The sequence below is a fragment of the Enhydra lutris genome, unplaced genomic scaffold (genome assembly GCF_002288905.1).
Source record: "Enhydra lutris kenyoni isolate GAN:26980312 unplaced genomic scaffold, ASM228890v2 scaffoldscaffold24, whole genome shotgun sequence".
In the NCBI taxonomy this organism is placed as follows: Eukaryota; Metazoa; Chordata; class Mammalia; order Carnivora; family Mustelidae; genus Enhydra; species Enhydra lutris.
In genome coordinates, this window is record NW_019154108.1 from 17,017,132 (window position 1) to 17,160,181 (window position 143,050).

At 48.6% G+C, this 143,050-nt stretch overlaps 2 protein-coding genes across 2 annotated transcripts; one reads left to right on the plus strand and one right to left on the minus strand.

Annotated features, from left to right (window-relative positions):
- The first annotated feature begins 22,980 nt into the window (after positions 1-22,980).
- On the plus strand, positions 22,981-58,422 carry LOC111150854 (KIAA1614 ortholog). The gene is made up of 10 exons (XM_022508491.1): positions 22,981-23,033; positions 24,664-25,607; positions 26,338-26,401; positions 36,000-36,143; positions 43,089-44,632; positions 46,374-46,530; positions 47,966-48,224; positions 53,135-53,262; positions 53,919-54,103; positions 58,229-58,422. Exons 1-10 carry the CDS (start codon positions 22,981-22,983, stop codon positions 58,420-58,422), a joined length of 3,672 nt encoding a protein of 1,223 aa, XP_022364199.1.
- A 10,178-nt stretch (positions 58,423-68,600) lies between these two features.
- LOC111150879 (syntaxin 6) lies at positions 68,601-116,557 on the minus strand. The gene is made up of 8 exons (XM_022508547.1): positions 116,399-116,557; positions 96,881-97,050; positions 94,067-94,161; positions 85,985-86,047; positions 82,209-82,334; positions 80,861-80,967; positions 76,710-76,804; positions 68,601-72,238 (listed from the first exon to the last, which is right to left on the minus strand). Exons 1-8 carry the CDS (start codon positions 116,431-116,433, stop codon positions 72,162-72,164), a joined length of 768 nt encoding a protein of 255 aa, XP_022364255.1. The 5' UTR covers positions 116,434-116,557; the 3' UTR covers positions 68,601-72,161.
- Between the last annotated feature and the right edge of the window lie 26,493 nt (positions 116,558-143,050).

Consider the following 143,050-nt stretch of genomic DNA (forward strand, 5'->3'; position numbering starts at 1 on the left):
GGGAATCCTGAAAGAATGCTGTAATTGATCATGGCATTGTTATTCTTTTGAAGTGTAAAGTAAAATTGTGATCCACTCACATTTGCAAAAAGAGCAGAATCCAAGCTTTATCACATTAAGATTAATTTCTTGCTATATTCTGGATTAGCACAGAAGCTTGTATCAATGAAGACTATTTAGGAGGGGAATAGGGTATAAAATGTATCTGTCTTTTCAAACCCTCTCCCTCTACTCATGTTTCCTTCACCCCCCTACCACATTGTGTTGGTCAAATGATACTATTCTATGAAACCCTGAGCTATAGTTGTCAAAAGTAACTATGGAATGTGATTAGTCCTCTGTGGGTGCTTCTTTCCCTCTTTTTTTCTCCCTTGCTTTCTTTCTTACTCTCTCCACTCTGGTAAATGGAAAAGGTGACGTCAAAGAATTGATGCTTGCTTGGACTCATGTTGTATCTGTGACTATGCTATTAGCTGTCTCCTTTTTCCTTCTTATATGGGTAGAATTCTTACGATGTGTGGAGTTCCCTTCTTGATAAGTAGGTTAAATGCACAACGTGGTACTGTTTTATAGTTTCTAGATGGTTGTATAAAGCAAAAAGTTAATGTGGTTATGTGTTTTTAAAAGAAAATAAGTGATTGGTTACAAACTCTGTCCTTTTTTCATTATTACAAGCTCTGTTTTCCAACAGTTTGCTGACTCCTTTGTCATTGGCGAATGGCTTGTGTGATTGCATGTTTTTCTGTCTGGGTTTCTTGGGATTCCTGAACATGATTCTTCTTAAGACTAACGTGTGTAAGCGTTTAGGACAAACATATTTCAAGGATGAAACATTTTTTTAACTTTTTCACTAAACTGAAAAATAATCTTAAATGGCCTTTTGTCTTTAGGAGTCTTAGGCATCTAATGGAATGATATAACAGCTCATTTTTTTCCTACTCATACAGAAATGCAATTATTAGATGAAATGATAGGTTTAATTGTATTTTGGAGAGTTGGACTCTGTTATCACTGACATATCCATGTAAAGAGGAGACAGTAGCTATAGGACACTAAGATTGGATGGCTTTTCTAAGTGTCACTGATGCCTACAGAAGGTTAATGAACCACTGAGGGCAAGTATCAGGTAATTGAAAGCCAGATGTGAAAACGGCCTCTTTAGTTGCATACAGCATTCTCATTTCCTACAGCAGGAATCAAAGGGAAAAAGGAGAGAATGAAGACCAAGCCAGGACTTAATAGAGTAGCAGAATTTCAAAGACAGACGACCAAGACAGATCTGTTATGCAAGGTCAGGGTCCTTATCGGGAAAATTGGACACATCAAATACAACACCTAATTGGATCCCCTTCCAAAAGATTTTAATTCCACAAGCTCCTGGGAAAAGTCCTAGTCTATAGACCTATTTCCCCGTAATCCTCACTAACTCCCCAACCCTACTCCATGATAGGAGACATTAAAGAGACTTCTCTTGTGCAAGACAATACATGCACCACTCAGGATCCTTATAACTCAGCTGGGACTACACTGGCCCAGCTAAGGGAAGATAGAGACTATACACTAAAGGGACCATAAGATAGTACACAGGTACTGATAGGAGTTGGAGGAGATCCTGAGGATGCCTGAAGAAAGGAGCCAGAATATAAGATTGAATAGAGAAGAGTTTTTGACTTGGAAGTACTCCCCCAACTTACAGAATTTAATTCCCTAGTAAAGATTCCAGGAGTTAGTGCAAACTTGCTACTTGCATGGCTACCAGAAACATGGAAAAAGTGATGGCCCACTTGAGTTAAAAAATGGCCCAGTTGAGTGGAGTTAAAATCCAGAACTGCCTTGGCAGACAGTGAAGGATGGAGCTAAAAGTCTCAGGGAAGCAGTTATGCTGGATATACTACGGCTGGAAGGGCAAGAGGAAACACCATGGACAAAGGTCCTGAGGTTCAGAGGTGCACTAGCATCACAAAAAATTCAGAGGTGACTCTTCTATAAAGATGCCTCTACCGAACAATGTTGGCTGATAGCAGCAACAGGGATGATAGGACTCTGAAACAACAGAGCCAGGTGGCAACCTAAAACCATCCAAAGCCAGGAAGTCAGGATTACTCTCCTGATGGCAAGGTCAGAGTGGCAGCCAAGAGGGCCAGAACCACAGAGAGGTATGAGATACTTCCTATAACAGTGTCTCTAGAGACAAAATAGATGGGCAGTCACCCAGCTTGTACTACTTGGCTTATACTAGCAGAAGTCAATGATGGGCAACTTCAAAGCTGAGGGCAGTTGCCCCAGTAAAATGTCATAATCCCTTGCCCGATTTCTGAACCCGAGCAAGCCAGTTTTCAGACCCAGAACTGCTGTCAAAAGAGATGGCTGGGTCCATAGGAGGGAAAAAACACTGCAATATCATGGCAAGTATACACAATAATGATTAGGTAACTACCCATTAGGAAAAAGGGAATACCCAGACATTTGAGAATGGTTGGACATAGGTCATGAGTTGTCATTAATGGCCCAAGACCTGAATCATCATGGCCCCCATGTTAGAGTGGGCCCTGTGGGGGCCAGATAATAAATGTAGTCCTGACCAATGTCCAGTTTACAGAGATCCTCAGCATCCATGGGCTCACTCAAATAGAAATGACCTATTTGGTGGTTGGCCCAACCCCTACTTGCATCCTTGGTCTGCAGAATAAGAGCTATCATATTGGAAAAGGCCAAGTGGAAGTCTCTCAAATTAACTTCTGTCACGTATAAATAAATGTAAAGTCATATTGTGGAGAGAAGAGAATAGAGATTTATTGCCATATTCTATTTACCTCCTCCTCTCAGTCCTTATTAGTTTGACCAGTCTGGTCCCTGAAGAAACCACATGGAGTAGGAAGGGTCACTAAACTAGTACAATCTCAAGTATAATAACCCCAGTTGCCGGCACAGTGCCAGATATGGCATCTTCATTAGACCAGATCAATACCACCTCAAGAATATAGTATACAGCCATTGATTGGGGGAAGGCATTCTTTTTTCTTTCAGTCAAAACAAAAGATCAGAAACAACACATTTCCATGGAAATAATAGACATTAATAGTTTTGCTCCAATGCCATATTAAGTTCAAACACACCTGTGCCAGCTGGACATCCACAGAACAACACATTCATCTATTTCATCAGTGACATATTGAGTCAGATGACCAAGAGATGACTGGCTTGCTGGGGACCTTTATAAGACACGTGTGTTCCAGAGGGCTGGAGCTAAACCCTGCAACAATTCAGGAACCTGCACAACTCTAACATTTGCAGAAGGCCAGGGGTCAGGTCCAGCAACCAGGACATCTGCAAAACAAAGACAAATTATTGCATCTTTTACCTCACTATGAAGAAGGAAACAGGCCTGGTGAGCCTCTTCAAGTTCTCGAGTCAGTATATTCGATACCTAGAGATATTGTTGACTCATGCACCTTGTGACAGAGAAGGCAGCCAACTTTAAGTGAATCCCGGAGCAGAAAAGACCTCTCTGCAGCCAGCACAGGCTACCAGGCAGGGAGTCCAGATCCATACGATCTGACAGGCCTCCTGAGATTAGAGGTATCCTTGGGGAGGAAAGGCACCATGTGGAGCCTGTGGCAAGTTCCTGTGAGAGAATCACAAGGCAAGCCCCAGGGTTCTGCAGCAAGGCCATGCCATCTGCAGTGAGGAATTGTAGATTGTTGGAAAACAGCCCCTAACCTGCTAGGAGGCCCTGGTAGAAAGAATCACCAAGTACTTTGTGACCAAAATCGCCCATTAAATGTAGGGTCTTCTAAGACCCAATGAGACTAGCCCAGCAACAACCCATCATAAAGTGGAAGTGGGACTTCCAACAGGAGGAGAGGGTACAAGCAGCCTGCGTGAACAGGTAACCCAGACCCCGGTTCCTCTTCCTGGGCACACCTATGGCAGGATGAGGGATCCTGTAAGTCCAACTGGAAGAGGAGGGGGCAAACCTGAGTTGTTGCATGGATGGGCTGACTCCATACGTGAGAGCCAGCTGAAGTTGGATAGCCTCATACGGGGTGAAGGGCGGTGGGGAGGGGCCTTAAAAGATAGTAATAAGAGAAAATCCTCCCAATATTCAGAGCTTTGAGTAGTGCCCTTGGTGTAGAAAAAAGAAGTGTCCCAAGGTTAGAATATATTGGCAAATGGCCCAGCTAGCTGATGAGGAAAAACAGGAAAATTAGGGATAAAGGGTCTGGGATGAAGGTGTGTGGATGGACTTATAGAAGAGGACTCAAAGGGGGAAAATCTTTGTATTATATGTTCAAATCCCCAGAGAGCATCCACCATTGATGAAGAACTAAATCAAGTAGACGGATGACTCAGCCCACTGGCCTCAGCCAACCTCTATCATCAGCCACTCCAGTGTTGGCACAACGGAAACATGAACAAAATGTGGAAGCAGCAATGAAGGCTATTCACGGGCCAACGGCAAAGACTCTCACTTACCAAAGAGAATTTGACTACTGTTGCCACTAAAGCTATCCTGCCTATAGCAGCACCCAACAATGAGTCCCCAATAGAGCACCATATTGATTGGTCTTCCTCAAGAGACAAACCAACCACTTGGTAGCAGTTTGACTACCTCGGGCTCTTTCCACTCTGGAAAGTTCAGATATCTGTTCTTTGTTCTCAGAAGAATAGATACATATACAGGTCATGGGTCAGCACAGTCTCAACCAGCACCACCATATGAAGGTTTATGGAGTGTTCAATCCACTGGCATGGGATTCCATATCCTATCACCTCAGACCAGAGGACCAACTTTACAGCATAGAGGTTCCATGAAAGAGCTCGTGAACATGGAGTTCACTCTATCATAGCATAGAATTCATCTCTCAGCTGCCAGCCTGGAAGAGCACCGAAATGGTATAGTGAAGACACAGAGTGCCACATCAGAGGCAACACGTGGAGTATGGGTGTCATCCTCCAAGGTTCGGTACATGCATTGAAACAAAAACCTGTATATGGTGGTACTGTGCCCACAAAAAGGACACAAGGGTCTGAGTACCAAGGAGCAGAAGCAGGAGTAGCTCCACTTACCACTATGTTCATTAATCCATATTAATGGATTAATGCTTTCTGTCCCCCTAACTCAGCTCTGCAGGACTGGTAATCCCACTGAATTGTGAGCTCAGGAATTGGGGGCTTCCTATGTCCAAGCACGAGCAGGCAGGAAGAGGAATCACCTTCCTGATAGTGTCATCGACCCTGATCACCAGGAAGAGGAAGGGCCGCTATTACACACTGAGGGCAGGGAAGATTACGTTTGGCACCCGAGGTAGAAAAAATGTTTGTGTTTCCGCAGACACTAGGTATCATTTATATCACACTTTTCTGGGTTATCAGAATCTGGTCGTGTTCCTTGTCTTCAAGTAATTTTTCAACTTTTTGTAAATTGTAGGTAATTCTATGTAAATTCTGTCTCTTCTGGGAGTGATTTTAATTGATGTATTCCGCACTGCATTAAAAAAATTTTGGGGGCGCCTGGGTGGCTCAGTGGGTTAAGCCTCTGCCTTCGGCTCGGGTCATGATCCCAGGGTCTTGGGATCGAGCCCCACATCGGGCTCTCTGCTCGGCGGGGAGCCTGCTTCCTCCTCTCTCTCTGCCTGCCTCTCTGCCTGCTTGTGATCTCTATCTGTCAAATAAATAAATAAAATCTTAAAAAAAAAAAAAAATTTGTCCCTACTTGCAATTCATCCCAATATCCCTTAGTGCCAAATATGCTTGTGCTCTTTTGACTTTCTTGAATTTTCTATGTATATGCTTATCTCATCCCTCTTTGTATCTGTTTGAGGGTCCTGACTTTTTTTTTCTTTCTGAAAAGAAAATTGTCTTTTAATACAGGTGACTCAGCACCTTTTGTACTCTCTCGCCCAGTAGTGACGGTAAACGGAAAGCTATAGGAACCTCCGCTTACAAAGGGGCTCAGGTCCCCTGGAGAGGAGGTCTGGGTCATATCAGACCAGCCTCTGAAGCCAGAGGAATGGTAAGCGATGATGAGAGAACCCAACCGCACCACCAGGGGGTGGCTCATCCTACTAACTCCCCTTTCAGAGTTTCTCCTCAGGAAGAAGCATTCGCCATAATCCTGGAAGAGACGCTGTCTGAACACGTATGGAAAAGCAAACTGAATGGAACAAGGAGTGAACTGTGGGGGACCCAGAATTGCACCGCGCACACCTCTCTCCAAGGAAGGACTTGGGGCCCAGGTGTGGGACCCAGGTGTGAGGGCTGAGGGTCTGACAGCTCCTTCAGGGTCTGCCTCAGGGGCAGAAAGCTGCCTCACCCAAAACCTGCCCTTCCCGATTCAGTGACTAGACAAATCCCCACAGAGTGACCGTACTTTATTCTGGGGACACGAAGGCCCAGCCATCTTGTCCCCACACACAACACTCAGAGGTACAATATTCACCCCAGAGTTCCATGCTGGGTTGGCCCTGGTTTGGTCAAGCCTGCCCTGCGGTTCAACTTCTCCCTGCCTCAGCCGGCTTCTCCCCTTTACTTTCACAGCTCGTCCACCCCAAACTCCCCGTCACTGCCTTCTTTTGGAAAGCCTGCCCTGGAGTGCTAGTGCCCTTGCTTCTAATCCTTCTTCCCTTATAGTCTGGAATGTCATTTGGTTTTATATATTTTTTTTTTAAACACCCGTGCAACCATGTCATTTTGACAGTGACTCTAAATCATCAGTGACTTATCGGACCAGGTTATTGGTTCCCCTACGTATGTCAGGAGACCTGAGAAGTCAAAAACTGTGCTCTCGGGGTCACTGGGTGGCTCAGTCAGGTAAGCGTCTGCCTTTGGCTCAGGTCATGATCCCACGTCAGGCTCCCTTTTCAGCGGGGAGCCTGCTTCTCCCTCTGCCTCCTGCTCCCCCTGCTTGTGCGCGCTCTCTCTCTCTGACAAATAAATAAATAAAATCTTAAACAAATAAAACTGTACACTATTCCATAATTTTAGACCTTACCCACAATCAGTTCTGTACATTATAGGACACAAGGCCCTTTGGAATCTGAGCCATCTGCTAGTCCTCATCTCTGTCCTCAAAATGGAAGCACCAGGAAGTTTCCAGCATGAGGCTGACACTCCAGAGAATTCTCCCCTCTTGCTCTTCACCTGCACAGGCGGTGCCAGGAAGCATTACTTCCTCGCTCCTTCAAGAAGACTCAGGCTAAGGCCACGGGTAACCCCTTCCACCTTTAGAGTTCTCCTTATCTCTTTTTTCTTACTTTTTTAAATTGAAGTTTGGTCAACACACAACGTTGCGTTAGTTTCAAGTGTGCAACACAGTGATTCAGCAACTCTACACGTTATGCTAAGCTCCCTACCAGCGTAGCTGCCATCTGTCACCATACAACGTCATCACATTACCATTGGCTATATGCCTTATCTACACCTTTCATCCCTATGACTCATTGAGGCCTTAACTGGAAGACTGTAGCTCCCACTCTCCTCCCCCATTTTGCCCATCTCCCTACCCCCTCTTCTCTGGCAGCCATCCGTTTGTTCTCTGTATGTATAGGTCTGCTTCTACTTTTTTGTTTCTTCATTTTTTAATGTGTTTTATATTCCACACAGGAGTAAAGTCATGGTATTTTTTCTTTCTCTGACTTATTCAACTTAGTCTAATACCTTCTGGGTCCAACCGTGTTGTTGCAAATGGCAAGATCTCATTCTTTTTTAAATTGCTGAGTAATAGAGCACTCCTTATCTTTACTGAATCTGGTCACTTGTCATTTTACCCACCGCTGCTAATTCCCCACACTAGCCTGTTGTCAAGGGCTAAAATGCTGTCTATTTTCCTATCTTGGGTGTCCAACCATAATGTCTGGTTTACATTAGGAAATATTAGTTGGACAAATTCATCAAAAGATCATTTTTTGTATATTCCTAACTGCCAAAAACAGAAAACAAGAAAATATCCACCAATAAGTGAATGGATGAACAAATTGGGTATACAGTCTTAGTCTGGTAAGGCTACCATAAAAAAATAGTACACGCTACGTAGCTTAAACCACAGAAATTTATTCTTCCGTGTTCTGGAAGCTGGAAGTCCAGGATTAAAGTGTCAGCAGATTAGGTGTCTGCAGAGGCCTTTCTCCTTGGCTTGCTGATGACTACCTTCTCACTCTCTCCTCACATGGCCCTTTCTCTGTGGATGTGTCAAAAGATAATTTTTAGGGACACCTGGGTGGCTCAGTGGGTTAAGCCTCTGCCTTCGGCTCAGGTCATGATCTCAGGGTCCTGGGATCGAGCCCCGCATCGAGCCCTACATCGGGCTCTCTGCTCAGCAGGGAGCCTGCTTCCCCCCACTCTCTCTGCCTGCCTCTCTGCCTACTTGTGATCTCTGTCTGTCAAATAAAATAAATAAAATCTTTAAAAAAAGATAATTTTTAAAAGAGGGCATGATCGTGCCTCTCATGTAGCTGTAATAGCTGTAAGAGGAACACATGTCAGAGATGTGATTTAAGTCATTAATGAAGGAGAGAACCAGTACCATGGTACCACCTAGGCAAAAGAGAATCCAAAACACAAATATACAGACATCTGGAAAGCTGAGAAACATTTACAAATAAATGCAAAATCAGCAATATCTTGCTGGTCAGTATCCATGGGAATATCCACTAAATACAACTGGCTTTTGGGTGGACAAAAGTCATTTGCGTGACTATCCATTTTTCTACAACTTAGAGAATTATAAAATAGCTTAGACGATCTGGAAGGATGCAGTAGACAGTGCCCCCAATGATCTTCTTAGTCCAATGTCTTTCCCGTTTTCCCCTACAGTTTAATTAATGTCTAACTCTTCCACCCCAAATTATGCATTTAATTATGCAGTCATTTAACATAATTAAAAAAAAAAAAAACACAGCAAAATGCTTTGTTCTCAGACACGCTAGAGAACAATCCTTTCCGGCTTTAGCCAGTTAGCTAAAGCCGGCAGTCTGGTTTGGGTCCTGGGGGAGATGGAATCCCCTTGTCCCCTGTCCTCTCGTTTCCTCTAAATTTTCACAGATATGGCCCAATTCTTAGCAAGAGATAGTATTAACAATATCAATATTAGCGAGGGAAAGACTTTGTTGTCTTAGCTGCTCCGAAGAGTTAGAAAAAGCTAACCGCCTTTCTGGTGGTGTGTGGGGCTCTACCAACTGTGATTTTCACCGTGGCTTTCCTGGGGGAGAGAGAAAAGTCACGTGGGCCCAGCTCCCAAGGCAGGTACAGAAATGGAGCTGGATGCTGGGGGAGAAAGGCTGGGGGGAAGGAGCCCAAGGGGGAGAAAGGAGAACAGGAGTCTAGTGAGGCTGTTCCGAGTGAACGGCATCTAGGAGGGAAAGTTAACAGCCGTGAACCACACAGACTGCGTCTCTAGACGTAGCAGCTTGTGAAGCGGTGACTCAGGCGGCTCAAAGGGCAGGACTTTGCTCGTGTTCAGTCAGAACTTTCAAGTGCTTGAAAACAGACACCGGCGCTGGCAGAAGGCCTTCAAAGAAGCTGCATAGAGCCCCACGTTGGCCGGACCCCTGAGCCCACCTGAATGGGCTCTGCTCCCTCCGCTCAGGGAAGGGAGTGCTCCACGCCCTGTCTCGGCCCTCGGAGACCTCTCCCAGAATGCCCTGAAAAGCCACTGTGTGACAGGCATGTCACACCCTCGACGCACACTCCCCCACACAACCCTGAGTCTCCCCCAGGGACTCCCTGGGGACGCCCTTACCTCCCCTGGGTCCCCTCCACCCCTTTGCTTCCTCCATAGCGCTTTTAAACCTGTCGGGGGCCCACCCTCTTGAGTCAGGAGCTCTTTACCTTTTCTTACCAGCTGATCTGTTTATTACTTTCAAGACACTAAGTTTGTTAAAGAAAAAAAAAAATTGCCTAACAAACCAACCATTTCTATTGCATAATAATCCTTGTCCCCGTGACAACCGATGCTGCCATACTGAGTTGATACAATATCAGTCAAAAGCAAAGACACTTCTCATGGTAAAGGTATAATTTCCATTCGGCTTCTTTAAATATTAGAAATAGCCTCTGCTTTTCTCCCCATTGGTGTTTGGGGCCCAGGTTGGGAACTTCTGAGGGCTAGTGTTGAGCGGGTGCCGATCAAGCTGCCCTAGTTCTCCCTTTTCACAGATGGGCAAACTGAGGCTGTTAATTTTAAGGTGAATTGGCATAATCAAATTGGCAAAGAATCAGAGTATAAACTGAGTTTGTTTTTTTTTAAGTCTCTCCTTTTTGGTCTCTGACTCCTAGCACAAGGTTTTTTTTTTTTTTTTTTTAAGATTTTATTTATTTATTTGACAGACACAAGTAGGCAGAGAGGCAGGCAGAGAGAGAGGAGGAAGCAGGCTCCCTGCTGAGCAGAGAACCTGATGTGGGGCTTGATCCCAGGACTCTGGGATCATGACCTGAGCCGAAGGCAGAGGCTTTAACCCACTGAACTACCCAGGTGCCCCAGCACTAGGTTTTCTTAAAAACAAAAACAAAACAAAACAAAACAAAAACAAAAAAACATAAAATAGAGCTGGGAGGGACTGCCACTTGCCCCCGAGGGAGACTTTTCTACCTGCAGATGGGCCTCTCTGGGAGCTTGGATTTTCTGTACAGCCACTGCCTGCTCCTTCCCTGGGGTGGAGAGGTCTCGCCTACCCCGGGAAGAAGGAACCTGAGACATTATCTGGTTGGGTCGTCCCAAGTGGGTGTCCAGGATGTTGACTCTTATTTTGAGGGAAAGGGCTTCTGGGGTCAGTTACTTTTGAGAAAGGCAGGGTTAGACAAATGTAAGCTGGTTTAGTTGAGTTAGTTTAGTTTTCACTGTGGGACTTCCTTCGAAATGATTCTGGGCCTAATGACCTGGCAGGAGAATGACACAGCATATATTATCACCCAAACTTACAGGACCGGAATTCTCTTTTTCATAGGAGACCTATTAATACCTCATGGAACTCTGGGGTTCCAGGGAACATTAGTTTGGGACCTGTGAGCCCCATCCACCATTTCCAGAAGAAGAAACTGAACTCCATGGAGTGACCAGGCCAAGCTGCTCCCAGGTTGCTAGAGTCCAGTTCTGTGCTTTTCAAATCTGGGTTCATACCTCACCCACCATGTCCCTTAATTTAACCCCAGAAAAAACTTAGCAGGAGATCACAGACATGGAGGGAATTCTGCTCAGAGAGAAGCTGCTTCTGAGGCTCATGGGTGTCCTCAGCAAAAGCGCCTAGGCTGGAGGGGGCAGGAGGGACCTGGGAGGCAGGGACCCCACAGGACCACAAGACGAGCAATTGCATGGCCAGAGGGTCTAGAAAGAGCTTCCCTCTGGAGGCCCCAGATAATCCTAGTTCTAAGGCAGCCCCCGCAGCACAGAGGGAGGCCCCAAAGGCACCTTCCACTCGGGAAGCACAGGCTTCCCCGGGTCACGCAGGCAAGCCTCTCCCCAGAGTGCCCCTGCAAGCCCGCATCTCCCGGCCAGGGTGGGAGAGACCCGGGCTAGGGACTCCCAGGGGCCTCCGGGGAGGGTGTCTCCGGGAGGAAGAGAGGAATCCGAGGCCAGGAGTGAGGGCTCCGAGGGGCTCCAGGCCGACTTGCCACTTGCCTGAGGCCGTGTTCCAGGGGCTGCAGGCACCAAGATAAACGGGCACTGGACCCCTTCGAGAACAGGCTTGGGTACTCGCTCCAGACACTGGAGGCCACAATGAGCATGACGAGCTGCAGCTTTCCGGGGGGCCGTGGTGCTGCCATGGCTCAGATGTCCCAAAGCAGCTTCTGAGATTCGGGGAGCCCTCTCCCACCCGACACCTGAGCCACTCTGCTTGGCCAGGTTAGACCTCCATTGGCCAAGCCAGGTCCTCTTCCCTCCCTGCCTGCCCCCCCCCCGAGTGTGGGAGGGACACACTGAGCAGCTGTCCTCATGCCTAGGTGACTACCCCCGTCGAGCCCTGGGGACGGGACTCTGATTCGAGAGGAAAGCATTCTTGGGGGGCGCTGATCTGAGAACAGCAGTCTGGTGGGGCCCGGGTGGGACTCTCCCTGATATGCGACACAGCCAGGTATGTGGTTTCCAAGCCTGGCTGGGGCTGGGGCGGGGTCATTCCCCAGCCTTGTTAACTGTGGGCAAATTCCTAGGCTTCCTTGGGTCTTGGCATCCTCCTCTGCAAGATCAGATTTGGGAGTCTTGTTGGGGGGGGTGACTTACAGGCCCCGCAGTGCTGCCCCAGTGCCCTTGCAGGCATCCGCCTTCCACAAGAGGAGGATGGAGGTGAAGGACAGTGACATCCCTGTGGATGTGGGAGGGGCGATGTGGGGAGCGGCGCCCACAATCCAGGACCCGAGCCCATCAGCCCTGAGAACCTCCTTAGAAAGTATCTTCAACAAGTACATGCATTTCCACCACCCTCATTGCCTTCGTCTCATTCGATCAAGCTTATTCCCAGACCTGAGCTTGACCCTCTGCCAAACTGGTCCCCAGACAATCTGTGACGTCTTGGGGCCACCACGTACCAGCTAGGGAACCTTGAGCAAAGTTGTTAGTCTCTTTGAGCTTTGATGTACTCATCTATAAAACGGGAAGGATAATACCAGTTCCTGGGGTTGCCAGTGAATTAGACTAAGTGACAAAGGCAAAGTGGGCTGATTCCAAAGCTCAGGCCTTAGCCACTGCTTAGAGCTTAAGGACACACGGAAGTGACAAAAAGATGAACCCACCCAAAAGGCACCGCAGTGAGAGGTGTTAGGACAAAAGGAGGGGGTATTTACTCTGGCTGGGGCCCCCCAGGTGGGGCAGGAAGGACCCTCCAGGTGGGGAGTACGCAGACGTGTTCATGGAACGTGAACTCCAGGGCGACGTGAACGGCATGTGGGGTGCGTACAGGAGTTGAAGATATGAGACGAGGTAGGAGAAGGTGGGTTGAGGGGCTATCAGGGGTGTAAGCCTGCTGGGGACCACTTTTCACTGGTCATGAGGACTCTGGTCACAGGGTTTTAGAAGGATCAGCAGGTAGCTGTAGCAAGCCACGGTACTGGAGCAGGGGGGCCAGGCCGGAGGCGGGTTCAGGTCTGTGATGGCGATCCCAGTGCTCCAGACTGGGATAGAGGCAAGGGAGATGGGAGAGGAGATGCCTCCACGAGAAGGGAAAGGGGCAGCATTGTTGTCTTGGAAGGTGAAGGAGAGAAAACTTCTCAGTTGCTGGCGTGGGTGACTGATGATGCCGCTCTCTGCGGTAAGACTCGGGGAAGGGGAAGACGATCCGCTCAGATGCCACCGTGTCAAGTTAAAGTGTCTGAGCAGGTGGAGGTGTCCCCCGGCCGGTTGTGGAGCACACGGTAGGAACGTGAGCATGGAGGCACCCGGCAGAGGGGGCACCTCATGAGGGTGTGGAGTGGGGGTCTACAGCATGCAGAGGTGGATGCTTGGATGGCTTGGATTAAGATGATGTCCCTCTGGAAACCCACACAACACAAGACTGGAGAGATGAGCTCCAGGGGACAGACCAGGGGCGGGAAGAAGAGTCAAGGAGTAGCAATTAGAAATGAGTGAGGAGGGGCGCCGGGGTGGCCCAGTGGGTTAAGCCTCTGCCTTCGGCTCAGGTCATGATCCCAGGGTCTGGGATCAAGCCCCACATCGGGCTCTCTGCTCGGCGGGGAGCCTGCTTCCTCCTCTCTCTCTGCCTGCCTCTCTGCCTGCTTGTGATCTCTATCAAATAAATAAAATCTTAAAAAAAAAAAAAAAGAAAGAAAGAAATGAGTGAGGATAACCAGGAAAGAGAGAGTCATGGAAGCTGAAGGAAGAGACAGATCCCAAAGGGACCAAGCCACAGTCTCCTAAACCCCGCAGCTCTGGGCCCCAGCACTTGGGGGCAGGACACGATCACTACGTAGTTGCCAAGATGACGGCTATTTTTATATGAAGGGAAGACTCATTCAGAGCTAGAATGAGCAACATTTCTTCCTTTTTAACATGTTTCATGAATAAACCTCCACAGAATTAACAAAGTTTTTAACCAAAAGGCCGCGCGTGCAAGGCGCAGGTGATTCCGCAGTCGTGTCGTGGACATTCAGGAACGCAGCAGAGAAAAGTGGTGCGGGTGCGGTCAGCGACTCAGCTTGGTCTCCTCCATTCACTCACTTCGGTTCTGAATCCTGACTCCGCCACCTACTGTCCTGCGGGTTACTTGACCTTTCTACACCTCATGGCTTCGTCTAGAAAAGTGAGTTCTTCCTGATGAGCATTGCTGAGAAGACTCTGTAAAAGGACGCATATGAAGCACTTAGCATGGTCTTTGCACATTAGCGTTTAAGAAATGTTAGCTGTGGGGCTCCTGCGTGGTTCAGTCCCTTAAGCGTCTGCCTTCGGCTCAGGTCATGATCTCAGGGTCCTGGGATGGAGCCCAGCTCAGTGGGGAGCCTGCTTCTCCCTCTTTCTCTGCCCCTCACTCCCACCTCCTGGCTTGTGCTCCGTGCTCTCCGTCTCTATTGAAATAGCATCTTTTTAAAAAAAATGTTAACTACAAAAATAACATAATAATAATTATTTTTAATCTGGTCAACAAATATTTATTGAGTGCCTACTATGTACCAGGCAATATGCTAGGAGAGAGCTGTCCAGCAGAAATACAATGAAGTCCTAATGGTTATTAGCTGTTTGTACTTCCTCTTCTCCTGTAAACTCTTTATGTGCTTTGCTCATGTTTCCTCTGTTCTTCAATGCAGTGGTATTACATCATGACTTAAATTTGTACTGGTCTAATGACGAGTGATTTCGAACACCTAGTCACATGTTTGTTGATCATTTGGATATCCTTTTTGGGAAATGCCTACTCAAGTCTTTTGTCCATTTTTAAACTTCATTTCTGTCTTCTCGTGATTTTAAGATTTTCAGGTATCTGTTTGGCAGACAGATATTGCAAACATCTTCTCCAAGTCTGTGATTTGCCTTTTCACTATCTGAAAGGTGTTTTCTGATAAACAGAGATTCCTAATTCTAACGAAGCCCAGTTTATCATTTCTGTCTTTTAAAGTTGGTACTTTTTGTCCCCCTTTAGGAAAGATTTCCCTAACCCAACATCATAAAGATCTCCTCCTGTTTTCTCCTAGGAGCTTGACTGGCTTTCATATTTTGTTCTATGATCAATCTCTCATTAGTTCTTGTGAATGGTAAGAGGTAGGGGTCAAGGGGTCAAGATTTACTTCCTTTCCAGGATGGATATACAATTGACCCAGCACTGGTTATTGAAAAGATCATCGTCTCTTGCACTGCCCTGCTGTGGAGCTTTGGTTGTGAATCGGGAGCTTGTACATGTGTGAGTCTGTTTCTGGACACTCTAGTCTATTCTATTTGTCTATACTTTTACTACTGCCACATTGTCTGAATTAGAGTCACTTTATTGTAAGTTTTGGTATTTACTAGCTAAGTCCTCCAGCGCTGTTCTTTTTGAAAATTGTCTTAACTATTCTATATCCTTTACACGTCCATATAAACTTTAGAACCAGCTCGTCAATTGCTACCAGAAAGAAAAACTGTTGTAATATAGATCAGAATGCATTGAATACTATTATGGGTTGAGCTATGACCCCCCTGCAAAAATTCGTATGTTGGAAGTTCTAACCCTCAGTACCTCAGAAGGTGACCTTGTTTGGAAATGGGATTGTTGCAGATGTAATTAGTTAAGATGAGGTCCTACTACAGTAGGGTGAGTCCCTAATCCAATATGACTGATGTCCTTATAAAAAGAGGAAACTTGGACACAGACACGCACAGAGTGAGAACGCCACATGAAGACTGAAGTTGAATTGCCACAAGCCAACTACCAGAGCTGGAAGAGAGGCCTGAAACATCCTTCTCTAGAACCTTCAGATGGAACATGGCCCTGCTGAGACCTCGATTTTGGACTTCTGGCCTCCAGAACCGTGAGACAATACATTTTCATTGTGTCAGCCCCCCAGTTTGTGGTACTTCATTACCACAGCTCCATAGAACTGAAACAAATACATTGAACAATTCAGGAGAAATTGACATCTTAATGATAATTTTTCTGATCTATGAACATGGTATATTCCTCCGCTTATTCACATGATCTTTAATTTCAGTAATGTTTTGCAGTTTGTTTTTTTTTTAAGATTTATTTACTTATTTTAGAGAAAGAAAGAGAGAGTATGTGAGCAAGGGGAGGGACAGAGGGAGAGGGAGACAAGCAGACTCTCCACTGAGCAGGGAGCCTGTCGTGGGGCTTGATCTCATGATCCTGAGTTCATGAACGGAGCTGAAATCAAGAGTCGGACACTTAACTGACTGAGCCACCCAGGCATTCCCGTTTTGTAGTTTTCAATGCAAAAGTCTTGCATTGATCTTTGTCAGGTCTTATTCCTAGGCAAGTGATGTTTTTTGATGATTTTATTCATGGTACTTTTTATAAATCTCACTTTCATCTTCTTCATTGCTAAGTATATAGAAATGCAATAGATTTTTATATATTGATATTGTAGCTAGGAGCCTTGTTAAATTTACTTCTTAATTTTAAGAGTTTGTAGTTTCTTTGGATTTTTCTATAATAATAGAATCAGCAAATAATTTTATTTGTTTCATGATTTATGCTTTTTTTTCTTTTTCTAGTTGTATCATACTATTCCATTACAACACTGAATAGGATAGAATAGTCTATTGTACTGGATAGACTTTCCTTGTTTCTAAACTCAGGAAAAATGTCCCATATTTCACTACTGAGCATCGTATTAGTTATATATATTTTCTGTAAATGTCCTTTATTAGAGAAAGAAAATGTAGGATCCATTTTTATATTATGTGTATATACTATGTATAGTAGGTACATATACTAATACGTACTATATATATACTATATTCATTATGTTACATTACTCTGTTTATTTTGGCATCAGTTCCTCTCTATTTTAATTATTATAAACTTATAATACAATTCTGTATTTTGTAGAATAAACTTCCTCTCCTCCTTTTCTTCTTTCCTTTCTTTTATAATTTTTTTCTTAAATATTCTTGCCTAAATATAGAGTCTTGACTGAACTCACACTTGACTCTTTAAATTCAATGAAAATTTTCATCTTTATAATATACAGTAAATGTTGTGAGCACTAAGTAAGTATTTCTCCATTCACCCAGATCTTCTTTGACATATATAGTAAAATGGGTTTTTTTTCATGTAGTTTCTATATTTTTAAAAATTATGAAATATGTTTATGTACATTATATATACTATATTATTACACACATTCTACATATGATATGATATGTGTATACATATAATGTTCATTGTAAAGAATAATAAACATCCACATATTCACCACCCAATTCAATAAAACATTACTCTGCCTCTGAAACTCTTCTCCCCAATTGTCATCCACCATTCTGTTCCCACACCGAGGAGGCCATTATATAATCATCTGTGTTAATAATTCTCTTGCTCCCCATTAGTGTGACCCCATAGGCATGGCATGTGTCCCTACAGAATGTATGGTTTAGTTTCATCTGTTTCTTTTCCTTGCTCTGTTTGCTCTACAACCCGTAAGAATCGGCCACGTTGTTCCATGTAGTTACCATTTTTCAATATCGTTGATCTCTAATGTTCCATTTTACAAATACACTAAATCATCCCTTCTACTATCGATAAACATGTGCATTATTTTCAGTTACCTTGTATTGTGAACAATGTTGCCATCAATGGGCTACTGCTTTTCTGGATTCTACTCCTATATTTCTTCATAGCCTCTCATATGTCTTAAGCAAATGACTACTCTATTTCTGAGCACTTTTCTGTCTTTTCTCAAGATGGAAAACTGTCACAAACATGACTTCAGGTCTCAGTCATGCTCCGGCACCTTTCTCCCTGAATCTGCTTTCATTCTGTAGGTGAGAAAAGTGACTCGGCCCAGATAGTAGTGATCACTGATAGGCAGGTGAAAGCCAGGTGTCCTCTCCTCATGCTGATGCCGCCCCCCGCAGAGCAGGTGTGGTAGAATAGGAGGGAGAGCATTCAAATAGTTTCCTAATCCCAGTCACTTCCTGTGATTAGGATTATGAAATGAAAAGTCGTGGTTTGGACTCGGGCATAGGAACAGATGCCTGGCAGTGAGGGCAGAGGTGGGGTGAGGGGCATCAAAGGCAGGGAAGTCTGAAGTCCTTATCTCCAGAGGAGGTCCCTGTCCCATCATCCTGGGGGACGCCCTGTCCAGCCGCCTGGGGGAGTGGTTCAGGCTAATGCCGGCGAGGTAAGAACCGTGTTTCTCTTCTCCTCGGGACTTGGACAATTCAGGCAGGTGTGACATAGGAGAGCGTGTGTGCGTGTGTGTGTGTACGTGCGTGTGCACACCCGTGTGCTGGAGTGTGCAGAGACGCATAGCAAGGTGGCTGCTCCCTGGAGGTGCCCTGCTGTCCTGTTGCCTGAATAGGTGAGCCTCGGCCACCCTGCCTGTGCTAGTGCCTCATTGTCTGCTCTCTCCTCCCCCATCCGTTTCTTCTTCGGAGAACTATGTTATCTCCTGATTTCCAGGCTCAGAATGGAAGCTTAATGCCCCTTCCACTGTCTGTGATGCGTGAGCACTGGGGGAGGCGGGAGGAAGGGCATGGCAAGCAGGTCTGGGCGTCAGGGGGAACCAGAGGCAGTTAGGAAGCCTGGGTGCTGGGCCTGGCCCTGCCAGGGACCGACTTTCTCACAGACCCTGAGGCAGGACTGGCCACATCAAGCGAATGAACCAAATCCTTCAGAAATGACCTTGATCCTTGTAGCAAGCAGTGGCCCCTCTTCTCCTGTCAGGCAGCCTTACTTGATAGGGACTTTTTCTTTCTTTCTTTGAGCTGCTTGGCATTTAGTCAATGCCTTTCATGCGGCAGGCACGTGGTCGGGGCCGGGGACACAGATCCAGATCAGGAAGTGCTCTGTGTCCATCAGTGTGATAAACGGTCTGGCCGCAGCGGTTAGGAGGCCTGTGGAAGGAACTGGGGAAGACGTCCCTGAGGGGGGCCATTTGAGCTGTGCGGAAGGTCTCCGCGGAGACAGCCAAACTGCATGTGAGGGGAAGCGGCGTGTTTCGGGCTGAAGGAAAGCCTGGGAAAGGCAAGGAGATCGGAATCAGCAAGGCCGGTCGGGGGAGCTGGAAGCAGTTCTGTGTGGCAGGCGTGCGGGACGGGCTGTCGGGCTGGGAGCTGAAGCCGGAGGTCCACAGGCTTTACGAAGGGGCTAGAGTCTGAACATAGGACACTTCTCCAACCTGGCTGGGCCTGAAAGCACTTGGGCCGCTAGAAGGCTGACTCCGGGCCTTACTCCAGCCGAGAGAGTTGGAATCTCCATGAGCAGACCTTGGACTCAGCCTCTCACCAGTGTCCCAGGAGCGTCCACACAGGCCCTTGGAGAGTGGCAGGAGAGTAAGCAGGGGAGAAGCAGGCAGGGAGGAGGCAGGTCCCGGGGCTCTCTTGAGCCTCTGCTGGAGGGAAAAGGGAAGAGCCTGAGGGCAGACCCTGGAGCTATGAACAGCCTCCCAAAGAGCTGACAAGCTCAGTGGCCTCTGCGTGCTCCTCGGATCATGTACCCCATGTCCAAGACAGGGGTGACTAGCTCCTCCAGGCGGTACAGTGGAGGGATGGCAGAGGCGCCCTCCCACCTCATTCCCACTCCACCCACCTCTAAGGGTGTGACCTGAAGGACCATCTCTCACCCATCCCTTTATCCTAAGTGAAACTTGATTTCCACATCCAACATGGCTCCTCGTTCAAAGCTGTGTGTTCAGAGCATGTTGAGGGAAGGCAGGGAGGAGGCGTGAGAGGCTGTGTTTCCATCCAAGCTAAGTGGAGGGAGGCTTCTTGGGATGGTGGGTTTCCCTCATTGTTTAAATGGAAGAAGAAGGCTATGTGATTGCTACTTACCCTGTATTTTTGTTCCTCCAAAACATGGTAATGAAGGATTCTGCTACACAGGACATAAGGGGCCATGCTCGAGGTAGCCCACCTTCCAGGGAAGGCCACTTCACAGGACAGCATCCAAGCCCCTCACCTGGACCCCAGATGCCCTCCAGCAGGCCACGTCACCCCTGCTTTGCAGTGCCAGCCCTGCCCTTGCCTTCTCCAGTGTAACTTTTACACGTAGTAACAGGGGAACCAGGCAGTTTCACACCGGCTGCCTGCATTTATGCTAATTCTCCCCCTGCCCCCAACCCCGTCTGGCTGGCACCTGCTTTTTGTCCAAGACCCTGCGCTCTGTGATACCCCTCCCCACCCAACACACACCTCAGTCACACACCTCAGCTGCTCCTGCCAGCAGACCTTCACCACCACCCTGTGCTAGCCTGACTGACTGGGGAGAGCTTACATGGAAAGTTTCTGTTTCCCTCCCCTGCCCAGCTTGACCAGAAATTCCTCAAGGACAGGGCCTGTGGGTATTATATTTTGCCTTTCATGTGCCTGGCATGTAGTAGAAACTCAATGCATGTTTGCTGAACCAAACAGAATCCAGATGAATGAGAAATACCTTCCCACGTGTGACTGTTGTGGTAGTTTAATAGCTTCTGAGGATAGGCTTCCTGGTACTTGTAGATGGCTTTTAAAACCTCTGTAGGGTTTAAAAACCCATCCCCCTATATTAAGTGTAAAGTAAGAAATGTAATGAGTAAACTGAAGGTGATTATTTGCATCTCAAAAGGGGGGGCAGTTTTCCTTTAAACATTAAGCTTTTGCTGGAACTTTCAGAAACTTGCCTTACAGATCATTAACTTCTGGGGGTGGAGAATAGGAGTCCTGAAGTTACTTACCTCTTGGAGTCTGGGCTCTGAGATGCCTCTGAAAAGAGGAAAGAAGGCAGAAGATCTGGGAGCCCCATGGGACTGGATTCAGATTCTGAGTAGACTAGCCGTGTGGCCTCAGGCAAGTCCCTTAACCTCTCTATACCCCGATTCCCTTATCTCTAAAGAGATACACTACACTCACTTGGTGGGATTATTGTAAAGATCGAAGGGATCCTATATGGAGTCTCTTAGAAGTTCCGCAATAGGTAAGAGTATTGTTGTTGGGTTTGACATTGCCAGTGGATGCGAGGAAGAGGTCTTAGCAGGTTTCCAGAACTTTACCTTGGATTGCAGGAGTAAGGAAGGCAGAAAGTATCTAGACCGGAGGGGCTAGACCAGGGCGGCAAGCGTATTTTTGCTCTCACAGCACTTAACAATGTTTTGATTTTTCAGACTGACTCTTTCCATGCTCAACTCGCACAGGCACAGTGCCAGCCACACTCTGTGGTGTGGTTGAGGTGAAGGTCTCGAACGCTAGAAAGCCTACCACTTACGAGCTCCATGATCTTGGAAAGATCACTTAACTCAGTTTCATAATCTGTAGAAAAGAGACAATAACAGTACCCATCTTTTACGGTACTGTATGAGATAAAGAACATAAAGTGCTTAGCCCAATGCCAGGTGCACGGTGCCTCCGTAAATCTCCATAAATAGCACATGACTGTGTTACGAAGGGATCCGTACTAATAATGGTGGTAAAGTGCCCTGCTGGAAGAACAGCTTGGTCTGGGAATATGGAAGGAAGTAGGGATTCACTTGCAAGATCGAAGACTTTGGAGACCACCCAACAGGAGAGCTGTGTGACCTTGGGCCTGTTCTGTAACATAGAGGATTTGCCCTAGATAATCTCTCAGGTTCCTAAGTCAGCCCAAGGCCAATATAGCCCATCTCCCCAGATAGCTGCGCTCGGTTCTGGGGCAGGGGTGGGGGGGCTCGTGCCTTGCCCAGATGCCCCCACCTACTACAGGGTAAGGCCTCCTCACTCAATAGCCAGGTCTCGCCTGGAAACCATCCATCCCCTCCACCCCGGTTCAGGCACTTAGCCCATTGTGTGGTCTTGTTGCTGTGCTTGTCATCTAGAGGGTGACAGGACCACACAAGTACAAACAGGAGCGCAATCCATACTTGAGCGAGAAGCTTGTCTGGCTGAAGGAACGATGAACGAGCGCTTTTCCCTTTGCAAAGATTTCTGGAATCTCCTGGGTCCAAACTCTCTTACTATTTCCTGTCCTTTGTTGACAAATGTTTGGAAATAGGTGAGATTCCTTACCTCCCTCTGGGTGGAAAGAGAAAGAAAGCTCCGTTGGCAGGTAAAAGCCCTTTGCGGCTACTTCCTCCCAGGTGTGGAGAAAGTGGCAAAGTCCCTTCAGGAGTCCCCAGGGCTCTGAGAACCCGTCCCTATCCCTGGGGCTGGCAAGGCAGGTACCAGGCTCTCCCGCTGGCAGGGCAGGATGAGGGAACCCGCCTCCACTCCGGGTACCCTCGAGCCTCTGAAAGGCAGAAACGAATGACCTTGACCTCCGAGACAAGGGCACCTCGGAGAGAAGGGCCGGAGTTCTCTGGAAAAGTTGTCTAAACAAAGGGCATTCCTTAGCTTCCACCCGGACAGCCGAGCCTCCTCCCCAGCGCCGGGGGTAGAGTTACACGCAGTGCCGCGGAGCCGGCAGGAACGCCGCGTTTCCTAGCCTTGGCTCGCCGGGGGCCGGGTCCCACGCCGCGCGCGCCCCGAAGCCTCGCCGGGCCCGCCCCGCGCGAAGGGGGTCGGTCCCGCGGGGTCCTCCGAGCGCCCCGAGTCCCCTCGGTCCCCGCGCCCCGGCCCAGCTCGTCCTCCTTTCCCCGGGACGGGGGAGCCCGCGGCCGCCCGCGCCGGGAGCAGGAGGGAGCGGAGGGCGGCGGAGGCCGGGGTGGGGGCCCGGCCCCGCTCCTCCAGCCCCTTCCGCTGCTCCGCCTTTCTGCCCTCCGCGCTCCCTCTCTCCGCTCCCGGCCCGGGGCGCGCCGGGCTTGGCCTCTCCCGGCGCTGGCAGAGCCCATGCCGCTGCCTGCCAGCCCGGGCCGCGCCCGCATCCTCCCGCGGACCCGCAGGCAGCCGGCGGCCCGCACCCCACCGCGCGTCCGGAGCGCAGGCCGCAGGGCGGGAGAAGGGCCGCGCCGCGCGGCGGGATGGAGGCGGTGCCCGAGGCGGCGGCGGCCCGGCCCGCGGGCGGCGGCCCCCAGTGAGTACGCGGGAGCGAGGCGCCGGCCCGGCCCGGGCGGCGGGGGAGGAGGGGGGGCCTCGGGGAGCGGAGGGGAGGCGGGGAGGGGGAGCCGGGCCTCGGAGCGGGCCGGGGTTCGGGGACACCGCCCTGCGCGTCCTTCCCGCGTCAGCCTGTGGGAGTGGGAGGCGACCCCGGGCTCGGCCCGGGAGGCTCCGGTGCCCCGGGAAGCCCCGCGCAAGGCTCGCGGGCTCGCGGGCTCCGGCGGTGCGGGTCCAGGGCCGGCCCGTCAGGAAGTTCTTTTCCTTTCACTGGCATCGCCCCGAATCCCCTGCTTTCTGAACCGAACTTGAGAGGAGAGGATCCGGTGGCTGCGAAGAGAAAGTTGGTAGATTCTAGACCAGCTGGTGGAGGAAACCATCTCGCCCTCCCGAAGATACTCCTTACACTTCGCAGGCTTAAGGCTGATGTGACATTTGCACTATGTGCGTATTGTGCCTTTTGAACCACGTACATTCCAGATACACGTATACATCGAATTGTAGTGAACGACGATGGAGGGACCTGCCATGTCAGAGAATCCCGTGGTGAACTTTAGTTCCTATCCGAAGTGAAAAATTCACTCCTAATTTGTAATTCATGTAAATATGAATTTTTATACATGCAGTTTACTTCAAATGAGACCCATCTAAATGTACGGTGTTTAAGGAGCATTTTCTCGGGGAGTGGGGTAAATATTAGTGCACTGAACCACTTGGTGAGTAAAATCCCGTGCTCACTTTCACTCTCTGTGAAGACACTGACTTCAGCTCCGCCACCAAGGAGCCGTGCAATTCTGGCAAGTCACTTAACCTCTCCCAACTGGATATTCTCATCGACAGAATAAGGGGAGCTGGGGGGAGGGTTAATAATCACCCCATCACTGAGTGCTTTAAAGAGCCCTGGCCTTAGAGGGAGACTTGCATTCCAAATCCAGCCTCCTTTCAGCCCGTGTGACCAGATCTCTGTGTGCCTCAGTTTCTCTGTCTGTGAAAGTGAGGAAGATAATCCCCTTCTGGCAGAGTGTGTGGGGATCATCTGAAAGAGGGTGTTTGGAAGCTCTTGCAGGCCTGCCTGGCACAGAGCAGATGTGGCTAGGAGCTGGTGACTGGTCGTGGCCACCTTTGGAGCACAGCCCTGTGCTACTGTCCTGTGGCTTATACACAGGGAGGCACCTTCGACCAAGGGGTCAGATCCTGTGTGGTATCTTCCTGAAGTCCCTCATCCCTTCTGGTTCCCCTTAAAAAGGGAGGAGCCTGTTAGCTTTTAGCAGATCTGACATTCTCCCCTGAGACTGCCTGTCAGCAAAGATGGGGGCCAGGGATTGGGAAATCTGGCCCCTGTTGTCACTCTGGTCCACATTTGTCTGTTGTTTGAAGCTTCATTGTGCCCCATCTGTAAAATGGGGATAGAAAAACTAGGACACTGCTCAGAATTGGCAGAAAAACCCCAATAACTTATTTGTGCCATCTAGTGATTTGCACTTTTCAAAGTTCTGGGTTGTTTGCATCTGCACAGGCCTCGATACCAAGGCACTTTGGGGACCCAGGAGGTTGTTAGAGCTACTAGCCATATGCTGGGTCTCAGGAGCTCTGTCTGTTTTCTCCTCCAGAGGGACCCAAATAGGGAGCAGAACAGCCAGCTCCATGGAGATGACCTCAGCTGTGGAGAGAAGTGGCCGTGAGCCACAGCTGCATAATGGACACCTTCCAAGACCCTGGTCCTGCTCTCTGGAAGACAGAACCCCCAGCCTGATGGTCCCCCAGCATGCCAGGGCATGGGGCATGCAGCTCCAAGGCCCCTCTGTGCTGGAGTCCAAAGTGAGGGCCTTGAAGGAAAAAATGTCCGCAGGCAAACAGGGGGTGAGCCCCTGCCTCACTTCTCATGAGCGGCCGTCCAAGAAACCCAAATGCAGGCGAGTCAAGGGGGGCGCATCTGGGATTCTGTCGGAGCGGTCTTCCTTGCCCGATGCGGAGGAGTGCCTCCCTACTCAGAATCTGCCCGATGGGCAGCTGGACAGTGGTATCAACAAGGAGGAACCTGCCCAGAATGGGGGTCCCAGACCTCCCAGGCCACCTTCTAATGGGCTGGAGTGCTGGGACGGGAGGAGCCCGTGGCCTCCAGAAGCAGTACAGGCCTTGCCGGACAATGAGGGGAGTCTGCTGCCAGGGCCTGGCTCTTTGCAAGAGAGCCCTGTTCACAGAGTCACCCCGGGCCGGCCTGGGGGCCCTGGGCCTTGTAACAAGGTCGCCCACATGCCCAACCTGAGGAAAGGAAGGTCATACGCCCTTCAGGATGGTCTAGGTTCAGGCGGAGACCTGGACAGCTTGTCTCTGACCTGCGAGGAGGACTTTGCTCCCAGGCCAGCCCTGCTGGGGGGACTCTGGCGAGCTGCAGAGCTGGGGGCTCTGGGCACTGGGGGCAGTGCCTTATCCCTGTCTGACCAGGTGGAGAGGAACCGCCTTCTGCTGCAAGAGATGTTAAATGTTGGGGGTCAAGGCCCGCCCAGGGTGGGAATCCCAGCCTGGACTCCATCCTGGGACAGACGCCCACCAGGTGAGGCTCACTCTGTAGGTCTGGGTAGTGGGAGCAAAAGGAGGGAGTCCGGGAGGAGACGAGGGGCCAGAGGGTACGCGTGGGGGTTGGGGTGGCAGGAAAGGCAGAAGAGCACAGCTGCTGGCCACCTCGTTCCACAAGATGTCCTCTTATTCTGGGCCTTGACACAGACTCCTTACCAATTCCCAGCTAGCCTGCCTGCTGAAGACCCCCATGAGCCCTCAGACCAGTTGGAGGCCACCGTCTGAGCCTGGGGTGGAGGCGACCATGATTTCTTCCCTGTGGCTTACAGCCCTTTCCGGAGGAGCTTTCTGGACCTTCCTCTGATGACTTGCCCCCAGCCCCAGTGGACTTCATTGCCCCCTGGTGGAGACCCCCCCTCCACAGAAAGCGCAGGCATTCTCTCAGGCGGCCGCTCTGCTGGGATGGGATGTGCAACTAACTGTTCAGGCCAGGGAGAGCCTTCTTACACGTCCTTCCTGCCACTCCAAAAGTCTATTCCTCACCCACACCTGAGAGGGCCCACACGGTCCCCTTGGCCCATGGCAGTGCTCACCAGCGGTCACCGTGACAGGCTGCACCTCCACTTCCTAGGCTGAGACCCAGAGTTGAGTTTATCTTGGGAATAAGCCACTCCTGGAGAAAACTTTCTTCTCCGTGTTCATGAAGTGGCAGCTAAGAGCCCGGTTTCTGGCTCCGCCCTGATCTCTGCTTCTGTTCTGTGTCCTAGAGCGGCCAGCAGGGGACGTGGACTGGGACTCAGGTGTCTCCCTCCAGGACTCAGACCAGAGCAGGTGAGAGCCCAGGATGCACGCGTCCTCTCCCTCCATCCTCGCTGGGCTCCCCTTCATTTTCCCAGCACCAGGAGAGTGGGAGGGCTCAAGAAAGCCAGGGGCAGGCAGGACCCCACACCAGCAGACCGGTGACAGTGGGCCACTGTGGATCCTCATATCTGAGACCCTATAGAAGCTGTCCATCCCCCCCAGTCCCCATGGGTGCCTGGCTACTACTCGAGTAAAACCACTGGGCACAGGATGCAGTGTCAGAGCACTACCAATGACCCGCTTTACGTCCCCGGGCGTCCTTTCCCGGCCCTGGGCTCGGTCTCTTGATCTTTAAGTTGGCCCACATAGCATCTGTCTGGCTTCCTTCCCAGGACTGTGGTGGGGCCATTAGGAGACAATTGTTGTGAAAATCCTTAGGGCAAGTCCACAGATTGCAAAGCTTGTCCCCCACAGCTCCTTCTCTAGCCAGAAAGCTGTGGTTCTGCAAAGGGGTTTGCCTCCTCCGACCTCACCTGTGATAGCCCACAGGCATGCTGCAACCCTGCCACCAGCGTCCCCAAGCAACTGTGCTCTGGGTAGTCAGGACAGTGGGGCCACACTCCAGAGTGTCGTGTCCTGGCAGGATGTGGGCTCAGTGGTGCTGACCGGCCACCCTTAGTGCCTGCTCAGAGGTTGGCCTCCGTCTTCAGTGAGCTCCTGGCTCTGGGCTCACTGGGCTCTGTGTCTCCGGCTGCACAGTGACGTCCCTTGGTGAGGATCATCCAGCTTCTGTGGAGGGCAGAGGTCAGCATTGGTGCCGCTTCATTCCCAGGCCACTCCCTGCATAAATTCCACTTCCGTTGACCTGCCTTCCAGAAAATGTGGAAGAGGTCCCCCCCTCACAAATCAAGGCTGCCCCCGTTCAGGCAATCCAGCTTTTGCTTGGCCACTGGCCTTTGCTGTGGCCTTGGCCAAGGGCCTGGTGGAGAGGGGCCTTTCTGACTCCTGCGTTGCTCATTATTTATGACTTGGAAGCATCACTGACTCCCCTCGGCCAGGTCCCCACATAGCCGGGCCACCGTATGGAGGAGTGTGGCTGCAGAAAGGACTGGTCCTCAGGGACTCGCTGTCCTCCTCCCCATCCCCTCCTCCTTCCCTGGGGAGCCACAGAGGAGGCAGCTGGGGCAGACGAACCTCGAGTCCTGCGAGTTGGGGCCTTCTCTTCCTGCACCTGCTCCGGCGGGCCACTTCTCACACCCCCCGCCCCGTGGTGTGCACCCCCGCAGGGTGTCGCCCCTGGGGGTTTTGTCCAGAGCTCACTGTTGAAAGGAGAACGTGGATAATAAGTACTAAGAATATCCGTTTTAGAGGAGGAGAAACTCAACTGTGGGGAAGGAAGGGACGCCCCCCCCGGTCCTGTGCGGCGATGCTGTTTGTGTGGAACCCTCGGGATGGGGATTTCTGGACGGTTGCTTCAACCCCAGGCCACCTGCAGCATTTGAGGGTTCAGGTCGGGTGTAGGTGTGCCGGGGTAAGGTGTGTAGGTGTGTGCAGATGTGTGTGTAATGTGATGGGCGTGTGTGTGTAGAAAGAAGTTGTCTTAGTGAGCTCTAGGGCTGTGCCCAGCGTATATCTGGGCATGGAGTTGGCCTGGGGAAAACTTTGGCCTCTGGGGTGCCCCACTGACCTGCGGTGCACAGTCAGGCACCTCCTGAGCAGACACCCAGGCCCAAGGGCCAGGGAACGTGCCTAGTTCAGGGATGAGAGAAACATCGGCCTTGTCGGGAGGCCCCCTTGGACAAAGCTCCTCATTGGTTCTATTCCTGAGTCTCCTGGGCAGAAATTGAAGCTGTCCCTAAGACATCGCAGGCTCCCTCCGTTCCCTCAGGGGGATGGATTTATTGACACCTTTTCCTCATAGCTGAACTTCCCCCGAGACCTTGGAGATAAGGCCTGCTTCTCTCCACTCTGTAATCCAGCAGTGCCAGTGGGACCAGCGTCCTGGGGACTTAGTATCTGTACGGAGGGGCCTAGGGCCCTGGGCAGGGGGGTGTTCTGCCACAGTGGCCGTGCTTGTCGGTGGCCATCCTTCAGGGGGTCAGAACAGACTCTGGCAGTGAGTGCTCTGATCTCCTCTGCAGGTGTGACGCAGAGAAGGTCCGGCCTCCCACTCTGGTCTGGCATCAGCATCTTTCAGAATTGCAATCAAATACTCATTGACCATATTAATCCAACCCGTACTTAATTATAATTGTCTATAGTTGTTATCGCTTTGCATGGCGACCAGAAACGGTGGCCACTGCAGAGCCTGAGACAGTCGTCACGGTGTGCACGGGATGCGGGCTGGCCTGTTGGGGGGTAGTCTCCGAGACAGTTGACCTTGCAGGTGGGACACCTGAGATGCTACGAGAACACTAGAAGTGCTCTGGACCCTGAAGGCTAAGAGCCAAATGCAGAGGAGACCTCCATCCCCTGACCCCAGGGCAGCCCCCTCTACTGGGAGGGTTGAGTCCTAGAGAGCTGGAATGTGCCGGTGCCTGTCCTTCCTTCTGGAAGACCATGCCAGCCCCGCCCTTTCCCAGCCCCTGTTGTGTGCCAGGCTTGTGCCAAGTCTCTGCCCACATCCTCACTTTATCCTAATAACTAACTGTGGCAGCTGTTCCTGGTCCCTGACAAAGAGGCCCCTCTGGGGAGAGGTTAAGTGACTTGCCCAGGGTCATACAGCTAGTAAGTGTGGGAACCAGGGTTTGCCGGCAGAGCTGCCTGGTGCCACGGTCTGGGCGCTCACCCACACGCCACACTGCCCCAGCTGTCCTCTCTGTGCCCCACAGGCCGCTCCTCGAGTTAGGGATCTGGGGGTCTTCTGCCTCCCCAGTGCCGGCGAGGTGTTCTCAGGGAAGGGCAAAGAAGGGGAGGTGCCAGGCTCCATGGGCTAATCTTGTTTCTCACCCAAGCACTGTTGAGATGATTTGGGGGGTGGGGTTCTGGTTTGGGAGAGGAGGACGTGGCAGGCAAGCACTTCCGAGAGGGCAGGTGGGGGCCAGTGCTGTTGGCCACCTGTTCACAGGCTGAGGGGGAACCGGTCCCATCCGAGACAGGCGCGGGGAGGAGAGTGAGGTGGACACTCTGCTCAGGGCTGGCTCTGCCCTCTTCCATGCTTAGCAGCCCGTGGGCATCCCACCCTCACTGATAAAATGGCCTGGACCAGCTCGGCCTCTTCCCTATCTGGAGGCGCTGAGATCTGTAATCCTGAGATCAGGATTACAGATTGCCTTAGGATCCCAAGTTAACCCGGCTTGAAACATCGGTGCAACAAAACATCCGTGAAGCCAGGGGGGCAGTGTAGTCAAGGCAATCCTCATCCCAGGCCTGGCCCCCAAAGAGAGTGTGAGCTGAAAGCAACCGGCCTTGGGCGGCGGCAGGTGCCAAGCGCCCCCTTGAGGCCGACTCCGGCTCCATCAGGACCTTCCGCCCGTCATCCGTGCCCCGCAGGGCTGTAGTGATTGTTCAGCCTTGGGGAAAATGGAGAGAAGAGGGTCTTTGGGGTTGTGTTTTATTTGTGCTCTAGTGATGAAGGAAACTCAGAGGATTCCCAGGTTGTTGATTTCCCCCATCCCTGTGGCAGTATCGTGCCCATTTCAGAAGCTGAGGCCCGGGGGGAAGCCCAGCCCCCACACACACCTCTTCATGAGAAGAGAAGGCAGAGGGCCAGCCTGCAGCGGCCCATACCCTAGTGGGTTCCAGTTTTCTGGCCCCTGCTGGGGTGGCTGAAGGTCAAAACTCCCTGCCCCAAAGCAGCTTATAGACTCCAGTGCAAAGGGAGGCAGGCAGGGATTCCCCCAAGGATTTCAGAGGCCTGGCTTGTGGCTCAAGGGGTCAGGCCCACAGCTGCTAGATCTCCGGCTTTTTAAAAATTAACATATTAACTAGCATTTTCAGAGAGCATCCTGTGAACCAACCGCTGTGTATGATTTCGGAGGAAATTGCCCATTTTTGCGCTCACTGCCATCCTCACCTATATCAGCTTTGGCCATAGATGCTGCTGCTGGGTCTCCTCCTGGAGCTCCTTGGGGGCAAAAACTGTGCCGATCTTATCTCCGGGGCCCTGTGCCTGCCAAGCAGCGGCACGGAACAGGCCCTCAGAAAACATATGGCAGAGACTCAGAGGCAGGAGTGTAGGTGGGCTTGGTAGGAGTGGGATGGACACAGGACAGGACGCCCCGTGTGTGTAGGGCCTGCAGGAGGGCTTTCGAGAAGGCTGAAGCGGGATGTGTGGATACTACAGGATACAAGACGGGAAGGCTGGCTCTCCATTTACGGAGAGGTATGGAACTGAGATTTTAGGTAGGGCAGTAAGAAGCGGACTGACACTCTCTGTCTTCCTTCTGCCGTACCTACTGCCGTCCATTGTCCGACGACCTTGTCTTTAGACTGCGGGGCTGTTGCCATGGCCTGTGGCCTGGCACCCGTGCTCCACAGCTGGTGAGAGGGTTTGAAGATCATTCTGGCTGACTGGTCAGGTTCTGGATCTTCTGAGCCCCTAGGATTGGGGGGGCATGATGAGTCCTAGGGGTGAGCATGGGAGAAGAGGCGTTCTAGCACATTCTCAGGATTCTCCCGGCTGTAGGGGTACCAAGGCAAGGGAGTGGGGAAGGATGGCACAGCCACAGCCTGTCCTTCATATCCCCAGCCACCCCCGATCCTGCCCGCAGACTCAGATATACAGATGCAAAAGAAAACTGGAGGACAGCCCCCTTGGCGCTCCCAAGCCTACCAAGAGCACACCTAAAAAGAAAAGAAAAAACCACTCACCAGTGTTCCAATCCTGTGTTCTGGATTATGTAGGGTTCTAAGTGCTGGGTGGAGAAGGAGGAACCCTAACGTTGGAAGCCTTGACGCACAGCTCGTGCCTCCTGGATCGCTCATGCCACATCATGACCACACTCGCCCACACGCCACACATGGAAACCTCATGAGGGTCTCAGTCTCTGTGAACACAGAGGCTGCAGAAAGCTGCTTTGCCCCAGACCACCTGTGGGCTTGGGCTGACATTCCAGAAGAGGAAACCCTCCTTCCTGGCCTCTGGAGTTGAGCCGGCCACTCTCCCTCCTGTCGGGGTGGGGGGGGGGTCTTGGGCACCTGGCTCTGCACACGGAGGCCAGGCGGTGCTGCCCAGAGGGGCCGCCCCCTAGGGAATTTGTTAGCCTTCAAGATGCAAGAAAAAAGCCAGCCGCCCTACTCTCCCCAAGTAAGAAGTTGGCGTCTTAAGGAAGCTCTGTTCGCCTCCACCCGGATCCTTTCCAAGGTGTTCAGTGAGACAGCAACCATTCTTAAGGACGCCCGCTCTTCCTTCTCTGGTCAGAAGTTGCCTGTTAATTCTCTGGGCAACAGCTTCCCTCTGCTACCAGTCTCCTCAGGCTCCCCATTCGACGGGCATCACCTTCTCGGTGAGCTCTGTCAAGAGTGGTCCAGAGCAAAACCACCAAGCTTTCTTGAGTTTCAGAACAGGTTCCCTTCCAAACGTACCTTCCCCTTGCAGACGAGGACAATGTCATCTCTGGGATTTCAGTTCACAGTTGGGATTCCATCCTTTGTTCCTAAGGAGAGAGTAACTTAAAATAAATAACCCCAATAATATCAGCAGTAGGAGTAGCGAATGCTAACCTGATTGAAAGTTACCCAGTAGCCGGCTCCTTTTAAAAGGAGCTCAGTCTCTCTTCTCAGCTGAGCCCTTAGTTAGCAGATGAAGAAACTTTGGCTTAACCCCAGAGTAACCTGCCAGGGTGACCCGCTTGTAAGGGGCAGCCCAGAATTAGGACCTGGTTAAGCTGCTCCAGAACCACACTTGGAACCTGCGCTCTGCTCCAGCCTGGCCGTGTCCTGCCGCCCACAACGGGGAAGGAGCCAATGATAACGTCCCCAGGATAGCATCCCACCGTCAGGCCACACGGAGTCAGGACTCAATTTCAGGCCCGCCTTTTCTCTTCCCCTCACTCGGGGAAACTGTGCACAGTGGGACAGAAGGAGAGCTCGGCCCTCGGTCATCTAAAAGCTTTATCGAATACAAAGATGAAACAAATGCCAGGCAAGAAGGTTTATATATGTCCTGTATGTGATACATTTCCCCTTTGCCCATGGGTCCTGGAATCTAGGAAATGTCAGATCTCCTTATAGTCCAAATTATTTCCCTAATTCGCGTTCCTGGGATCAAAGGGTGAGACCCAGACTGCTGGAGCTTATTATTTTAATCCAGGATTATAATGGCTGTAGAAAGAGCCTACTCTGTCCTGTTGACCTCCCTCCTTTGCTAGGAGAGGTGAGGTAGCTGTCCTGACTGGCGATCTCCACCTGTCTGGCCATTAGGGGAGCTGAGGTCAGAGCTAAGCCTGTCTCTCCACCAGGAAACTGGCTTAGTGGGAGAGACCAGACAGGGGCACAGGCCACCCTTGTCCTTGCAATCAGCTTGGGACACTAGTGGTTGGAGGGACAGAGGGAACGGCCAGAGTACTCCTGTGGTACTCTAGCTGTCCCCAACAATTAGTTCCTTTAAAAAAAGAAAGAAAGAAAGAAAGAGAAAAGATTTTATTTATTTATTTGAGAGAGAGAACATGGGCAGAGTGGGGGGTGGTGATGCAGAGGGAGAGGGAGAAGCAGGCTCCTCATTGAGCAGGGAACCTGTCACGGGGCTCAACCCCATCATGACCTGATCCAAAGGCAGATGCTTAACTGACTCTGAGCCACGCAGGTGCCCCAACAATTAGTTCCTTGTAGGTGTTGTTGCTCCTTGGTAACTCCTTGGTAACTAAAGCTCTGTGATGTGAACCCCCCAGGGAGAGGACCTCAAAATCCCCCACCCCAGCCCGTGGGGTCCACCAGACCACCTGGCCAAGACCTGGGCTCCCAGGGTAGCAGCGTGAGTCTCTGCGGCTGTCCAACTCCCACTGTTTGCAGACGGGGGTGGCTAAGGCCCAGGGAGGAACAGCACTCAGCCATGTTATCCCTGTGCCCTACCCGCTGAGCTGATGAGTCCCAGACGGGCAAAGCTCTCGGGAGAGTAGCAACGCTGTCTGTTCTGAGATGGAATTGCCTAAGGTTAGCCATGCACTGACGACCCCAGCCCTTCCAGGAAATTTCCACAAATGTGGGAGCTGAGATGGCGGGGTATAGGCCGTAACGGGAAGGGGTTGGCTCTAGGGCCGCATGCCCTGGGCAGAGGCCAGGGCCAGACTAGACAGGAAAGCCTCGCTCGGATGGAAGAGTCTGGACCTGTCGGGCTGGCAGGGCCGGCACCCCTGGGGCAGACGGGCAAGAGGCAGCGATGGTTCCAGAGTGGGTAGTTGGGCTGGGAGAGGCTCAACGTCCCCCGGCACTGCAGCCGTTGGCCCCCACCTCCCACGAGAAGGAGCCCTTTCCCCCTCCATGGGGCTGGCCAGGGCCAGGAGTGCCTGCCCTGCTGACCTTGACTGCCCTCTGTGAAGGGGGCTGCCACTCCCCTCCCTGCTCAGCTTGTCACTGCACGGATGCCTTTAGGAGCCTAAAAAGCCTTACTTTTCCAATCAGTGGAGAAAGCAGCTTTGTTTCAGGAACCAAAGCAGGGTAGCTGATGAAAAAAGAAAAAAAAAAATTAACAGCTCCAAGTAGAGGGAGCAGAAAGGAAGCAACAAAGCTGGAAAATGGCTTAAAAACCTGGGGGCAAGGCCGGTCCTGGCAGCATCTGGCCAGCTGCCTGGGGGCCCTCCCGCCTGCCCACCAGATCTTGTGACAAATGCCCTCCGACAGCCGGGGAAGCACAGCTGTCACCGGAAGGCTCGGGGCGTGTGGGCGGGCAGCCAGCGGCCCGCGGCTGCAGGGGCGTCTCTCGGGCTGGTAACCTCATTATCTCTGCTGTCGGAGCAGGAGCCCCAGGGAGCACAGCTGCTCTCAGCAGCACATCGGAGGGGCCGCCTGCCTGGGAAGCCTGCAGAGCAAGGTCTCCCCTGCCAAAGGAGGCTTCACAGGGCCTCAGGCCTGGAGATTCACTTTCACGTCCCTCCAGTAAACCTGCCTCGTTCCAAAACTGTGCCTGGGCCTTGCCAGGGTTCGTATGCACAGATGGTGCCTTTATTCTAGCAGTTCTTTTTTTTTTTTCCCTTGGGCCCCAAAGCAAGGTTAGGTGCAAAGCATGAGCAACAAAGAAAGAGACAAAAGCAAGCAAGAAGAGAAAAGAATAAGCAAGAAAAGAGAAAAAGAAAGAACCATAGACAAGCCCGAGCTTGTCCAAGGATGTCCCAGGGAAGCCCCAGAGTTACGCCATTTCCCACTCACGTCTGTCATCTGTCATCCAGGAAACTGCTTGCCGCCTTCCCCCAGTCAGGCCCCTTTCTTGGGGTCACCCATGCGGTGGGCGAGACACAGGATTTGGGGGGCTTTCATCTGAGATCTAAGCCTGGCTGAGCCTCTACCTGCTAGGGTTCTCTTTTAGTGGACCCTCCCTGGTGAGGACAGCCCAGCGTCTGTGACAGTGAGGACCGGGGCAGCCGCAGGGGATGCTGAAGTCACATCAAAGAGTGTGACTCCAGCCACAAGCCCTCTCAGCCTGCCCTGGGATCCAGGGACGGGAGGAAGGAGATGACAGAGGGTGTGGGAAGGAGACTGGAGGCAGGGGGGTTGGCGATCGTCTGCTTTGCTCTCCACTGATGTTCGACCTTGAGCCATGTGCCAAATGTTCGTGTCTGCTGCAGAACGTCCTCATCTGTCAAGCAGAGAGCACACCTGCCCCGGGCCAGCCTGGCTGGGGAGAGGGAGCTCGGCGGAGAGAAACGGCTTGTCAGTGGGAGGTTGTGGGGCTGCCGTTATTCTGTGCCCCAGTGTGGGCTGTATTTCAAAGCTGCCAGACAGCTTTGAAAGAGGGCCGTAGCTCTGGACTGTGGCTCTGGACCGGCCCGGGAGGCCACACATCTGGTAGGTGGGGAGGGCTGGTAGAGGACCTTTATTACAAAATTCGAGCCATTGGCTGACTTGGTGTGGGTCTAGCTTAACTTCTCTCAGCCCTGAGCTGATGCCTGGTGGATTTGGATGGGGACTGAGGCGAGCAAGCACCAAGATTTACAGAAATGTCATTCCCCCCAAGGAGCAGAATGCGACGGGCTGAGGCCTGACTCCTCGTGTCTGCGGTGGGGGCTTGCATGGGTACGTGTGGGTGCAAAGAGAGGCAGAAGGAGAGAGGGAGGTGATGTGTGTAAAGACCATCTGGCTGGGCACAGGCCCAGTCCGACAATGCCAGGCTCTTCCCCCGTCCTCCCGGATAACTCCCGTTGCCTGCCCAGGGAAGGAACAATAGAATAATCTGGAGATTTCCCTGCCCTTCTTAGATCCTCCTGGGATCTCTGCACCTGATCCCTGAGCAGATGTCCAAGGCCGGCCAGTTCCCCGGCCATGTCCAGAGATACTCAGAGCCATTGCCCAGACCCTAGGCCCAGGACCCCAGGCCCCGGGCTGGCACCCTCTGTGCAGGAGCTGAACAAGGAAGGCTGCACACGCAGGGCATTTTCTGGCACAGCCGAGCTCAATGCTGTGAAAGCCCTTCTAATCCGTGTTATTTTCTTCTAATCCCTCCCCTGCCTGCTCTGGCCCGTGTGTCACCCTGCAGGACCTTTGGTCCCAAGCCGGAGTCTGTGCTGAGCCCCAGGCATGAGGAAGCCAAGCACCTGCTGCAGCGAGCCCGCATGAAGGCCCGGACGCGGCCCCTCCGTGCCAGCCATGAGATCGCTCCCATCGTTGCCCAGGGTGGACGGTGAGTGGGGCCCCGGCCAGGCTGGCCGAGGAGGGCTGTGGCAGGGAAGAGAGGTAGGATCTGGCCGAAAGGCCGCCGCTCACTCCTCCCTCTGTCTGCGTGCGTGGTTCCCATGTCAGGGACTTGATCTGAATCATTTAGTCTCTCAACGCACCTTGACCGGGTGTCGAGTGTCAAACATCAAGTCGTCAAAGGTGAGTGACATAATCCAAGCTCCCTGGGGGGACAAATGTCACGGTCTCCAGGGAGAAAGACAGGCGCACGGATTAGTACAAGTCTGTGCGTTGTGGCGTAGGAGAAGCGAGACACGTGTGCAGGGCAGGAAACCCGTACCTCCACCTGGGAAGGACAGCAGAGGCTCGAGAGGCTGGGGCTGCAAAGTCGGGGCTTGACGGAGGTGTAGACCTTCACTGGACACATGCTGGGGGCTGGGGTGAGCATCGCAGGGCAGATACCCTGAGTAGAAGTACCACGCTCATGGGGGTTGGAGGGAGTGGCTCGAAGGCCAGAGAGCTCGGTGGAAGCGCGTCGTGGAAGTCAAGTTGAACAGTGTGGAAGAAATCTCCAGGCTCTGAAGCAGGTAGAGAGCATGACCACACGTGCATCTTAGTAAAGCTGTTCTGGCTCTGATCCAGGGGCCCCAGGGCAGTGAGCGTGCTGTGCTGTGGTCCTGGTGAGATGGGACGGGGAGGAGGCTCTGGAGACAAGGCATTGCCAAGAGCCAGAAGCAGGCAGGTTTACTGAGGCAGCAGAGAAGGGACACGGGTTGAGACTCTGGAACCAGATCAGTGGGTCCATACTGGCCGTATGCCATTAGGGAAGCCTCCGTGCCTCAGTTTTGTCATCTGCACAGTGGGAATTGTCACAACGCTCATCTTACGGGGTTGTTGTGAGGGTTACACGAAGTCCCACGTGTCAGGTGTGTAGAACCGAGCCCGGCGCAGAGTGGACACTGTGTGAGTTAGCTACCCGTAGCCCTTGAGTTAACTGGACGTGGGAAGTGTGAGGCGGGGAAGCATCCCGGGTGAAGCCCAGGGTCTGACTGGGTATCTGGAGGTTTGGTGGTGCCTCAGCCTGGGGGTGAAGTCTAGGTGCAGGGTCGGGCTTTGGAGGGGGCTGCCCGTGGACCTCGCTCTGGACTTGCTCATCGGGCAGTTAGATATGGGACCCGTAGAGGAGGAGAGAGGTCAGAATGGCCAAATTGGGCATTACCCTGCTTTCACGATGTTAGGGTCATGGGTGGGGGTGAGCCGACTGGACATGAACAAGTTCAAGGACATTCAGACCAGCACTTCACCTAGGTGACCACTCCTTGGGTGACTTTGATCCCGTCATCGCGCCGTTTCGTGTGCTGTGCCCCTCCAGGAACCATTTACACATGGAGTTCACAAACCCGAGCCGGTGCACCTGGGTGGGCCTGACTCGGAGCTGCCAGCCCGTGCCACACTGGGCCAGCCCCAAAGCAGGACATCTGCGCTGTTGACAAAGCCTGTGCTTTGGTCACCGTGATGGGCACACTGGCTGTGCTGGTTTCCATCACATGGTACTAGCGGGAGCGGGGATTCTCAGTGGAACTGGACCGTATGCTCTTTGATGGGGAGTGCTGAGCCTGCTCATGGAAGGTCATGGCACCGCTGAGATGACTCGAGCATGTGCAGAAGGCTGAGGCCTGCCTCTGGGTTCAGTGTCACTGTGACACCTAGGAGGGGCTCCAGAGATCCTAACCCGGCAAGCAAGCTACCCTTTTATTTCTGCGTCTGCGCCTTGTCTCACTCTGCTTGGAGGACACTAGCTGGGAATGGGCATGGCTTCTTGGGAGCATCCAAACTATTCTCCTCTGCACGTATGTGGCACCCAGAGCCATAAAGTTTCACAGAGCCCTCCGTTCCACTTTCTATAGATCCTTGGGCTGGGTTTTGTAGCCACAAAACAGTCAAGAGGATGATTTGCAAAACAGACGTGACTGTATGGCGGTCCTGTTGGACACCTTCTGTTCCCCAGATCCCCCAAGCAGCTCATAACAATCCCAGTCACTGACCTTAAAGTACGTTCCCTTTCGTCAGGCTGTCCTCTGGCCATCGAAATGCTATGGAAATGCAAGGTGACCCACTTTAACAGCTGCTGTGTCCAGAAAAGAAGTACTTCGACTTGGCAGCCCTGGTGAATCCTCAGAGGGGGTAGCTGAAAAATCAACGCCAGATGGCTTGCTGCAGATGCTTCTAAAGGTTATGCTTGTCAGATCACCCTGGAGAGCCATGCTGAGTTCACATGGACTCACACGGGCCCCAGGCCTGAGTCAGACGCACGAGCACCCCCGTGCCGTCCCCCGCCCTCGGCCCAGAGGCATCCCTCCTTCCAAAGAGCAGTTCAGTGAAAGATGGATGAGAGAGCGGGGGCAGTCTCCAGAAGGCCTTCTCTGCCCTAGGTCTGGCTGGAGGTGGCTGGGACAGGCCCGAACAGACAGGCTTTTCCAGCAGGTGAAGAGGTGGCAGTAGCTGCCTTTTCTGGAAGCAAATCAGTGTAGAAACCCAGTAGCTCCTGGAAACACAGGCTTTTGCCATTTGGGGCACAGGCACACTGAGGTTGCTATAACTAATACCAGGAGGGCAGAACATGCCAGAAAGATGCAGGGCCCGGGAGGGGGGTGCACTACGAGAGCTTTGTCCTGTGTCAGGTCGTGGCTCCGTTAAGACTCTAGAGCATGTGTGGGTTGCATGGATCGTGTGGTTGGAAACGCATTGTTATAGGAAGTGGGCCTCCAGAAAGGGCTTCTGCTCGCCTCTTGTTCCGGGGGGGTGGGGACAGGATGTGGATTCTCTGGCCAGAGCCTTCCCTTCCTGGGCAAGAGGACTCTAGAGAGCTGACCCAGAAACCCCCACATGGACGGCAGCCCCTCAGATCCTGAGCAGTGGAAGAGACACAGGTGCAGGTGGGGTCCTCAGGGGCCAGAGCTTGGGGCTCCAGGGGCTTCACAGGCACCAACAGAGAACGGTCCCCAGCTCAGGGATCCCAGGGACCTCCCTGGCCATGTGGAGACAGGCAGGGAGACCCTGAACCACCCAGGGGGCGATCTAGCGAAGAACTTCACATCTCAGCCACGAACCCCTCTCTAAATGCAGACCCACATTACGACTTTTGGGGGTCCCGAGGCACTCTGGCCTTGTCTGCCTTCCTCCATAATAAAAGTTAAAAGTTACAGTTTATGACCATGCTGGTTTAAAGGTATCACATATTAGAATGTTTTCTTAGACTTGAAAGTCTGTTTTCTTCTGATTTGAAAAGAAATTGAAACATTTTCATGGGTCCCTGGAAGTATCGTGGCCCGTAGGCGTTGCGATTGCTGTGCGCAGTGGGTAGATAGGGCCCGGCTGAGTGTGAGCTCCAGACAACAGGAGGACTGACAGCTCTGCAGAATCCTCCAAGCAGAGCTTTTAAGCACAGGTTCCACTCAGGCCTCAAAGCAGACAGACCCACTTGTTTGACAGCAGTTTAAAAAAAAAAATTTCCTCCTGGAGCAGTGCTCATTGAGAGAAGATACTGGAGTCAGGATTAGCAGCCGGTGTGCAGGCCCCCAGGACCCAGCGCAACCCAGGGCAGGGAAATATTTAGCCAACACCTAGTCGCGACCTCCAGGGAGGCCCCTGTGCTTGCCCTGTGGCACTTGAAGCTGCATGATTTAGGAAGTGTTCCCCCCCCCTCTTAGTGTGGCAGGCAGGTCCCTGGCTGTCACTTTCCTCTGCCCGCTCAGCATTGCTAGTTAGGTGACCAGCAGGCCTGCGGGACCGGAGGCCTGGGCTCCAAGGTTTGAGCCAGTAGTCTGCCTGACAAGGCCCGGGTGAGGGAGGGCCTTAAGCTCCCAGCTGTAGCTGGCTCCCGTGGAGCTTTGCAGAGACTCAGTCTTGAGCAATGTCTCTCTGACCTCACAGCCCACCCCCTGATTCCCAAGGGTGGTAGCCTTTATACACCATATTGGACCCCCTCAGCCATCCAGACCATTCCAACCCATCAGGACTGGGAGGTCAGCCAGTGGCTTTGCTGTCAAGACACAGAGATAGGGGTGGATAGGGATAGCCAGTGACACCCCCAGGGCACCAGTCACATTCACCTGAGCCACACAGGCAATGCCATTTATTCAGACAGAAAGGACAGCTGGGACGGACAGCCTGCCCAGTCCAGTGGATGCTGTGTCTGCGTCTGGGCCGCTCCCCCCACTGGCTGGCATGCTTTAACAGTAACCGTGAAGCATGTATGGTTTCTTCCCGCTGCTATCTGAACTCCTTTCCTTTTAATTGTGTATCAGAGTTGTCCTTCTGTTGGGTAGCCATAAGCTTGGTGAAGGAGAAACTCACATTAAGGCAGCCTTTTTGAAAACATTGGCATCCTTCTTCCAGAGTCACTGGAGCATCCAGTTAGGGGAAGGATTAGTAAATCCACTAATCGCCCACAGACATTTCATTATAATAAGTTGCTGGCGTCTCCAGGCAGCTTGAGCCAATTGTGCTCTGTACACAATGCTACTGGAGAAGAGTCTACTTCTCTGTTGGGGGAGGTGGGGGGTAGGGGGGCCAGAGGAAGGTAACATTAGGGAAGGCTTCGGAGATACTTTGAGGACTAAAAACAGTAACATAACACATGGACTATACCAGTATAGATAATTGCGTATGTGGGCACATTTCTAAGCAATTGGAAAAAAGTAGCAGGTCTCCAAAATGCAGGCTCCTGTCTCCAGGCAGGACTAGACCACCAGCTCAGTCAGGGTCTAGTTCTATTTTTGTGGCCCTGTCTGGGGGAGAAAACATACCCACAGCTTGCCTTTGCAGCCGCTCAGGTGCCCATCAGCCTGGGAGCTGGTCCTGTGTGGCCTCTCCTTTCTAGGAATGAGGCCGGACCCTGTGGCCGTGGAAGAGCCTTCCAGCACTAACATCCTGGGAGTCTATGATGACAAATGAGTGGGGCAGGTGGTGCAGGTGTTCAGAGGAGGAGATACGATCACGGTGCATTAGGTTTCTTCAGAGGAAGAACCAACAGGGGTATGTGTGTGTGTGTGTGTGTGTGAGAGAGAGAGAGAGAGAGAGAGAGAGTGTGTGTGTGTGTGTGTGTGTGTATGGAGAGAGACAGGGACTGAGATTTATTTTAAGAAATTGACTCATGTGATCATAGAGGCATGATAAGTCCAAAATCTGCAGGGCAGGCTGGCAGGCTTCAGACTCAGGGCAGAGTAGCAACTCCAATCTAGAGGCATTTAGTCTATTGGCAGAATTCCTTCTTGCTCCAGGAAGATCCGTATCTGTGCTGTTCAGGCCTGCAGTGGGTTGGATGAGGTCAGCCACATTGTGGATGGTAATCAGCCTTATTCAAAGTCCGCCCACCTAAATTTTTTTAAAATTTAATTTAATTTATTTATTTGACAGAGAGAGATCACAAGCAGGCAGAGAGGCAGGCAGAGAGAGAGGAGGAAGCAGGCTCCCTGCTGAGCAGAGAGCCCGATGCGGGGCTCGATCCCAGGACCCTGGGATGATGACCTGAGCTGAAGGCAGAGGGTCAACCCACCGAGCCACCCAGGTGCCCCCGCCCACCTAAATTTAACCTTACCCAAAAAATGTCTCCACAAAAACATCCATAAGACTGTTTCACCAAGTAGCTGGGCACCATGGTACCCATCAAGTAGACGCATGAAAGTAACCATCACACATGGGATGTCGATACAGCAGGTAACATGTAACAGATAGGATTCTGATGCAGGCAGGTTAAGAAAAAAGACCGCCCCCTCCAAAAAAAATACCCAGGAAATGGGGCAAGTGGGCTGCATGAGGGGGATAAGGTAGGAAGCCTGGGGGTCCTTTAGAGTGGTTGGTGGTGGGGAGGAAAACATTGTGGAAGGTGGAGGCACGGTGTTTTTACCACAAAGACTGGGAGCTGAATCTTGTACCCCCTTGAGGGACAGTGTGACAAGGCTGTGCTCCAGAAGGACCAGCAGACAGGAGGCAAGGAGTCTGGGTAAAAGGCAGGAGTCCAGTGTGAGTGATAGAGAAGTGATAAATGAGAAAGATGGTGTGAATGTTAAACACTGAGCAGTGCATTGACAGGGACGCCACTGCAGGGGAAAGGAAGGGAACATTTAGTCCTTCCTTAGGCAGCCTTTGATAGGAAATGCCTGGAAACCCCCCCAGCTCCAGGGGGCCCTGGTGTGAGACTTATGTAGTGTTTTCTTGAGCGGAGCAGGACTTGACCACCAGCACAGTGTCTCCCGGAGCAAAGGCTGGTGACAGGATGACTTCCTAGCACAGTCCTTGTCCTCACAGCTTTTCAGAGTGTGGGGAAGGGGCTGAGGAGGGCAGGTAGGTGGGTGCTGGAACAGACAAGATGCAGAGCCCAAGGAGAAACATTGGTAGCATTCTGTCTAAATTTTGTCTGAGCAAGATGGTTAGAAACCCTGAGTGGGCACCTGTGGGAGCAAGAATGCTTAGAAACCCTGACTTCGGGTCACCACATGCTCTGTAGAGACTTACAATTTGCTTTCCCATTAAACCTTTATCGCAAATACAGCATTGGGAGAGTTCATCCCTACCCGATGCCCACGAATGCCAGGCTCGCCTCCTAAGTGTGCATGCACACACGCATGTGCACACACGTGCACACACGCACGCACACAGACACGCACACCCCACTACGAGGATTTTGCTGCCATCCTTCTGTACATCCCCTGTTCCTATATAACGTTTCATCTTGAATCAGGCTGCGCCACGCTACAGAGGGAAAAGCCAAAAATAGGGACGCGCGTATCGATTTTCTGCAGTGCTGGGTCTCAGAATCGGGATGGGCTCGGAAGCCACTCGGAACCTACGTGGGGCAACTTTGGAATTGCGGTTATCACGGAGCTGTCCCCCGGGGTACCTTCCTCCAGGTCTCCTGCCTGTGACCTGTCTCCCCCTGTCTCCCCACCAGAGACGGCCGGAGAAGCCCCGCCCCGGACGCGAGGATGCCCTTTACCTGCAGAGACACGCCGCAGAACGGAAACACGAGCGACTCCTCCAGCGGGGAGTCCAGCAGCGGGCAGTGGCCGAAGCGGGGCGCCTCCCCGTCCCGCGTGCGCTTCGAGGACGAGTCGGCCCGCGACGCCGAGTCCCGCTACCTGGAGCGGCTGCGGCAGCGCCGGGCGCGGGGCGGCGCGGAGCAGACGGCGGCGCAGGGCCCGCTGCGCTCCAAGCCCGAGCTCGCCCACTACGTCCGCGGGGGCTCCGCGCGCACCGACGCCGGCGAGGGCGCGCTCTGCCGGCTCGTGGGGCGGCTGGAGCAGAGGGGCTTCCCCGCGCCGCCGCCCGCGCGGGGCAGCGACAGGAAGTGCCAGGCCTGCGGCAGCTGCCTCGACGACCGGCGCCCCGGCGCGGACCCCAGGGACCTCCGGGAGCGCGAGGGGACGAGTGGGGGGCCGGGGGTGCGGTCGGAGCCCCTCAGCGCTCGGCGCCCGAGCCCCCCCTTCAGGCCCCTCCCTGCCAAGCCGGGGGGCCACACCGAGTGGATCCGGGAAACGCACATCGGAGACGCGGCGCGCCCCGAGGAGGCGGACTCCGCGCTGGACAGCACGGACACCTCCGACAGCTGCCGGACCGACAGCGAGGAGGCTGGGACCTCGCAGCCCAGCAGGGCTCGGGGCCCGGCCCGCTGCAACAGCCCCCGTCCGCGGGGCTCCAGGCCCCGAGGAGGCCCCAGGTGGTTACGGAAGGCCGGATCGGAGCTGCCGGGGAGCCCTCAGGCCCCTCACTACCTGCCGGGGGTTGAGCACATGGAGGGCGTCGCGGAGGTGAAAGAGGGCAGGGGACACCTGCCCGAGGGGACTCAGTTTCCCGGAGAAGATGCTTTCACCAAGCCTCCTACCCTGGAATCCATAAAAGCTTCCCTGGGCTCCCAGCGGCCGCCTGGACCAGGGCCGGGAAACCACTGGGTCCACGCTGTGGATTCCCGGGCTCTGAGCAGGACAGCCTGTCCCCTGGCCTCTTCCACGAAGCTGGGGTCCTCCGTGCCAGGCAGACAAGCCCAGGATGGAGGAAGCCATGAGTCTCTCCAGACTGTGTCTGCTTCCTCCCTGCAACAGAGTCACGCAGAGCCCTCTGCCCTGCACCAGGCCCAGAAGCCGACTTCCTTCTCCGCCGATGGCTGGGTGCCAACCCCTCCATCTTCAAGGAAAACCACTTCACCTGTGTCTCACAGGAAGGCAACCCTGGCTAGACCCCGCAGGCAGGGAGAGCCTGTGGACCCGCCTCTGCCTCCTCCGAGAAGTGGAGTTCCCAGGACCTGTGAGCTCTCCCCTGCCCAGACCCAGCCCTGCGGCCCTCCAGTCAGGCATCCTCTGCTGGCCCTGTCCACCAACAACTGCAACAACAGCTCGCCTCTGGGGCTGCAGGAGCCCCCCAGAGGGGCCGGCCTCGAGGGCAAGGTAGAGGAGGGCCCCTGCAGCCAGGAGCTGCCCCCAGAGAACGGCAGCAGCCACGGTAAGCAGAGACCCCAGGCCGGGCGCTCTGAGCCCTTCCTTACCTTACATCTGACTCGATGGCACAGCTGTGCACACTCCCAGCGGCCTCTTGGAGCCCTTCAGAGCAGTGGCAGGTGTTTCCAGAACCTGCGGGGTCTGTGGGTTGGGTATAAGACTCGGCATCAGCCTGGACGCAAATTAGCCACCTCCTGGGTGGGTAGGGGGAGGCAGAAGTCAGGGAGGCAGGGGTGATTCCCTCCGACTGTGGGGGACCCTGAGGTGTGTACAGAAGCAGCAAACTCTGGCTGCTGGAGGCCTGGACTTTAAGGGGGTTTTACTACTAACAGAGCAGGAATGGTGGAACAACTCTAGGTTTACTGTTTGCTTAGAGCAGTCGGTGCCTACAATCACATGGTTGAGGCCCTTTCCTTCAACATCTTCATTTCATTCATTCCCTCATTCATTCGTTCAGCACTGATGGAGCACCTGTTACATGCCAGGCATCGTAGCAGGCACTGTGGGGAGTACATAAGTGAATGAATTCAGCAGGAGTCCTGCCCTCGAGACCTTCTGTGGCCAGGCAGACATGCCATCTGGTCACGCAGCGGCCAGCAGGCAGAGCCCTTCCAGACCCGCAGTCCTCCTGGACAGGCTCCTGGGTTTCAGCAGGAAGGGCTAAAAAGGGGTGAAGGGCATCACCACCGCCCTTGGAAGATGTCCTTCTATTGTGGACCGATCCTGGGCATCACTGGTCATGGGCTCTGATCCCTGGTGCTGTGATCTGAGGGGAGCAACTTGGCCATTTCACTCTTAGGCAGAGATAACAGGTCTGCCCCCCACAGCCTTGCCTTCGCCTGTCCAGAACTGTGACAGCCCTGGAGTTGGGGGTGGCTTGGGAGGGATCCAGGGCTTGGAAACACAGTGAAAGAGGGCAGAGAGCTGGTAGACTGGGATGACATTACTGAAGATATGACGGCCAAGAGCCCTCCTCGCCACCCCCTCTGCTACACACGGGACACAGACATTTTCCCTCTCCTTCCCCTGCTGACAGGAGCCTGTAGAAGGCAGGCACTCCCCTGAGCTGCCTGCTGCCCACCCTCTTCTAAGACCTGGTTTCTTCTGTGGGGCGGGCTCTAGGCCGGCTGCTGGCTGCCCCCAGCCACTTCCTGAGAGGCTCCTGTCCTACAGCCGCTGGCCTTTCTGGGCAGCCTGGCCTTCTCCGGCTTGGACTCCTCCTCTCATTAGCCAGGAGGTCCTGGCCAGGCCACTCCAGCCCTCCATGCTCCAGGCTCTTCCTCTGTAACCTGGGGTCCGAGGAGAGCCTGTCTCCTGGGAACCCATGACATCATCTCTGTAGAAGGTTTAATTCATTGCCGAGCACCTCAGACATGCTCCAGAAAGGTGCCTATCATTACAGCTGTTAGACCTCACAACCAACAAGACTGTGGTTTGCGTCCCAGGAATGCAGAAGTTCCCCATTCCCGACCATGTCTCTTGTTATAGGAAGGGCATGACTTCTCACCAGCAGCCCCCTCATCGTACAGACATTTATTAATCACCGGCTGTGTACCAGTTGCGGTGCTGCGGGTGGGGAACTATAGCAGTAAACAGCCCCTCATTCCCGTCCTGCTGTGTGGGGGGCTCTCCACTGCCTCTGTTTCTCTCCTGGGGCTCCCGCCTTTCTTATTGGGCATGTCCCCTCCCCTGACCGTGACCTTCGGGGACGGCTCAGCGACACGGGAGGGCTGTGGTCGTTGCAGGAGGAGTGCAGGGCTTTCCCGATCCCGCAGCTGCTGGCACGGTCAGCTCCGTGAGCATCACCCTCTCCCTGGCCTCGGAGGAGCCAGAGTCCAGCCAGGAGCCAGAGGGAGGTCTGCAGAGGCCAGAGATGAGTCCTGGAGGGCAGGTGTTATCCCGGTGAGTGACAGGAGCAAGGGCCATGACTGTGGGAGGTGGGGGGCTGGGTGGAGAAAGAGACCCCCCTCCGTGGCGTGACTGGCCTCACTACTCCAAAATCCGTAGAGGGTTCCTAGACTTCTTCCGGGCATGGCACCGCAAGACTCCTTTCCCTGCCACTCTGAGTGCGTTGCACGCGCTTGCTCTTCCCCAGGCCTCAAGCTCCTGGTACTGTGCTCGGCACACTTGAGCAGACAGTCCCGACCCTCGGGGTGCTCCCCAGGCAGGGTGGCCTGAGAGCGCTCGTTTCTGACTCAGGGCTTGGAAACAAGCCTGGCATTCACCTTTCCATTCATTATCTCCTTCCACGCGGAGGGGCTGAGTCCTCGCCCCAAGTCCTCGAAGTCTTGGTGAGCCAGTGCTGTGGCCACGACGTTCTTTCCTGCACTACACCACATTCCTGGTGACCGAGAGCCAGGTCCCCATCTCTGGCGCCCTGTGCTCTCCAGAACCCCAGCCCCATATATCCGCTTTCCCCTGACTTCTACACTAGGGTGTCTGAGAGGCCCCTGACCGAACTGCTTCCCCAGGCCTTTTTCTGGCAAACTCACCATCCACACGGTGCTCATCCCCACTCACCTCCTCCCGGCCTCTCTGACCCCCTGGCATGCCCTTCCAGCTGCTTTCTCCCGGTCTGGGCTGCATGACTTCTTTCTGACAGCTCCAGCAGCCCCAGCGGCTCTTGCCTTCATGGTCGCTCCTACATTCCTTCTCGGCAGAGCAGCCATTAAATAATGTCATTTTTCCTGCTGAAAACCCCCAATGGTTTTTTTCTCCCACTTGGAATAGAATCCAAGCCCCTTACCTTGGCTTCCGTGCTTGGTGGAATCCAGCCCACCTGCCTGCCTTGCGGGCTCTGACCTGGTGCTAGTGGCCTACATGGGGCCTCTTCCTGCCCAGGAGCTGTGGCCTCCCCCTGCCCCGGGTTCTCCCCTGCGGCCTTGGCAGGATGGCTCCTCCTTACCGTACAGCTCCCAGCCCGATGCCATCTTCTCAGAAAGAGCTGGCCATCCTCTCTCTAGGCTTGGCATGTCTTGATACTTGCTATGGGTTTTTCTCCTTCATTTACTAGTCTGAGAGTAAGGACTTTGTGCTGTGTCACATACCCCTGTTGTTTCTAGAAAGCACAGAGGCTCTGAAGAAATGCTGAATGAATGAATGGAATGAATGGGTGGGTGCGCCCGTAGTTGGGGGTGAGGCGCAGGGTCTTGCCTGAGCTCTTGTCGGGAAAAGCTGCCCAAGCAGAGCATCCTGCGGATGTCCTCCCAGCCTTTCTGTAGCCACCTGTCACGTCGTCCACAAGGCTGGCCGTCCTGGGGCCCGCAGGACCCGGAGGGACAGTCCGCCCTCCCCCCAGCCGCCTGCCGCCTGCTTCACGTCCACCCTTGCATTGCAGAGCACCCCCGGGGGTGAACGCAAGACCTAGGCCGCGCTCCGCTGCCCCTTCTGACGGCAGCAAGAAAAGCAGCACCAGCCTGGCCTCCACCCTGGGGCTGAAAAAGCTCTTCCAGGCCCTCGGCCACGGTGCCAGGCCCAAGCTGGGCAAGGCCCGCAGCCACAGTGTGGAGCAGCTGCAGCCCCCCGCGCTGGGCCCGGCGTCCCACACCAGCACTCCCAGAGTGAAGAAAGCCCCGTCGTTACAGTCCCTGCATCTGGTGAGTCTGAAGGGCCCAGCCAAGGGCTGAGTGGCACCAGTGCCACTGGAATGGAAGGTGACATGATGGGAAGGGCTGAGGATGCCCCCCGAAGACCCCGGGTGGAGAAACGGAAGCTACTGGCCTCCGCACACTTGATCCACGAGACCCGGCTCCCCGCCGGGGTAGGCAGCACCCCATGGTTCTGTTCTTCCACGAAGCTACCCCAGATGGGTTCATCCTAAGCTTCTCTTCCTCCCTTTGTCTCTCCCTCAACTCTGACACCTCTGCCAAGTCCTAGAGTCTACTGCCTGATCATTCTGGAACCTTCTTCATGACCACAGTGACTCTGTTAGTCTGCCCAGCTCACTTCACACCCAGACTAGCACGAGAGCCTCCGGACTGGCATCCCTGTGGTGTCTTTCTCCACCTGGTTTCCACAGTGATCCTTCTGATACGCAGATCTGGTTATCTACCCTCTTGCCGAACATCCACCATTGGCCCCTTATCACCCACAGGGTAAAGTTCAGATCACCTGACATGGCCAGAGGGCTTCTGTGATCTGCCTTCATCTCTCCTCACTCTCCTTCTAATGCCCTCTCTGTTATCCTTGACCTTGCTGTTCTGTCATTAGGCCACACACTGTCTGACTTTGAACCTTCACCTGAAATGTTTCTCGCACCTTCTCTCCCTGCTAATGTCTGTTCATCTGGCAACTTTTCAGAAATTGCCTCCTCCATGAAGCCGCTTCCAATCCTTTCTTGGGCTGAGCTGGGCGGGGGGTGTGGGTGGGGGGCTCTGCTCTATGTTCCCATCCTATCCTGTGCTTCCCTCTTTCAGGGAACTTGCCATGTAGTATTTTAATGGATTTTTGTCTGCCTCCCCTCACTGGAGTGTGAATTCTTTGAGGAAACACCCCTTGATCTTTATATTCCCGATACAGGTTCCCCTCGTGTCCAAAATTAGAGAGTTCCTACGAAAACGTCCATAAGCCAAAATGGTATAAATTGAAGATGCAGTCACCGTTAATTAATATGGAAAAATTTTTGAACACTCTCAGACCCCCAAAATAACCTCTCTCTGGCTTTTCTGAAACCCCAGGACACCTCTGGCTAGCGGATGCCCACATAAACCAAGCTGGAGCCCAGACACTCATGGATGCAGTGGTGTGGCGGCTTGATATGAAAACGCTGACAATTGCTGTATCTTCTTATTGGATTGTCACCTTAATGATTATATAGTGTCCTTTGTCTCTTGTTCGGTCTTTGTTTTAAAGTATATTTTGTCCAATATAAGTATGGCTACCCCGGCTTTCTTTTCATATCTTTTTACATGACAAGTGTTTCTCCATCCCCTCGCTTTCAACCTGCATGTGTCCTTAGGTCTGAAATGAATCTCTTGTAGGCAGTGGGTCTTGCTTTTTTCTCCATCCCACCAGCTTGTGTCTTTTGATTGGAGCATTTAGTCCATTTATAGTCAAAGTAATTATTGATACACATGTACTTATTGCCATCGTGTTACTTGTTTTATGGTTGTTTTTGTAATTCTTTTCTGTTCCTTTCCTCTCTTGCTCTTTTCTCTCACAGTTCATTGTCTTTCTTTAGTGATATACTTGGATTCCTTTCTCTTTGTTTTTTTGCGTATCTATGACTGGCTCTTGATTTGTGGTTAGTGTTGGGTTTATAAATTACATCTTCTGCATATAACAGTCTACATTAAGTTGATGGTCACTTCAGTTCAAACCCATTCTTTACTTCTCTCCTCCTGACTCCACATTGTAAGTATATGGTGTCCTACTTTACATTTTTTTTTTTTTTTTTTTTTTTACTTTGTGAATCTTTTGACTCATTTTTATAGATGTACTTGACTTTACTGCCTTTGGGCTTCCTAATTTTCTTACTCATACTTATGGTCTTTCCTTTCCATTCAAAAAGTTCCCTTCAATATTTCTTGTATGGCTGGCTTAGTGGTCATGAATTCCTTTAGCTTTTGGCTCAGAAGCTCTTTATCTCTCCTATTCTGAATGACAGCCTCGCTGGATAGAGTACTCTTGGCTGCAGGTTTTCTTCCTTTGGATGTATCATGCCTCTCCCTTCTGGCCTATAAAGTTTTTGCTGAAAAATCAGCTGATGGCCTTATGGGGTTTCCCTTGTATGTAACTGTTCTCTTTGCTGCTTTTAAAATTCTCTTTGTCACTAGTTTTTACCTTTTTAGTTACTATATATCTTAGTGTGGACTTCCTTGGGTTGATTTTGTTCAGGGCTCATTATGCCTCCTGGCTCTGGATCTCTGTTTCCTTCCCCAGATTCAGTAAGTTTTCTGCCCCCCTTTTCTCTCTCTTTTCCTTCTGGGATCCCTATAACAAGAATGTTTTTATGCTTGATGATGTCACTGAGTTCCCTAAGTCATTTTCATTTCTTCTTATTATTTTTCTTTCTGCTTTGCAGCTTGATTGCTGTCCAATACTCTATCTCTAGGTCACTGATCCATTTTTCTGCTTCCTCTAGTCTCCTAGTTATTCCATCTAGTATATTATTTTTCATTTTAGTTTTTGAGTTCTTTATCTCTGATTAGTTCTTTTTCATGCTTTCGTAAGTGTCTCACTGAGGCCCTCCACTCTTTTCTCAAGTCCAGTGAATATCTTTATGACCATTATTTATATTATTATTATTATTATTATTATTACAGAGAGGGAGAGAAAGGGGGCAGGAGGGACAGAGGGAGAGGGAGAGGGAGAGAGAGAATCCAAAGTAGGCTCCATGCCCAAAGTGGAGCCTGACATGGGGCTTGATTTCACAACCTGGAGATCATGACCTGAGCTGAAATCAAGAGTCTGATGCTTAACCAACTGATCCACCCAGGTGCCCCTGACCATTACTTTAAATTCTCTGTCAGGCATATTGCTTATCCCTGTTTCATTTAGCTCTCTTGCTCTGATTTTGTCCTGTTCTTTCATTTGGGACATATTCCTCTGTCTTCTCATTTTGTCTAACTCTGTGTCTGTTTCTATGTGTTAGGGAAATCAGCTATGTCTCCTCTTGAAAATAGTGGCCTTATGAGCAAGAGCTCCTGTCATGCCCTGCAGGGCAGTGTGCTCTGTTCATCAGAACCTGGTGCTTGAGTGGTGTCCCCTATGTGTGTTGTATGTGCTTTGCTGTTGTGCCTTCAGTCTAGTCATCTGCAGTGGCTCTCTTTGCCTTTTACGGGCAATGTTTGGTCCCTGTGGTGTTAATGGGCCACTGTTGGGCTGGCTTAGACTTGACTCAGAACAGGAGTTTGCCAGAGATGCAGTAGTATTGAACTACAGGATGTTTTCTCTATGTTGCTCCCCAAGAAGTTTTTGTTGGTAGGCAGGGCCTGCAGTCAGACTGGATGTCTGCCCCCAGCCCCCTGCTGGGGCCACAGTCTCAGACCCATGTTTATGGTCATCATCCCCTCTCTTCAGGGCAGGAATCACTGTTGGGGCTTCTTTGTGCACTCAGGCTTGTGGCACCACTTCGAATGGGCTCTGGCCAAGGGCATATTGGAGGGGCCACATGCACAAGAGAATGAGGGTATGGGCCATGCTGTTAGCAAGTTAGGTGGAATAAGTGTTGGTGCTGTGCTTGTTTCCCTAGCTATCCATGTGTCTAGGCTGAGGGGCAGGGGAGGGAAATGGTGCCTACCAGCTCTTTTATTCCTAGAAAAGTCTCACAAAGATCCCTGCCCTTCCAGCACAGGCTCTATTAGTAAAGAAATCTCCTTCCCATATATCCCAGTTGTTTTTCATACTGCTGCTTCTCTCTGCTGTATCTCCGTGGGGCCCTTTGTTGTGCTATCTCTTTAAGTGCAGGGATTCAGTTTCCTATCATCTTGCCAGGTCTCCGAGAGCCAAGGCCACTGATTTTTAAAGTTCTGGTGTTAAGCCCCATTGATTTTAAGAACTCCTGAAATGAAGCCTCTCTGGTTTTCTTTGTCTTTTTTTAAAATTTCTTTTCTTTTCTTTTTTTGTTTAAAAGACTTTATTTATTTATTTGTCAGATAGAGAGAGAGTGAGAGAGCACACAAAGCAAGGGGACTGGCAGGCAGAGGGAGAAGCAGACTCCCAGCCAAGCCGGGAGCCTGATGCGGGACTGGATCCCAGGACCCTGGGATTATAACCTGAGCCAAAGGCAGAGGCTTAAGTGACTGAGCCGCCCAGGTGTCCCAGGCCTCTCTGGTTTTCAAAGCCAAGTGTTATGAGGGTTCATCTTCCATGTCAGGTTGCTCATGCCTGGTATGCCTGGCGCGAGGGTTTGGTCCTCTCCTCTCTCTGCACCCAGTGTCTCTCCCTCCCTCCGATGGTCCGTCAGGTCCAGTTAGCTCCCAGTCTCTTCCCCTCCTACCCTCTTCAATGTGGACTCTTCTCTACGTTCAGGTTCAGAGAGTCTGTTCTGCCAGTCTTTGGGTTGTTTTATGGGTTACTTACACTGATATGCATGTTATTTCATTGTATCCATGGGACGAGGTGAGCTTAGGATTGTTGTACTCAGCCATCTTTCCTGGAAATCCTCAGATAAAAAATTTTTAATGTAAACAATCATAAAAGCGATACTAAAGAATCACAAAGTGTTAATATTTTAACTCTAAAGCCATGTTTATTATTCTTCAATTAATATGCTTTCACTCTTATTTCTTAATGAGAAAATTAGATTTTCTTTATAAATGAAATTATTAGTATCCTAGCACTAAGTTTTTTGGCCAAAAAAAAATTGAACCTTCAGATCACCTGTATAGACCCATCTACTTGAGTAAATTATGGTGATTCCAGACGGGCACTTTGAAGTAGTGACAACAGCTTGTATCCCCACTTTCATAAAAACCCTCGACTGAGTTCACGGTTGGGGTCAGGTCTCTGCCAACCCCTGGCCCCGTGGCTTTTCTTACCTGCAATATTGGATTCTTACCACCAGGTGTCGCCATCCCACCAACACCGGAAAGCTGCCTCCTTTCAGAACCTCCATTCTCTGCTGAGTGGCAAGGGAGACCGGTCCAGCCTCTACGTGGTAGGGGAGCCAGGGGACTACAGTGCAGCTGGCCGGTAAGAGTGGGCAAGTGGCATGGGGGGTAAATCCAGAGCGTGGTCAGTAGAGGGGTAAGCTTAACTCGGTCCTTCATCAGGTGCCATGGGAGTCTTGGAGCCCACACCTCAGAGCCTTGCCCTGTGCACCTGAGCTCTGAAAAGGTGTGGAGTTGGTGGAATGGGGGGAGTTGGAAGGTTTGATTCCTCCATCCCTCTGCTGTCTGATGACATGCTAAAATTAGAATGTTCAGAGAGCTTCCTGAGCCCAGCTGAAGATCTGATTAGAGATCCAGAGAGAGGGTCCCCAAAGAGGCACCTGACTTGTGTCCCTGTCTAGAGGACTCCCACCCCCCTGACAGGACCCTCTGGGGTAGCTGCTCTTCCCTGCGGCTCCATGGCAGCACCTCAAGTGGCCCGTTCCCTCCTGGAAGTGTTCTATAACATTATAGCTTTTCTTAGATTCTCAGAGAGGTCTGTGCACCCACAAAGATCTAAAATTGTGTGGAGGGGGTGGGAAGGGGGGAAGTAGGAGGCCTGTGGTTCAGAGCGGGCTTTGCAGAGCCTCAGAGAGAAGAGGTGTCTGTCATCTTTAAGGTGGGGAGTGATTGGGCCCCAGGGCCCAGCCCTCTCTGCGCTCACTGTGCGCTCACTGTGTCTCTCTGGTCCCCTGACAGAGCAGCCAAGGCCTCACCCCGGCGTGCCCTCAGTGTGGAGGACGTGAGCACCCCCAGCCAGGCGCGCACGGTGGGCCGTGTGGTGGAGGTGTTCCCAGATGGCACAACCCAGCTGCAGCTACAACGCTCCCCAGAGGGCTCTTTTGGCTTCTGCGTGGCCTCCGGGGATGGGCGCCGGGACACAGGTATGGCCCCTCCCCTCCTCTGGGCTCCATATCCCTGGGGCCTTAGCAAACCACTTTTGGCTGTGGGCATTTCCAGAATGTGGCTGAGACGTGGAGCTCCAGACTCAGACAGCCTCATAGCCAAAGAGCTGGAATTCTCCCTTCAGGGGCTCTTCGGGAAGAGTCAGGTGCAGGGCTGCTGGGGTGGGTAGGGAGGGTGAGGCGGACTCCACTGCCCTTGTGCTGTCCGCTGACATCCTGAAACCGGAACCTTGAAGGCGTTTTGCTGGAGCGCCCAAGGGAGACGGTGCTTGCTGGGTCTCGGGAGCCCTTTGATGTGGCTGATGTGTGTAATGGCTCCCTTCCTCCTGCGGCTGTGTTGGGGCATGTGGAGCGCGCCCGCCTGGCTGGGCGTCTGAGCCCCTCCCGCAGCCCTGGCCCCAGAAGGCGACGTTCTCAGGGATCCTGCCCTGGCCGCGCTCTACTGAGTGACCGCCTCGGTCAAAGTCGTGTCACCTGGAAAAAAAAAAATCTGCCTCTGCTGCCAGGTTTACCAGACGCAGCGAGCTCTTACCTCTGTTCCATCCTTCATTGTTTCAACACGTTTGCACTGAGCTCCAGCCAGGTGTTCTAGATACAGGGTAGGGCAGGAACGGAACAGAAAAAGACCCCGTCCTCAGGAGCCCACGTTCCAGGGAGGGAGGCAGCTGTACCTACAAAAAAGTATACACGTCTATATATTCTCCAAATGAGGTGCCAGGTAGCAGAGAGTTTGAAGACTCAAATCCAGGCAAAGCCGGGTAAGGGCTGGAGTGTGGGAGGATGGGAGTGCGGGTGGGGCAGCCTGTCCCAGCGGAGGATGCTGGAGCAGGTTGTGTGCGGAGGAAGAGCCGTCCGGCCGAGGCTGGAGGGATCTGCACAGAGCAGCAAAGCAGCAAGGGGGAGAGAGGCTGAGCCCGGGAGGGCGTTGGCTCCCTCCCTCCCCACACCTCCCCCCCCCCCCCCCCCCCCCCCCCCCCCCCCCCCCCCCCCCCCCCCCGCACTGAGCTGGAAGGCTGCGGGACTTGGAGCCCCACCATCCTGCTCTGATTTGCGCTTGGAACCGTGTCGCTGCCTGGCGGCCGGACCTCAAACAGACGCTAGCGAGCCAAAGGTGGACCAGAGAGACCCTTTGTAAAGATACTTTGGTGGAAAGACTTGACAGTGGTGGCTGGGGCTGGGGAGGCGGTGGGGATGTGGGAAGGGCTAGACTTGAAGGCGGTGTGACTCAGTTTGCTGATGGATCTTACCTGAGCATGAGAGGAAGAGGATGAGCTACCCCCACGCTGGACCTCAGCGCGTTTACGGTGTCTGTCCTCACAGGCAGATGGCGTTTGTGAAGCTGGGCTGGTCTTCCCAAAGCGCTAGCAGGTTGTTAGCCACTCCACCTCCCCTTTCCTCAGGTGAGGGGCGGCAGGCCTTCCAGAGGGGCAGAGAGGTAGGTGACGTGGCACGGTTTGTACTCCAGAACCTCTGCTCTGCTATGTGGCCCCAGCAGGTTACTTACCCTCTTTGAGCCTCAGTTCTCCCGTCTCTAAGCTGAAGATATGCTCAGACCTGCCTGGAAGAGTCAGGAGCTTCCCGTGAGGTCCATGGGACAGTGCCTGGCACTTTTCATCCCTTCCCTCTTCACAAAGGGCATTTGTATTTGGGGAGCAGAACTCTGCCAGGGACTTCCATGATCTGCCCCGTGTCTCCGTGTGAGGTCACACACACCCAGGCAGTATGCTCCGCCCTTCAGCCTCCCCCGGAGTCCTGCTGGGCCACGTTGCAGACGGTCATGGAGTTGATGTGTGCTGGGCAGGGGTCTCTAGTGACCAGGGCTCCTTGGGCTCTGCCTTGGCCCACCCCCAGGGCACCCCTCACCTGGGTTGGTACGAGCTCTTCCCTGTCCTCCCAGGGGGTGCCCTGCTCCTGCTGCTGCTGTTGGCCATTGGACACCTCACAGAGACCCCCAGGCACGCGGGACGCGACTGGTGCTGGTGCCTGCGGGCCACAGACTGTCCTCTGACTGCCAGGGGTCGCTTCTGCTGCGCCTCAGGGGGGCCGTGAGCTGGGGCCGGTCCGCATTCCTCGCCAAAACATCCAGGTGCTGGGGTGAACTTGCTGGCTGTCCCACCGGAGAGCACATGAGAACAGCAGGCTTGGCCTCCCACTTCTGAGTGCCACAGAGAGATCAGACGTGCCTAACAGAGGCCCTTTCCAGCAAACAATAAATACATATGACAGCCATCTCTCCGTCCTATTTTTGTCATGACGTTCTGTGGTGAAGCCTACCCCAGAGTCTCCCCAGAATGAGTGGCACGACATCAGAGTCTGGTCCAGCCCTGGCTATGTGCTTTTGGGGTTTCTCATGGCTCCCCACATGCACCTCCTGCTTACAGCGGCTGTTTCTAGGCCCCCCTCTCCCCTCCTTACCTGCCTTCTCTCCCTGCCACCAGCGTGCAGACGGGACGGGTAAGCGGTTAGAGCCCCCGGACGGAAGGGGTCAGAGAGAGGCCAGGGATTGAGAGAAAGGCCTTGAGCCCCTGAGATGGTCGGCGTCCCTCATCAGGAGGGAGGCAGCCTGGAGGCCAAGGCTCGGCTTGGCTGAGAAGCCCCCGCGCTGAGAGAGAGTTCCACAAGTCAGACCCGGGCCGGGCTGCTTTGGCTGCTTTGGCTGGCCTCCAGCAACTGACCTTCAGGTGCCTTGAGGGAGAGTTCAGTGCTTCCAGACCCCCTTTCAGAGGGTGGCTCTGCAAGGCTTGCTGGAAGCTGGGCCGAACAAAGCTCGTGTGGGGCCGGTGGCGGGGGTGGGGGGGAGTAGAGGCAGGACATCCCACTATGGTTCAAGTGTGTTAAATGCCCTCAGGCCGGAGACCGAGCTACCAGAGGAGAGGCCCCTGCAGGCCCTTTCTAAGGAAGTGGATTCTAGGACGCAGAAGTAGAGTGGAGTGTGCGGCCTGGGCTGGGGAGCTGTGAGGTCGTCTCAGGCAGCGCTGAGTGATGCCCCTGAACTCCGCACGGCCCGGCCTTGTGCTCTCAGATCACCCGTGTTCGCTCAGTGTGTGAGGGTGTGGGCTGGTGCCCAGCTCTCCCCGTAAGACTCTTCACTCCCTTAACTGAAGGGGAGTCTGGAAGGTTTTCAGAGGAAGTCGAGGTGAGAGGGGTCCCTCAGCAGGACTGGCTTGCACTGTGCACCCAGGAGAGTCCCAGGGAGCTCAGGCTCGCCAGCCTCAAGGCCCCACAGAGCCTGCTCCTCTGATGTGGGCTCCCCGAGTCAGACGCAGGGAAAGGGGAAGAAGTGGGCTCTGCCTAGACTCACTCTGCACCCAAGAGACCTGGGCACCGTCACACAGGCCAGGCAGGGCCTTCCTAGGGGCAGTGTGGGGGACAAGATGTGTGTGAATAAGGGACAAATGAGCCAGCATGTTTTTTTTAAATAGGGGGTGGAATTTCTATGTTTCCTGGGCTTTTGCCCAGATGCTTCCAAATCCCAGAGAGGAATCACTCTGAGGAAAACTGAGGCCAAGGCTGGTCCTAACAGGAATATGAAGCAAACCAGGTTTGGGGTTGACCTCAGCCATGTTCCTTACTCCAGTGATACCTTCCCATGGCCCCATCTACCGGAAAGCAGCAACTGGATGGTGTTTGGTGAACCCCAACCAGTGGCGGGCGTGAAGTTGGGCTTTTTCTTAACTTTTAAACATCAGTTTCCTTCCTAGTCTACAATCAAAGCTCACCTCAGGAAAATGTAAGATGACCTCATTCACACTGGGGTATACACAAATAATAACAGCTTAAAGCATTATTTGCTGAAAGTGTTCTTTCATTAAAGCCTTATTTGTGCAGCTTTTTAAAAGAGAAAAATGAAATGTTACCCTCAGGTATCATTTCACACTGTATCTATGTAGAAAGCCAGTTGTGGTTGTGAGGTAGACTAATGGGGGTGTGTACGTGTGTGTGTGCACGCGTGCGTGCGCGTGTGCACTCATGGAGCAGTACGCTGTATGAGCACCTGCACCCCGCCCCCCAACCCCCCGCCTGGGACAGCGCCCACCTGGTCAGGGTCCCACAGAGCTGCCTCTTTGGATTTCATGTGCTCAGTTGTTCTGTTTTCCTTTGCAGGGTTCTACGTGCAGGAGATGGCTGATGCGAGCATGGCCAAGCTGTACTCGGGGCTGCTGGGGGTAGGGGATGAGATCCTCGAGGTGAATGGGAGCAAGGTTGCAGGGCTGGGCTTGGCTCACGTTAAGGAGCTCCTGGCCCACGCAGAGAGCTTGTCAGTCCGTGTGCTGAGGCAGAGACCTTTCCCTCGGTGACCCAGGGCTGCTCTTGCCCTCACTGTCGCCCCCTCGGCTGCCCTGACCTGCCCCGGGAAGGATGGCTGGAAATGCACTGCATGAAACTGCTTCGTGGACAGGAAAACAGGTCACGGTGGCGTGCAGCCCCTTGGCTGTGGTGGGGCTGCTGGGATTGAGCACCTTCGGGGGAGGGCGGGATGGTGTGTTCTGTTTAAGGATGTTAATTGATGCTGAACTGGGGACAGAAAACATGGCTCTCCTTCCATGCCGGGAGTGGCGTCAGTGTCCTTCTGTACCTTTGTTGGCAGGAGGAGGAAAGAGATTCAGGGGTACTTGGGTGAGCCCCCAATTGTCTCCGCACTCCCAAGTCTCATCCCACTCCCGAGCAGGGGCTCTCCCAGCCTCCACACTGCAGAACCAAAGAGAGTGCTTGGCCCTATTGGCCGTGAAACTGCCTTTAAAGTCTCAAGTTCTCCATGTCCCATTTGACACTTTGCTCTTTTTCCAGAAACGGGTGAAGTGTCCTTATGTAACAGCCTTACAGCCATTGGCCATATATTCCAAACCCAAAATTGGAACATGTGGTCTGGCATGAGAGCTTATCTGGTAGCCAGAATATTAAGAATCTCTGGGAAATTTTTGTGATATATAAAGTTAAGGGGGAAAAAATGAGACCAAGGTCAGGGAAGGGCAGCTGTGGCCAGTAGGTCTGGCCAGCCGCTCCCCACAGCCTCTGCCTCTGCCCAGGGCGGGCGCTGGCGAGCAGGGCCTGCCTGCCTTCTCTGGTGGAGTGTGGACTCCAGCTGCAGCTGGTGCCAGGGTGTCTCCAGCCACATGCTCTCTGCCCAGATTCCCTGGTGGCCTCTGTGGGTGGGCCGGCAGGGAGTGCAAGGACAATGTACCGGCAGGGGGATGGGCTCTCCACCTGGGTGCTTCCCAGCTCTCAGCCCAAAGGGTTGGGACTCTCTGGGAGTAGATGGCTGTGTGTCAGTCTTAAATTATTAAAAAGCAAAGCTGAAGCTTCTCTTGCTCTGAGTCTCTAAATTCTGGGCTGGATGCTCACTTGGCCTTGAATGGCCTAGAGTAGGGGTCTGGGGTGGGGGAAGAGGGAGGGAGGACACGGGCACAGCAGTGAGCTCTGTTGGGCCTGCCAGAGGGGAAGGCCGGCGTTGTCCCCTGGGGTTGGGGTGACAGCCGAGGTAGATGCAGAAGCTTCCAGAGACAGTCCTTCTGCTGGGAGAGGAGCCTTGGGCAAGGTACATTTCTGAGAAGACGAAATGGAGCTAGGGGCTTTGGGTAGGTGATACTGGGGGGTGAGGGGGGGGCAGGGATTGCAGAGGGCAGCTTCAGGGCTGTTGGTAAAACACACAGCCTTTGCTAAAATGAGTGTCATAGCAGCTCTCAGTGGGCAAGGTCACTGAAAGGCACATGTGGCCTGAGGGAAAGGTGATGAGGGAGGAGGCAGACAATCCTGTAGAGTGTGCTGTGAGTGATCTTGCTGCAGGCCTAACCTGCAGGAGCCAGTTAAAACCCCTCTTTACTGCCCCCGGAGGCTAGGGGCGAGCTCCCAGAGCCCCTCCGCACTATAGAATGGGGAGACTGAGGGGGGGAGAGGGGAGGCAGGTGTGTGGGAAGAATGGGGAGGCTCCAGCAGGGGAGCAGGGGAGCCAGCAGACAGGGGCCTGCAGGGTGTGAAGAGGGTGCTGGGACAGCTCAGAGAGCAACCTGGCCCCCAAAACTTGGGAATGGCCCCATGTCAGAAACTACAGTCATGGGAAAACACTGGCAGCTCCTGTACCCCAATTTCTGGCCTGGAGGTCATGAAGTTTCATGTTGAATTAAAGCTTCTAGGGACGAAGGCACTTCTCTTTTCTCTGTATGGTGATCGTGGACAGCATGCCCTTCTGGCTCCAGCTGGGAAGAAAGGGAAGAAGAGAACTCCAGCTGGGTCGAGGCCCAGGAAGGTCTCTAAGGAATCCTGAGCCGCTGCTTCTATTACTTCCTGGGGACAGGGCCAGGCTCTCAACACATCCTACTCAGTTCTTAAAAAACAGACCTGCCAGATATGCTCTGTGTCCTCTTCCTTTACACAGATGGAGATCCTTTACACAACGACGGGACGTGCTACCCCTCCCACACACACCCCCACTCCGGGAAAGCCTTGAAGAGGGGAGTAGACACTCTGGACCGTGTGGGAAGTAGATGTGCACTTCTTTTTTTTTTTTTTTAGATGTGCACTTCTTGACTAAAGTAGTGCCAGGGGCCCTGAACTGTGTGGGTGAGAGGGCACTTGGATTCCTCTGGACCCCTGTCTGACCGTCCCCATCTGCTCTGTCTGGGGAGCTGCTCGCCAGGTCAGCCTGTGTCACCCACACAAGCATCAGAATGTTCCTTCTTGGAACCAAGTGCATTAACTAGGCGCCAGGCCCTAGGACAGCAGTTGCTCAGGATGATGAGAAAACGGCCTCCAGTGGCCGCCGTCCAGGGTAGATGCAAACACTAGGCCTGGTGTGGGCAGCTGAGCAGGTGAGGCTGGCCCCTGACGCAGCCTGGGGTGATCAGCCACCTGCGGGGTAGGGAGGCTTACCCAGGAAGGGCACCCATGCAGGGTTTTGTAACATGAGTAGGAACTTACAGGAAGGATGAGGGAAAGGACACAAAATAGCACGTGCAAAGGAGTGGTCTTTTCCTGTGTCTGACCTATGTCCCCGCTACTGGCAGGTGATTGGTAGTCTGTGTCCGGAGCTCGCTCCCCAGAAGGCAGCAGACGCTGGGACTACACGGAACAGAAAGAGGCTCCAACTTGGCCACATGACAACATCCTTAGGGTGACATGCTCCTTTATGGGGAGCAAGGGGAGAAGCCGAAGCCGCGGGGTGCGCTGGCCTGGGAGGGAAGCGCCGTTGTGGGCCGGCCGGCTCCCGCAGTCGCCTGTCACAGCGTTTCCTCTGGGAGCCTCGTCCGGTGGCCAAGGGGCCCGTGGGGGGGGTGAGTGCACATCTCGCAGGGCGCGGCCTGCGCCAGGAGCCCTGGGAGCAGGGACAGAACCCAGTCGCTGGCGAGCGACCAGGAGGCCACTGTGCGCAGGCAACCGTCCCACGCCCTCCCCGCCCGGGTTCTCTGCTCGGAGGTGCGTGTGGCCTCCAAGCCCCGCGGGTCCCGACAGTTCGCAGGCGGCCGGCTTCCCCTCCGTGCACCCTCCCTGCCATCCGGCCGCCCGGGAGGTGCCCTCTTCGCCCGCCTCCCAGCCTCTCTCGCATACCTCCCGCTCTTCCACCGTGGTCCCTGGTCCCCGTGCTGTCCCTCCTGGACTCGGCGGGGGTCCGGGCGGGAGACGGGGCTCCGGGTGCAATGCCCCGCCTGGCGCGGGCTCGCTTAGAGCCGCAGGGTGACTGCAGCTAGAAGTTTGCCAGAGGTTGGGGGCTTCTGTGTGTGTGTGTTGGGGGGGGTTACCCGTCCCCAGCCATCAACACACACAGGACACCTTACTGGGCACCGGAGGCCAGGTAGAGGCTGGTTCCCCCTTTGCCCTCGAGGGACGCAGGGCTGGAGGGGGTTGGGGACAGGGGCGGAGGGCCCGGAGGACCGCATGGTGACCTGGTGACTGCGCTTGGCTGGAGCTGGCGGGTGGGATGGGACAGGAAACCAGGTGACTCAGACCGGCAAGCTTGGTGGGGGCGCTGGGAGGGAGGGAGCAGGAATGGCCACCGGTGCGTGCAGTGTCCCCAGTCTCAGGCAAGATGGAGAAACCGCAGGCAAAGCTCGATTTTGGAAGTCAAGGTTAATTCAAGGGCGTGCAATCCCTACGCCATCTCCCAGCCTGCTCTGTCTGCTCATCAAATACTCCAGAGCTCTGTTGGGGACATCAAGATTCAATTCTGAATCCTTCCAGCAGCTCTTCGAGGGAGGGAATACTTATCTCTGGGTTACAAACTAGGGGCCTGAGATCCAGGTTAAATTACTTATCCAAGCTCACACTGCAAACTATTGGATGTTGAATTTGAACTCGGCCCTCTGCCACTCCCAGCCTTCATGCGTCCTCCCTCCTGGGACCTTGTGGGGGCTCACGTTATCCCGAGGCCCTCCAGCACCCCTCCTGGCCCTCACAGACGGCCCCGGCACCTGGCTGGGCCCACCCCATCGCTGACCTTCACCAGGGCCGGGCTGAGGGGTTCGCTTCAGCTTTTCTTCAGGGAACTGGCATTGGCGCACCCACCTTTCCACAGGGGAACAGATCGCTTTTCAGAACAGTGTTTCTGAGATGCAGGTGTAACCCACTCATGGGTCACAAAATTGGTCGAGACCAACATTTAAAAGAACATCAGTGCTTTGCACAAGCAAGTGTAGGTTTTGTTTGGGAACTGCCTCTGCCAGGGATGGGGGTGTCCTGAGTTGTAATTTAAAGGGTCGTTAAGACCCTGTTCCAGAGGACTCGAAAAACATGCCCTCAGGGCTAAGCCTGAGGAGGCTGCCTCCGCCCTCTGATACTCCACACTCCACGCATGAACCTCTTTGGGGGGCGGGCTGCCTCAAGAGGCTGCAGAAACAAACCTCCCTGGACTGAGTGTGCCTGGCCCCCAGGGGAAGAGGCATCCCCGATCCTACATCCTGGTCGCCGAGAGGCCCATGTCCCAGGGGCATGGTATGATGATGTGACTGGACTTCCCGCTCCTCCAGACTGGCCTCGGTGTGGTGGGATTCGCCGGTCGTATGTATCGGCAGGAGCTCGGGCTGTTGGTGCCCTGATCTGGCCACACCCAGACCCACACACTCACCCACTTCGGGCTGCATATTCATGTGCCCTTGTCCACGATGGACTCCTCGGTAGCCTTCAGAAACGTCAGAGGTGCCTATCCTGGAAGGCGCTCCAGGACACCTGCATGCTGACTTGGATGCCCCCTTTCCTTAGCTCCCATATAATCAGGTACAAGCGCTCTTTATTGTGGCTCTTTTCAAATAGAATTTCTTGCTTATTCTCCACCAAACTCACCTGGCAACAACTGGACTTCCCTGGTCCGGCATCTTAACCCACTTCCCACCCCAAGTCCCCAGGCTGCTTCTGGTGCTATTCAGAGGGCCCTGCTGTCACCTGATCCCCTTCCTCCCCTCCTTCTCTCCCTCCCCAGCATCCTCTCTGAACCTTCCCTCCTTCCCATAGAGCCAGAGCACCTGCTTAGAAATGGCAATAGCCTTCCTTGGCAAGGAGCTCTGCCCAGCTTTCTCGGGCTGTGGGCTTGGCCAGGTCGGAGTCCTGGGCCCCGAGGAAGGGGCTGCCGGCGTTGGCTCCGAGTCTCTGCCCACGGAGCCAAGCTTCAACAGCTGTCCTGCCAGGCCTGGAGGACATCCGGGGCTCTCCTGTGGCTGCCTGGCTGCCCGCTGGGCCTGCCTTTGTCTTGTCCTTCTGCAATCTGGGCTCAGGCCCCGACTCACAGTGTGGGGCTGACATTAGGGGTCTGGCCAGGTGCCAGGTGCTGGAGAGAGGCCTGCCCTGCCCTTGGGATGCCCGTGTCCCTGGGGTGGAGACAGCCACAGCTGCAGAGACAAACCAGTGTGCTAAGGGCTACAATGGAAGCCCCAGGCAGGAGGCCCCGCTCCACCTGGTAAGCAGAGAGGCTTCCCAGAAGAGCCCGCCGTGGGCTCACTGGCCTCCATCTGAGCTGTGGTGTTACCTCAGGAGCAAGGAATGCTGGCAGCCACGGGCGCTCGCAGCGGCGTTCGGATGCCACAACGCTGCTTCTCCCCCCGGGCGCCTGCGATCGCGTCTCCAGGCTTTTCTGAGTTCATTAATGAGTTTGGCTCACTTACTTTTTGCACATTTCCAGCCAGATAAGAGCTCTGAAACATTTTATCAGCAAGGCTAACCTGCTTGAGGTCCTTGACGAGTAGACTTTGTGGACTGCACGGCGGGCGCATAGGGTCAGAGACATGGTCAAGCCAGGGCACCCGGTGTCGAGGTTTCAGCTCCAGTACTTCTGGTTCAGAGCTTTAACCCACCATGGACTCATACTACAGCTTTTTTGAGTCCTTGTCCTCGCCTCTACCTCTTCTCAGGTCAGAAAGACGCCTTCCCGAGATGCTTGCCTCCCCTCAGATCTGAATGGTGCCTTTTTTGTCTGAATGGAGGTTGGCCTCTTAAGGGTCCGGTCAGACCTGGGTTCTCATCCTGACTACCACTTCCTCTTGGAACCCTGGGGCAAATTCTTAATTGTTTCGTACCTTTTTTCAGGTATAAAGTGGGCCTCGACAGGTTTTCCTTCGCAGGGTTGTGGGAATTAAATAAAGACATAAATTTCACTCCTCACCGCATCCCAGATGCCTTCTGCCAACCCATCAGATTCTCATCAAATGTTGGTTAGAATTTCAGCTGCTAATTCAATATAAAATTTGAGAAACTTTTTTCTAGGAGTTGATGATCCTTCCCAGAGGGTGACCAATCCTTGTGTGGACCTCTGTGAAAGCAGACAGGACGCGTCTGATGGTGTGGTGGAGAAAGGGAATGCCATCACAGAGGTCAGAAAGGTTGGATCTGGATTTCTCACATCCAAGCTTCTGGAACCCATCCCCTGCTGGGAGACAGGTTTGTGGGGATATCTGTGCTCAGACCCTGCCTGCATCTGCACCAAACGGAGGGTCAATAATATTCTGTCATCAGTGTCACTCGGGGAGGTGTTTCCAGACAAGTGACACCTCAGACGTGCCACGGATCAAGGTTTATGGATCTGAACTATGTTCTCTTGGATGGTGCGACATTATGGCAGCATGGCCTTCCCTTCCTATGAGTTTAATTTTTGCCTCATGTCTTGTCTTGTATTTTCAGAATTTTACGTAAGATCTGTAGCCAGTGGGGACCTTTTGAAAGACAGCAAATCACTCTTTCGCTGCACAGCAAAGCCAACAGTGCAGTCAAGGTGCTGGTCGGTCCAGAGCCCTCAGCCTTGGGGGGTGGTGTTGCTTTTCCCCCTTGTCCACACCACAGTCCACGTTTCCTCGGGCTGGGGTGGGGGGATGAGTTGCTTTCATTAGGGGCACATATAACCATGTCTTCCTCCTAAATCCCATCCTCCTCAACTATTAACTAGAACTCTCAAAATAAGTCATTTCCCTAACATGGCTGGTTATAGGTTGGTTTGCGTCAACCCTCCTCACAGTTACCTTTGGGGGAAGTCAAAAGACTCATGAAGCGCTGATGTCCCAATTTCTGTGCTCAGTGCTGGGGGCACGGTAAGTGGCTCTGCCTCTCATCAGCTGTGTGACCTTGAGAAATTACTTGTGTCCCAGTTTCGGCACCTGAGATGGTTATTAGATGAGGAAACCTCACTATTTCATGCAGCTGTTTTAAGTCTCTGCAGACAGAGAATACCTAGAACGGTGCCAGGCACACGGAAGGTGTTTGGTTAATAGGAGTGAGGATGATGATGACAGATGGAATGATGAAGGTCTGTGTCCTTAAGGCACTCATGTAGCCTCGTGACCTTGTCCCCACACAGAACTGAAGGCAGGTTCTGTCAACTGCCAACTGGGATGGCCCATATTGTTGTTGGCCAACACTTCGGTGAGGGGGAAATAAGACTCAGGTCTTGCTTCTCTACTCCCCACACTCCTTGTCCCAACTGAAACTGTGCTGTATGACATTTTGAATATACAGTGTGGTTATTTGGGGGTTTCATAATTCATGTGACTTGTCCAGCCAAGGAAATCACAATTTGTAATTCAGACCTTCCAACAGCCACACACTTTCCCAGCCCCAGGCGTATGCATATGTCTGTGTTTATTAATGGGGGCAGAAGGGGGGTGCTGTGTGTAGGTATGAAAGGAAATAAAAACAGAGACAAAACCCAACAAAACAAAGACAAGAACAAACAAAACAACAGCCCAAGACAAAGGTCATGGTCTTTCCATTTCTCTTTTAATACTGAACAGTAGTATTCTTTGTACAGCTGTAACATGATTTCAAGAGCAGAAGTAAGAAACATTACTGATAGACTCCAGGGTGTAAAAATACCACTTTGAAAGACGGCTAGTTGAGATTTTTCTTACACAGTATTTTTAAAAAGTTTTCAAGTGTGTAATGTCATCAGTTTGTTTAATGTCAGAATTACGCACAAAGCTGCAGAAGAGGTTTTATTATGCAGGGATGGTTTACTGTAGCCTAAATTCCACGATGCAGTAGCAGTGATTCTGAAACTAGACTGGGCGTCAGAACCCCCTTGGAGGGCTTGTGAATGCCCCAGAGCCTGTGATACAGCAGGGCCAGGGAGGGGTGCCTGAGAACCTGCATTTCTAGCAAGCTCCTGGGCGATGGCTGCTGAGGTTGGTCCCACACCGCACTTGGAGACCCGGCCTGTAGAAAAAGCAAGACGCATCTACCTGTGGTGAGGAGTGTCGACTGGCACCAGGACCACCGGGCTCTTCTCATGGGGACTAGCAGGGGAATGGGGGGCACCACCTGGAAGTCACCTGGGCATCTGCAATTCTAATCTTTGATCTCACTTCTTTAGTTTGTACCTTCTAGTTATTTAAAAATGAAACACTGTAGGTTATTTATCTTTCAAAAGAAGATTCCATGGTTTAATCTGACTGAGTACTGCCAGGTATTACACATTTCATTTTTTCATTACACTAATTTCTGATTGCATATGAGCTAGTGAAAGCGTATTTTTCCACTTAAAAAAAAAACGAATCCACAATCATTTACAGCTTGCTGTCTTTGGCCCTTTCCTGGTTTCCAGGCCACCCGCACCCGGGCATTCTCCCAGCCTGGGTCAACCTAGGACGGAAGCACATCAAGCTTACAAGCAAGTTCCAGTAACTTATTCAACTGGGAGGCACCTGGCTGGCCTGTCCTCACCCCGCACGGATACTTTCTTTTCCCGAGGACTAGGACGTCTGCCTCTCCCAGGGCAGACTTCACCTACAGGGTTGCGATTTCCAGCCTGGAGCAGGGTCTCAGCTAAAACCCACTTTCTGCGGAGCAGAAAGAACAATGGTTAACGTGGTCTCAGCCCAGGGCTGATGGAAAGCCTGGCCTGTGTGGCGCGTCGGGCTGACACCGAGCTACACAACAAGGTCCAAGAGCTCAGCGAACAGTGAGGCTGGGGGTCTTATTTCTAACACCCCCTGGATAATCGAGTGGCTTCTGGGTTCAAGAACTCCTAGCCTTAAAAAAAAAAAAAAAAGAAAAGGATAAAATACACTTTCTCACAGGTCCGTGCCAAGCAGCCGGGCAGGTGACTGGGACAATCACTGTCTCAGCAGAGTTCCCCTCTACACAGCCTTGGGGAAGGGCATTTCTGGACAAAGGTCACATGGGAAGGAAAACAGCACCAACACATTAGCTTATGTCGCAGGGAAACCAAGTTCTTCTTTCTTCCCCGCCTTGCCACACACCTGTATGGGTAAAGAGACCAGAACATAACGAACTCCCGCCTACAGGTAGACGGCAGCAACACGGCCCAGGCCCCGCCGGGGCTTTCGAAGCTTCAGTGTTTATCCAAAAGCAAAAAACATCAGATGGTTGGGGTGAGGGATGCGCACGACAGGTCACTACCGGCCTACCTTGTTATATCACCGAGGTCACTTGTCCCAAGCTGTGCACGAGCTCCCTGGGGCCCAAGTCCAGAACGCAGTGCAACAAACGATCCCCGTGTCTGTGTGGGGAGCCGTGCTAGGCTCAGCCTAAAACAAGACGGCTGAGCTGAGTGGTCCGAGCCCTTCCAATGGCGCTGTCGGGGACGCTGACCCCAGAAGCCAGCCAGCCCGGGGTTCAGCCCTGCCGTGAGGGACCCGGCCCTGAGCCTTAAGAGCAGGAGCCTCGGAGGTTCATTGCACGGCTCTCCCAGTCTGTCTGAACGGCTGTTCTACGCAGAATTCTCTTGATTTTCTGGACCTGACACCTGACGGCAGCTTCAGAGTGTCACAGCAAGGGACCTCGGCGAGGCCGGTGTCCACGCTCCCCTACAGCGGACTGCTGCGGGCCTTGCAAGAGTAAGACCTTCTTCCTTGAAGCGCAAGCATGTCTGTGAAGGCGGGGGGGGGGGGGGGGCGGGCGGTAAGGACAGCAGGACAGGCTCGCCTGGTGACGCAGCTGTCCCCGCCCAGAAGCAGAGGCGCTAGAAGCCCGTGGCTGTGCCCCCGCCGGGCCGCTCACGGGGGCGCCGTCTTCCCGCCCGGACTGGTCGGCGACAGCACCGCGTGTCGGAGGGGCTGGAGGTCTGCGAGCCCTCTGGTTTCACCTCTCTCTGCTCTTGGTGAAAAAACATGCTTTTCACAAACGTTATTCTTCAAAAAAAAAAAAAAAAAACCTGGGAGAGAAAGAAATGCCCGCGAGAGGAAGACAAAGGGGCGGGTCGCGCACGCCGTGGCTTCCAACTTCCGCTCTCCGGCGGGCCCGCGGCAGTTCCGCTTCCGAGTTCGTCCCGCGGCCCGAGGTGAAGCCGCGCGCCGGAGCCCGCCGCGCCTCAGAGCCGCTCCCGCGTGTCACCCCGGTCCCAGATCCTCAAACGCGATGAATTCTCTAGAAAGGTAACGGTCTCACTTTATAGCCAGGGAAATTACCAAGAGAAAGATCTTGGCTCTGCCACCGTCGCTCACAGAAGGTACCACACTTCGCAGAGACAGATTTCTGTTGCAGTCAGACTAGATTTCTCTTCACAGCCCCGAATCTCACGAGGTGAGAAGGAGTGGGAGTTGCCAAGCGGTTGGCTACCAGACCCATCAGTCTGTTTAACTCTGGCTAGAAGCGGAGGATAATGGGCAAGCTCCCAAGTTTCCTCCCTTGGGCTCTGGCGTGAGGATCCTCATGCGGCACACGCGGCTGCGACTCCCAGCGGCCCCCCGCAGCGGGCCCCCGGAGCGCCGGGGCGCGCGGTCCGCACAAAGGCGAGATGGAAACTCGGGACTGAAAATGAAAGGTATTTTGGTTTTCCAGCTGGATCCCCACTCTGGCAAACTCTCTCGATGCTTCATTCCCACCTGTCCCCCCAAATCAGCTGATTAGAAAAACCTTCTTCCAAAAAAACCGATAAATGTAAGCCGAGCTCTCTTGTATCCATCACATCCCGCCAGTTCCTTAGAAATGACATGTGTGGGGGCGCCGAGGCTGTGGGGAGAAGCCCGCACGCTACAGCATGTGCCTCTGAGCAGGGCAGAGGGTCACCGGGGTCTACTTCTCTCCCCGTTTTACAGGCACGGGGACCACGCAGGTGCCCCCCCAAAAAGCTCGGCAGTGTTAGGATCGCTGATGAATAAACAATTGTCCTCAAAAATCAACCTAAGCCCCTGGCTTGTTCCCTCGGGCTGCCCCGTTTGCATTCTGAGCGGAGACATCTGCAGCGATGCCCAGTTCGGGCACAACAGGGTCAGACCCAGGATCACGCTGGCGGGGCCGGAAGCTCTGCTGGGGGCAGAGCCAACGCGGACGATCACGGTAAGGGGCTGCAGGTCCAAGAGCGGTTCCTGCGAGGCGCAGAGATGGGGCGCCCGCGGGGGAACGCAGGCACTGCTCGCATCTTGAAGTAAACTTTCTCCTCCTAAGGAACTCCCTCCCTGGCCAGCTTCAGCGGGAGTCTGGTCTTCAATAGCCACTGCTTAGCAAACATTTGAAATCAAGTGAGGTCCTCGCGCCAATTCCAAATCTCTCCCGACATTTAGTAATTACCCGGGTCACAACACTTGGCCCGCCGACCTCAGGAAGCATCTTGCCCATTAATGACCAGGCACGCTCCCGACAGGCCCCAAGGACACCCGTGACAGTGGTGCGGGGCACAGTAAACCTGGTATTAGCAGGAGAAGAGCACGGCTTTTGGATGGCATGATCATACAGGTCATTAGGCTGCCAGCCGCTCTTGTAGCGCGGAGTGTGGATTACAGTACTGAGACAAGGTCCCCATGTACAGTGGACAAAGACCTGTTCATTTTAATGCAAATCTAAGGACCATCCCTGTTCTAAGTTTAGAGAAAACTATTTGAATGAGTCTCAAAACTTATAAAACAAATAATGTAGTAGCCTATGTCTGAAGCCCTTTGTAGTAATCTTGTGGGATTTTTTGCTAATATGAAAAAAATAACTTATTTATATATCAAATAGAGTGTAAACGTGGATGTCAGCCATCCTTTTAGTTTTAAAAATCTGCTTTTAGCTTTCAGCAAGAGGCAGATTTCCTTACCTACCGTGATCCTAACCATGAGAAAATACCCTTCTTTAAAAAACTGTTACAAATATTTATTAAAAAGTGCAATTCATAAGTCAGCTGGGCAAGTACATCATTGCAAATCACAAAAAAGGGGGGGAAAAGCCCAAAGCAAATAAGCAAAAATACCCCCAAGAAATACAGACAAAACATGAAAAAAGGGAAAAAGGAAAAAAAAAAATGTGCCGAGGAATGGGCCCCAATAAAATGAGGAAACAGGAAGTCAAAGCTAGAGCTCTATCCAGACGTTGCCGTGCTTTCCAAGTGCAGAAGGTGGTGGGGAGAGCGTGGCCTCTGCCGCCAGGCTCCGGGTCGGCTGGCGCTCTATACCGGTGACGGCATCGGGGAGGTGATAAAAATATCCTACAGACACCAGGACGCTGGAGGCGTTTAAGAAGTCATCGGAAGCTTGAAGTTTAGCATCTCAGCAGTTTCAGCTACTAAAACTCAATTAAAACATCCGTTCTTCAGATTTGAATTGGCTCAGTTATTTGAATGGGTAATAAAAAAAACTGAGGTGTCATCTCAGGGGGGAAAAAACCCCACCCAAGTTAACCTACAGCCATTCTTGCCATTCCTCCCAGGTCAAGAGAAATCTGGTCCAGAACTAGCCTTTTTGGTCATTACGGTTTCTGAGTGAGTGCCGCTGTACCTGCCAGTGTACTAACCGCCCCTCCCCCCCACGCAGAGTGCCACAGCAATGACCTGACCGGCCGCCAGACCGGCCCTGGGTCCAGACCATCCAAGCGAGCGGCTGAGCTGCGCAGCAGCCGTACAGGTAAGGGGCGTCCTAGAAACACAAGCAGCCCCAGGGTAGTGACACGAATCTGGCAAAGCTCTGGCCTCCAGTAACCTCGTCCACCCTCCCCTCAGCTGTGCAAACCCTGGGTCCCGCTGCCCCCTCCTCCTTTTGGTTCAGGCCACCAGCTGTCGGCACCCCCAAAGCCTTGTGCTTTCCATTATTTTCCATTAGTTGTTTCTACCACAGAATAATGAGCCTGGAAAAGCAATTTTATCCCAGCACTTATCCCTGAAAAATGGACCACTGCGTTTTCTGTCACAAACTGCTTCTGGGCCTTGTGTCCCCAATAGCAACCAGCTCGGGGGGGGGGCCACGGGCCGCGGGGCCGCTGGCGCCACGGGAGAGGAGACCCGCCCGGGAGCCGGTGCGGCCATCGCGGTCCCGGAGGGCACAGGTGTGCTGTCTGGGCGGGGGAAGGAGTGGCCAGAGATGGATGGAATGAGCAACAGCAAGCGCTAGTTGAGTCGCGAACTTTCCTGGATTCCTCAGAGGCTGTCCTGGGGGCCCGGGCCCCGGAGGCAAAGCAGCGGCGAGCCGTCCTCAGGACAGGCGGTGCCGGACGCACACAGTCGTCCGCCTCCTCTTCCCAGCGCCCTGCCAGCGCCGGGGCAGCGCCGGGGCAGCGCCGCTGTCTCCGTGGCGGGGTCGCGAGGAGGGAGGTCAGTGCAGGCTGTGTTTTCCAGACAGGAGTGTGAGGAGACGGCAACGCGGGGCGCTGCTGCCCGCCTCCCCCGGGGTCCGTGCGCAGGAGCCGCGCGGGGCCACCGTCACAGCACTAAGAAGAAGACCAGCACGACCAGCAGGACCACGAAGAGGATGGCGATGGCACACCACTGGCGCCGATCTGGAAGGCAGGACAGGAGGATTAGCGCTCGTGACGCTGCACTCCCCAAGGTACAGCCACAGGCAAGGCCCTGCGGCAGAGCGCACTGAGGCTCCGGAGCCTGCCCGGGGGGGCCTGCCCGTGTGTGCATCCACGGCTCGCCCGTCTCCTGAAAAGGGGCTTCTAAGTGCGTGCTTCGCATCTCAAGCCGTGAGTTAGACTCTGGCTCTCGGTTTGCTGCTGCTTGGGGGCACCGTGTCTGCGGGAGGCGGCTGGCATCGGCCTTACAGACCAAAGCCCGTCTGCTTTCATCTCCCACCGAAGTGAAATCATTTTATTCAACAGGAATCATGTTCTTTGTTCAATGAGCACTAGGGGAGGGTGGACAGAGGACAGAAGCGCCTGCTGGTCACTTCAGGAAATGAGGAGCTGAGAAAGCAAACTCTGGGATCAAGAGTACGATCCACATTGCCCCACAGCCGGTCAGGAAAGGAGTAAGATCACTTCAACAACCGGCACAGCCTGCCTGACAATGAAAGCGGAATGTCTTCCCTGAAACATTCTGCCCTCTCGACGCCTGAAGACAAGCACTGGAAGCTAAGTGGCTGGAGTCCAACTAAACGGCGAGAGCAAGGAAGCTCGAGGGGCAGGAGGGGGCAGGAGAGCCCCAGGGAAGCCCCAGGGGAGCCCCAGCTGCACCCACAACCCTGGGTGCGGGGCCCTCACACTGCGCAGCAGCTGCCTGGCCGGGCTCTGTGAGTGTGAACACGAACAGCCTCACACACTCTGGGCCGGGCCGGGCGTGGGGCCCAAGATGCTGCCATTGCCAGGATGCCTCGTTCACTTGTGCAGGTGTAGAAAGAACACACGGTCTTTCTGCAGACGAGTCCTGCATTTTCCACGAAGGGTCAGACTGAGAGAAAAGGATTTCATGGGCCTATGAAAATGCAGTTCAACAGCTAGAAAAGACCACTCGGTTTAAACATAAAGTCATACTGATTCATCAGAAGGTTACTGGAGAGCCTGCAGACTGTGGCACACCCTAGTTATCAAGAATCACATTATACAAAGGTCTGAATCTAGGAAAACAAATTGCCAAACTTGCTACAAAGCGTTGCTAAGTCCACAGACCGAGCACTTAAATTATTTAAACGTCATGGAGAGCAGACTCTTAGAACCAGCCAACAGCCAGCCACCAAGTGGCAGTAAGCAAAGCAAGTATCATCTCAGTGCCAGCCACCTTGTTCTACTTCAGACGTGCTACAAACTCACGAGTAAGTGTGATCAGGGCAAAGACCCCAAGTCTGTCGGTTCCTTACCTGACAGGGGGCTAGTTGAATGGGCATGGGAGGCAGAATCAGCCTACTCAGAAAATATATATATTTTTAAAGATTTTATTTATTTATTTATTTATTTGTCAGAGAGAGAGAGAGAGAAACAGAGAGAGCACAGGCAGGCAGAGTGGCAGCAGAAGCAGAGGGAGAAGCAGGCTCCCCGCTGAGCAAGGAGCCCGATGCGGGACTCAATCCCTTGACGCTGGGATCATGACCTGAGCCGAAGGCAGCCACTTAACCAACTGAGCCGCCCAGGTGTCCCTCAGAAAATATTTTTAATCTATCGCTTCACTGGCCAAGAAAACTTGAGTATCTAGCATTTTTTCATCTATTTAAAAATGTTTATGATGTTTAAAAAACCCTCTCATTAAAATTATTAGTCAGTATTCCTCCAGGACAAAACAGTCAAGGTAACTGCTTCCTCACCACTCCTACCCCCCAGCCTCATACTGATCCCTGCACCGCTCCCCATCCTGCATCTCAAACCCAGATTCCCGATACTGAACCAGTTTTCCACTTTCTGGCTCTCCACCAGCCTCTACCCAATCCCCTCCCACCCCCAATCATTTTCTCTTCCACAACTGCATTGAACCGGGGGTTTTCATCAAGAAGTTGGGTCACACGAGCCAGCACAACCCAGAACTCTGTTCCAAGCCACCTTCCTCTGTAGTGGAAAGCTGCTGCTGGGTTAGCCTGAACCAGGAAAGCTCTGGGAGCCGTTACTCCAGCTGACTTCTCCCCAGAAGGGGTGAGTCCTAACCACAAAGGCTTCTGTGCTTTCAAGTGAAAAGCCTAACCAGCTTGGCAAGTTCAAGACCTGCCTCAAAAAGTCAGAGAGGAACAAAGAGAACTCCAACGGCAGGGTTTTTTCCCCCCCCCTTCCAGAATATTTTCCTCCCCTAAAGGGAAAAGATAACGGAATTTTGGAATGTGAGGGGAAGAAAACCTCCGTATCTACTCAAAAGAATAAACTTTCCTTGGGTCACTTGGAAAGGCAGGTGCGGCATCTTGGCTGTCCTCGGCCCGTGGAACAGCCAGCCACGGGGAGGGCAGCTGCCCTGTGTGTGCTCAGTGACCGCCTCGTCGAACGTCCGTGTGTCTTACTACACTTCAAGGACAGATGAAAAGGTAGTCAACCTGCCCCAAAGTTTTGGAGAACAAGAGACAAATACAAACTGCCTTGTTGTCAAACTGAAGCCAGCACCACCACGCAGGAGGTCCCTGAGCAAGCTTTCTTTTGGGAGCGAGCAAAGATTAAAATGAAAACCCCAGGCGAGCTGTCCAAACTGAAGGGCCTTTCAGGCTGAATGCTCTGTTTTCTGGCTCTTTCTTTTAGACAAACATAATTGAAGTCCCCACTTTGCTCCCCAAACTTTTCTTTCAGGATAAAGTAGAATAAAGCATAAACAAGGCTCAGTGCTATTTATACACACTGAACAGCTTATCACAATGCAAGTACTTTTCTAAATTATTCATACCCGGAATGCTGTGAAACAAAGACACAGTGCATCTTTGTTCTTTGCTCTTCCCCAGACAAAACTGGTGCTGAAGTAGCTACTTGACTTTGTGACTAATACATACACTAGTGAGAGGTCTGGTGTTGCAACTGGTTATATAATAGTTCATTAACTTTTTTTTTTTTTTTTTAAGTAGAGGGGTGAAGGTGGGAGAGGAGAGAACACAGAGCAGTAAGGAAGGCAGCTTTGCGAAACTTTCTCTGAAGTGTGTGAATGATGAACTAAGGGGGCGCCTGCTTCCGGCAATGACTTGCTAGAAGCATAAAGGTATTTGTCCCTGGAGAGAAAGAAAGAAGGAAGTCTGGCCACCAGCTTTCCTCTGTTTTGTCTCTAACAGGTCTTTTGCCCTGCAGGGCCATATTCCACCTGCCTAGGTATTTTTTTAAAACACAAACATTTGGTAAGTACTAATACATGGGAGACACTGTTAAACACTTGCAGATTAACTACTGTTACTTCATTTAATCTTCACAGTGATCTGGAGATGAAGGCATCAACCTATTATTTTCCAGATAAGAAGCTGAGCCCCAGACGACTGTTCTATAACCTGACTATGAGTTGAAGTGCTAGAAAGCAAATACACATTTGTATTTAAGTCTCAGCTCAAAAGTCCAAACTATCAGACCCCATAGCACAGACCTGAGGGGAGAAAACCCAAAGAAAGATGTGTCAAGAAAGAGGTGAGGGGATTCCGGTGGGGGAGCTGGGAGCTCTGGTTCAAAAACAGCTACATCAGCTCAAGGAGCAGCTCAGGTCCCCCCTTCACCAGGCCACTCCAGCCAACGAAAGAAGAAAGGAGATAACTGGATTTTCTTTAATTTAAAATACACTATTTCTGGGATGCCTGGGTGGCTCAGTTGGTTTAGCATCTGCCTTCGGCTCAGGGCATGATCCTGGGGTTTTGGAATGGAGCCCCACGTTGGGCTCCCTGCTCAGCGGGGAGTCTGCTTCTCCCTCTGCCTCTCCCCCCTGCTCATGCTCTCCGTCTCATTCACTCGCTTTCTCTCAAATAAATAAAATCTTCAAAAAAGAATAAATAAAACATATTATTTCTAATGTACTAGGGAAAGCAAGGGTTGTTACAATAAAAAAAAAAATAGAGTCATTGGAACATATTTTCCTACACAGTGACTGATTTGAAAACTGTTATTTCTTCACCCCATCCTGCTGCGAACCCGATGGAGTATTTCACTGTGGATTTAAATGAAAACCATTAAATTAGATCTGTAAGGCCACCTTATTCTGAAATGGTAGGAGTTTCTCAATGAAAGAAAGTCAGTCCAGAAGAAAAGAGTAACTGGCTCAATTACTTATAAGAGTAATTTTATAATAAGTTCCCTATTTTGGCAAGGAAATAGAAAAAATAAAATTAAATAAGAAAGGATTTTCTAAAGAGAGTTGATCTGCCAGGAGAAAAGCCACCCAACACCACCAGCCTTGTGCAGTGGGGGTGCGCAAAGACCACTTCTCAAGCCACAAGCAGCAGACAAAGCCTGTGCAAACTAGTCTTCCTTCTCCGACCGAAGAGCAGAACCAAAAATGTCCCACAGGAGAGATCCAAAGGGGCATGCCTACGAGAACCCTGTAGACGGTGTTTCTAGATTTCAGTAGGAATTCTTAAGCTTTAAATACCATACATACCACTGGTCATGTGAGATACTTTTGCAAGTTTCTTCATCACATTGTCCAGCCGAGACTGAGTGCTCTCCAACTCATGAGAAAAGTCATCCAGCATACTAGAAAGAGAAGCAGACCCAAAAGGGTAGGTCAGCACAAAGGCTTGGCAATGCATTGGCCACGGAATTAAAACAGGATCTATGCCTCCGTTTTGGCAAACCTAAAACCGGGAACTTTGGGATTCAAGCCCCCAATCGATTATCCAAAATCCTTAGCACAAGATAGGTTTTTGAATTTGGGGGAATTAAAAAAAAAGGTACTAAGTTGCATGTGCTGAGTATTAGCCAACAACCTCAAGCAGGATCGGGGGCAGACCTCGTCATCAAACATGGTAATATCACCTCAGAGCAAACCATGAGGGATCATAGCTGCAGTCAGTTCAGGTCAGGTTCTTCGTAGTTGGAACTTGCTGAAAACTTTTTTTAAAAGACTTCTTTTTTTAACACTCTCTCGACTTCATGATCGGAGATCAGGCAGCACGAACCAGACCACAGAGTAACACAAACTCGGGCAGGGCAGCATACGCGGAGGCGGCCAAGCCAAGCCCAACAGGCAGGCTTTGCCACTTGCTTACCTCACTGCCCTGACAAGGCACCCCACTCTGGGACTGTTTTCGCATCCGTAAAATGGGGCAGCTTCCCTGCCAAGGTCTTGTGGGGACCAGGGCGTAACACAAAGCACTTTATGGCAATGAGTTAAACACGCTTTAATCACATAATCATCTCCCTAACCGTGCTCTGTGCTTTGTCACAGAGCTGGGAGGCCCTGGGACTGACACTCCTGCAGGTGCGCCCTCCTCGTCTATACCCACAGAGGAGTCGGTGTTTGCCTGCTAAGAGAAGTGGCTCCAGGAAGCAAATACTATTGGCTGTCCAAGCTGCAGCTGGGAAAGAAAACATCAGAATACTCTAACTCCAGCGGTGTTTCATAAATGACAAGACATTCCAGACTTTTCCGGTCGGAGAAAGACAACTATCATGTGATCTCCCTGATATGAGGAAGTGGAGATGCCACATGGGGGATTTGGGGGGTAGGAAAAGAATAAATGAAACAAGATGGGATTGGGAGGGAGACAAACCATAAGAGACTCTTAATCTCACAAAACAAACTGAGGGTTGCCGGGGGAAGGGGGATAGGGAGAGGGTGGTTGGGTTATGGACATTGGGGAAGGGTATGTGCTATGGTGAGTGCTGTGAAGTGTGTAAACCTGGTGATTCACAGACCTGTACCCCTAATAATAATACATTTTATGTTAATTAAAAAAAAAAAACATTCCAGACTTTTCAACTTGCGGTGAACATATGATTATTCCAAGTATGGAACCGAACACACCAATCAGTAGCAGAGGTCTTATTAAAAAGGCCTTATTACCCTAGGAGCATCAGTGGCAGCTAGAAATGACTGGGCTTGGTCTGTGCCCACATGAGGCACCTGACTGCCCGCAGGATTCGGGACAACCAACTCCTCATTAAGTCAATTATTAAATAAACTCCATGTTGACAACTAAATAAACAGATCTTTGTCCCTTACCTGAAATTTCAAATTAACACACTATTAGCTCATCTAAGGTCCTGGTGGCATCTTGGCTGCAGCTGCAGACCGACCCAGGCAGGGCCAAATGCTGGAAAACAAGAGCCACCCTTGTATGCCGGGCACGACTTTTCCTACTGAGGACAAAAAGGCCAGTCACTCAATCTCCAGCCCGAGGACACCCACTAAACTAGGTTTCTAGCCCAGATCTGACTCGGTGCTGTCCGAAAGAAACAGACTGTAAGTCCGATAAGCTATTTAATATTTGCTAGTAGCCACATTTGAAACAAAAAGATGAAATTAATTTTAATAATCTGGTTTTTTGGGTTCATATATCCCAAATGTTATCATTCCAACATGTAATTAATATTAAGAAAAATCTATCACAAGCCATGCTACTTTTTTTCCACAGGAAGTCTTCAAAACTTGATGTGCCTTTATACTCGGGGCACATCTGTGTTCAGACTGGCCACATTTTATGTCATCACTGGCCACAGCTGCCAGTGGCCACCGTGCTGGAGGACAGAGGTCAAAATCCAAGACTCAGGGGCTTTCCTTTTAATTTACCTATTATTTTTACCAAAGTGAGACACAGCTTAAAGAGCTAAATAGCATGTTCAGGCTTTTTATAAAAAACAAAAAACACGGCTGTTTCCCGTCCCCTTGGACAACTACCGCTAACCCCTCCCACTACCCCTGGGGTGCTTTCTCCATGCGTTCAAGTAACACACTCACACCAGAATCCTGTCCTACCGACTCGACTCTAGAAAAGCTAGGGCTTAGCTCTGCGCCCACCTCTTTCCTCATCTCTGCATCCATCCCACCACTCATCCCCCTTCCTTCCAGTAGGACCGTGTCACCACGTGATGAGCGCGCCCTTCACGGCTCACACTGCCACGAGGCAGGAACTCTCTGCTCCTTGGCGCCCCCTGTGGCTGGCGGAGGATTCAGCTTTCTCTGGTCTGTTGAGTCAGTAGCCATTCATTTTCCTACTTTCCAGGACCTAAAATGTTATGGTTACTGTTTCTTATTTCATACCCTATGTCCCCACAGGTCTTATGACAGTTTTTTAAAAAGCTCCCTCTGCTAGTGCCTTAGCGGGCTGTCGGGAAGGAGCGACATCAAGGGTGTGTTCGGTGTTCAAGTCACCATCTTTAACTGAAGTCTGCCAGGCTTCTCTACCATCTACTGAACCTCAAGGAGGAGTCAGGCAACTAGTCCTTCTCCACCCACAAACTGAAATTTTAGGGGAACAATGCATTTTAGAAATTCAACACGCATGCCTAGACTCCCACTCTTAGAGCTTCCCCCTGGTCTCCCTGCCTCCGGTCTGGCTCCACTGCCGTCTGTCATCCAAACCACAGCTAGATGGGTCTGCCCCAAATGTAAACCTGTCCATGGCGTTAGTCCCAACATAACCTTCCTGGTTTCCCATCACCCTCAGGAGAGAAAGTTCTAACCTAATCCCTTAATGGGGCTTCAAAGGCCTCCCTGCTCTGTGCTCAGCCACCCTGTCTTGACTTCTGCAACCCCCCTTTGTCAACACACACCAGACCTTTCCATCCCATGCACTCTCTCACTCTCTAACCCCCGGGCGACCCTCCCCACCCCTCCCCCAGCCACCTTCCACTCATCCTTCAGGTTCCAGTTCCAAACATTTTCTCCAGGACCTGGGCTAAGTCAGGTCTGCAGCTTGAGCTGAGAGAGGGCTCGTAAGGCACCACACCCTTCCCCCTTCCATCTCTGCGCCTCTTAATGACCTGCACCGTCTGCAGAAGGTCTGTTCTGTGCAGTAGCTGGTCAACTCGGACGGCAGACACAGTCTGTTCTGTTCCCTCCTCTGTGGGTACCCAGGACCTCCCAGCAGAACAGATACCAGTCTGAATTTCTGAAGAATGAATGTGTAAGGCTGAATTCAAGACTGTGATAGGGGAGGTTCTGCAATATCCTCGTAGATGGTCTTATTTTTTCAGAAAGAAATTTGTGGAATGAAAGCATTTAAGGATGCTTTTGGTGTCCTACTTCTGAGCACAGAAGGGGACTGTGCTGAAGGAAAAAACAAAGAAACTCAGCTATGTTTTCATCTGCTTTGTTTTTACTTTTTATTTTTGAGAGGGAAGTTTTTTTTATTAATCAAAGTTAAATTTAAAAACTTTTCTTTGTTAAGTTAAAGCTTAAGATGTTTGACAGAGGAGGAGAGTCACAGGATGACAGAGGAAAGTGAGCTCCTGTCCTATCCTCTTCGGGATCCAAATCTCCAGGGAGGTTACACAGCCATATCTGTCTCGTGTTCCCATCCATCACAACACCCTGAGAATCTGCTCAGAGGAAGCTGTATCTGCTTTTGCAGGGTGTAAAAATCATCATGAAAATAACTTTGCCCAAACCCTGTTCAAAATTTTATCTGATAAATGTGCTTCTTTGGGGGAGGCTAGTCTGGAAGACAGAGTAGAGATGCTGCTAGATAATTAAAACAGCCTTGGGGTTTACTAGCCATGTAACTAACTGTCAGGCTTTTTAGGGGTCTCCTAAGACGGCTCTGCCCCTCCATTTCACTGCAGCGAGAGGGGGCGTGTCACACTCACACGGCCTGCTCCTCCAGCTCCCCTCCAATGCGCTGGGACATGTTCTTCAGCACCCCGATGCTGCCAGAGACCAGCTCCAACTGCTCATCCTGCTGTTCCACGATCAACTGGTGCCAGAGAAATAGGAAATAAGCAATTAAAATCCATCTTACCTGGTTCCAAGCCCAGTACTCTAGCAGCTGCTAGCTTCTTTGCCAACTTGGGACAATTCTCATTCAGAAGCAAAGCCCAGAAATCGAAGGACCAGACCATCGCCTCTGAGAACACACTGCTCAAAAGGCTGGGTTGTCAAGCTACTGATATTTCCTGCTGATCCAACTTGTGAGCAGTCAGCAGGCCCGGAAACCACCAAGAGCGAGTTACTCTGGTTGGCTCAAGTCCGATGCAGGAATAAGCCAGGGTCAGAAGCACCTGTGCAGTGACCACTGAGACATGGGATGCTGGGGAGAGGAAGCCCACTGCCAGGGTCAAGGTCTCAACCACAACAGACTACCTCAGCCTGACTACAAGAGAGAGGCCGGCTAATCTGTGAATGCAGGAGAACTGCATACACAGTCCTTTCCCTCCTCCACAAGGACAAACTAGGGAAGCCCCGTGGCAGTAAGCTGCGCCAAGGACAACTACTGAGTGATAAATAATTACTTTTAGTTGTGGTGTAGCCTCCTCATTTTTTATTAAAAAAAAATCTGCTTCATTAGTAGCAGTTTAAGTAGACAACTGGTTACACAGACACGCAAAGGAAAAAGAACACACAAACGTAGGTGTATAGGTAAAACGTAATATTTAAGAATGAGTAGCTTCAATGGATAATCCTCAAATCCCCAGATACATTATTATCAGCTTCCTTTTTAAACCACAACACAAATCAAAAGCCACGATGTAAACATAATCAACCTTCCTTTCCTTCTACCCTATAACCTCCACCAACGCAATCTATTTCTACATATAATGGAACCAACAATAATTTGCGATGAAAAAACAAGGACTCAGTTTTTCTGAAAGTGCCTTTGTTGAGATGAACAAAAAACTGAGCATACAAGTGGAGGCGGGGGAAGAGGCTGCTGGGGTGCTTTCTGTGTTCTTGTTTTTGTTTTTGAGTCAATGCCTTGTCTGTAGGTTTGGATGTCTGGTCTGCCTTCCCGAAGAGATCTAACTAAGCTTGGTTCTCTTGAAAAGGTCGTGCTCTGAAGGAGGTTTTAAAAACCCTTCATCTACAAAACCGCTGTGCACATGGAAACAGGCAGCTGCAGGGCGAGCGCGGTCCCCCTGACTGGCACTGGTCACAAAGCCCCCAGGCTGGGGGGACAGAGGGGAGTGCCCCGCCCCCCACCCTCGGCTTCTGGGGTACCTGTTGCTGCACCTGCTGCTCCTCGATGAAATGGGAGTTGGCTAACTGGAGCTCGCGGTCGAGGCGCCCGTATTTGTCTGTCGTTCCCGTGCTCCAGTTCTGGCCACCACTGTCCCCAAGGAGTGCCTGCGAGAGCGGAGCAGGGGGCAGCCGGGCCCGGGGAAACAAGCCATTACTTTCTGAACCAACGCTCTGGCACAGGGACTCGACGAGTTCACACGCTGCTCACGGCGCACTTTCCACCGGGTCGGCCCTTGTGCAGTGAGTGGTGTGGGCTGCTGTCTGCGTGGCGCAATCTCAGGAATGCCAGGAAGGGCACCCGCTGCCTCCCAGCTCTCCCAGGGTGACTCAGAAATGGGCTCTGTCCCGTGCAAACACGGGTAAAGATCAACGTAAAATCAACAAACACCCATCTGTATACCGCTTTACGATCTAAAAGCACTTGGTCTCTTCAGGCCAGCTCTAAATTTTTATTTTTAAGATTTTATTTTTTATTTGACAGATCACAAGTAGGCAGAGAGGCAGGCAGAGAGAAAGGAAGGGAAGCAGGTTCCCTGCTGAGCAGAGAGCCTGACCTCAGGACTCGATCCCAGGACCCTGGGATCATGACCTGAGCTGAAGGCAGAGGCTTAACCTACTGAGCCACCCAGGCGCCCCCAGGCCAGCTCTCCTAGCACCCTCGGAGGTTCATCAGAGACCCAGAGGTTCTAATCTGACTCCACAGATCAAGAGCCCTTTTCATTCAAGAATAAGCCGGGAAAGTTTCTGCATTTCTTTGGAAGGAGGTGGGAAGAGCTCCCTGGAATGACGAGCCAAGTCACAGCCCCTCACGTACCAGAAGGCGCCAGAATCACCAATGTCTGTTCACCTGAACCCATGAGTCAATCCCAGTGCCCGTCGGCTGGTCTAAAAGGCTGCAGGCGTCCCAGACAGGAGCCGGGGCTGCTTAGGAGACAGGCGGGGCTGCAAACGAGCACCTGGCCCTCACGACCCAAGCAAGCGCGGGTTCCCACGTCAGAGCTCTTCCCCAGAGTCAGGTTTTCCACTATGAATTCAAGGAAGTTTGCAGCCAGAACAGGATAAGTCTGGAAAAAGGATAAGTCTCCCTTACATGAAGAGGCCGGCCAGGAATGTGAGAGCTCATTCTCGGTAGCGGGCTCTGACCGGGAGCCCCTCGAGCCCGTCTGACCAGGTGGTCAAGGTCAGCGCTCCCGCCAGCCCTGCACAGAGAACCAGAGACGCTGCTGCTACAACTCTTCTTCCATGTGGAGGAGCCGGATCTTCTTAGCAGGTACTTCTAATCCCTGGAACTGTCAAAAGCCTCACGGGTTACTTGGTTTTCTGCAAAGCTCTTCAACAGCCCCTCGATACTGACACGGACCTCCTGGTCTGACATTCGGAGGTGACTTCAGTCAAATAGCCACACTTCAGGGTCGGGTTCGGCAAAGCTCAGGATGCAGAGCCCAAGTTCTGAGGGAGTTCGGAGAGCTGCCAGCAGCCTAGGACCTCAGTCCAGCCAAGAAGCTGGATGGAGATGGTCTCTGGCATAAAGCAGACCCGAGGCCTTTTGTAGATGGCTCTGCCCAACCTGATCACCAGGCTGTCAAGTTTAAAAGATCCTGCTCATTCCGTGGCAGAGACTCTAAGAATCTCTGTGGAGGACACAGAGGCCTAGTGACCATGTTTTCAAGGTCACAAAGTCTATGTACAGTGCATCACGAGGCTACCCACAGAGAACTGGGGGCTCTACCAGCCTTGTGCGCTCCTGGGGTCATAGTCGGGGCTCTTCTTTCTAGTCTATCTGTGGTCTGCACTTAGGCGGACATAGGTCACGCCGGTAAGAGCTATCTATGCTTTACCGTGAAACAGACTAGGCGTCACCAGTCTGACTTCGGGAATCTATCTACATAGAATGAGGAGGGAGAGGGCCTGGGTGCAGGTGCCAGAGCGGAAAGTCCTGGCGTAGCAGAGGCTGGAGCACAGGGCCTCGTCCTGGCACGGAGCAGCGAGGCCGACTTGGCCTGCTCGCATGGGACACAGAAAACTGGCCCTGCCATTCCCTGGGAATCTGTCCTTTCACTCCACGCCAAAAACCAAATCCCAAGCCATACTCAGAGAGGCAGGGTGTAGGTACATTTTTTATTTATGGTAGTTCAACTTTCACTATCTGGAGAATAAAACAACTCAAGTTCAGCGTGACGGAGGCCTGGTGTTCCCCATGTCACTGTCACAACTGCTTTGAGAGTAGACACGAGAAGGGAGCTGCTGGCCGTGGCCATGCCCTCGCTCCTTTCAAGAGTTAATGCCCAAGGGGCACCTGGGTGGCTCAGTGGGTTAAGCCTCTGCCTTCGGCTCAGGTCATGATCTCAGGATCCTGGGATTGAGCCCCACATCGGGCTCTCCACTTGGCGGGGAGACTGCTTTCCCCCCTCTCTGCCTGCCTCTCTGCCTACTTGTGATCTCTGTCTGTCAAATAAATAAATAAAATCTTTAAAAAAGAAAAAAAAAGTTAGTGCCTGATACGCTGGGGCAGCGCCTGGGTTTCCCCCGCTGCAATGCTGAGAGGAAGGGAGGGAGACAGGAAGGAAAAACCCCAACAGTGACTTGGAGAATGAAATGCAGGGAAAGGAAACAGGAAAACTAAGTAGGTGATATCCTGACAGCCCCTCCCTTTCTTTGATCTCTTACTTGTTTTCGGATGCGATGGGTCAACACCTGCAGGTCTGAATTAAGGATGTACTGATTCCTCGTTAAGAATGATGAGCTGTTTCTTAATAGTCTATTAAAAGGGTTATCAGTAACTTGATGGAGTCTGAACAGACCTGAAGTTAAATCTAAATTTTAGGCAACTGTTGTATTTTTTTTAAAAAGCATTTTTATCAGTCAGAAGGGAATTTCTATCCAAAGTGTCTAATTTTAAAAAGATACTTAAGGGGCGCCTGGGTGGCTCACTCAGTTAAGCATCCAACTCTTGGTTTCGGCTCAGGTCACAATCTCAGAGTCCTGGGATCGAGCCCCACATCAGGCTCCCTGCTCAGCAGGGAATCTGCTCCTCCCTCTGCCTCCGTCTCTCCACCCTGCTCACGTTCTCTCTCTCTCTCTAAAATAAATAAAATCTTTTAAAAAAATTTAAAAATTAAAAAAATTTTTAAAAGACACTTAAATTCAAGGACTGGTCTCCTGTAGCTTTTATTTTTGATATGACATTATCTGCCCTGGGGTTTCTAAAATCAGGTTTCATAATTTATCTGTAATAACTAACAAAAACTGGACCTCACCTTTAAAAAGTACTTAAAACAATGAAAGGTCTCATTTAACACAAATTGAAGGTGCCGTCAATGTCTTTACATAAAATTTCACTCGGTAGATGTTTAGTAAGTTCTCCGGGCAATGGAACAGCAGCTAGAGATTTAAAACCAGCTCATGACATAACTGCCCCTCACTGCTTGGGGTCCAGCAGAGAAAAAGGAGACAAGCAATCAGAGCACCTTCCAGAGAGAATGGCTGTGTGCAAGGCCTATGGGGATAAGCAGAGGGAGCTATGGGGGCCCAGACGGGAGAAGCAGAGGGTGTGAGGGAGGGAGGGAGGGAAACAACACCGTGGCACAGGGCAAGCTGACCAGACTTTTACAACACCTGCCAGCCTCACGCCAGACTCAGCACGTACAGGTCTTCTGTGTGAACACACGGTACATAGACGTCAGCATTTTTCAATTCCAAATATCTAACCATGCTATTTTCTTTGGTTGATACTGTGCGTTCATAAGTTTACTCACCTGTCTATTTTTTCTTTCCGCTAATGCCTGCACAGATGAAGCCGACATCTGATCCTTCATGTCCTAACGAGACGAGGAGAAGACCAGAAAACGAGTGAAAATAAAATCATGGTTAACGTTTTATAGGCTAACAAAATACACATAGATTATTATGAATTTTTTTAAACAAAAAGACAACATTCTTTAGCTTCTAAGTCTCAGAAACAAAGGAAATAGAGAAACTCACATTCCTGGACACTGAACTCAAACAGCAAGAAAGAGGAAGGGAACTCCTATTTCCTGGGTACCTGCCAGAGGCTGCAACACCGTTGTGCACTTACACACGTTGTCACTGAATTTTCACAATGACCCTGTGAAGCTGCTATTATTTCCATTTTACAGGTAAGAAGACTTAGATCTAAAAAGGCTAAGGTATTTTCTTAAGGTCACACAGTCAGTAAATGGCAATCCTGGGACACAAACACAGAAGTCTGTGTTCAAGGGCTAGCTTCTTCACAAACAGAATACACGTGAAAACCACACACTTTGGATCAAGTCTTTTTACCATTAAACATCAGAGGACACTTTCTAGTATTCTTACTTTATTTCTGAGTTGGATTCATGTGCAGTATAGACTCCCCTCCCCTCCCCTCCTCCCTCCCTTCCTTCTTTCCTCCCATAATCTCTACACCCAAGGCTCATACTCACAATCCCAAGAATAAAAGTCATATGCTTTACAGACTGGGGCAGCCAGGCACCCCCAGTATAGACTATTTCTAACACAAGAGTGGATTTCTAGAGCAGTACCAAAAATAATCTTGTATGGAAAGAAATGAATGGACCCATTACTTAACTTGAAGCAAAACACTTTATTAAATATGAACACTTTTCCTTATATTTAACCCCAACCCAATATACTTTAAAATGATTAGAACTGAATACATGATTACTGTAATACAAATTTTCTTTGGAAAAAAAAAAAAGAAAGGCTGCCAAAATACTTTATAATTTTCTGTTGGCAAGTAGGCTATTTTATAGATGCAAATGTTGAGGTATTAGGCTCTTAGAAACTTCTTCCAAGCCCCGTGACAGGTGAACAGCAGATCGAACAGTGCCAGTTTTCGTGATTCCTACTGTGGTGAGTCTGAATCACGACCACCTTGCTTCAGCTTTCCAAGCACCCGTTTCTATGTTTGGCAAATGCTCACTAAAGCCTACTATGCACCCACATGGTACCATGAGCAAGGGAAGGCGTCTGCCCGTGCGGAGCGGGTACTGCGGTGGACAAGGGGCAAACAGTAATCCCACAGACACGTCAACAAGGTGCTGGGAAGGAAGGGAATAGACAAGGACTGAATTGCATGGGTGATGGACACCACTTTAGAAGGTTGGGGGTTACACTGGAATGGAGATCTGAAGGGCAAGAATGAGCCAGCAACAGAAAGAGCTAAAGGCTGAGAATTCCAGGCAAAGGGAACAGCAAGTACAAAAGCCCAGAGGTAGGAAAAAGCTCAGTGCCTTTAGCTCTGGAGAAGGCAGGCCAGAAAGGCTGAAGGAGCCAACTGTGTGTTCAGGGGTGGAGGAAGAAGGGAAGGTTGGCCAAACATATGGGGGGCGGTGGGGAGGAGGCTTCAGGAGGCTTAGATTTTATCCTGAGGCAGGGGCTGGAAAACTTTATTTGTAAAGGAGTAGATATTAAGTGTTCAGTCCCTGTCATATACTCTTGTGTATTTTCTAATCATCCTTTAAAAAATGTAAATATGTTATTACATGGATCGCAGGCCCTGTGCAAAGGCAATGGGAAGGCCTTAAGGCATTTTTAGCAGGGCCATGGAGTATTCTGGTTCATGTTTTTAGAAGCTCACTTTGGTGTTTCTGTAGAAAAAAGTGTTAATCAAGCAGAGCAAAGGTAGAGCGATCATTTTCCTATAACCTGTCGCAAAGTACCAGTGCTGCCCCAGGTAAGAAAGGCCGCCTGCCGAAGGAGCGAGCTCCCTGCGGTTGGGGGCCTTCAACAAGAGGGTGCCTGAGCCCTTGAAAATGACCCTGGGTGGGCAGCGCATCTGAGGGTTGCTCTGTCTAAGGTCCAACTGACCCAGAAATAGGATTCTCTCCCTATTTCATTCATTCAAACTTCAAAAGATAAAAAATAAAAGCCCATCCACAGACACCGAGAAAAATATACTTAGTAAAAGAAAGTATTCATTGTAAAAACAAAGAAATAGATACTGGTATATATTTTTTAAATATATATATATTTTTAATTTATTTATTTGACAGAGTACACAAGTAGGCAGAGAGGCAGGCGGGGGGGGTTGCCACGCGGGGGGCGGGGGGGGGGGGGGCAGGCCCCCTGCTGAGCAGAGCGCCCGATGCGGGGCTCAATCCCAGAACCCTGAGATCATGACCTGAGCTGAAGGCAGAGGCTTAACCCACTGAGCCACCCAGGCGCCCTAGATACTGATATATTTAAAACAAAGGGAAATCAGTTATACAAGCCAGAGTTCTTAAATGTGTGAGATTTGCTTGATTCAGTCACAGGAGGTGAAACGCAGGTCTCTTGGACGCCTGGGTGGCCCAGCTGGTTAAGTGTCGGACTCTTGGTTTTGGCTCAGGACATGATCTCAGGGTCGTGACATTGAGCCCCAAGGGCTCTGCGCTCAGAGTCTGCTTGAGATTCTTTCCCTTCCTCTCCCTCTGCCACCCCCACCCCGCTTGCAACGGCACTCTCTCTCAAATAAATAAAATCTTAAAAAAAAGAAAAAATGCAGGTCCCTGGACCCCACCCAGATCTATTCAGGCAGACTCTAAAGTCAGCTAGCAAGTCCCTGGGTGAGTCTTATGAAGTTGGAGCTGCTCTGGTCTAGATTCTAGAAGCCCGGAAGTGAGCCTGTCACCTAGTAAGTATCTCCTAGACTGCATGCTCCCAATAACCAACTAGAGTTTAAGATGACATTCTGAATTAGTCAAATAATAATAACAGTACAATCCTATACGTATTACTAACTTTGCAGAGCAAATATCTGAAATGTTTATTGGCTTGGATAACAGATGCTTTAAAAATGCACTTAAGGGGGGCGCCTGGGTGGCTCAGTGGGTTAAAGCCTCTGCCTTCGGCTCAGGTCATGATCCCGGGGTCCTGGGATCGAGCCCCGCATCGGGCTCTCTGCTAAGCAGGGAGCCTGCTTCCTCCTCTCTCTCTCTCTGCCTACTTGTGATCTCTCTCTGTCAAATAAATAAATAAAATCTTTAAAAAAAAAAAAATGCACTTAAGGGGCACCTGAGTGGCTCAGTGGGTTAAAACCTCTGCCTTCGGCTCAGGTCATGATCCCAAGGTCCTGGGATCGAGCTCCGCATTGGGCTCTCTGCTCAGCAGGGAGCTTGCTTCCCTTCCTCTCTCTCTCTCTGCCTGCCTCTCTGCCTACTTGTGATCTCTGTCAAATAAATAAAATCTTTAAAAAAAATAAAAATGCACTTAATACATTTTATAAGCCTTTTTTCAAAACAATGAACATTATTTGCATAATGAAAATATCAACACATGTGTATGGAAAAAGTAACCAAAGTTCAAGTAAACTTTGAACTTCAGCTGTAGAATGTGTTTTTGCTGTTAGAAGTCAGGACAATGAGCAGGAATTAAAGACTGTAAAGGGGCAAAAGGAAGCTTCCATGGGGTGCCCGGACTGCTCTGGAATGCTTCGAGGTGCTATTTCCATGGCTGGGATCAGTTTATAAACTCTTCACGCTGTGTACTTGGGATACATGTACTTTTCTCCATTGTCATACTTCAATAAAAATGGAAAACAAAACAAAACACTACTGTTCTTCAACAATGGCTGGAAGGTAAACTGGACTCTGAGAAAACTTGACATTCTGTATCAAGAGCTATGATATTTGTATTAAATATTCATGACCTTGACCTAGCAATTCCACTACGAGGATTTATTTTAAGAAAACAAATGTGGTGTTTGGCTGGCTGAGTTGGTAGAACATGCAACTCTTGATCTCAGGGTTGTGAGTTAGAAGCCCACATTGGGTGTGGAGATCACTTAAAAAATAAAATCTTTTAAAAAAAAGTAAAATATATACCAAATTAAAAAAAAAGGAAAGAGGTACACAGCAGTATTATTTATAATATGAAAGAAAAACAGAAATAAGCAGCAGATCCAAACAGAGAGTAGAAACTTAGAGTAAACCCAGAATAACATGTCATTACTTTTAAGAGTCTATTTCAGGGTCATATAATGGCTACAGACAATACATGAAACTGTTAACAGTGATTATTCCTAGGAAGTGGAATTACAGAATGGGCAGGGGGCATTTTCACCGTTCTCATACAGCAAAATTACTTGCATTTTAAAAACAGCAAGTATGGATTACCTTTAATTTTTAAAAGTAAAATTTAAAAAATGCTTATGATTGCTTAACAGTATGATCACAATTATGTAAAACACAACTGCCGTGTGTTAAGAAAATGACTATGAGAAAACATAACAAAGTTTTGTATTTATTATTTTGAGCTTAGGTTTCTTTTTCTGTTTTTTCTCTTATTAACATTTTTCTAATTTTCTTTAATGAACATGCATTACTTTAATAAAATATATGTGGGGGGGAGGGGCGGTTAGTCCCCATGGCCGTGACTTTTCCAACAGCTGTGTGGTGTGCACCCTGTGTGTGGCCATGGCAGCAGGTAAAGCACTAGGCTTTCACTTCCAGGATGGCAGTGTTTCTACAGATGCTAAAAGTTGTGAGACACCATGCAACAGATTACATTCTGGTATGATTAATTAGGATTTAAGAATTTTAAGCTTAGTCACTAAACAGTTTTAAGCATTCTGTAATAACCCATCAGGCCAAAAACATACTCAATCGTCTTTCTAACACATGAAGTTTAGAACCAGCAGTCAAGAAGCATTACCAATATGATTTGGTTCATCTGCCAAAAGACCAACACAAGTCCTGGTCATTTACGCTCCTGTTCCCATGTCATGGTATCTTCCAGACTGAGTGAATGGAACACTACATATATCCCAGTGCTTCCCACTAAGAGGTCTCATATCCCAATGTCCTCTCTGCCCACCCTGCACACCTCATCGTTGTTGGTTAACCATGTCTGTCTTGACTTAGAATGAAAAGTGAACAATTCTTGGGTTGGAACAAGTTGGGTTTCTTTCCCCACAGGGATGTACGGTTCTCATTCCTTTGAAAGTTAACGTTAGAAAATGTCTAAGAGGGGGCGCCTGGGTGGCCTTCAGCTCAGGTCATGATCTCAGGGTCCTGGGATCGAGCCCCGCATCGGGCTCTCTGCTCAGCGGGGAGCCTGCTTCCTCCTCTCTCTCTGCCTGCCTCTGCCTACGTGTGATCTCTGTCTGTCAAATAAATAAATAAAATCTTTAAGAAAAAAAAAAAAAGAAAATGTCTGAGAGGATCATTTAATTGATAAAGAAAACACAGAGCCAAAGAAGCTAAGTGACTTGCCACGATGAAAATTTGTTAAGGTCACAGATGAGCCTAGAACTCCATTCTCCTAACAGCTCCTTCCCTGAGTTCCTCTGCCACACGCTGCAAAACCTTCTCCTACGAGGTGAAAATGTGGTCACTCCTGGAACAGATTTCCGCAACAGAAAAATTCCCCATGCAAAATCACTGATGTGGCGATAACCCCACAAATGTACAAATGATTACTTCAAAATTATCAAAGGCTATTTATGCACACAAAAGAATATTTTGCTTTCTTCAGTAAAAACTGCCAGCAAAACTTACTAAACTGTACAACCTTAAAAGACACTTGGGAAAACAAGACGCTTAAAACAAGGAAGGCTTCTAAAAGCAAAACCAATGGACATTAAGTGAAAAGAAAAAAAAAAAAGAAAGATGTGATTCTTCAGAGAGAACAACCACAGTCACAAATGTACAGTGTATCACTGACTCTCCCGCCTGAGAAGAAGAAAGCACTGCGGGCATCAGCTGCGGATCCAAACGTATTCCTTTCACAGCAACTAAATGAAAACTTACTGATAATGGTTAACAGAGGAGTTTACATGAGCTTGTGAAAGACAAATCCCAAATTGAAGCGTGGTCGTAGGTCTCATTTCCCAAATCGGCGAACTCTCTGACTCCACTCCGTCTCCTCCAGTTAGAACCCAGAGATCTCTGTCTACAAATGCTGCTTAACTAAATGCAATAATGTTCAGTCAACACAAGGTGCTTAAAAAAAAAAAAATCCAAGTTAGCACCATGACTACCTCCTTCCCTTCTTACAGGACTTCAGTTAGAATTTATCGAAATTAGATCAGCAAAAGCTCAGTTAGGTACTGCTAACCTACAACTAGTAAACAGTAACAGTAACAGCTTCCCCAAAATGGGTCATAACTAAAACAAGAATGATTAGAAACTCTAAAATACTCAGTTGGATTATATAGTTAAGTATGATTTAGACCTCAACTCTAGAAGGACTGCAACACTACATATGAAATATGGACGTGGTTTAGAATACGTCTTTCCGGGGCGCTGGGGTGGCTCAGTGGGTTAAGCAGCTGCCTTCGGCTCAGGTCATGATCCTGGAGTCCCAGGATCGAGCCCCAAGTCAGGCTGCCCAGTCAGCCGGGAGTCTGCTTCTCCTTCTGACCCTCCTCTCATGCTCTCTCTCACTCTCTCTAATAAATACAATTTAAGAAAAAAAAAAATACTCCTTTCAAAGAGTGTACTTTAAAAACCTTTTTCAAGTATTAGAAAATGAACTTCAGTTTCTACTTGCAATTATACCAACTAACTTAACTTTCAATATATTCAGCTCTGAATCTCAATGTGCAAAATTTACAAGTACCATCTTGCGAAAAGAACAAACACAATGACCGAGTTCAGGAATTTGTGTTTCACTGCCTGGGGCCACTTAAATACCAGCCTCTACAGAAGTGTCATTCAGAAAATCTACTACAAAAAATAAAAAAGCAAACTATATTTATAAAATAAATAATTGGGGACTTACCTTACCAGAAAAAGGGGCTTTCTTATCAGAACAGCATTCTGAATTGGCTAGAAATTAGGACTAATACAAATGCTCAGTGTATATCAATGATGTACCCACGTCCCAAAAGGTTACTGGCCCACTAAACTATGGGTTTATTTAACAATAATTTATACACACATATACACACACACAGAGAAAGGCAACTACTGAATAAAAGAAGACACAAGAATTAGTTAAAGTTCAGTGATAACCTACGATTTGAAATAATTTCAAAAGGAAATCACATGACATAAAGTCTTTGGCAAACACATAGCAAGGTTCCTGCCTGAGATGACTCCTAAAAAGCCATATGTTAGCACTGGTATGATCCCAAGTTTCTTTATTCAAGGAAGCTGCTTTCTAGTACATATGTTAAAGACAGCTGGTTCTCTTACATCTAGTTATGCTAATCAAATGGCTTAGCCATATAGTTTCAAAATACAAACATATCTCAAGAAGACAAAATTTGACTGAAATGGTATTTTCTCCTTGTTTTTCTTTTCTTTTTTTTTTAAACAATAGGCTATTAGCTCTATAATTTGAGACTAGAGACTTGTTCACTTGGATTGGTGTTTTACACTCTAATGGATGCTTGCTCTGGACAGCTCCTGGAAGGCTGTCAAGCCGTTGTATATGGAAATGTCAGTAACATGGGTTGCAAAAGTTCCAGAAGCAATTCAGATGGTGGAAGAGGCCGCTATCCAAACCTGGTAAGAGTCATTCTTCACAATGCAAAGTGATTACCAATCAATCAAGAAACCAAATGGTTTCTACAATAGTTCTTCCTTTTGTCCAAAAATACAGTATACCGAGAAATTAAGAGGCAAAAAGATAACTGGTTTGGAGAAACGGGAGCTATGGACAAGTAACCTCCCAAAGCCAGTTACCTACTCTCATTTTTGCTCCAAGAAAATAAACCAGACAATACTAAAACAAATTTCTTTATTTGAATCAGAGAAATTAGGTGGGAAACTGACATTTAATTCATACTAAAAAGTCGTTTTAAAGTTGATCTATTAGTTTACAATTAAGAAAAAGAGTTTTGAGAAGTGTGGCTATTTCTTGCACAAATAACACAGTAAGATATTCCTTACCCTGACAACTTGCCGAGTACTTGTGATGAAGGTTTTTCTTATACTCAATTCAGTTGCATCGAGGTTGAATTTTCTAGGATTTGCTTCAACTATGCGTGGGTCAAAAAGTCAAGGGAAAGCAATTTCATCATTAAAAACCTAACAAACATCATGTTAAACCACAAAATCTCTCACAGGTAAGCAATAAAATTTGTCTCAGTGTTTCTTAAAGCACTGTCAACTTGACACACATCATTCTCAAACCTTCTCCTCCCACAGCTGTGAGGGTCTCTGTGCCTCGGAGTGGAGAAGACCCACCCAGTTGAAGAAACAACAGCCCTTGCTGAGTTCGTTACAAATCCATGGTGGGCGGACCATGGCTGAGCCGGGCTCTCCCAGATGCCTGCCAGCACTCTTTGTTGACTCTTTTCTGACTCCAGACCAGCTTTCCCATGACCACTTTGCAAGCCTTTTCCACCTGCTGTTCCAGACCATCTCATTTATGTCAGGGAGCTAACCCTCCTTATTCCTCTAGAGGTCAAGGTTTCTTCAGTGAAGCTTCACCTAATCATCTCGTTCCCAGCCTGGTCCCGCTGCCCCGTGTCAGACGCTCACATGGCTCTCTGGTCTTTTCTCTTACTGCCTGCAAATACACAGTGCTGTTATTTGATTAATGTCTGTCCCCCCGTCCCCTGAGCCCTTCACTCACTACTCCCCACCATGAATTCCACGAGGGCTGGTAAACTGTTCTGTTTTATCACTCCAATCTCAGACTAACAAAATACCCAGCTTAGGGTACACTCAACGATTATTTGCTGAAGGAATGATGAAAACACAGGCATACCTCATTATATTGTGCCTTGTTTTACTGCACTTAGCAGACACTGTGTTTTACAAATGGAAGGCTTCTGGCAACCCTATGTCGAGCAAGTCTATGGGCGCCATTTTCCAAGAGCATTTGCTCACTTCATGTCTCTGCACATTTTGGTAATTCTTACAATATTTCAAGCTTTCTTATTATTATATTTGTTATAATGATCTGTGATTGTGACTCACTGAAAGCTCAGATGATGATTAGACTTTTTTTGCAATAAAGTATTTTTTTTTTTTAAAGATTTTATTTATTTACTTGACAGACAGAGATCACAAGTAGACAGAGAGGCAGGCAGAGAGAGAGAGGGAAGCAGGCTCCCTGCCGAGCAGAGAGCCCGATGCGGGACTCGATCCCAGGACCCTGAGATCATGACCTGAGCCGAAGGCAGCGGCTTAACCCGCTGAGCCACCCAGGCGCCCTGCAATAAAGTATTTTTTAAAAGACTTTTTTTTTTAAAGTAATCTCTACACCCAGCAGGGGTTTGAACTTAAAATCCTGAGATCAAGAGTCACATGCTCTACTGCCTGAGCCAGCCAGGTGCCCCAGCAATAAAGTACTTTTAAATCAAGGTATATACATTGTTTTTAGACAAAATACTGTCGTGCACTGAATAGACTACAGTAGAGTGTCAACATAACTTTTATATGCACAAGGAAATCCTAAAAATTCACTTGTGTCCCTCTACTGCGACCACGATACTCACCTTACTGTGGTGGTCTGGAACGAACCCACAGTATCTCCAAGGTGTGCATGCACCTGTTAACACTTCTGTCCTCTTTTTCTCACAATTTCTCGGTCTCATCAATCTTCTTCTCTTCCCTCTATCTCAAGGTATCTCCCTGTACCTGTGTTTTTAATCCCACCTTCTCAAGTTTTGTTCCACTAATTTTTAACAATATACTTTTTAAAATAATTTAAAAGGTACCCAGGGTCATATGATAAATAGAAATATGAACAGATAATGCCCTCCACTTATTAACTTCATATGAACCTGAAAAGCTGGTTTCCTAGACCACACAGAGAGAACAAGAGAGAAGTGAGAACATGCAACTGGCATATCTTCAAAATTTTTGATTAACTGGAATTTTTCCAGCTGAAAAAAGGCCATCATTCTCTGGTTCGTCAGTCAGGTCAGTGGATTTCCCAACAACAGCATGACTTAATAGATCTGCTTTTACTAAATGCAGTCTCATGGCACAAAATGCCTCTCTTGGACACTAGCACTGTAACACATCACTTCTTGAACAGGAAAAAGTCCACAAAAGCATTTTCTTTTGGTTTCTAGTTAACATTGTAGGACACTGGTCTACGGAATAATGACTAACACTCCCAGAGGCTCACTGCATGGCAGGCCCTCCACTTACCTGCTCAGCTTACACCAACCCTATGAGATAGGTACCACTGTTACCCGAACCTTCTACTGAAGAGGAAACTGAAGCAGAGAGCAAGGCGCCCAAAGTCACATGGCTAGTAACTGGTGTGGCCAGGACTTGAACACACGGTCTGCCTCGAGGGACCGAGCTCTGAACCACTGCACCACACTGTCTCCACGTGGCCGGATTTATCACGCACTGTAGAAGAAGGTGGCCCTACATCTTAGCTTACTGGGCAATTATTTCAAGTGTGTCAAGATACAAATAAGAGTACTATCGGGGCGCCTGGGTGGCTCAGTGGGTTAAGCCTCTGCCTTCGGCTCAGGTCACGATCTCAGGGTCCCGGGATCGAGCCCCACATCAGGCTCTCTGCACGGCAGGGAGCCTGCTTCCTCCTCTCTCTCTGCCTGCCTCTCTGCCTACTTGTGATCTCTCTCTGTCAAATAAATAAATAAAATCTTAAAAAAAAAAGAGTACTATCAATCGATTATAAAGAAAGAATCTAATCAATGTACTTGAGACATCAGGATAAAAACATGTTCACTTTTCTGTTGACCCCAAAGGCACAGGCACCATGAAAAAGGATATTGATGGTCTCGTCAAGGTCCTCGAGATCCCACTCTATGCTCCGGAGGTTGTTCCTCAGCTCATTGGTGGTCCAGTCGATTTCCTCCCTCGTTGCCGTAGAGGGGTCCTGGAGGAGCTCTGTCCATCTCTGAAATAATCCCTGGGCGGTGTTGACTGCTTTCTGTACCTCTCTGTAATCAAGGTGAAGGGAAAGGACAGAAATCACAGATGTGTTCCATGAACAAGTTAACTACTGCCTGACCTAGTTAACACCGTGATCACATACCATCTTCAGCGACTACCATCCCCAGAAGTGTTTTTAGACCTTTATGGAAGGATCTTCACGAACAAATACCAAAATTCAAACCTTTAAGAATAACAGTATTACGTTCTCAGCTGATTTTGGAATAAAATGGTCATTATTTAAATCTATATCAGGTTTATTTGAGAAGGACAATTTTTTGACAATTATTTGAGAAGGCAAGTTTTTCTCTGAAGAGCCTATTCTTAAAAGCCATGTAAGAAACAATCCTACAAATTAACTAAAGTGCCATTAACATTCACACATGCAGCCATTTCGTGTGCTAGTAATCTGTATTCACAAAAACAAGTCCTAACACAGCTTTCCTTTTCTTGGGGGGTGGGGGTAGAGTGGGAGGTGAGGGAAAAAAGGGTTGAGGAAGGGTTATATTCATGCAACTAGCCTTTTAGAAGGGAAGTATTTTAATCTAAGACTTAAAAAAAATTGTTTTAATTCCAGTATTGTTAACATACAGTGTTAGGTGCGTTTCAGATATACAATACAGCGATTCAATAATTTCATACACTGCTCAGTGCTCATCATGGTAAGTGTACTCTTAATTCTCTTTACCTATTTTCCCCAGCCCTCCACCCCATCCCCTCTGGTAATCATCAGTTTGTTCTCTATAGTTAAGAGTCTGTTTCTTGGTTTCTTTTTCTTTTTCTTTTTTTTTTTTTTTTTGCTCATTTGTTTTATTTCTTAAATTCCACATGAGTGAAATCATATATTTGTCTTTCTCTGACTGACTTATTTCATCTAGCATTATACCCTCTAACTCCATTCATGTTGTTCCACATGGCAAGATTTAATTTCTTTTTACGGTTACATTAATATTCCATTGTTTATATATATATACACCTCAGCTTCTTTATCCATTCATCTATCAATGGCCACTCAGCTGCTTTCATATTCTGGCTATTGTAAATAATGCTGCTATAAACATAGGGGTGCATGTATCCCTTTAAATTAGTGTATTTGTATTTTTGGGGTAAATACCCAGTAGTATGATTCCTGGATCATAGGGTAGCTCTATTTTTAACTTTTTGAAGGACATCTATACTGTTTCCCACAGTGGTTGCACCAATTTGCACTCCCACCAATACTGCACGGGAGAGTTCTTATTTCTTTGCATCCTCACCAACACTTGTCGTTTCTTACATTTTTGGTTTTAGACATTTTTGACAGGTGTGAAGCGATAACTCATTGTAGTTTTGATTTGGATTTCCCTGATGATGAGTGATGTTAAATATCTTTCCATGTGTCTGTTGGCCATCCATATCTATTCTTTGGAGAAATGCCTACTCATGTCTTCTACCCATTTTTAAATTGGATTATTTGTTTCTCAGGTGTTGAGCTGTATCCATTCTTTTTATATTTTGGATACTAACCCTTTTATCAGAGTTGTCATCTGGAAATATCTTTTCCCATTCAGTAGCTTGTCTTTAATCTGAGACATTTTTAAATCCAAAATCTCATTAGAAGATTTCCTAGTATTATTAGCTTTAAATATAAATATGTATTATTATTTAAATATGTATTAAACATACATGTAGCAGACAAGTGAGTTTCTTGTTTAGAGAGTGAAACTAGGTCATCAAGTTCTATGATTTAGAATGCTTTCAAATTAGATAAAGTCACAAAGTTGTAAAAATTTTCCCACTTCCATTCTCATGGATTAGAAGAACAAATATTGTTAAAATGTTTATAATACCCAAAGCAATCTACACATTTAATGCAACCTTATCAAAATACCAACAGCATTTTTTAGAGCTAGAACAATCCTAAAATGTATCTGGAACCACAAAAGACCCCATAAGCAAAAGCAATCTTGAAAAGGGAAAAGCAAAGCTACAGTCCACACAATTTCGGACTTTATAACAAAGTTGTCATCATCAAAACAGTATGGTACTGACACAAAAACAGACACAAAGATCAACGGAACACAATAGAAAACCCAGAACAGACCCACAAGCATAAGGCCAACTAATCTTTCACAATGCAAGAAAGAAAATCCAATGGAAAAAAGTCTCTTCAGCAAATGGTGTTGGGAAAACTGGACATCTACATGCAGAAGAATGCAACTGGACCACTTTCTTACACTATACACAAAAATAAATCCAAAATGGATGAAAGACCTCAATTGGAAACAGGAAGCCATCAAAATCCTACAGGAGAACACAAGCAGCAACGTCTTTGACACGGGCCATAGCAACTTCTTACTAGACATGTCTCCTAAGGCAAGAGAAGCAAAAGCAAAAATAAACTACTGGGATTTTATCAAAATAAAAAGCTTCTGCACAGCAAAGGAAACAATCAATGGAACTAAAAGGTAGCCTCCTTCATTGGAAGAGATATTCACAAGTGATCTATCTGATAAAGGGTTAAAAAAAAAAAAGACCAACCACTTTTGAGGCAACATTCTGAATTAGTATAGTGAGAATGACACTGTAACTTTTCGGACATGCAAATAAAGATACGAAGAGAAAAGAAAAAACAACAATAAAGTTTAGCCACCTAACAATGGGCCAATATCCACAATGTAAATGTTATAATTGAATATTACTGCATATAAAAGCCAACAAGGAATCATTTTATAATTAATTATATGGTCTCTTGTATCAAATATTATAATCTTCACACACCTAAACTAAGAGATCTGTTTTGATCCTTCAATGATTTCTTAACTGGTACTGCTGGGGGTTCACTCAGGGTGTTTGCTGCCTATAGCTTTAAGACAGAAACTGCATGCACCCTAGTCCCTCTGACAGTTTAGTCCGAAGATAAAGCACTAGCAAAATGAACAAAGGTGCCTTACAATAATATTTCGGTTTGAGAATACTCATGAGAGCTAAAAAGAGTCTTAAAACAGAGAATAGAACTATGGGGCCAGGCTGAATACATCACTGAGCTGTATGGCCAATAGTGACATCTCCCCAGGTCTGTTCAACACCCAGTTTAAGGTTAAGAGGGTCCTCTCATTGTTCCTCCCACATCAGTCTTATACTTTCTGTGTTAATGAGAAACTCTATTTAACATAAAAAGGAGAGAGACTAAGCATGCGTTTTTTACTTTTTCCTATGGTTTCTGTCTGGTTTGATGGAGAAAGAGGTACACATTTCCCCATAATACTGGGTACTTGGGTTTATTTTTAGGTGTTGAATATCACCTATGGTACTAGAAGACAGAGTTAAAAAGGCATCGATCATGACATCTCATTTTAAAGAATATAAAAATTAGCAGTTCTGTAACGTACATATAAATTCCTTTTTGAGAACTAAGAAGCCTTAAACCAAAGAAGCCTGAGGCCAGGGCATACCATACTCTCCAACCCCAGAACATGACTATATGCTCAAATTAAATTCTCTATCCATACACTTTCTCAATCCATACACTTTTTCTTTTTAAGGTTTTATTTATTTGAGAGAGAGAAACAGACAGAGATAGTGAGAGAGAGCACAAGCAGGGAGGAGAGGAAGAAGCAGGCTTCTTACTGGGCAGGGAGACTGACAGGTGATTCGATCCCAGGACCCTGGGATCATGACCTGAACCAAGGCAGATGCTTAACCAACTGAGCCACCCAGACGTCCCTCCATACACTTTTTTAATCTCAGGGCTCCTTTGCACTCTTCAGAATTACTGAAGACCCCAAAGAACTTGGACTGTACAATGGAATATTACTCAGGCATCAGAAAGGATGAATACCCAACTTTTGCATCAACATGGACAGAACTGGAGATTATGCTAAATGAAATAAGTCAAGCAGAGAAAGCCAATTATCATATGGTTTCACTTACTTGTGGAACATAAGGCATAGCATTGAGGACATTAGGAGAAGGATGGGAAAAATGAAGGGGGGGAGGGAAACAGAGGGGGAGTGAACCATGAGAGACTATGGACTCCGGGAAACAAACTGAAGGTTTTAGAGGGGAGGGGTGGGGGGGGAAGGGTGAGCCAAGTGATGGGTCTTAAGGAGGGCATGGATCATGGAGCACTGGGTGTAATATGCAAACAGTGAATAGTGTTAGTCACTGTATGGTGACTAACGTAACATTAAAAAAAAAAAAGAACTTAGATTGGCGTGGGTTATTTATCTATTGCCATTCACCATATTAGAATTTCAAACAGATGTTTAAAAAGTATTTATCAAGTAATCAAACATACTAAACTTGCTACATGTTAATATAATGTTTTTTGCAAAATAAAACTTCTAAAACAAACAAAAAAAAATTACCCTGTTTCACATGTTTGCAGATCTCTTTAATATCTATTTTAACAGACAGCTGGATTCTCATATCTCCTTCTACATTCAGTCTGTTGACATGTTTTGTTGAAGTATACAGGAAAATGCAGCCTCATATAGATAGACAGATGGAAAAGGGAGGAGTATTTTAATAGCCTGTTTAGTTAATTGTGGATATTCTTTTTTTGACCCCATACCAAAACTTAACAAAGTGGCAGTTTCTTAAAGGTTAGTTGCGATGTGGAACCTGAAACTGTATCAAAGACTTTTTCAACTCTTCATATATTACCATCCATTGTATTTTGAATGGATCCTTTACCTACCCATGTTTGATTTTATCACATATACTGGTCATCTGTAAAGTATTAGTTTGCTGAGTACCACAGGTCTTGAAAATGCTGACTCTTTTCATTAAACAATATCCCAAATCATATAATACCACCACCAATCTCATCAGAAAAAGTTAACTACTGGGAACCTGTAAGATAATAGGAGTTGATAGAAACTTTCCAAAATCCTGTTTTTTTAAAAAAGGGCTCTAATTTTATCATCTGCAATAAAACCTGTCAATTGTCTATTAAGTGACAGGTTCACTTTCTTCATTTTTGAGAAAATATCTCAAGTACTTTTTAGGTAATTTTCAAGTTTGAGAACATATGCAAGTCTTAATAGCCAGTTTGCCAGGCATACTTTCAAGTAAAAATGAGAGTCTGTGGAGGAAAAAAAAAAAAAAAAAAAAAAAACAACGAGCTATTTCAGCTAGCAACTCAATCACAAATTGCTTTTCCCAGAGACAACCATCTTATACCATAATATAGCAAAAGTGCTTTGCCATACTCTCAGTTTGTCACATAGAATAGTAAAATGTGTACAAAGGCTGGGGGAAAACATTTATGTGACATAACTGATCAATGTCTTTTTATCTAGAATATAATTTTTTAAAAATTCTCAAAACTGGGGTGCCTGGGTGGCTCAGTGGGTTGAGCCTCTGCCTTAGGCTCAGTCATGATCTCAGGGTCCTGGGATCAAGCCCCGCATCAGGCTCTCTGCTCAGCAGGGAGCCTGCTTCCCTCTCTCTCTCTGCCTGCCTCTCTGTCTACTTGTGATCTCTGTCAAATAAATAAATAAAATCTTTTTTAAAAAAAATTCTCAAAACGTAACAAGAAAAACCTAATTAAGAAATGGGAGGAGGGGGTGGTAAGAAATGAGCAAAAGATGTGAATAGTCACTTCACCAAAGACGACATATAGATGATAGTTAAGCACACAAGATGTCCAATACCGTTAGTTATTAGAAAAATGCAAATTAAATCCACAATGAGATACCACTACTAACTGAGAATGGTTTAAAATAAATGACTGACATCACCAAAGGGCTGACCAGGTAGTGGAGTAACTGGAACTCCTGTGCATTTCTAGTAGGAATACAAAATGGTACAACCACTTTGGAAAATAACATGCCTTTCTTAAATTAAACAGGTTTATCGGGGTGCCTGGTAAGCAAAGGTAGTTAAGCCTCTGCCTTTGGCTCGGATCATGATCCCAGGGTCCTGGGATCGAGCCCCGCATCAGGCTCCCTGCTCTGCGGGAGGCCTGCTTTTTCCTCTCCCACTACCCTTGCTTGTGTTCCCTCTCTCTGTCAAATAAATAAATAAAATCTTAAAAAGCAAACAAACAAACATGTTTATCATATGACCCAACAATCTCACTTCTAGGTAACATGAAAACGTACATTCACACAACCACCTGGAAATTCTTACCGTAGCTTTAGTCATAATTGTCAAAAATTGAAAACCGCCACCCCTCAAGCAATAGCAACTGACCTGACAAGACCTCCAGCCAGCCCAGACCACCCAGACCAGTTTGAGTGTAAGCCCCAACTCAAGCCTGTGCAGACAGATCATGGAGTGACTTCTAGAATGACCGACAACTACCTTTACCGCATTATAATATTAAATTCTCCACCCAAAGAGGAACATAGGCCTCATTTACCTACCATACAATGTACACACAGGCATGTTTCCTGAAGGCACATGTGCGACCTTCCACCCACCTCTACATATGACAAGCTTCCCCTTTTTAAATAATCATCCTAATCCTAAATGAAAGGAACCCATCTACACTTGCTCAGGGAATCACAGCTTTGAAAGTTATTCCCTGTGATCTCCTTATTTGCTGCAAATAAAGTTTCCTTTGTGCAACAACTCACCTGGCACAGTATTTTTTTATTTAATTTTATTTAAATTCAATTAATTAACATACAGTGTATTATTAGTTTCAGGGGTAGAGTTCAGTGATTCATCAGTTGTATAGAACACCCAGTGCTCGTTACACCACCTGGTATAGTTTTATCTGTGACTCACCAAGGGGCAAACTCACATTAGTTCGGCTACAATGGGACACAGAGAAACCTTTAGGGGGGATGGGTCTGTCCTATATCTTATTTGTGGAGGTGGTGATTGCACACAACTGTATCCATTTGTCAAATTGTGAAGAAATGTACACTAAAAATTAAGATCAATTTTATGGTAGGCAAATTAGAACTTTAAAATCTGGATGGTTCCGTTGTTAAGCACCTGCCTTCAGCTCAGGTCATGATTCCAAGGTCCTGGGATCGAGCCCCACATCAGGCTCCCTGCTCAGTGAAGAAGCCTGCTTCTCCCTCTCCCACTCCCCCTGCTTGTGTTTCTGCTCTTCCTATCTCTTTCTCTGTCAAATAAATAAATAAAATTTAAAAAAAAATGGAAGTGTCTTTAAGGATCAAGATTTGATACAATTAATAATTTTTAATATTTCAATGAAGAACATTTTTAAGGGAATATACCTTTTTTTCTTTTTCACTGCAAGGGAGGAACACAGTAACTACTAGTACAGTTTGGTGCCACTGCCTTGACCTAGACTAAGGCAGGGCAGTTTTACCTGCCACATTTTTTTGCATCATTGGTGTAAATGTCAGTACAATGGAAAAAGCAAATGACATCTGAGTTATTATGAGAAGCGTTTTAGGTTAAGGGAGTCTTCCGTGAAAGGGCCAAGAACCCCTTGAGATCCAAGGACCACACTTCCATAACTGCAACTCCTAAGACACTGATAGTCAGACTTGATGGGGAGGAGGGGGCACACAGACGGAGTCAATTCTAGTAGCACGGAGTGAAATCAAGGAGTCCTTAAGCATGTTCTGAAGAAGACGTCAAAGAAATGGCAGGAATCAGATAAATGCCACAAAGCAATCCCAGGATAACATTCAACACCCACAGGCCTGGCCAGTGACCTGGCTTATTCTACTCTCAATCTCTTATTTTTTCAAGAGGTTTTCAGTTAGTGACACAAGAAAGGGAAAGTGGTGATTATTTTGCAGTTCTAAGACAAACGTTTCAAGGAATTACAAAGGTGAAAACTATCAATTGTTCAAGTCTTGAAGAGCCAGAACCTGTAATGTGTCATGGAATTTTATTTTAACAGCAGCTTGTGGGGTCCCTCAAAGTTTAAAACACCTCCCAATTTCATTTCAGTTTAGTGCTAGCCTGAAAAAAGAAGGCATGAAAGGAGAGTAGAAAACATCATGCGTCACAAACAAATCCTTTTTTAAGCCAGATATTTATGGTAACCAGAATTTTCAAGAGAACTTGGGATTACTGGTCAGTTTCAAGAGCCCCCAAGCCACACCTAATGTGTGAGACTCTAGTGAGACAACTCATTCAATTAGGAACCATTTGTAAATATCTGGAACTAAATATTTACAATCACTAGGCATTCCAAGGAAATCAATCAGGACAGGGGAAAACAACAACAAAAAGAGGAGTATATAATAGCGTGATCTGTTTGAGATTTGTGAGGGTTTTAACAAGGGAAGGAGAAGAGCCCACTGAGTTTTCTTCACACTACTCTCTCAGGAAGGGCAACGGAGTCATTTCTCTAAGAAGTGGCGGGTTAGGCAGCCCCCCATCTTCCCGCCCACGTATATGCCCAGCATGGGCTGCTCTGCACAGCCCATGTGAGCCCAGCACCCTGACCAGACAGCAGCAGTGGCTGACTCCTTGGGCAACAGAGATCCAATTTTGTGTAGTCTCCAGAAAGGTTAAAATCACAAAACACTGCTTTCCTTTTCCTGTGAAGTGCGGTTTACTTATTTGAGGTTTTTCTTTCAACTGTGTGAAGGGAATGACTGAAGTCTGATGCCCAGAACTTTCCATGAGGGGCCAGGGATACCATGACTTTCTGGATCTCTTTGGCTGAGCAAACTTCTAGGTTAACCATCTGCTCACCGACAGCTCTGGGAATCCTATCTGGCACCATGTCACCAAAAACTTGCTGACTGCTTTCCTAGAAGTACAGGGTTAGCACCTGACCCAGAGAAGGTCCCCACAACAGTCAAACAGATTTTCTGCTGCCACATCTACTACAGATGTTTCCAAAGTCATTTCTGTCTTACCCAGTTCATGGGCAACAGGAGTCACAGTGTTGGAAAATGCCAGGGACGAAGATCTTCCACCTTGCTGTCTACCAAATGGTCTATCAAAATCAAGGAACCTGTCATATCCTCATGGGTTAAACTCCATGAACACCAGAATGAAGGTCCCTCACTGCAGTCCACATCAATGCCCAGAGAGCTAATGCCAGGCAACTGTCAAAAGTGAAAACACAGTCCACATCTTTGAAGAATCTTTTGGACCAAAATGAAGTCATCAAAGCTTTCAAAACCAGATTCTTCCACTCATTACACATAAAAAGTTGACACTGTCAGAACTAACCTAGTTTGTTTCCAAAGCCAAACACTAACCCTCTGTCATTGCTAGCTGAGCCTCTCCCGTACAACATTCTAGTCTGTTCCACCATGGGGAAGGGCCCAATATCCCAACCAACCTCTAGGAATAAAGGCAATACATCTAGATGTCCATAAAAATCACCAAGTTTTCTTCTCTAGATCTTGCCAAGTTTCTCAGAAAAGTTGGAGGAAGGAGTATCTCAGCCATTAGGGAGCTTTGATTTTGCAGAATCCGCCATTCGGCTACGCCAACAAGTTGCAGAGTAATTGTAGCTGCAACCTCCGTTAGCCTTCTAATTTCTCCTTTCTTCTTTCACCATGCTGACAGACTCCAAATTGGCGTCTGTTCCAGTTCCTGTGGCTATATAACAACCATCCCAAAACTTAGTGGGAGTAAAACAAGCATTTATTATGCTCATGGATTCTGCAGGTCAGGAAACCAGATGGCTGGTCCCTGCTCCACAGTGTCTGGGGCTGCAAAAACATGGGCTCCCCAGTGGGGACTCTGTGTCTCTGCACATGATCTCCCTAGCAGAGCAGCTGCAGTATAGCTGGACTTCTCACACGTTCGCTCCGGACACCCCTACCTTCCGTCCTGAGTCAGGAAGAAGCAGGTAGAAGCTGTACGGGCTTGGCTGTCTTTTAGGACTTAAGCTTCGGGAGCCAAGCAGTGTCCTCTCTGCCTCATTCTGTCAGGGGAGGCAGTCAGGTCCCAGGGAAAGGAACTAGGATCCCAGCTTGGTAGGAGAATGTCAGCTTCATAATTTCAGAAAAGCAAACGGGGCAGGATATATACTGGGGTGGCCACCTGTAGAAAAAGACAATCGGCCACAAGACCAGTATCTGGGGCAGGCAGCTCTCGTTCTACACAACTCTACTGAGAGGTTCCTGTTTCATCAATATACTGAGAGGCTAAGAAAGGCAGATGGTGTCCATTCTAGTAATGAAATCTGAAAAACTCAGGCTCTGCGAGCCTCTGTAACCATATCCCCCTCCTGCCCCATATCCTACCAACCTCCTTCCACCAGCAATCCCTCGTGCTAGGTAAGGGAGGAGCTCTTGTTGCTGCTTGGCTTCCGTACTCACATCTTCTGTATTTGAGGGGAAAACCACACACACTCCTTTCACTTGACCTCACTGTCATTTCTGAATTCAACTGTACTGTGATACCTTTTGCAATTACTCTTGTGGGGGAAAAACTGACTCTACTTAGTTACCTACGGTTATATACAGTTTTGACCTCAATTTGCTGCTGCTTCCACAACCCCCCTGGGATAGTACCACTACTATCAACGACACCGCAGGTCAAAGTCATGACTGGCTTGAACTCGTCTTCACTTTCACTGTACTTGCCACTATAGCCTTCATAGCTGTTTTCTTGAAACTCTCACTTCCTTTGTTTTTGTGACATTGTGCTCTTTTAGTTTCTAGCAGTTTTCTCTTTCCTTTTCTTCCACTTGGTCCTAGTGTTTCTCAGCACTTTTTAGAACTTCTAGGTGCTCATCAATACTCAGAGGTTCAAATGATCCCTTTCAGCTGAAAACTCCCCAACAGCATTAACAACCCCAGTCACTCACCCAGGATTAACTCCTAGATTTTTGGTTGCCTGAAGGACCATTTCATTTGCCTAAAACCAAACTGATCTTATCCCGCCTACAAATAAATAAATAAAAAGCAAGCATTCAAACAAAAAGATAAAGCAGGAAAAAAAAGTCTGCTTCCTTCTCTAACTTCCCCTTTTCAGTCAACAGCGCCTCTATCTTCCAAGATTTCAAACTTGTCTAGACACTCTTCCTCTTCTCACCTTGCACAACTTCTACTTAAGTGCAGTCACTGGATTTTAGATCTGGAAGAAACCTTCAAGATAACTAGTCTGCACTCGCTAAACACACAGAACTGGGCCCAGGCATCTCAGCTGCTCGCGTCATACGCTTCTGACCCTGACTATGAGGTGCCTTCCAGTACCAAGACTACTCAATCCCATCTTTGCTAAGCCTTCGGACAAATCTATTTTCTTTGTGGAATCAGAAGACCTGGGTCTGAACCCTTAACAGCTGTTTGCCCATAGGCAAGTAAACAGTAACTGCTAGTTAAAACTGCCTCCTGATTAAGAACTTACAATAGGAAACAGATTAAATTTAAACTCCTCAGCTGGGTATTCCACATCTTCCTCCCCCAAACTGGCCGACTTTAATATCCAACCTGATTTTTTTCACTAAAACAAAATCTGTGTCAGTTGGCATGTCTCCTTCCCATCCTCCTCTTTCTCATTTCTGGCTCTAGACCTCTGCTGGCTGCTTCCCCAGCAAAGAAAGAGTCCCTACATCTCTGCAAATGAAAAGCACACATTTCCTTTATGGGCTAGAATGAGACCCTCTACTTGCTTCACTAAAATGTCCTTGACCAACAGTCCTACTGGGGTCTTTCCTTTTTTCAAGTCTCCATAACATCTCAATTCTACTCTGAAATCTTACACACAATGCACATTGTCTTTTGCCTACACTCTGCATATCTGCATAGTGTTGTCCAACTAGACTACAATTTCAGCCAAATATAGTATTAGGCATTCAATAAACTTAAAACAAATGTGTGCAAAGTCTTTATGGTGAAACATCTGATTCTGATTTTAAAACGCAGAATGTGAGATCTCACTTACATTCATTGCATTACACTAAGATTTCCTTGCAAGCAAGTGATTTCTTTTTCAGTGATTATACCAATAAATAGTTCTCTCAACAATGTGAATAAAATGCACAATGCTCACCTTCAAGAAACTCACAATCTAGAGTTAAGAAGGCAGCACATACAGACAAATGCCAGTTAAAGAATACAACATAACAGGGGCATCTGGGTGGCTCAGTGGGTTAAAGCCTCTGCCTTCGGCTCAGGTCATGATCCCAGGGTCCTGGGATTGAGCCCCACATTGGGCTCTCTGCTTAGGGGGGAGCCTGCTTCCTCCTCTCTCTCTGCCTACTTGCAATCTCTGTTTGTCAAATAAATAAATAAAATCTTTAAAAAAAAAAAAAAAAGAATACAACATAACATACACCATATTGCTCATCTGCTTACTCAGGCCATTATTTCAACATTGATCCACAGCCAAGAACCTGGAAATGATCCTTACTCAGGCACACAAAGCCTCCAAAACAAAATACTAAAGAGCCACAACATTCATGCCTTTTACCTACAGGAGAGACTCACTTGGTACCAAGAGACTCTCATACTCGAATGCTCAATTTTGTGGTTTTCTAGGTCAGTTAAATTAGAAGTTGCAAATTCTAAAAAGTTGCCAACAAGACAGGGAAAAATACAGAACCCAAAACTCAAAATGTATGTATTCATCAAACAAGCACCACGTGAGTCCCTAACAAAATACAAAGATGAAAACAACAGGATTCAAACATGGCATTTTTCTCTTTGAGAATGAGTAATGATTTCTTAAAATGAGAATCCCAGGACTCTTAAGAGATCAGGGGAAATGGATGGGGGTTGGGGAGAGAGTGGAGATAGGGTATATTCTGGAGGGCAATCTGGTAATACGCATCGGAAACTTTGAAAATGTGCTTACTCTTTGAATTAGCAATTCTGCCGCAGGAATACAGGCTCTGGAAATAATCAGAAGCAGCAGTAAAGACCTGTCAGGCATTCATTCTCCTTGCCATTACTGCACTTATAATAGTGAAAAACTAGAAACATCCTGTCATCCTCGGTAATCATTTATATTACATTTATATGGCAAAATACAACGTAGTCATCAAAAGCCCTCCCCACTGAAGACATTTTAAGGATATAAAAAAATACGGATGGCCCTCCTGTCCCCTTTCTGCCATCTTTCAGTGCCGCCATAATGTGCACACGAATGTCCTGGCAGAGTCTCTCAAGAGCATCAGCCACGCTGAGAAGAGGCAAACGCCAGGTTCTTACTAGGCCATGCTCCAAAGTCCTCGTCCCGTCTCTAACTGTGATGATGAAGCAGGGTTCCACTGGCGAATGTGAAGTCACTGGAGATCAGAGAGCTGGGAAAATTGCTGTGAACCCCACAGGCAGGTTAAACATGTGTGGAGCGATCAGCCCCAGATGTGATGTACTCAAAGATCTAGAAAAATGGCAGAATAATCTGCTCCCATACCACTAGCTTGGTTTCATCATATGGACAATCTCTGGGATCAACCAACCTCTCACGAGTGGCCTCATGGACCACGAAGAAGCAAGATAAAAACACACAGGAGGGAAAATCCCAGGATCCTTTTTCTAGGGATATAATACATATGTGTAAATAAGATGCCTCAAAAGAAAAAAATATACAGGTGAAAAGATTATAATACAGTATGATCCCAATTTCTAAAACAATTATTCAATAATAATAATATACACATATATAAATCCTGGCCTTTCTGCTTATAAGTGTATATAAGCCTGAAGTTTGTTTTGTTCTGTTTTTAACTAAGTTTCATTTTCTTCATTTGTAAAATGATAATAATAGTACCAGTACTTACTTTGTAAGGACTAAGAAGATAATTACTGTTAGGTTCTTAGCACAGTGCCTAATACATAGTAAGAGATCAAAAACTGGTGAAAAATATTGCCTATAACTATTTTTTTAAAGGATTTTATTTATTTATTTGACAGACAGAGATTACAAGTAGGCAGAGAGGCAGACAGAGAGAAAGGAGGAAGCAGGCTCCCTGCCAAGCAGAAAGCCCAATGTGGGGCTCGATCCCAGGTCCCTGGGACCATGACCTGAGCCAAGGCAGAGGCTTGAACCCACTGAGCTACCCAGGCGCCCCCTGCCTATAACTATTAATAGAAGTTAAGATCAAAAACACACAAAAATTTTAACAAATTATTTCTGGATGGTGGCATTTCAAGAAATTTTTATTCTTCTTTTTATATTTTTGTTTCCTAGATTTTCTAAAATAAGCATATATTAGTTTAACATTAGTTTAAATGTTACTCAAAAACCAGTAAGACGTGGTCTTTCCTCTCAGAAAGGGCACCTTATTTGGCTGGAAACACAGAAACAGACTTTTTTTTTTTTTTTAAGATTTTATTTATTTATTTGACAGAGAGAGAGGGAGAGATCACAAGTAGTCAGAGAGGCAGGCAGAGAGAGAGAGTGGGAAGCAGGCTCCCTGCTGAACAGAGAGAGAGCCTGATGCGGGGATTGATCCCAGGACCCTGAGACCCAGAGCTGAGCTGAAGGCAGAGGCTTAACCCACAGAGCCACCCCGGCGCCCCAGAAACAGACAGTTAAAAGAGAATGTTTACTGGGCATTTAACATGTGCCCCCAACTGCTAGGCCATTTACATGTATTAACTCACTTTATCCTTATAACCAATAAAGCAGGTATTGTTAAGGCAATTTTGTACAGTGCTAAGCCACTTTGTAAAAACAGGTTCAAAGAGGAGAATTCAATAGCCAAAGTTACACCAAGTAATTGAAAGGTGTGATCCCAACATTGGGTCAGCTCGATTACCAAAAAACAGTTTTTTCACCAAACTTCACTGCCTCCTGAAGTCAGATAAAAAGAAAAATTACACCCAGAATCCATTTTCCTTTCTCTTTACCCCCCTTTACTCTTACAGAACTTATCACCACCTGACATACCACGTTATTGGTCTGTTTCCTGTCCCTAGAATGTAGTCTCCGTAAAAATGGGATTTTGTTTGCTCTCTGCTGTACCCTCAGCTCCCAGCACACAAAAACAGACACTCCATAAGGGTGTTAGAATAAAGGATTCTGAATAGAGACGTGACCTAATCGTGTCTCTGTGGACACATCTGGTAGCAGCGCAAAGCTTGCTGAAGAAGTTGCTTGCAGACGTCCAGGTGGGAGAGAACAAGGACAAGCACTACGGTAGAAGAACCATAAATAGGGAGGGAGAAGAGATTCCAGAAGTATCCAAGGGATGGCCCTGATAGGACATGATGACCAAGTAGATGTGGGATTGAAGGAGAATGGGGAGTCAGGAGTGGAGAGCTAAAAGGAGGAAGATCTGGTCAGGCATCTGTAGGGAGGGAAGAGAGTGGGACCAGAGTGACCAGATGTGCTCAGATACACGGGCAATACCTGATGCAGGGGGAATAACGAAGCTGCCCCAGTGATAGCACATGGACAGGATCCACCTAAGAGGCTACGAGCGAAGGGCAGGGGGAGGTGATTCAGGAGAGCCTGGAGTTTCAGACACTGAGTTCTGGTGCGATAAACACCACTGGGAATGTCTAGGCCAGGTTGGGGCCCCACATGCCCTGAGAGCTCAGCTGCCCCACTGTGGTGGTTTTCTCCTCTGTGTCCTGGGATTCTGCTCTGAATGGGACACTGATCGCGTCAAACCCTCACAAACCTAGCCCAAACATCTGGGCATTAAGAACTGCATATTTCAATTAACACAGCTTTCCAACTGGTCCCCTTTTAAATCTCTCCTCACATGGATGTCTCCAACAGTACTACCAGATCAATATTCCCCAAAACCCTCATGTCATTCCATTTCCCAGATTGAAAAATCTCCAATGGCTTCAAAATGAGACTGTCCTTGACCCTATTCTACCTGTACTGTGAAGTTTTAACAGTGTGAGTAGAACCAGGCAGTTCGAATTTGAATCTTGGGTCTACCATTTCTTAGCTGTGTGACTCCAGGCAAATAACCCCTCTGGGCTCCCTCAGTTCCTCATCTCTAAATGTGGGTGGTACCCACATCACAGAGCTCTTCCTATAAGTGAAAATGTTTATAAAGTCCTTACTTAGCTCAAATGCCTGGACAGGAGCTGCATCCTTTAAATGTTGCCTATTACTATTACTTCCCTAAATAAACTTCCTATAGCACCCGGGATACACTCCTTGATCATTTCTAATACACAATGCCCATCTCAGGGCAACTGCTGGCGGTGTTCCCACCCAGGAACCACTACTCCTCAACCACCAACACCACCACCACCACCACCACGAGTATTTATTTAACATTTATACCATATATTCAAGGTGCTGGGCTGGAAATACAGGAAAAATAAACAGCCCCAAACCCTCAGAGCTCATAGTCTAATAATGAAAGACAGCCAGAGGAAGAGGTGTAATAACGTGTTACAAGTGCCAAGGGAAGCACTTCCTGGAGGCAATGCAGTTGCTTACACTGATCTTCAAAGCTTAGTGGGTGAACCAGGCAGAGTGGGTGTACGTGGAGTAAGAGCAGCCAGGACTGTGGTTGTAATCACTAAGTCTGACCTTGCTGGAGCTCTGAGCTGAGAAAAGGCAGGCTGGCTGGAGGGTAAAGGACGGCTGCATCATGGTGGTCATGAAGAGTTTGGACTTTAAACAGGCAGCCACGAAATGATGTTAAGTGCGGAACCCCTGCTTGGGTTCTAGAAGAGCTACACCTCTTCTACCCACCATGGGCTCCACACATAACTGTGGATCGCCTACAATGCACTGGTGTGACTGAGGAACTAATTTTTTAATTTCAATTAACTTACATTTAAAAACTGACATGCAACTCAGTTACTGGAAAATTTTTAAGTATGTCTGGGATGTTTGGGTATGTGAATCTACTCTTTCAACTGTAAATTCAATATACTCTAAATATAGAGCAAATACTCCTGATGAAAATTTAGTGTCCAAATTGAGATGTTCTATATGTGTAAAATATACTCCAAATTTGAAAACATAGTACAGAAAAATTAAAATATCCTATTATAATCTTCATATTAGCCATCTGCTGAAATATTTTGAATACATTAAGGATGAAATTAAAATTAATTTCACTAGTTTCTTTTTACTTTTTTTTTTTTTTTTTTTTGAAGTGAGCTCTACACCCACTGTGGGGCTTGAACTCATGCCATGGAGCTCAAGAGTCACATGCTCCACCAACTAAGCCAGCCAAATGCCCCTCTTTTTACTTTTTAAGATGGCTACTAGGGCGTGCCTGGGTGGCTCAGCGGGTTAAGCCTCTGCCTTCAGCTCAGGTCATGATCTCAGAGTCCTGAGATCAAACCCCACATCGGGCTCTCTGCTCCGCAGGAAGCCTGTTTCCGCCTGCCTCTCTGTCTGTCAAATAAATAAATAAATAAATAAGATGGCTACTAGGAAAATGGCATATATGGCTCACATTATATTTTAGATAGCACTAACCCAAAAGAACCAAAGGCAGATGACTAGAAGCAGGCAAACCAAATAAGAGACTCTTTAATAAGAGTCCAGATGAGACACAGGCCTGAATTATCTCAATTCTACCCATCTTCATAACCTAATTCAAGACCTACTACTACTTCTAAAAGCTTTTCCAATCATAACCAATTCTAATGAGTTGCTTTTCTCAGAACTACTGGGGCAGTTAATCTTCTGTAACATTTGTTTTAGCACTCAATTTATCACCTGTCATTTCTACTTAATTTTGGGGTGAGTTGTTTCTCAGAACCAACAGCTGCTAGGCTAAGGGCCAAAACGTAGGCATCTAATTTTCCACTTTGTGCGATGCATTTTCAATACTTCCAATAAACAGAGATACACAGTTCCCCAAATATTCTGTCACAATCTGGATACACCCTTGTGGCTAACTTTACCTTCTATGGCAGAAGGTAACACCAATCTCTTCCTTCAGACACCTTAAGGACACAAGCTAAAATGATAAAAAAGTCAACCAAGAATCCAGGCCAATGTTCCGATACAGCAGTGATATCTCATCAGTAAGCAAGCACTGATAGACTCTACAGGATACTATCAGGGGAAAAAAAAGCCAAGATGGTGCCGCAATTTAGCATTTTCACAGATTCCATTAAAAATCAAACAAACAAAAAATTTCTGATTATCCCTGGTTTCCACTGCCAGAGATGATAACCTTTGCAACCTGAGCATTAAGAACTTTCATTCGAGGGAAAGACACATGGCTTTAACATTTAAAAATTAACCCCTAAACTAATCCTTCTAACAAATAACACATTTTCCAGGTACAGAGCCACATATTACTAATCAAACTGCAACTCAGCATTTTTCCATCTACCTTTAAGTAGGATGAAGAAAGAGACCTTTAAGGAAAATGTTAAGAAATACATATTTTACTGTATCATGGATAACAAAGTACTTCACCTAAAGTACCATGTAAATTTTCTTAGATGAATCCTTAAAAAACACAAACACTCAAGCAACTGGTCAGCATTAATAAGAAGCTAGCAGCAACTAGTTGGAAGCAAAGGGACACTTTGTGGTTATTAGCCCTGATCTGGGAACTATGGAGTTGTCAGACTTTATTATGTCTGACATTTAAAACATAAAGCTGACAAGTTACAACAGCATGAAAATCGACCTTTTTTTTTTTTTTTTTGGATTTGTTTAATGGCTACAAAGATAATATAACAAAGTACAAATAAAGTTTCTATCTCCAAACAATCGAGCAATCAAAGATGGAGTCAGGACAGCTCCTCGGAAAAAAATAAGTTAAGGCAGTTCTGTTCTGAAAGGCTGGATAAGAAATGGGGGAAACCTGTCAAAGAGCCTGGATGAAATCAGGGAATTAAAAAGAAAGCACTCACTTCCTTTAGCACTGTGGGAAAATCCCAGTTGCTAATAGAAAGCTGAGGAAAGTTTAGTTTGGCTGATTTCATTTTGTTTTCCTTCCAACATCACCGCCGAGTTCGAACGACTGCTTTCCTCCCCTCACATTACTCAGTAAAAACGCCCCCACTGAATTGAGTTGTCTTCCGGAGCCCTGCTCCCCCGCAGCCCAGCCTGCAAACGTGCTCAGACGCCTCTGGGCGTGTTGTGGTCTCACCACTCTGCGGGCCGGCGCTCCAAACTCAATGGACAATGGGAGCTCACCCCCATCAACGCCAACTACAAAGCTCAGGAGGGCCATTTCCCTTTTCCTGCCCAGATGCTGTTTTCCCTCCTTCGAAGTAGGGCCCCGTGCTCCACTAGAGCCCCAGTGTGGGCTGGGACGCGTGTTCCCCTCCCCACCTGCAGAGCTGCTGATCCCCTCGCACCCCAAGTAAGTTGCATCTCCGCGCACAGCCCAAAAGGGATCCCCTTCCCCAGGGGCTTGGTTGGGGGTACGGTTTTCACAGTCCAGGTAGGACGGAGAGGGGAGGTCTTTGGACGCTTGCTCATGGCCCTGCAAGCTAAGCCGTCCTCACTGTCCCCTCCCTAGCCTCCACTTGTCTCCCCTCCCCCTCCAGAGAGAAGAGCGGGGAGGTGCGGGCTGGCAGCACGGCCACCTCCTCCACCAGTGGAGCCCACGGGGACACTCACCCTTTCACCACAAAGAAGGGGTCCTCCATGGACATGGCGTCCCGGAGCCCGGCTGCCTCACGCCCGCTCCGCGCACAGGGCGCCCGCGCCCTCCGAGCCTCCTCCTGCCCACCCCACCGGTCTGCCGCAGCCGCCGGGGCCTCGGCCCGAGGAACCCAGAGCAGCTGGCGCGCGCAGGCGGGGGCGCACGGGACCGCCGCCGGTCCAGCACTCGGTGGCCCCGCAGACCGAACCCCCGACTCTGACGCCGGCCCCCGCGCCCGCCTCCTCCCCCGGCTCCTCCCCGCGCGTCTGGCCGGCTTGACCCCGCCCCCAGCCCCGCGGCCGCGGCCAACCACAGACGCGGCCCGCTGCACCACTTCCGTACCCGCTCTCACGTGACCAAGGCCAGCCCCGCCCCCCCCGTCGGCGGGCCTTGGGCGTCACGTCACTCAACCCTGGAGGCGGGGCTCGGAGGCGGGTGGGCGAGGGCTACAGTTACTCCCTTGCCGACTCAGGTTTGTTCCCTCCCGGAGGGCAATACCCTAGTACCTGATCTGTATGATCCTTTTACCTTTCCTGTACTTTTAACACTTTATTTTGATGACAAGATTTATAAGTTCATCTTGTCCATGCAATAAAGCACGCTCATATACATTATCTGACTATGATAATGTTGCACAACTCCTTTATGTAGGTCTTACTATGTGTCCCGCAATGCCCTCAAGGCTGAATGTGCATTATCGCAATTTTCCTGGGGGTAAGGTATTATTTCCAATTTGTAAATGACAAAAGTTCAGAGGTTTCAAGACTGCCTGTGGTCACACACCCTGGACCGGGCAGAGTCACAGATTCTATGCGCTCTCCACTAAACTGGATGCATTTTCTATTGCCGTGTACCCTGCAAGTGAGCAGTAAGGTAATTTTTCTCATACAGCACACCGGGCTTCCCTGGAGAGAGCTCCTTTAAGAGACTAAGAAGGGACCAGTTATGGCAATTTCTTCCCCGCTGTAGTTCAAGAGCCCTTCCAGAAAGCATTTTGGTCAAAACAATTAGCCAGCTCTGGTGCTACGTATGCTATAGGCTTTGTGAACTTTAACTGCTGATGACCACTGAGCACTTAATTGTGTGTCAGGCACTGTACCGTTTTCTCAGTTGCTCTCATAATGAGATAATTATCATTATTATGCCCATTTTAAGAATGAGAAATCTGAGATTCTTGGAGGTTAAGTGACTTGCTCAAGGTCACCAGTCCTTTTGGAGATAGAAGAGTCCTAAGAGCCAGACAAAACCCATATGAACCTGGATTCTATTATTTGATTTCTCCTCTACAAAACATGAATAATAATATTTAGCCTGTGGATTATCGTGAAGGTTAAATAATAATGCATGTAAACCCCAAGGCCCCCAAACAATGGGGCAGCAATTGCAAAGGTGCAACTAAACCAACATGAGTTTGCTCTTTGGTGAGTCAGAAACTGAACCATGTTGAGTCGTCGCACAAAGAAAACTTTTATTTTCAGCAAATAAGGAGATCATAGGGAATGACTTCCAAAGCCTTGACTCCTCAAGAGAGGGTGGATGGGTTCCTTTTGTTTAGGGTTAGGATGAATAGTTAGATAGGGAGCCTTGTTCCTATGTAGAGGCAGGCATAAGTTTGTCCAGTGCCTTAAGGAAACATGCCTATACATGCGTTGTACGTTATGTGAATGAGTCTAAGTCTCCTCCTTAGGCAGATGTATTATAATGAAGTAAAGGTAGTGTAGGTCATTCCAAAGGTCACTCCATGGTCCATCTGCGCAGTCATGAGTGGGGGTACAGGTGGTCTGGGCTGGTGGGAGGCCTTATCAGGGCCTTCACCATCACCTAAGGGGTCATTTTGGGTTTCCTGTGCCTGAGTTGAGAGGTAAGTGGAAAGAAGAGCTTAAGACAAGATGTAAGACAAAGATTAGTGAGTACAAGCAGGTAGGCATGTAGGCAGTCAATGAGGCTGGGGAGGAGAGAGGTTAAAATCTCCATTCTGGGATGCCTGGATGGCTCAGTGTCTGCCAGTCAAGTTAAGTGTCTACCTTCTGCTCAGGGCATGATCCCAGAGTCCTGGGATTGAATCCTGCATCTGGCTCCTTGCTCAGCGGGAAGCCTGCTTCTCCCTCTGTCTGCTGCTCCCCCTGCTTGCGCTCTCTCTTTTTCTCTCTGACAAATAAATAAAATCTTAGGGAAGACAAGAAGGTCTCCATGCTTCTGAGACCCAGGAGGAACAGCAAGGTCAGATATGGGAAAAAGAACTTTGGAGAGAGAACCATTCAATTTGGCTATGGGCATATGGAGATGGGAAGGTGAAAAGGATCATTGTTCATTCATTCAACAAACACATGTCATTGAGGGGCAGATGAGAATACTGACTAAGAGCCATACTCTTAATACTGATTAAGAGCCACATTGCTCGAGTTCAAATTTCAGTTCTGCTGCTTCCCCACTATGGTGTCTTGGGCAAGCTATTAAATTTCTCTTTGTCCTCATCTGTGAAATGGACTGCATCCTAACACCTTCCTCACAGAGTATCACAAGAATTAAATGAATTAATGTGTGAAAGGTGCTTAACAATGCCCAGCACCTGCTGTGCTCTTACTGTGTGCTAGGCAGCGAGGACACAGACATAAATAGTCTTGGACCTTGCCTTCAAGGGACTCTCAGATTGGTGGGACAGACAAGCCCCATGGAAAGGAAAGCTATAATTAAAATGAGGGAGAAACAAAGGAAGCTACTTCTTTTTTCTTTTCTTTTCTTTCTTTTCTTTCTTTCTTTCTTTCTTTCTTTCTTTCTTTCTTTCCTTTTTTTAACTTTAACATGCCTCAGGTCCTGGCATACACAATTGCTCAGAAAAAAAATCTCAGCAAAAAACCATCTCCCCTTATTTCCCTGCCAAAAAAAAAAAAAAAAAAAAAAAAAACCTTAAAAATTCTTATGGAATAAAAAAAAAAATAAAAACAGTAGTTGCCTTGACGTGGGAGTATTGACTGGGAAAGGAAATTTTCTGAGGGATGGATGTTGTATATCCTGATAGGAGTGTGGCTTATACAGTTGAATGCCTTTGTTAGACCTCATGAAACTGTAACATTTAGATTCTGTTCATTTCACTGGAAGACACTGCCATGCCACCTCTGAGTTTTCTGTGCAGTCCTGAGAGGGCATCCAGGAGAACCTCCAGTCCCTGCGTGAGTCTGCAAAGTTAGAAGAGTGGGTGATGGAGGGAGGCTGCTGGGGGCCAAGCACAGGTCACTAGGTCAGGAATTGGATGAGAATGAGGATCAGAAAGTATAGAATCACATCCTATCATTAAGGATTCCAGGGCAGACTGGAGCCATTGCTTTCCCCTAAAAGCTGTGGGGGCTCCATGACACCACTGCAAAGGAATCTCTTCTACTCTAAAATGGGAATAAAAATACCCAACCTGTTCCCTCACTGGATTGTTTTAAGGATCAACGGGTTGCTGTAAGTGCCCCTAATCCTTTTTAAAGAGTAATTAAAAAATGTTTTCCTTGTGGTAAAATATAAGTAACAATTTACCATCTTAACCATTTTTAAGCATTTAATTCGGTAGTGATAGATACACTCACAGTGTTGGCTTAACCAATGTCCAGAACTCTTTTCATCTTTGCAAAAACAAAACTCTGTACCAACTCAACAACTCTCTTCTACCCTCCCCCCATCCCCTGGCAACCACCATTCTACTTTCTGCATCTGTGAATTTGACTACTGTAGGAATCCCCTAACCGAAAATATGCAGTATTTGTCTTCTTATGATTGGCTTATTTCACTTAGCGTAAGGTCCCCAAGGTTCATTCGTGTTGTAGCATGTGTCAGAATTTCCTTTTTTTTTTAATGTTGGATAATATTCAGTTGTGTGTACATACAATATTTTGTTTATCTATTCATTTATCCATGGTCACTTGGCTTCCTTCTCTCTTTTGGCCATCGTGAATCATGATGCATGAACATAGGTGCACAAATATTGATTCAAGACCCTGCTTTCAATTCTTTTGGGTATATAAAGAGAAATGAAATTCCTGGATTGTATGTTAATTCTAGTTTTAATTTTTCGAGAAACCACCAGAGTGCCTCCACAGTGGCTGCACCATTTTACAATCCCACTTACAGTGCACAAGCGTTTCGATTTCTCCACATCCTTTCCAACACTTGTTATTTTGTTTGTTTGTTTGTTTTTAATAGTACCCATCCTAATGGGTGTGATGCAATATCTCGTTGTGGTTTTGATTTACAGTTCCCTGATGGTTAGTGATGTGGAGCATCTTTTTGTGTGCTTGTTGATCATTTGTGTATTTTCTTTGGCAAAATGTCTATTCAAATTCTTTTTTTTTTTTTTAAGATTTTATTTTTAAGTAATCTCTACACCCAATGTGAGGCTTGGGATCTTGACCCAAGATCAAGAGTCACATGCTCTACCAACTGAGCCAGCAGGCTCCCTTCAAATTCTTTGCTCATTTGTTGAGTTGTTTTTCGTTGCTGAGTTCACTCTCAGTCCTTTTTGAAACAGCACAGAGTAAGGGAGAAAAGTGTTACATACATGTTAGGTATTACATTCTTCATCATTTTCCCAATTTTTAAAAAACCCTGTGTTCTAGAATACTCCAGGAAACATTCACTAATGTTGGTTTCCATTGATCCAGCAATGGCTATGTTTCCCAGTCCCAGACACAGGAAATATACACACAGTGGTTATTTTCTTTCCTCTCCTTGGATGTTACCAGCATCTCCCACTCTTACTCTCTACATATTGGTTTAAAATAAATAAGGAGGAATTCTATTCAACTCATATATACCAACATTAAGAAGTGATTGAGAGGGGCGCCTGGGTGGCTCAGTGGGTTCAAGCCTCTGCCTTCGGCTCAGGTCATGATCTCAGGGTCCTGGGATCGAGCACCGCGTCGGGCTCTCTGCTCAGTGGGAAGCCTGCTTCCTCCTCTCTCTGCCTGCCTCTCTGCCTACTTGTGATCTCTGTCAAATGAATAAAATCTTAAAAAAAAAAAAAAAAGAAGTGATTAAGAATTTTTTTTTAAGTATGAGCCAGGCCCGGTGTGGAGCCCAAAGCAGGGCTCAAACTCGCAACCCTGAGATCAAGACCTGAGCTGAGATCAAGAGCTGGATGCTTAACTGACTGAGCCACTCAGGTGCCCCAGTGTTTAAGAATTTATAGAATATACATTTGATGATTATTAGAGATGTTTTAAAGTGTGTAATGACAAGTATGGAAAACAGCAAGACACAACATTGTATATATGATACACATTTTTAAAAAAAGATTTTATTTATTTATGTAACAGAGAGAGAGAGATCACAAGTACACAGAGAGGCAGGCAGAGAGAGAGACGGAAGCGGGCTCTCTCAGGACCCTGAGACCATGACCTGAGCCAAAGGCAGAGGCTTAACCCACTGAGCCACCCAGGTGCCCCTATGATATACATTTTTATATACACTGTTCGTTTTTATGTATACATTTAAACATATATACATTCTTTCATTTTATATACATATTTATCATATATACAAATGTTTTTATACATAGAAAAATTTTATATGTACAAAAAAGGAAATGTATTTAAAATTTCATAATTTTTACTTGGATAATCAGAAATACAGAAAGTTAAAAAAAAATTTTAAAAAGAAAAGTGAGAAAGCCAAGTGACCACATATTCAAAAACTACATCAAAAGTTAAAAGTCTTTTTTTTTTTTTAAGATTTTATTTATTTATTTGACAGAGAGATAGAGAGCACAAGGGCAGAGAGAGAGGGCAAAGTAGGCTCTCTGCTGAGCAGGGAGCCCCATGTGGAACTCGATCCCCGGATTGTTTCTAGAATAAGGCAAGTTAAGCATGTATGAATGAATGGATATTGATACTATTAAAAGTTAAAATGTGTTATTGGAATTCAGTGACCTCCTTGACAAAACAGTGAATTTGAACCATTGTAGGAGGACAGGTTGACCTTTACCATTTTCTGACAATTTCCTGAATTTGTCAGGGTACAGGGAATCTCTCCTGGAAAACAAGAGAATCCTAAACATAGTAACAATGATTGCTAACATTGACTTACTATGTAGCAGACATTGTGCTAATCCATGCACAATCTTCAGAAGTGGCTCCAGAATTTCTACATAGGGCAGGTTTTAGAACTTGTTTGTATGCCAGGGCAAGGACGCTTGAATTAAGGTTACAAGATAGACCCACTGTCTTTTCTTAAACTGCAGGTTTATTTGGGAAGGCTCAAGAGGGCCGATGGTGATTGTGTGTGTGATGCTAGTGCTCTAATGTCCCAACAAGTAACTGGTCACCTCTTGGTTCCATCACCAGGGATCTCATTGAACCCTCACAACAACTCTGCAAGGAGGATACTGTCATTACCCTCCTCTTCCGCGTGAGAAATATGAGACTCTGAGAGGTTGATAATTTGCCCCCGGTCTCATAGGTAGGAAATGGCAGAGCCCCATTGGAATACAAGTTTGTCTGATTCCTTAACCCATGTTCTTTGCTACAGTACTCTACTGCCCATTTGCACAAGGGCTAGTCTTCCCCAAAAATTAGCAAATGGATTTTACCTAAGCACCTAATGGTTCAGATTAGGTAATGGTACCTAATGGTTCAGATCAGACTTCACACACACACACACCCATGCACATGCACACACCCCCATGCACTCACCCATGGGCACACGTGCTTGAGCACATGCACACCTACTGAGTTTTTAAAAATAGCCAAGAGGAAACTATTTATTAACTGTGATAAACTACATTGTATGAAAAACAGCATTATTTAACAAACAGACTCTCCTGCTAATTTGATAATTTGTCTTTTGGTTTTTGAGGGTGACCTGTCCTATTACGTCAGATTCTTCAGATGGGCTTTTTGATACATAGATATTAAAAGCCAGGACACACACACACACACAAAGCCAAGGTAAAATTAAAGGGATCCATAGCGAACAAGATAAGTACAGGACACTGAAAAGTACAGCCTGAGATTTAAGGATAGACAATTGCTCAGAGGGAGGGCTTGTTCTTCCCAAGGAGAATTCACAGAACTCTTACCTACCCGAGGGATTCCCAGCTTAGGGGGTGTGGCAGGCTTCACTTGTCCTTTACGATCTTGATTATCATCAAATCTATTTATTTAAGAATTTAGGGACCGTTAAAGCAATTCTCCTTTTTATTTTTATTTTTTATTTTTTTTAATTAAATTTAATTTTTTTTCAGTGTTCCCAAATTGATTGTTGTGATTCTCCTTTTTGAAATCCACTGTTAAAAGAAGAACAAAGGGAAGAACAGAGGAGAAAAAGAAGAAGGAAAGAAAGAAAGAAACATAAAGATCTGAGAAGAGAAAGTGTTAGGAGGGGCTGAAAGGTTCCCAAATATTGATTTCATTACTTGGCTTCTTTTTTCTTTGGGGAAATGAAAGACATATAGTTTCCCCACTGCTACTGTAACAAATGATCATAAACTTAGTGACCTAGAGTGACACAGTGTATTCTTTACAGCTCTGGAGGTCAGAAGTTTGAAAGTGGGTCTCATGAGCTAAAATCAAAGTGCTGGGAGAGTTACATTCCTTCTTGGGGTTTTAGGGTAGAATCTGTTTCTTCTCTTTATCATTCTAGAGGCTGCCTGCATTCCTTGGCTTAGGTCCCCTTTCAACAATGGCCTCCCTTGCTTCCATTGTCACATCTTCTCTGAATCTGACCCCTTTGCCTTCCTTTTAAAAGGATTCTTGTGATCACATTGGGCCCACCAGATAATCCAGGATAATCTTCTATCTCAAGATTCTTAATTTAATCATATCTGTTATATCCCATGTAAGATAACATTTTCACAGGTTCTGGAGATTAGGATGTGGATAGCTTTAGGGTGATGGCGGGGAGGACATTATCCCGCCTACCACAGAAGGAAGCCAATGTTCACAGTTCTGCTGCCTACAAGGGGCATCATAAACAGAACCACATCTGATACTTCAACAACCTTGTGCAACATATGCCACGATTTGCTTTTAATGCTGAAGAGACTGAGCCTTGGTGCAATGTGGGAGTCTGCCCAAGGTCAAGCAGCTGGGACACAGACCCAGATACCTGAACCCCAGCACAAGCCAGCCTTCCTCAGGGCCCTGCCTCCACTCTACTCTCCCATTCACCTCTACTTCCTCTTCCCTATCTGGGCCCATCCCCCAGCTTCCTGGACAAGCTTAAGGGGCTGTTTCCCAACTTGATATGCTCTCCTGACGACCGACCGTGGTAGAGTCAGCTTGATTGTAGGGATTTCTAATCAAGCAAGTCAAGTGGCTGCCTCTCGGGATCTTCTTTTAGGACTTTTTCTTGCCCTCCTTTATTCAACAAGCATTTTTTGAGCTTATTGTGCTGGGTGCTAAAGCAGCAAGGAATGATAGACCTAAGCTAAAAATAACCAGACAGTCAGTGATACATACTGTCTCAGACAAAAGGGGTCTAAGATTGCAGGAAGCCAGAGGAGGGAGTTCCAAGTCCTGGGAGCTTTGTGTGAATCTTCTACCTTGACCCTGGGTGATAACTAAGCTCCAGTGAAGAACCAAAGGCTTCTTTTCTTTTGAGCTCCTTAAGGGACCAGGTATTGTTGGTCTTTCTGCGCCTTGCACATCGCTGTGCTCCAAAAATAATTAAAAATTGGGAATAGGGTCAAGACAGGCACACTAAAAGGATGAAGCAGTGTGTGAGACCAATAAAGGGTTAAAAGTCACCTTGGAAGGCCGTGGGCACTGCCATTTTGCTTCTCTATTCTACCTAGCAACTGATGACACTCAGTATTTCTCCCTGTTTTTATTAGGAGAGGGCCCAGGGTGTTGCTAGGTTGTTGAGTTGCTGCAGAGCAAGATTTGGTGGAGCCAGTGGAGACTTTTGATGTCATCAGCCTTCCGAGGGGTAGAAGCCATTCTGGAAATACCCTCCTGGCAAATTCCTCACTTTCCTGAGTTTCAGGGGTGCTGAATAGTGGGGCAGATCCATTGCTCAGGTTTATTTCTGGTTTTTGTTTGTTTGTTTTCTCTTCACCATAAGCTTATGGTCACAAAAGCTACTTGTCACAAAAGATCCCAGAAAGATAAAAACAATGGTTCTGGACTTGTTTATTGGGTGTAAAGAGATATCAACTGAGTAGGAGGATTCTTTTTTCTATTTTTTAGGGGATCCATGTCACTGGGAAAGCACATGCCATCTGTTGTCTGCAGTACATGAGAGGGCCCACGGGCGGGAAGCACCAGGCTTCTCTGTCTTAAGCAACTGCTCACCCAACAAGGGGCTGGTCCTCCAGAGTGGTTTGGCAGGCAATGTCTAGAAATCAGTCTGGGCTCATGTACTTGACAGTCAAAAGCTCTTTCGCATCATCTGTATATTAATTCCACAAATGTTGGTTGATGAGCTACTATATGCAAAACACTTTGGGAGATACAACAGTGACTAAGGCAGACATAATTCCTGCTTCTACAGAAATTTAATCCAGAAAAGTCCCACCATTCAAGTCAGAAAGGGAAAAGACTAGGGGTGAGGATAAGAGACAAATGATGGAAAGAGGACGGGAGGAAGGAGGAAACGGGTGATATTTCTAGATATATCTATCTAGAAAACTAAGCTATCTATCTAAGCTATATAAAAGCTTATATATCACATAATACCTACTCTAAACATAGTCTTTCATGTGATAGTCTCACAACCCTTTGTGGTAGGCTAAGAATATATCCCCATTTCAAGATAAGGAAACCCAGGCCTAGAGTAGGGAGGCTGACTCAGTTCACGTAATGAACAAAGTCCAAAGTAGACACAGGTCCTCAAGCCCATAGTCCCAGGCTTTCCACAATGTCATAGCACTTTTGGATGTGGATATTTGACATGCTGATCGTTGGTAGAAAATGAAATAAAACCAGTCAGTCATAAAGGACAGGAAAGGTCACTTTCCGCTGGCTATTTTCCTTCTGACTCCTTAGACTCCAACCTTTCTCTGTCCTATCTTATGCCCTGAGAAGCTGATGGCTACAGACTGCATCACCTCATTGCTCTTGTAGGCTGATATCTGTTTGGGTACACCCAATGGGAGGCCCTGAGAGGAGAGAGATTAGAGAGCAGGGAAAAAAGAGAGGTTGGAGTATTTCCTTTTTCCTCCTTGCCCTCATTCTGTAATGCCTCTGGTGGTAGCTGTGTGCCTCTGTTATGCAGTTTTCCCTAAACAGTCCCTTCCCCATGGTTCTAGCTCCCAGTGAGCCTCAGTAAAACTGTTTGCTACTCTTACCTCTGCAACTCTAGGGGCAGTAACAGGCTTTCCATGATTACTAGTTTCTGCGTGCCCCATTATCCCTCATTAATTCCCTTAAACTTGCCCATGCCTATGAAAAGAGTCCCTTCCTTCAGGCGAAGGCTGTTTCCTGCCCCAACACTGACTGAGCATTCTTGAGCACAGAGGGATGCTGACAAAGAAGGGAGGCAGGGTTATGAAAAAGACTTGGTCTACTTGATGTTTGTGCCTAATGTAGGCCCTGAGTAAGCACTTCTAGATGGGAAAATACAGGGAAGAGATACCAGAGTGTTTGGCGTCAGGAATTCTCAAGATAACTTCAATGCCACCTCCACTGTGTTGCTTTCCTTGACTCCATAGTCTGCGGTAGACTGCTCCTCCTCTGTAGTCCCATAGTGCCTGCCCACACACAGTTCTAGGTTCTACTTGCGAAATTCTTCCCTTGAAGGCAGGGAGAGATCTCCTCATTTCCCTCTTCTTTATTTCCCAGGCACTACCTAGTGACCAACAGGCACTTAATAAATGCTTGCCAAGTGAATCTATGTTCAAAGGTAATATCCCTAAGAAACTGAAGTTATCCGACTACGATGAGCCATAGAGAATTTGGGCAGCAACAATGACTACACAATTGCACAGGTGGTTTATTGTCGTTGTAGAATTTGTCTCAAAAACAAAACCAAAACCAGATGTTTCACACTTTACAACCCATCCTGTTCTTCACTTCAGCTTATGGGAACTTGTGATCTGGTGTGGGGGGGCATACATGGGATCCCTCTTGCACAGCCATATGTGCTTTGTGTGTTTAACCTTGAAATAACCAAGGTCAGTCTCTTGGTATTACTCACAATTCTATGGATATATCAATCTGTTATATCAATCTGCTTCACAAATGGTTGAATCCTTCACAGACAAGGACTGATGATGGAGAAGCCCCCTGCGTTGTCAACCAGGTTGGTGTTAGAAGGCAGATTTGGAGATCATCTGCTTAGAAAAGGCCTAGAGTTCAAAAACAGTTAACATGAGAAAATGTGAGCCTTAGCTATAGACTGTATTAGACTTCAGTCTGTTTCCATGGAGCTGTTGCCAAGGTACGTGCAACCGAAGACATTTCTCTAAGACAATGATCCTCTCCCCTAAGGCCCTCTTCTTCCTGGTTGACATTGAGACTATCTACATCTGAGAAATTCAACCCATTTGTAGCTTTTTCTTCTGACTAGTTGGAATATCTGCCTATTCTTTCTTAAATCCCCTTGACCTCAATCCTCTTACTCCAGGGGGTTACCAGCAACTGGAGGGGAGGCCTAAGGTAAAGATGAAGCACATGGCTCTTGACACACTAGTTTTGTGAAACCCAGATTGAGACAGGTGACAAAGGACATTCTTTCCGATGTCCAAATGTATATTTATTCTGGAAAACCTTTTATGAGTATGGGTATCAAATCACATTTTGTTACAACTTCAATGAGTCATGTAAAAAGGAGGAAACTCATAAATTAGAATTCTTCTGGGAAATATGAGACATATGGTCATCATCGTATGCAGAGAATACTAAGAAAAAGACCTATCAGAGCTCAGTCATTCATTCTCTAGAGCTCTATGTGTCCCTGCAGTGTTTTCCTTGTTATTCTTCAAACACTTGGAGTGGACACCCTCCTAGTAGGCTTGGACTTGCTGCTCTCTCTGGAAGGTTCCCCTCCCATGACTCCCTTCCTTCCTGGATCCAAATTTCTTCTCAAATGACACCTGCTCAGAAAGGCCTTTCCTGGTCACTCTATCTAAAAGATCAGCTCTCTTTACACTGTCTCCTTCCTCTGCTTTATTTTTCTTCACACACTTGCCATCACTTAATCTTGTTTTATATATTTATATTTATAATATAATTATATAATTATAATTATATAACATATATATTATATATAATAATTATATTATATAATATATTATATTTAATATAATAATTAAATATATAATTATATTTATATATTTATAATATAATATATGTATTAATGTCAGTTGTCCTCATAGAAATTAGATCAGAGAAAGGGACTTTGATGTGTTCATTGCTGTATCCCTAGCAGCTAGGACTGTGCCTTCTGGAAATTCAGAAAAGAATAAGATTTATATGAAAGTAGACATCAGTAACCTCCAAAAAGGGTAGCCTCAAAAGAGTAGCTAAAAAATTCAAATTGCCACAGTCAGCACACACAGCGCTATAAGTTCCCGTAGTTAGGTGAGTGGTTAGGAGAGAGACTAGCGGTTCTTGTTAGGGATAGAAACATCCACATGACTGCATGGTTTGAGAAGCATCCAAAGAGCCTTATAACTAAAAATATCACCATCCACTTCTCCTCATTCCCACAATGCCTGAAATTCCAACAAGTAGTTCCCAGAAATCATAATCATTTTGATGGTATTAAGGCACTGGGCCATCTGGGAGAAGTAACGAGTTATAATCAGAACTGCGTTGACCTGGTTATCCAATCATGACGCACTGCCACTTGTAGGAAGATGTGGAGCCTGAGCCCCCAGGGACTGGGAAATCAGGGATAATGAGTCATTGTGACACAAGGGGGCGGGAGAGAGGAGGGATGACCAGGCAAGGAGAAGACCGGAACAGAACCTGGGTTGGGAAAGTGCCCCGACTGTTCCGGCCACTTGGGTAAGCTCAGGCGGGGAGACCTCACAGGCCACAGGAGTGTGATTCCTGGCTCTTCCACTTACAGATTCTAGGGATGATCTTGAGCAATTTTCTTCGCCTCTTTGCACCTATTTTCTGTCTGCAAAATGGGAATGATAAGACCTACCTCGAAGGGCTGCTGTGAGAAGTAAACGAACGAGACTCCTGTTTATGGAGGACTTAGCTTGGTACTAACACAGGGCATGTACTCAGTAAACAAATGGCAGTTCGGACGGTTATGTTTCCTCATTGGAGGCCCAGCTTCTCGGAAGGTTGGCCACCTCCTTCTTGGAGCATTTCTGGATTCCTTCATATGAGAACAGGGTCTCTCCATGTACTGAGCTGGTAGAGCATGCGGCTGGTACTTCCTTCATCGCACTTACTGCTTGCTGCCATGTGTTTACTTGTGCGTTATATTTATTTATTTTTCATGCTTTAGTTCTCCGATAATACTCCGATGGTACCGATAATACTCCGATAATAATCAGATGGTATCTGATTTTACCGTTCCTGACATTGCCTCACGATTTCTTGTACATCACAGATAACCAATAAATATAAATTGCCCCACAGATGAATATCTGTAAACCCTTGATCAATTATTTTATAATCCAGTGATTTTTCACAGTCTTTTGTAAAAATGGTCCCAACGGGTCATCTATAGGTTAAATGGGACGTGATTTAGAATGTGAAGTAACCACTGCCTCTGGTCTAAGGGCTGTTTGGTTGCGTTGTTCAGACTTTCCAGCAATGTCTATCAGAGGCTGCTGGGATGGGGCAGCCAATGTCCCTTAAGAGGCCGTTGGACTGGCCTGGACAGAAGACTAAATTTTAACTTGCAGATTTTAGTTCAATAAGTGAGTTGATGCTGATACTCTGGTCATGAAAAGGGAGATGAAGATTTAATTTCATAATGATTGGAGCAGGAGGAGAGAATCGAAAGCTGAAATTGAATTGTATGAAACCAAAAATGGTCAGAGATAGGCTTCTTCAAATGATTCAACCTGCATAATCATACTAGAAATCTGATCATCTGTGCTACGTTTTGATAGGATAGAAAGCATCCTAAGGACTAATGTGCCACCAAAGAAAGGGTACATGGATTTCCCCCTCTCTTCTCCATTCTGCGTTACAGACTTCACATCTGTCAATCAACTTCCCATCACGACTGAGATAGCATTTTGGAAGCCCAGCTAAGGAGCAAGCTTGACTTGTACTTGTGGACACAGCAGATGGGTAAGTGGGCCCATGGCAAACCAAGGGGACAGGACCGTGATGCCCCTGGAGCAGAGCCACGTCGCAGCTGCACGAGGGGAGACAACAGATGATGGGCAGATGGAGGCCAGCCTTCAGGGACTGAGCAGCCTTTGAAGTCAGGGCTGGCTGGTGGAGACAAAATGCTCTGAAGTCAGGAACTGGATTGAGATCGAGGTTGGCAAAAGGGACATTGCACAGTACTTGGACAGTAGTGTCAACAGACCATGTTTCTATTCCCTCCTACGAACTCCAGACAATGCAGAGTTTTATGAGGTTATATTCTGGTAAGAAAATGAAATTAGGGATGCCTGGGTGGCTCAGTCCATTAAGCATCTGCCTTCAGCTCAGGTTATGGTCCCAGGGTCCTGGGATTGAGCCCCACATGGACTCCCTGCTCAGTGGGGAGTCTGCTTCTTCCTCTGTCTGCCTCTCACCCTGCTTATGCTCACACGTGCTCTCTCTCTCTCTCCCTGACAAATAAATAAGTAAAATCTTTTTTTTTTTAAGATTTTATTTATTTATTTGTCAGAGAGAGAGAGGGAGAGAGAGCGAGCACAGGCAGACAGAATGGCAGGCAGAGGCAGAGGGAGAAGCAGGCTCCCCGATGAGCAAGGAGCCCGATGTGGGACTTGATCCCAGGACGCTGGGATCATGACCCGAGCCGAAGGCAGCTGCTTAACCAACTGAGCCACCCAGGCGTCCCAAGTAAAATCTTTTTTAAAAATTCCAAAAAACTGACATTATAACAATTATAAATATTATGTGTGGAGATCGTGTCAGTGACACTCATATTAGACAAAATCCTCCCATTATACTGTTATGCCGGAAGTTATTAATACTTTTTTGGTTTTTTTTGTTTTGTTTTATTTTGTTCTTTGCTTGTTGGCATGTCCTAGGGATGTAGACCTCAGATGTTATAAGAAGAACCCCAGATTCCAAGGGAAATTCTATACCAATCCAGGTTCGCTCAGAAACACAGTCTCTTTTCAAATCCCTTCTTCCTTCTCCTCTCCCATTCTTTGCCTGGAATTTGATTTCTGTGAGGTTTTTTCCTTATGAATAATATGGTAGCAATTCGTACCTATTTCATTCCCCCTCACTCCCTCAGCTCCAGTCACGAGCCTTCTTGCTGCTCCTGGAACCAAGCCTGTCCTTTCCTCCAAGTGTTTGTATAGTCCCCCTGTCTGGACTGGTGTCCCCAGATAGCTGCCTGGCTCCCTCATCCCCAGCAGGCTCTTGAAAGGAGAGGTCTTTCTTAAGCACTGCTGTTTTAAATTGCCTTGCTTTGTCCCTTTGCCGCTCTATTTTTCTCCATCGCAATTTTCAGAAGACATTTTTTGTGTTGTCTGTCTTCCTTCCCTCCATCTACTAGGGTGTAAGCCCCCAAGGGCAGACATTTTTATCTGTTTCGTCTGCTGTGTGCTCAGAACCTAGAACCGTGCCTGGCACTCACATGTTTGTTGAATACACAGACGGATAGATACTAAGAAGGCGTGAGGACTTTTCTTCCTTTTGCCTCCCTCTCTAAAACAGTTGGGTATCTGCAGAGTAGCCACAAAACCTTTCCAGATGTGGAGAAATGGAAGAATTTCAAAACTGGCTACAGATCCAAGCATCTACACGTTGTGCAGATTCCAGACTAGGTGTAAATGAGATTTCAGCTCTGCTCCCCATTCGCCAGCCTGCACGTTCTGAAAAGTAACTTGAAAAGTATACATTCCAGGTTAAATAGATGCATATTCATTTCAGCATCTTTCCAAGCAGAGAAATCAAATGCTTTGCCAACAACTTAATTCACAAATATTTACAAAGCTCCTACCATGTGCCAAGCTCCCTCCGGTAGGCCTTGGCAGGAACCACAAAGGAGAGAAGTGAAGTCCCAGTCCTCAAGTGCCTTAGGATCCAGAAGGGAGTAGAAGGTAAGCAAAGATAAAGAGAATGGAAGGCAGAATATGATAACTACTGATTTCAGCATAGTATTTATACTGCTGCTCAGTCTCACTCTTAGTTTTATAAGAACCAACACTTCCATGATGAGAGACTCTTATGTCCCAACTGAGAGCCTTCCACTGGTTGCTTCCTTATCCCAACCCAGATCCCCCCACCTCCCTGCCCCGGGAAGGAAAAGGGGGAAGAAAAAAGCTGAAAACAATGAAAAGGGCCTTGAGGCCTTACGTTCTGCCTAAGCCTGGGAAAGACCAGACTCCGCCATCTTGCTCAACGAGGCAGCTGATGTGCTGGACCGCACTCCATGGAGGGGCCCACAGGGCTGGGTGCCTACTCTGAACCTGGCCTCGCCACCCCCCACCCCAGCTAGAGGAGCAGGGGGAGAGGAGAGGACAGTTCTGCTTTTATAGACCTGGTACAGTCAGGCAGGAGGGCCCCTGGCAGGACCTGGTTCAGTCTCAGGGACTCCTGTCTTCCTTCGAGGTTAAGGTAACGGTAGCCTGGACTTGCAGTGGCCCATTCCCAAAGACAATCTCCACGTAATGAATGTTTTCAGAAACAGTTTTAGAGAAAAGGGAAGTATAGACAGACTTGTGTACACCAAAGCCAAAAGCCGACTGAACTGTTTGGTGAGATGATTTCTTTTCATATTTTTTTCTTAAATATAAATTTATAAATAAAGAGGGAGGAGTCAACATCATTAAGTAGTATTCGGCCTGGGGAATGGGAGCCCGATGTAGTCCAGGGTTCCCTGCCATGGCAAGGGCCACATGCGAAAACGATCTGAGTGCTAGGGGAGTTCCCAAAGGGTCAAGAGCATTTGGCTGGGCAATCTGGAAACACTGTGGGGAGTGTGTCTAGTACAGTCCCCAGATGTGGACGTGTTCCCCACACGATAGAGGGCCCCCGTCACCTACTCATCCACCGCCTTCCCCATGGGACAAGGAAAAGCACTGTGCTTTTAAAACGCTTTCTCAGGAGGCCTCAGTCCTAATGTGGGTTCTCTGGCTGATCTGGGGTGTGTGTGTGTGTGTGTGTGTGTGTGTGTGTGTGTGTGTGTGTGTATTTGCACAGGATAAGGTAGGAGCCCTCATTTACCCACTAAGAGCCTTCATTCATAAAACAAGGGAATGGTGGGGGGCGCCTGGGTGGCTCAGTGGGTTAAAGCCTCTGCCTTCGGCTCAGGTCATGATCTCAGGGTCCTGGGATCGAGCCCTGCATTGGGCTCTCTGCTTGGCGGGGAGCCTGCTTCCCCCTCTCTCTCTGCCTGCCTCTCTGCCTGCTTGTGATCTCTCTCTCTGTGTCAAATAAATAAAATCTTAAAAAAAAAAAAAAAAAAAAAAAAAAAAACAAGGGCATGGGTAATAGGGTTATGAAGCCCTCTGACAGCAACCCCCAGGGGATCAGTGTGTGGTCCCAGGTCCTTCCCCCACAAAGTCCAGAGTCACACTGCTTTCCACTTCACTTACGAGTTGAGATTACCCGTAAAATTTCATCCTAAGGTTTCCAGACCAGGACAAAAAAGCCTCCAGGTCTTGGGCTGGAGCTCTTAGGTCCTCTCCAAGGTCCAGTTCCTGGGGTTCTGTGATTATGTAAAACGAAATAGCAGCTATGTTCTCGGAGGAATGCAGCTGAACACAGGGCACTGATGTGGGCTGTGATGGTCCACGACTCTAAATATCTTTCTTCTTTGCTTTCCTTCCAGGGACTGACTCGCTGACATATTTTCGCCTGGGCATTTCAGATCCCAGCCATGGGGTCACTGAATCTCTTTCTCATCCCATCATTGCATATGGTCTCTTGGCAGAAGGAGCCGTGGGCTCCGGGGACGGTGGAGAACCCCTTGCCTGGTCCCTGGGAGAGGCACACTCGGCTGCTGAGGTCCTGAGCTAGAGCACCTGCAGAGTCACCACGATCACTCGGGGGGCGCAGGCAGCGGAGATGAAAGCTTGCCCTCACTAGCCCCCATTCCTGCGGGGAGTTCTCAGGGCTGACAGTGACCATGAGTGCTTGCTGAGTTGCATTCTTTTGGCAAAGCCTGGACAATCTGGTCGACCGCGTTCCATGCCTGCCATCTGCCCGAGCCATCTTCCAAATTCTCTTCCTCGGGAGCCCTTTGTCCTTTGCCCCCCATATCCTTATGCCACTCCCACTCGGGCTTCTAACCGGCATCTTCTCCCTTCTCATTCTAAATGTGACCATCTGGTGTCTCATTTCCTGGTGGCCAGGCTTAGCCAGCCACTTGCCTATGGACAGTGACATACTACATTAACTTTCCCAGGATATTTCTGGCTCTTGCATATCTGTCTCTCCTTTATTGCATTATAAAGTTTATTAATCGATCATTCCCATTATCAGATAATTCCCCAAGGCAAAAATTATCAGGTTCCTATGGCGTGCAAATATCTGTTGCTAGGTGGGTTTCGTGGTAGGAACGTCCTGGAGGCATGCCTGTGGGATGATGTATTCAGGGACAAAGGAGGCTTCTAGCCATACCCGCAGTCATCCACTTGGTGCCCCCCTTTATGTCCCTGTCTAAACCCCTTCCTGACCCACATGTGTGAGCCAGGCTTTCACACTTACCAGAGGATGACTGGCTAGGTGTTGTTGGAGGACAGAAGCACTACATTCCTCCGGCACGCCTACGATGGACAAGATTTCATTATCTTTTAATAAATACTTTTTCTGGATGGCTATAGATAATATGGCTCACAGCACCAAGCGGGTGTGGAAGGCCAGTTGGCATGAGTTAGAATATCAAAAGAACTCACTGGAAGAAGAACGTGTTACCCCATTGAAGAGGTTTCTGGAGTATGGGGAAGATACTTGCAAAGGACAGGTAAAAAGAAGGGAGAACACCAGGTCTCCAGAACCCATGGTTTTATATAGAGCTTCCTCTAATCTAGGTCACCCTATTCTGAAATCCATCTTGTGATTTGGACTATGGTGATTGAGGACACCTGAAGTCAGGCACCCAGAGACCTGCGGCAGAGGGAAGCTGTTACATGCCCAAATCGGAAGGGGCAGGCGAGGGCTGGTGCCCAGAAGAAGCTTCTTCCAGCAAGTCCCATGGCTCTGAAGAAGCACAGTCGCTGGCAGACTGCGGTGAGGTGCTTGGAGAACGGGTGCCCGAGAACCCTACCCTTGCTCTCCTCTGTCTCTCTGACATTTCCCGAGGATGTTCCTCCTCACCAGCAGCCAGACACGCCCAGGCCAGGGAGCGCTGGAGGGGCCGTCTGAGGAGCACAATCTTCCAGGGCACAACACAGAGCAGAGACTAGATCTGGGGGCTACAAGAGAGAGTAACCCGTGCACGGTGGGCTGTGTTTGGGTTCCAGGACTAAGATCGGTACTTCTCAACAGAAGCGCGCACTGGAGTCAGGAGAACTGATTTTCCAATATATGTTATGGGTGTGTCAGGAGCAGGGGTTGCTATTATCAGAAAAAAGCGGAGCTTGTAGATGCTAAGCTGGCAAAGCAATAATCTTGAGTAAAATAAACAGTTGTGATAATGCCTACAGCATAGACATTGGTGTGAAAAACGCGCGTGAAAGCACTTTGCTCTGCTTACACATCGTATCTCATTGTTGTTGCCAGACGGAAGAAGGTCTGACAGCTTAGGATCTGGCTGAAATCTGTGGCCAACTTGGGCTTGTACCGGACCCTTAGTCACTGAGACATTGAAGGCCAAGGCTAGGCAGGTTTGAAGAGGGGGCCCTAGGAGTCTCCACTCCCCAGATCTTGATGTGTGGCATTGCCTTTGACCACAAACAAAGAGAACCCTTAGCCGCCTGGCCTTCTGATCTCAGGGAAGGGAGAGAGAAACTGGGGAGACAGTAGGAAAACCGGAACAGAATTGCAGTCAGTTGGGATTTGAGGGTTGATACTAATCCTGTTGATTCTCTCTGGAGTGAGGAGTTCTTTGGAAAGAAAGGGGAGAACCTGGGCTCCTAGGTGTGTGGGAAGAGTATGGGAAGTATGGTTTCAAGGTATCTGCTCCCCATCCAAGCCTCCTCTCCATCCACCATGACCTAATAAGCTGTCAACCCTTGGTCAAAACCCATTCCTAGAAAAGTATCTGGAAACAATTTCTTCTGGGTACTGTCAAAAAGCAGCATCTCTCCTTGTGGCATTCATATTTTATTTTTCATGCTGAGAAGCCTTTTTGTTCTACTAAATTTCATGCCTCAGGAGAAATAGAAAGAAGGTGTTGCTGAGGTAAGGCTCTTCCCTGTGTCCAAGGGCCAGATAGTAAGGGGGGGCAGGGGTAAAAGGTGAGGCCTACAGACGAGCGGGAGGCAGCTCCTTCCAGAACGCCATCAGGCTCTGTGTGGCTCACATCTGGATGGGCCCCAGTTCAGCGGACATATTAAGGACAGCACCATCTGGAAAATTAGCAGAATAGTCAAGAGGAAGCGAGGCAGTTTTTTGTGGTCACTACTGGAGCCCCTTCATGATATGAATTTCCGGAGTTCCTTCGAGGGCATGACCATGACATGATCTATTGATTACATATGTGTGTTTCTGACAGTCAACTGTTTTAATCCATTTAGCTGTATAACAAAACACCATATGCCGGGGTACTTATAAACAATAGAAATGTATTTCTCACAGATCTGGAGACTGCAAGTCTGAGATTAGGGTGTCAGTGTGGCCGGATGGGGGCCCTGTTCTCAGTTGCCCACGGTGGGCTTCTGAGGGTGTCCTCACATGATCGGATTGGGCCAGGGATCTCTCAGAGCCTCATCTGTAAGGGTTCTAATCCCGTTCATGAGGGTTCCACTTAAGCACATCCCAAAGGCCCCACCCACTAATACTGTCACCCTTGTTGTTGGGTTTCAACATGGGAATCTGGGGGCGGGGAACACAAACATTCAGACCATAGCAGTCGTGAATGTGGCCGCCCAAGGACGCCAGGCGGTTCAGAGCCAAACCAGAGCCGAGGTGGCTGGGATAGCTCTTTGCGTGGATTTGAGAAAAAGGAAGCCTGAGTTCTGAACTCCAGGCTTTTGCTGAATTACTCATCACAGTCACACATGTTGTAACTCAGTTTTCCTTTTCTGTGACTCATAAAAGTATTTCAAAGGTTAACAGTAAATGATCCTGACACACTTTCCAAATGCTCAAAACTATGAGGCTTTTCCCCTGCTTAGAGGACAGAACATGGCTGAACTTCGCCTTTGTCATTCCCTAGCACGCTGCCCTGGTAGGAGGCACACAATAAGTACGTTTGTTGTTGATGGACCTGGGCTCTGGCTCATCCCTGGTTTTGGATGTTTCCTGCAGTAAAGAAAATAAATTGCCAGACCCAGTTGCCAAGTTCCAGTATTGTAATGCTCTGTACCTACGACACTTGTGCTTAACTTTATTTCTTCTTCCTAGAGCCCCCACCGGTCAGAGTAAATCATAGCTTTTCCAAGGATTACAACTCCTTTCTGCAGAGTTCATGGCTTTTTCTGCACCACGGCCCCCCTCAGGAATTTGCATGATCTGGTTGAAAAACGGGGAAGAAATTGTCCAAGAAATAGTTTATGGGGACATTCTTCCCAGTGGGGATGGAACCTATCGGACATGGGTATCAGCTGAGCTGGATGCTCGGAGGGGCGACCTCCACTCCTACCCATGCAGACTGTGGCCTCCGCATGGTTCTTCAGGTCCCCCAGGGTAAGGATGGGTTGTGGCTGTCTGGGGAGGGAGAAGGAGGGAAAGGGCAGGGCTGGAAGCACTGTGTGCTTTTTTAAATCGGTGGTTCTCTCACTCTTTGGCCTTAAAGCTCCTTTATTCTTAACAATTATTGAGGACTCTGAAGAGCTTTTGTTTCTGTGGGTTATATCTATTACTCTTTACTGTATTGTAAATTAAAAATTGAAAAGATGGGGGCGCCTGGATGGCTCAGTGGGTTAAAGCCTCTACCTTCGACTCAGGTCGTGATCCCAGGGTCCTGGGATGGAGTCCCATATCGGGCTCTCTGCTCGGCAGGGAGCCTGCTTCCCTTCCTCTCTCTCTGCCTGCCTCTCTGCCAGCTTGTGATCTGTCAAATAAATATATAAAATCTTAAAAAAAAAATTTTTTTTTAAATTGAAAAGATGTTTAAGTATCAGAAAACATAACCTCATATCTGTTGGCTGTCAGAGAGATCAAGCCATCACATGTCATGTAGCCTCCCGAAAACTCCACTGGGCACTTGTGAGAGATGCAGATGAAAAGAAACAGGGAAATCCTGACTTAGACCCCAGGGACTCCCTGAAGGGATCTTGAGGCCCCTGGGGCATTCAGATCACACTTTGAGAACCGCAGTTCCTCTGTTTCCATTTATCACCCCACCCAGAGCTATGAAGTGAAAAGTAACAGTAAGGGAAGTAGTGCCGGGCTTCCTGCTGATCACAGGGACAAAAGTCCCCAACAGTTGACAGAGAAGGGGAGGAGGGCTTGTGGAGTTTTCCTCACTTGCTGGCTCTCAGAACCAGAAATGATCCTGCTGGGGGTCCACTGTGGGAGAGGCTGGAGTTGGCATCCTGGGGGGCGGTGGGGAGACAGAAGTCCCCGCGCTGCGGGCAAGTGGAGGTGGGGATTCTAGGGGCCACAGACTGTCACTCCTGCAGCTCCATACAGTCTCATTTTGGCACCAGCCACTCCAAGCTCCATTTACAAATGGGTTGGGCCTCACTTTGTGATCACAGGAGGACCGGGAACACCGCTCCTGCGAGAGAGGAAACACACACCATGGCTAGCGCTGGCAAGGAGAGTGGTCTGATTCACAGGTGAGACTGGGCACCTGACAAAGACAAAGCCCAACTCCCAAATCCCGTCCAGGTGAACTGCCCTCATAGCCCTTGAGTCAGAGAGGGTATGGCGATCGTGATTGGTCTTTTTCCAAACTATATCTTTATTATTAATTAATATCAACTTTAAGGGAATTTTGTCCTTGGTTTCAAGACTTGAGTAAGTTTTCTCCCAAACATGTGTAAATCCTTTTCTTTCTAAAATCATCTTTCAGGGCACCTGGGTGGCTCAGTCATTAAGCGTTTGCCTTCAGCTCAGGTCGTGATCCCAGGGTCCTAGGATCGAGCCCCACATCGAGCCCCACATCAGGCTCCCTGCTCCGCAGGGAGTCCGCTTCTCCCTCTCCCTCTCCTGCTGCTTGTGTTCCCTCTCTCGCTTTCTCTCTCTCTCTGTCAAATAAATAAAATAAAATCTTCTAAATAAATAAATAAATTAATTAACGAATAAAATCATCTTGAAGAATAATCTTTGGAAAATGGGATTCAGGGTTAAGGAAAAGGGGATGGAAAAATGAGAGATATATGGGCTCTTAACACTTTGGGGAAAAATTAATTCACTCAATAACTATGTAGTTGATACCTGCTATGTTCTGGGGACTGTACTGGGTTCTAGAATATGGCAGTGCGAAGGACAGACATGATTCCTGCTGTCAGAGAGCTTGCAGGCTAGTCTTGCAACAACATTCCCCTGCTTCTGGCTTCTTTTTTTTTTTTTTTTTTTTTTAGATTTTTATTTATTTATTTGACAGACAGAGATCACAAGTAGGCAGAGAGGCAGGCAGAGAGAGAGAAGAGGAAGCAGGCTCCCTGCCGAGCAGAGAGCCCGATGCGGGGCTCGATCCCAGGATCCTGGGATCATGACCTGAGCCGAAGGCAGAGGCTTTAACCCACTGAGCCACCCAGGCGCCCCTGCTTCTGGCTTCTTTAGATGCACAAATTGATCACAGCATAATATTGATGAGACCTGGATTATGGATTTGAACCCACTGTGGGAGGCTACGAGTTCGGCTTTGCTTCATAACCACAGACTTCAATCTCAATTTAAATGATACTGCACAAAGCATGTTATTAGATCAGAGTAAAACCAGCCCCTTTACCAGAAAATCAACTCAGGAGTTAGTGAGTGATTGATGTTTTCTTTATAAAGTAGAGCACTAATCCCAACCCAATAAGAAATAGCTTCTGAAGCTAAATACGTAAATAAACAAATAAATAATGAATTAACTAACAATGACACCCCTTTCAAGAATGATACACACTATGAGTTCTTATCTCGTGGAGTTTGTGAATTTGAATTAAAATTTGTCAAGTGCTAAGAGAATCTTGACGAAGCAGGCTAAAAATGTCAATGCTGGCTTCTCAGATTTTGCTGAACATTGCATAATTTGTTTTTGAGCTATAAGAAAAATTGCATATATCTGACTAAAAACTTTTCCTTTCAGAGCAAAATGGAGTCATCAACGCTTTTACACCAGATCAATGATTGGAGATATCTTCTTCCCAGTGGTTTTTCAGCTAGGAAGCATGGTCTCCTCTTCCGCTATAGACTCAAGTCCAGTGCTCAAAATTCTTGGCCCCATCCATGATAACCTATGGATATCATAGGTTTGAGCATTTATGGCAGAAAGATAAAGAATGATGAAATTTTTGTGAGATCAGAGAATCTCAGAACTGGAGGGAACCTTCTGATCCAGGACAGGAAACGTTCTCTCCAGTGCCTCTGACTGGAGCATCCAGCCGCCCGGGAACACCCCCAGTGCGGGGCAGCTCACGACACCATAATGTGCTCTTTCTCTTCTTTCACGAGAATGTTTATTATGTAAGAGTTGGAACCTCACAGGTGCCTTTGCTGTGACCCGATGGATGGGGTCGGATCAGCTCATGAGATTAGCCAGTGAGCTTCTACAATGGCCTGTGAATGGCTGGATCATTTTACACGTTTCCTGGACTGCGAGAAAGTGAAAGTGCCCTGTTCTTATGGCAAATCCGCCGGGTAGCTTGGAATCTTGGAAGTATGCCTGGTCGGATCTGTGGAAGTGATCTCACTCTTTCTGATGTTTGTGGGAAAGTAAGGACACTAATTATCAGATGTGTTACCACCTTCGGTGGCACCGCAGTGACCTGGACCCAACTGCAGTCTTTAATGCAGAAGTGAGAGTATGTCTCAGTCTCGGATGGGGGTTCGATTCTTCCTTTACTGGCTTCTCATAGACAGGGCTGCCTCCCCTTTATACACACACTTATTCTCCACATGTATGCACTGGGAATAAAGGAAAGCTTCACATGCCTTCGATCTTCCTTATGCCCCTAAAATCCTCACCATCATTTATCTCTAGTCCTGCTGAATTATCCAAGGATGGACATCAGTGGCATTCATCTGTCCCACTCCTCTGACCCTGCCTGACCACATACTTCAGCCCGGACACTTACTTCAGTGACCCCAACTTTGACAACTGGCTTTGAACACGTCCCTTGGGCTTGACCCTTCACTTCCCTTGACTGTGACATTTGTCCTCTGGCTTTAATATCACAACCCCAGGTAAAGACATTCTCAGTGTGCCAGGCCTTAAAGAACCTACCTGCCAAGCCTACCTCTTGCTTCACTGTCCCCACCTACTTCCATGGATGAAGGTCCTACTGTACGTCTCTCCCTTCTCGTGCCGGCTGAGTCTCAAAAGAGCACAATTGTCCCCGCTTCTCTTGTTTTCAGGGTTGCCATGGGCAATTCTTATGCCATCCTTTAAGCAGTGTTGCACTCTGAAGAGAGCAGCTTTATGTGGGGGAATGGTTTCTCACCATTAAAATAGTTAGGACTTGGTATATTTCTGGAAAGACACTGACACTGAAACAGGTGATACGTCTATGTAAATGTCTTGTCTCTCCATCCTCCTGGTACGCTCCTCAAAGATATGAATGATCAAAGCCACTTTGTGCTCCCAGGGCTTTACCCTACACTTAACACAAAGAGAAAACGTCCAAATAGATGAAGGGAGGAGTCAGAGGCAAGGTCAAAGATGTGGTGATAAGACCTTCTGTAATGCGCTTGCTGCGTTTTTGCTTCTCCTGTGGGGACTTTATGATTTAAGAGCTACATACATGTAACATACAGGGGTGCCTTTAAATAATACCCAACATGTTGTAAGCTTCGTTTTACCAGTGGGGCAAAAGTCCATTATTTCTTAATAATTTTAGACCTGTCATGGCTTCATTTTTTAAAAGATTTTATTTATTATTTGAGAGAGAATGAGAGTGAGAGAGAGAGCATGAGAGGGGAGAGGGTCAGAGGGAGAAGCAGACTCCCTGCTGAGCAGGCAGGCCAATGCGGGACTCGATCCCAAGACTCCAGAATCATGTCCTGAGCCGAAGGTAGTTGCTTAAGCAACCGAGCCACCCAGGCGCCCCCATAATGGCTTTATTAACTCATTTTGCTGACCAGATGCTCATAACTGGAATCCATGAAATATCTGATAACATAATCTCAATCTCAAACACAACACCCTGTGCTGTCACCAGAATCAGGTTTTGATTTTGGGCTGTCTTGACCCAATATGTGGGTTAAGAACACTGGACAGAAATCTGTTCAACTCTGTTCCCCCCTCCTCTTCCTTCTTCTTCTTCCTCCTCCTTCTCTCCCTCCCTCTCCTCCTTCTCCCTCCTCTTCACCCTACTTCTTCCTCTTCAACTCCGCTCCATT

Bases quoted from the DNA above. Each gene is read 5' to 3' on its own strand.
- LOC111150854 (XM_022508491.1), top strand. From the start codon at position 22,981: ATGGAGGCGGTGCCCGAGGCGGCGGCGGCCCGGCCCGCGGGCGGCGGC. The intron at 48,225-53,134 runs GTGAGTCTGAAG...TCTTACCACCAG, and splicing joins CGTTACAGTCCCTGCATCTG to GTGTCGCCATCCCACCAACA. The intron at 53,263-53,918 runs GTAAGAGTGGGC...GTCCCCTGACAG, and splicing joins GACTACAGTGCAGCTGGCCG to AGCAGCCAAGGCCTCACCCC.
- LOC111150879 (XM_022508547.1), bottom strand. From the start codon at position 116,433: ATGTCCATGGAGGACCCCTTCTTTGTGGTGAAAGG. The intron at 97,051-116,398 runs GTGAGTGTCCCC...CCTTGATTACAG, and splicing joins CCCTTCTTTGTGGTGAAAGG to AGAGGTACAGAAAGCAGTCA. The intron at 86,048-94,066 runs GTAAGGAATATC...TCGTCTCGTTAG, and splicing joins GTACTCGGCAAGTTGTCAGG to GACATGAAGGATCAGATGTC.